Raw genomic sequence first — 101,415 nt, 5'->3', positions numbered from 1 at the left:
CCAACTTGGCAATATAGCAGGTCGGTTATGGCAAAGTCCTTTTCCTTTAGGGGCTGGCAGGGGCGTCTGATCATCTAACTAGCATTGGTTATGACGCCACTGCTGGGAGAGCTGAACCTATCATCACGTTGTGTTTGCCCACATGGGGCTTAGCATAAGTGACTCTGTTTGGGCATCTGATTTCTGACTGTAACCCCCCTTTTGATGAGACGCTCTGCCTTGAGAGCTGGGATCAGGATTTAAGGCTAACACTCTGCCACCATTCTGGCATTCTTGCAGCTCTCGCCCAGTCTGTGTGTGGCATCCACAGAGCACAGTGTTGGGTTCATATTCTTCAAGTTAGCCTTTCACTGTTCCCTTCCTGAGGTTATATTCCTGGGGAGATCATTTGCATGGTGGCCTGTGGTGCAGACGTGGATTTAAAGGTTTGGAGTGCACCAGGAGCTATGGGGATCATAAGCAGGAGAATTCCCAGTATCTGAAGTGTACTCTGGAGCCATGGTCCCCAAGACCCAAATCAGTGAACAAAGACCCTGTTTGAAGGAGTCACTGAAGCCGACGGGCTCATTCACAGATCTTAGCTAGCAGAGTTTCACCTTCCATGCGGGCATCAGTTCAAGTCCAGCAAGTGGCACTAGTCACAGCACACCCATCTCCTTGCTCAGCTGACAACCAAGGGCTTCATATGAACAAGAGTGTCTCTGGTGAGACACCTAAGGGTTTGCTTATTACTGTTGCTGTGGTGCAGCCATTGCTTTAGCAGCAGATTCTTCAGTGTCCTCAGGAGTGAAGAAGTTCCTGGTCATAGCCTTATTTGCACTTATGCTTAGCCAGGGGAATCTCCTGGAGGAAGTGAATTTGGAATCATGAATGCTTCCTGGAGAGGCTGGTCTGAGTCTGTGGCTTGGGACTGGACAGCTGACACCCATGGGGTCCAGTACAGTCTCAGGATCTGTGGACTGCACAGGTGGTTTTTTTTCTGGGGAATGTCTCGTATCTGTTTCTTCATCCAGAGCCTGGGTGCAAGGTTCCCTGGGTTTGGGGTTGGTAACTGGTGATGGGGAGATGGACTCCAGGGGTGAGGGAGCCTGACGGGACTGAGAGAACACTGAGCTTGTTCAAAAGAAACCAAAGTGTTGGAAATCAGAAGTTTGGCATGGGCAAGACTATAGGATCACCAGCATCCTGGCAATCCACCAGCAGTTGTTTAGATGTCGATTACCCACTTCAAGTATGTGAACAAGGTAGTTTCTGGGCCAGAGGCAAGGCAAAAGGTGAACAAAAGAATCCTAAAGACCTTCATGGTGCAAGAATTGGGAAAAGGTCAGAGAGGGAAGGAGTAGAAAGAAACATTCTTGGCCTTAAGTCTTCCGATTAAGCCACCTACCTCGGTGTTGGCTGCTTCTCTAGGATCCCACTTTTATTTTCAGGTCTCCGGCCATTTGCACAGGACTAGGTGTCAGGTGGAGCCGTCTTCAGAGTGAAATATGCACTCTGAAGGGTTTAATACCTTGTAGGTCGGCAGCAGTGTCAGTAGTAAGAGTACTTATTAGTAGGGTCCTTTCCATGAATTTCAATTTTACAAAAGCTTCAGAGGAAAGCGACTATAAATGACAAAACTGAAAATGCCCACAGTTAATGATCTGATGAGTTCATCGGGGAAGGAAATGTTATTTCTGTGGCTTACAATCATTTAGCGTAATAGTCGGACAATGAGAGTTTTGACAAACATCTAGAAACTTCAATTTCTGGAATACTTATGTTAATAACATATCCATACACATATAACCTAAGCATTTGACAATGCTTCCCACGTATTTTAACATGTTAAATTAATGAGAGACATCCTTAGATTTTCTAGGAGCCCTCTGGGAAATCTCAAAAGTCAGCTGGAGGTCTAAAAGACGAGAATTGTAAGAAAATATAAAAAAGTTTCAACATTTGATTAAGTAGGATCACAGATAATTATGAAGTAATAATTGTCTAGTGAAAGTGACAAGAGGAGATACTGAGGTAAATACACAAATTCTATAGTTGTGAAACAAAAGTTAGCTCTGAATATTGTGAAGACTGGGTTTTATGGAATCAAAGAGTCTGACAAAGACCGTGTAAAGCAGAGTAAGTAATTTGGGGGAAAAAATAATCTTTGCTGTCCAAAGGTTAAAAAAAAAACCCCACAAAACAACCTTTGCAATTTCTCATTAGGAGAACAATCATCTAAGAAAACTTTGACCTTTTAACAGAAAACTAAATTCTAATTTTGTAGTTTTGTTATTAAAACTCATTTAAAAATAACTTGAAGAAATCTCTTCCAATCTTAGCCTGCTTTACCACACATAAAATTCCTTTCCCAACATTGCTTTTCTACAAACTTTCTACAACTTTTTTCTATCCATTCAGATTTTGTCCTGGGTTTTCTCTCTTAATTCTGGAAAATTCAGCCATTTTACTTTCCTTACCTACTTTCCATACACAGATGTTTCCTTTCACCCCCCCTTTTTTTTTCCTTTTCTTTGGAGGTGGGGAGAACGGAGGTGGGTGGGACAGGGAGAGGGAGGGAGGATCTTAACCAGGCTTCATGCCCAGGGCTAGCTGTCAGGGGCAGGGTTGAATCCCTGACTGAGCAGAGTCTGGGATGCCTGGGGGCTCAGTGATTGAGTGTCTGCTTTCCGCTAGGGTTGTGACCCCAGGGTCTTGGGATTGAGTCCCACATCAGGCTCTCTGCAGGGAGCCTGCTTCTCCTATGTCTCTGCCTCTGGGTCTCTCATAAATAGATAAATAAAATCTTAAAAAAAAAAAAATCAAGAGTCTGATGCTTAACTAAGTCACTCAGGTGCCCCCCATCTGAGTGACTTATTGCTGAGTAGCTTTCACATTGATTAGATTGTAACCTTTAGGATCCTTCATTCCTAGTGAAAGTGAAGAAGTAAGAAATTGTGGACTGTTAAGCTGGCATTCTGTGGATCGGCAAATTTATAAATACATTTTCATGGTTTCTAAATGCATATTCGTCTCAGTAAATTTTCCATCTAGCACAAAATGTGTTTACTGATAAAGTGGAATGTCTTTACCTCCTCTGTAAAAGGAAGCCAAAGTGGTAAACCTTTGTTCGTTCGTTAATGTTTCAGTATTTTTTTTTAAAGATTTATTTAGAGAGGGGCAGGCAGAGGGAGGAGGGAGAGAATCTCAAGCCAACTCCCCACAGAGCATGGAGCCCTCCACCTGGGGCTTGATCCCATGACCCTGAGAGGATCATGACCTGAGTTGAAACCAAGAGTTGGTTCCTTAAACTGACTGAGCCACCAGGGTGCCGCAATGTTTCTATATTTTCATCTTATTGGAAAGTGATCTAGATACTCCATGAGTATCCATTATTTATCTCAGTGTAACTTTAAGGTTTTAAGTTACCAAAAGGAAAACTATTTTTTTTTAAATTTTTTTATTTATTTACTTATGATAGTCATAGAGAGAGAGAGAGGCAGAGACATAGGCAGAGGGAGAAGCAGGCTCCATGCACCGGGAGCCCGACGTGGGATTCGATCCTGGGTCTCCAGGATCGCGCCCTGGGCCAAAGGCAGGCGCTAAACCGCTGCGCCACCCAGGGATCCCCAGGAAAACTATTTTTAAGTAGACTTCTCAAAAAGCCTAATTATTGTTGAAAAGTTCATTTATAAAGTTTTGTCTTATTTACATCTACTTGATTCACTTGTTAACAATTTAGACCACTTGTGAAAATTTAACAGTATTAAACCCTAACCACCATCTTTTCTTGCTAACAAATACTGTCACAATGTGAGCTTACTTGATTTTTAGTAAACTAATGTAGAGTAAGTTGTATGTTCACATTATATTTAATGTTAAAAACTCCAAAGACATGCCTGTTTTAATTAAGCCAACAAACTAGATTTTATTTACTGAAGATTATCCTAGATCACAGGAACTTGAAAAACATTTGGTTAGTTTCTGTGTTTGAGCATATACTCGATTGATAGAATATTTGTCTTAAGCCAAATCGGGCTCTTCACAGATGAATTTTGGCAACATCTGCAGCTACAAAAGACAGCGCATGTTTACAGGGTGCACACATTGACACACCTATGCCCACAGACACAGAGCTCTGGTAGCTTTTAAGAGTTTAGCTGTAAGACAGTTAAAATAGTGCAAAACTCACTAGTTTATTTATTTATCCATGAGAGACAGAGAGAGAGAGAGAGAGAGAGGCAGAGACACAGGAGGAGGGAGAAGCAGGCTCCATGCAGGGAGCCTGATGTGGGACTTGATCCCAGGACTCCAGGATCAGGCCCCTGGTGGAAGGCAACGCTAAACCGCTGAGCCACTGGGGCTGCCCAAAACTCACTAGTTTATTTTTCGCTTTGGCAGAATGGAATACATTAAGGTTACCTGCTCAGATGGCTTAAACTTTTCACCAATATTTTGTGGAGAAGATTTTAAAGATTTTTTTTTCCCCTGATAAGAATTGCGCAGAGTAGAACTCTTCCATCATAGGAGGCATGCAGAGAGAACACAAGTTCCGCTAAGAGGGACTTGCCCAAAGCCTCCTGAGGTGCACAGGGAGGTTTGGGGGTTTGTAGAGATGACGGGGTGAGCGGTGAGATGACAGGAGTGCCTGAGAACCACATTTCTATTCTTATCAAGACTCAATTTGTTAAGACAAGCATGGTTATTATTTATTTTTAAAAGTTTACTTGTTTTTAGTAATCTCTTACACCCATTGTGAGGCTTGAACCCATAACCCTGAGGTCAAGAGTTGCTCGCTCTGAGCCAGCCGGACACCCCAAGTACAGTTGTTTTAAACTCCTCAAAAAACTGGGCTGCAACCTGAATGGTATCAAGAGGTTGACCCAGCCATCCAACTACATTATCGTCAATTTGCTTTTCTTTCTTTTCAATCAGGGAGACGATCTTCAACTAAGATGGGAAATCAAGAGATTTCCTACATTCTAGACTGAGAGCTGTGTGTCTTTGGAATGTTTTAGTAAATCCTTCCACAAAGACTTCAGAATGTGCTTCTTTCCTTTGGACACGTAGGAACTTCTTTGTATGCCTTCTCCCCAAAGCTACAATGAAACTATCAGGCTCTGAATATCAGCTTCTTGGCCAACTTTTGGCCATTTAGCTAGTTAAAAAAAAATTTCTTTCAAACAGCTTGTTGGGTTTCAGCTGAGACAAACAGTAAATATTCCTGTCAGTGTTGAGCTACCCTGTAGTCCCAAGAGGTGTCCCCAAAGGAGGCGCGGAAGATAGTGCCATGTGACTACCCAGAGCCACCCCTAAAGACAATCCCTGAGAGCCCGCAACAGGTGCTTGGACCCTGGCCACAAAGGGAGAGTGCAAGCCACCATTTCTGTCCCGACCATATTTTGGGGTCCCCAGCCTGACAGTTGACAAGCCAAGTTCTGTGGACACAAAATAAGACAACAAAGCAACAGAACTGTCCATGGGAGAGTAGGACCAACAACCAATGGGTAACTGAAAACAAATTTCAAGTTCTAACTCAAAGATCTAATTCTTAACAAATGCTTTTTGCCTGCCAGTCTCAAGGTGGAAAGGAATGGACAAGGTCACATCTTAGCTTCCTCTCTAGACCAGGCACCAGATATGGAAGACTTCTCTCATGGTTTGCTGCTCCTGCCAGTTTTCCAGGATCCCACCTGCAGATTCCAGGGCAGGTGGGTTGTCCCAGCAGAGCTCTTCCTGGTTCCCAGAAACTGTAGAGGGGAAAAAAATAACTTTGTACTTTAAGTGGGGAGGGCTTTGGCTGAGACCCATTCTTTCTCTAGACATCTCATAAATGGATAAGCTTATGTAGATGAAAAGTTGTCCACTGCTGCCACTAACCCAGGGTTACCCTTGGTAAGGAAAACCTGCTTGCTCAGCCTTAAAATAAAATGTTCCTCGGGCTATCTGGGTGGCTCAGTGGTTGAGCTTCTGCCTTTGGCCCAGGGCATGATCCTGGGGACCCAGGATCGAGTCCCATGTAGGGCTCCCTGCATGGGGCCTGCTTCTCCCTCTGCCTCTCTTTCTGGGTCTCTCCTGAATGAATAAATAAAAACAAATTTAAAAACATGTTACTCATCTGAGGCCTCACACTGGACCCAGCACAGCTAAGTTAGACCTAGTCCTACCCTAGAGCCAGTCTGGTTTCCACCTTGGCCCCAGTCCAGTTTTCTGGTTGGATCCAGATTTAACTGGTTAAACAATTCTGGTTTTTTAATTTTTTAATTTTTTTAACATTCTGGTTTTTAAGTCTGACCCAGTCTTGGAAAATAATGCTCAAATAAAGTCTGAAAGCTCACAATGCAAAAGCTGCGAGGCTGGTTGGATCTGAGGGCTGCCCACCAGCTCCGTGGCAACTGGAAAGCCAGGGGCTCAGCGGGCCTCTGGGCCTGGTGGCCGCGGGTCCTGGGGCTGCAGGTCTCCTTCAGGTCCCGCATCCCGCACTGGGCCGGTTACAGACGGGGCAAGCTACAACACTCAAGTTTATCTGAGCAAAGATCGACTGGAATCAGGCAACAGCCCGCCTAGCCGAGGAGAGGAGTCCCGAGGCCCGAGGCGCGGAGCAAAGTGCGAGGCTCGCGGGCGGAGGGGCGCAGGGGCGAGAAGTCCCGCTCGGCTCAGCAGCAGGTTGGCTACGCGAAGCGGCGCCCGGGGCTGGCCTGGGTCGGCTGCGTCCCAGGGCCACGGACCACGGAGCTGGGGCTGGACTGGAGTCTTGGCTTGGGGACGTGGGAGGGGCATAGGCGACTCCGCTGGCGCGTGTCGTCTCGTTTCTGACGATGGCGCCCGAGGCCCGAGGCGGTGGCCTGGCCCGCGGGGGGCTGTGGCCGAGCCTGTCGCCGCACATCCAGGGGCGCAGAGGGAAGGAAGGGGCGCGGGGCCCGGGGGCTCCAGCGCGGGGCGGAGGAGCGCGTGACCGTCCGAGGGCCGGGCCGGCTCCGCTGCAGGGGGGCGGGGGGGGGGGCGGCGCGGCCCCTGCGGCCCGAAGCTCCTGGCGAAGCCGCATCCGGGGCTCTGGTCTCACTCGGGGCCCAAAGGACACGGCGTTTGGCGCCACCAGGCCGGCCCGACGGGCGCGCAGGGGCCCGAGCCGTGCAGGGCTCTGCCTCCGTGCAGGCCCCCCCTCCCCGGGCCACCCCCAGCCCGACGGGGCGGCGACCCTCGCGGCTGCCCCGGCAGAGCCCCGGCGGAGCCCCAGCACCGCACGGAACGGAAGGGGCGGCGGGCGGCGGCCACGGGCCGAGGAGCAGCGGGCGGAGCCGGAGGGAGCGAGGGGAGCTCGGCCTCCGCGGGCGGTCAAGGGGACGCTCGCTGCGCAGGCGGGGGTGGGGGACGGGCGGCGGCGCTCCGGGCCGGGGGGCTGCGGGGCTCCAGGGCTGCGGGGCTCCAGGGCTCCAGGGCTGCGGGGCTCCAGGGCTCCAGGGCGGCGGGGCTGCGGGGCTCCAGGGCTCCAGGGCGGCGGGGCTGCGGGGCTCCAGGGCTCCAGGGCTCCAGGGCTGCGGGGCTCCAGGGCTGCGGGGCTGCGGGGCTCCAGGGCTCCAGGGCTCCAGGGCTCCAGGGCGGCGGGGCTCCAGGGCGGCGGGGCTGCGGGGCTCCAGGGCTCCAGGGCGGCGGGGCTGCGGGGCTCCAGGGCTCCAGGGCTCCAGGGCTCCAGGGCTGCGGGGCTCCAGGGCTGCGGGGCTCCAGGGCTCCAGGGCTCCAGGGCTGCGGGGCTCCAGGGCTGCGGGGCTGCGGGGCTCCGGGGCTCCGGGGCTCCAGGGCTCCAGGGCGGCGGGGCTGCGGGGCTGCGGGGCTCCAGGGCTCCAGGGCTCCAGGGCGGCGGGGCTCCAGGGCGGCGGGGCTCCAGGGCTCCAGGGCTCCAGGGCGGCGGGGCTCCAGGGCTCCGGGGCTGCGGGGCTCCAGGGCTGCGGGGCTCCAGGGCGGCAGGGCTGCGGGGCTCCAGGGCTCCAGGGCTGCGGGGCTCCAGGGCTCCGGGGCTGCGGGGCTCCAGGGCTGCGGGGCTCCGGGGCTCCAGGGCTCCAGGGCTCCAGGGCTGCGGGGCTCCAGGGCTCCGGGGCTCCAGGGCTCCAGGGCTCCAGGGCGGCGGGGCTCCAGGGCGGCGGGGCTCCAGGGCGGCGGGGCTCCAGGGCGGCAGGGCTGCGGGGCTCCAGGGCTCCAGGGCTCCAGGGCGGCAGGGCTGCGGGGCTCCAGGGCTCCAGGGCTCCAGGGCGGCAGGGCTGCGGGGCTCCAGGGCTCCAGGGCTCCAGGGCTGCGGGGCTCCAGGGCTCCAGGGCGGCAGGGCTGCGGGGCTCCAGGGCTCCAGGGCTGCGGGGCTCCGGGGCTCCAGGGCTCCAGGGCTCCAGGGCGGCGGGGCTCCAGGGCTGCGGGGCTCCAGGGCTCCAGGGCTCCAGGGCTGCGGGGCTCCAGGGCTCCAGGGCTCCAGGGCGGCAGGGCTGCGGGGCTCCAGGGCTCCAGGGCTCCAGGGCTCCAGGGCGGCAGGGCTGCGGGGCTCCAGGGCTCCAGGGCTCCAGGGCTGCGGGGCTCCAGGGCTCCAGGGCGGCAGGGCTGCGGGGCTCCAGGGCTCCAGGGCTGCGGGGCTCCGGGGCTTCAGGGCTCCAGGGCTCCAGGGCGGCGGGGCTCCAGGGCGGCGGGGCTGCGGGGCTCCAGGGCTGCGGGGCTCCAGGGCTCCAGGGCTCCAGGGCTGCGGGGCTCCAGGGCTCCAGGGCTCCAGGGCTCCAGGGCGGCGGGGCTCCAGGGCTCCAGGGCTCCAGGGCGGCGGGGCTCCAGGGCGGCGGGGCTCCAGGGCTCCGGGGCTGCGGGGCTCCAGGGCTGCGGGGCTCCAGGGCGGCAGGGCTGCGGGGCTCCAGGGCTCCAGGGCTCCAGGGCTCCAGGGCTCCGGGGCTGCGGGGCTCCAGGGCTGCGGGGCTCCGGGGCTCCAGGGCTCCAGGGCGGCGGGGCTGCGGGGCTCCAGGGCTCCAGGGCTCCAGGGCGGCAGGGCTGCGGGGCTCCAGGGCTCCAGGGCTCCAGGGCTGCGGGGCTCCAGGGCTCCGGGGCTCCAGGGCTGCGGGGCTCCAGGGCTGCGGGGCTCCGGGGCTCCAGGGCTCCAGGGCTCCAGGGCTGCGGGGCTCCAGGGCTCCAGGGCGGCGGGGCTCCAGGGCGGCGGGGCTCCAGGGCTCCAGGGCTCCAGGGCTCCAGGGCTCCAGGGCGGCAGGGCTGCGGGGCTCCAGGGCTCCAGGGCTCCAGGGCGGCAGGGCTGCGGGGCTGCGGGGCTCCAGGGCTCCAGGGCGGCAGGGCTGCGGGGCTCCAGGGCTCCAGGGCTCCAGGGCTGCGGGGCTCCAGGGCTCCAGGGCGGCAGGGCTGCGGGGCTCCAGGGCTCCAGGGCTCCAGGGCTGCGGGGCTCCAGGGCTGCGGGGCTCCAGGGCGGCGGGGCTCCAGGGCTCCAGGGCTCCAGGGCGGCGGGGCTCCAGGGCTCCAGGGCGGCCGCACAGCGTAAAGCGGCGGTTTGCAACAGACGTTTGCAACAGACAACGAGATTCAGAGATTACATGAACCTGATAACTGTGCCGGTGGAGTTATCCGAATTAGAGGGGATTAATCTGGGAACAGTAATGTCCCACGGCTGCCTCTAGGATCCTGGTATTTAAGAATGTCCCCTTGAGGGCAGCCCGGGGGGGGGGGGGGAAGGCAGCGGTTTGGCGGGATCCTGGAGTACCGGGATCGAGTCCCGCATCGGCCTCCCTGCGTGAAGCCTGCTTCTCCCTCTGCCTATGTCTCTGCCTCTGTGTCTCTCATGAATAAGTAAATAAAATCTTTTTAAAAAAGAAGTCACCTTGATCCTTGGGAGAAGTGCCAGATCCCACACCCGACCCCGGACCTGCTGGATCACAGTGTGTACTTTAACATCCGAGTCCAGGTGACCGACATGTACAAGAACGTTTGAAGGCAGCATCCTGAATTGCCAGCAATATTTAAAAGCCAGAATGAGAACTAAAAAGCCCAGAAGAATCTCATAAAGAACGGCCATCCAAACCGAGTCAGTGGCAGCCCTATGATGCACGCAGATGCAGCTCGCAGCATGTTCTTACTGGGCAGGAGACCGAGACTTCCTCGTGGACTGGGGGGCCACGTCCCTGCTGTGGCATATCAGAGCTTAAATGGCAGTTGGGTGGCCTCTGGGGAGCTGAGTCTGTCCCATCCCATCCGCAGCTGTCCTGCTTGCCCTCCCCTGGGTGACGGCTGAGGGAACGTTCCGTGCAACTTCCTTCTCCTCCAGGGTTTTTGCTCCCAATCTTGTACTTTCTTCGTGCTTGGCTGCCGGCAAGCTCTGGGCCGGGACAGCTCACGGGAACCGGATGGGGACCTGAGCTGAGCACAGCTTCCTCACGGGACATCTACAAACACTACCCAAGTGATGCTTGGAGTCCAATTCCTAACAGCCGTGGGCATTGTGAACCCTAAACACAGTGGGGCACAGTGAAAGATTTATAGGATAAAGTTTCTGACTAAAAACCCAAGTATCAAATCTTGCCACATGTATTTCAGCAAGACTTGACTTAAAATGAGACCTGGTGGAAATAAACCTAAAGCAGCCACATAAAACGCTGCATGGAATAAAAGCTGACCACTGAATGAACACCTGCTGTCACCTTTGCTACTAAAGGGATCGACCCTGCTCTTGAGTTTAGAGAGGCTGAAGATGGGGAATTCACAAATACAACAGAACTGCCAGGTCTTGCTTACATTTCCAGATTCAACTTCTTTCTCTCTGGTTTGACTCAGAAGATTATTAATTGTAGAGAGGCTGTTTGCTTGGTGTGAGTTGCCAGGAGTTTCTTTTCCTCCCATCACCCATTCCTTCGGTCTCCTGGAATCTTGCATGGAAATGTTCCCATTAAAGGAAATCCTCGCGTGTGTCCCGGGGCAGGGATGCAGCGCTCTTTCCTCTAGATGGTCAGTTGAAAACCTGCCACCGCCTCCCACAGCTCCCTCCTCCTTGGAGCAGAATCTGTGAAGAAGTATTGCTTCCTGATGCTCCCCCAAAATATCAGCTTGGCGTTTCAGGCATCCACGGTCCCACGACTGTAGTGCCAGACTTTCGAGTTGCTTCCTTCAGCACGTTCAGCTTCCAGCACGCCAGGAAACAGTCTCGCCCAAGATGAAGTGGGCCCTGGACGGAACAGGTACGAGAAGAATTGGCCACACACCGTGCACCTGACCACCTGCCCCGCAAACTAAGAATCAGAGTGCCATCGCCTGGACAGCTCAGAGGGCATTTGCAGTGTAGTTAGGAACTCAGCATTTGCCAATTCCGCTAGAAGGTTCCAGACAAATCATGGTCTGGCATCACAGAAATACCTCCAAGACTTAAGCACAAGGATCACAGCCCGAAGGCAGCCCCCTGAGCCATTCCACTCCGCCAACAGGAGGTCTGGTGGCCTGGGGCCTGGGTGAAGAGACACTCTGAAAACGCACCAAAGCCTGCAGACAATTTCTCCCGGACAAGGGGGGAGCAGCCAAGATTCCCCCGGGGAGGCGGGGCAGAGGCAGGAGTGCGGCCTCCGAGTTCCCCGCGGGGGGACTAAGCTCCAGCTTTTGAAAAATACCGTTTTCCTCCTCACCTTTGTTGACGTTGCTTAAGACTCACAATCAGAAAGACAGAAAGAGATGGAGTACTTCCAAACTCGTTCTATGAAGCCAGCATCACCTTAATTCCAAAACCAAAGACCCCACCAAAAAGGAGAATTATAGACCAATATCCTTGATGAATACAGATGCAAAAATTCTCAACAAGATACTAGCCAATAGGATCCAACAGTACATTAAGAGGATTATTCACTATGACCAAGTGCGATTTATCCCCGGGATGCAAGGCTGGTTCAACACTCGTAAAACCATCAATGTGATTCATCATATCAGCAAGAGGAAAACCAAGAACCATATGATCCTCTCAATAGATGCAGAGAAAGCATTTGACAAAATACAGCATCCATTCCTGATCAAAACTTTTCAGAGTGTAGGGATAGAGGGAACATTCCTCAGCATCTTAAAAGCCATCTACGAAAGGCCCACAGCAAATATCATTCTCAATGGGGAAACACTGGGAGCCTTTCCCCTAAGATCAGGAACAAGACAGGGATGTCCACTCTCACCACTGATATTCAACATAGTACTGGAAGTCCTCGCCTCAGCAATCAGACAACAAAAAGACATTAAAGAAGTCAGTCTCTTCGCCGATGACATGATACTCTACGTAGAAAACCCAAAAGACTCCACCCTAAGATTGCTAGAACTCATACAGCAATTCGGCAGTGTGGCAGGATACAAAATCAATGCCCAGAAATCAGTGGCCTTTCTATACACTAACAATGAGACTGAAGAAAGAGAAATTAAGGAGTCAATCCCATTTACAACTGCACCCAATGCATAAGATACCTGGGAATAAACCTAACCAAAGAGGTAAAGGATCTATACCCTAAAAACTACAGAACACTTCTGAAAGAAATTGAGGAAGACACAAAGAGATGGAAAAATATTCCATGCTCATGGATTGGAAGAGAATATCTCCTAAGATTAGCCGCCCCGCATTAATGCCTATGAGGACATACTCACCACCTGATTCCTCTTCCGATTATGAAATTAGTTTGAGCTGGTTTGCAGTTTTTACCTCTTGGAGGGTTTCAAAGATCTGCTCGGATGGTCAGTTTTCCTCCTTTGCTGGGTCCTGTGCTGCATCCGGAAGCCCACTTCTCTCCCTTAGAAGCCCTGGCCGCTCCCGCCCCAAGGCAGGAGCAGCCCGGCTCAGGCCCACGTGGCACTGAGTGTGGAGCGGAGCCCCCACCTCCTGTGGCCCGCGGTTCTTCAGGGGCGACCACGGCGGGAGGGCTCCAAGGGCAGCGCCGAGCAGCAGCGAGGTCGCGGAGAGGCCGGGCCAGCGGGGAAGGGGCCTGTGCTGCCTTCGTACGCTTGCCCTAAATTCAAGTCCTTTATCCTGAATATACTATTACTGCTGTCGCTTACGAGAACACGCAGCACCGGGACGCCCAGGGGGCTCAGTGGTGGAGCACCACCTTCGGCCCAGGGCCTGATCCCGGGGTCAGGTCCCACATCAGGCTCCCTGCATGGAGCCTGCTTCTCCCTCTGCCTGTGTCCCTGCCTTTCTCTGTGTGTCTCTCATGAATAAACAAATAAAACCTTAAATAAATAAAAAAAAACCCACCACGCAGCTTCGTGTGTGACGGTCACATAATTTACACAACTGAAATTCCGGGGCTGCGCCCTCCTCCCATCTGTGTGGGCCAGGCCCCACCAACCCCAACCCCCCCATCCCCCTCCGTAGACCGCCGTGCACCCCCGCTTCCTCCATCCCAGGGCAACTGGCTCACACTTCCACTCGCAGGGTTGTAATGCAAGAGGCAGAGACACAGGTCTCACCTATGATAGTCTGTACACAACACAGCCTACGTGTTCCCCAATCCGCACCCCGAGGCTCGAGGGGATCCTGCCGGCAGAGTCATGGAAAGCAAAACTCACAGGTGCACCCCAGGGACTCAGGCCAAGGGTCCTTCAAGCTGGGCTCAGAAGAGCGACCACCACCTCCATGCAGCAGTCTGCAGCGTCCCAGTCCCAGCTTGTGCAAGGCCGCTCGGCCACAGATGGGGCATGGCTTCCCGTTCCCACTGTGCAGAGGCCGTGGGGACTCAGAGCTGCAGGACTACGTGTCCGGGGCCTTGGGCTGAACTTGGGACACCCCGCTGTCTGCTGGGAACAGAACCTGGCCCCAAGTGGCACATGCAGATGGCAAACAAATTACTAAACTAGGTAAAAGACAAATATTTTAATCTAGTTTTCCCACTTCATACTAAATCATTAATACAGGTCACAAATTGCATTTATTTGCAGACATCTAGAAAACAATCAGAAGTGTATATATCTCTCTATATAATCTTATTAATAAATTTTATTCGGACAAGAGAACTTGTGCCACAAGTTTAGACAGCATGATTAGACTGCAGCACTCCCAAGAGTGGTCACAGGTATGTACACGTGGGAAGTAAAGCTGCACCTCAGAGCCGATCATGATCAAGTTAAAAACACCTGACATACAGCACGCGCCAATCCACTCCTTCGGGTCATGACCAGCATGAAGAAAATCGGGACATAGATACTCAGCCAACATTCTGTAAATGTGCACAGCAATATGCTGCATTTAAGAGTTAAAATCAGATTCTATTTTAGTGTTAGCATCAAGCCCTTAGGAGAAACCCACCCCCCAATCTCCTTTCGCATTTACACACGTCGGCAACTATTCACACTTAGGGCCGGGCTGGGTGGCTGGCCTCGGAACCAACAGGTCCTTGCCTGCGTGGGGACAGTGCGGCTAATACTGAAGGTCTCGGTCACATCCTGGCTCGCAGCCACCTTCTGGCTGCCACTCCATCTATCTGGCATTAAATAAAACCAGGAGAAAGCAATGCAGGTCTCTGGGAATCTCCTCCCTTCCATACGGAAAATGCTCTGCCAATTCAAGTTTCATTCAGTCAGGAAGACGGAAGGATTTAAGGCTTCGGTGACAATTATAATCCTCTGAGAAATTATTTTCCCTTAAAGTCAAGATAAGATAATAGTGTTTACTGTACTTTCTCTTGACTCTTAAAATCCCTGGTATCAATGTAGGCAACTTGCACCTGCAATTAATCTGCAAGCGAGGAAGGTCTCTCCTCCTCCCCAAGGCTGGCCCAGATCGCATGTGTGGAGCACTTGTCAGCCCTTGGCTCCCTATGAAGCAGAAGGATGAGGTTCCGGCCTTCTAGTAGGTTGAGGAAGCTGTGCTCATGGCATCATCAGAGATTTTGGTACTGGCAGGGTGGATGCTTGCAAAATACTTGACGTCACTGTCACGATCCATCTGAAGAGCCATGATGGTCTGTTCTACGGCTTCCTGATGACAGCTGGCAGAGGTTAGGAAATATTCTGGAGATGCAAAGTGCAGATTACAAATAAAATGAGTTTAACATTTCAGTTTTATCAAGTATGAGTATACTAAGTTCTTAGTCATAAACATAATTTCTCCAAGCTATGTCGAATTACAAATAGTAATCCAAATTGACTGGTGTGATAAGAAAAATCACAAGCCTAAGAGAATTGTACGATTTATCTTGTTTTTAGAACAGACTAAATGGCAGCAAAGCTAATAAATATATTAACACTTATACTTGTGATAGGTATTAATTCACTCAGTACAAACACCCCGAATACCAATCACACACACAGGTTGAGAACCAGTTTTCTTTAGCTATTTCCTTACTATTAAAACAATTTAAATGAATTCTAAAGGAGGGAAAAGCAGTATTCATTTACCCATATTCTTAGAAGTCTATTAACAAACATTTCTATGCTTCATTCACGAGTTCATGCATTTAAATGCTATTTGTTAGATATGGGGGGGCGTTGACAATAAATAAAACACAGCTGAATCTTGAGCAGCTTATTAGTATGTGGCAGCAAAGCAAATACCAGGAAGCATCTGTCTTCTGCCTAAGGAGTGAAGAGGAGGAAACACAAACATGCCTCCTGGCCCTGAGCAACAGTAACACAGGTCACGTGGGACAGACTGATGGCAGTTTTTCATCCTGTCTTAAGAGAATACCCAATCTTTCAAATGACTGTCTTGATTATAGAAGAAATGCCCCTGGAGCAGGAAGGCGAACAAGTCCCTGTCATCTAACCTGTGCCCTCTCTCAGGGGGAGCCCCCACTTGACAACTCAAGTCTTCTCCCATCAGATAACACGTAGGAACATACAGTGCTTCCGCTCAGCTACGTCTCCATCCGCACAGTCTGCATACCTCCTCCCCGCAGCACACGGTTTTCCTAACAGTCACCTACCCACCTTTCTCCAGGAGAGTTTGTCTTAACGTCTTTGCAAGCAGCACTCGAACGTTCGGAACCCGATCATTTGCCAAGGTTAGCAGATGCGGCATCAGATGCAGAGCAAACTGGTCCATGGGAAGGCAATCATCCTCGATGACAGTCTAGGAGGACAAACAGTTCCTTTAATCTGCCAAGGTAATCGCCAAACCCTGGAATACTGGCTAACATTATCTTTTATTAACAGCCCAAGCACTACAGATTTCAGCTACTTCTTTTTAAACTATCATTCCACGCGCTCGGGAACCCCAAACTAAGAGGACATAATTTTAAGTCCCCACAAATAGGTTTTTAATGGCTCTCCTGAATCCCGGAGTGTGCAGTCATGCTCATTTACACACACACACACACACACACACACACACACACACACACACCCCACACCACCTACCCACACCCCCCCCCCCAAGGGCTATGCCATGGACCCCGAGCGCCCCCTAGTGGATGGCTGTGGGATGAGCCAGGCAGACACCAACTGGGGAACAGGTGATCCCCTGGAGAGCCAGAGGGCAAAAGTGTTCCTTAAGCATCAGAAAGAGAGTGTTGGGAAGCAGAGTGAAAGAAGAAACATAGTTTTAGATAGAAAAATGTGTCATGCACGCATAAGTCTTCACTTACCTGGCAGACAAAAACAAAGGCTTGCCGGCCAGACCACTTGGGACATCTACCAAAGTTTTCTACGAGCTCATTGATGAGGTCAACTCCAAACGTGGGGGGCGTTGCCATGTGCAGCTTCTTCACCATCTCACTAACCTAGGAGGGGGAGCACAGAGACATGAGGAAGACTTTCTGTTCCAGGATCTTATTAAACAGTGTGCTGTTCTAAAATTGAAAAAATTGTAACACATACCAACTTGTAGGAAATCCAACGAACAGAAGAAACTTTATCTGCACATAGATTCAGAGCAATGGGACGTAAATAGTCGTAAACATCTCTGGGACTATATAATTCTAGAAGTAAAATCAGCTGTCTACAAAAATGAATTATAAAAATAAAAATATAATTAAAATTTTTAAATAAATAAATGAAAATAAGTTAATCATCTGAATAATTTGTAATACTGGATACTATTTGTAAGATGAACACATGCAAAGACTAGTGAGCAATGTGGTCTCTCATGTACAGAGTCATCACCAGTCTGTATGTCTCTAGAAATGTTTTTAAACACTATGCAAGTTCAAGTATCTCCTCCCCTCAAAACGTAAGGAAAACAAACGTGGAATTCTATGTCCACAGGGACTGAGACAGAGCAAAGCATTTCCTTGTATGTTCAGTTGGAACATGGACATATGTAACTGTTCAGAATGCTGAGAAACTTCCTTCTACAAATCAGTTTCCTAAATAAGAAGTTCTAGTAAGTAGTATTAGGTAGCCTGAGGTGTGTGTGTCCAAGCTCTGAGCAGCTCCTAAGGGAATGACACCCTTATTAGAGATAAGAGAAGCAGAGAGGTCCTCTAGTGACTGTTCCTATCACATCTGGGTAGACCCGAAGACTGACCGTATCCTCCTGGCTACTTTGAGTAGTTGCAACAATGCCCGGGAAAAAATACCTCCAATACCAGTGAGATTTTGCCTTTCAGATTTCATGTTTAAGACTATTTACATTCGTTATCAGCAGGGAGTAACTATAGGCATGAATATACATAATGTAGCAATAACCAAGGTGCCTGTATGTATGTATGTGTGTGTATATATATCACACACACACACACACACATAAATACTCAGAAATGAGAGGCTCAATGATTGACTCCATTCTCTTTTTCTTTCTTTCTCTCTCTTTTTAAGATTTTATTTATTCATGACAGAGAGAGAGAGGCAGAGACACAGGGAGAGGAAGAAGCAGGCTCCATGCAGGGAGCCCCATGTGGGACTCGATCCCGGGTCTCCAGGATCATGCCCTGGGCCAAAAGCAGATGCTCAACTGCTGAATCACCCAGGTGTCCCTCGACTCCATTTTCTGACTCTGCAAATGTTCTTGCTGGCTTGCCCCGGGTGCATACCTCAGGAGAAAGTCTGGGGTCAGGAAAGCAAACTGGAGAGAGGCCCCTCAGCAGGCAGGAAATGAGTGACACATGTTGAGGGACAGGGGTAAAGTCCCATGCACCTCCCTGGGCTCCTCTCTTTACCAAGCCTGAGCCTTAAGGCGCTGACAGGGGGGCAGCAAAGCCCGTCCACCCACGGGCACAGGCAGACACTGCAGCCGGGGGCAGAGGAGAAGAACGAACTCCACCCCAGAGCGCGGCGCGGCGCGGCTTCTTGGGCTAAGGCCCTACCCCGGTAACAAGCAGAGGTCTCCTCCCGCTGCGGACGGCAGCGGCCTCTGCCCAGCACTGGCCACAGACACAGGCAGAGGCTGCGTGCCGTGGGGAGGGGAATCTGACGGAGCCAGGCACACGCGGCGCCTCAGGGCCTGGGGCTGAGCCCACATGACAGCTTCCCCCGTTTCCAGCACAAGCCTCCCACATCCGCGTGGTGGTCTGCAGCCGAGGGAGCGGGGAGACCCGCCGGCTCTGCAGGGGTGCACGAGAGCCACCGGCTGCCGGTGGACCGCTGACCAGCAGGCCCGGGGAGAGGAAGCCAGGCGCGCCGGGCGCTCCAGGCAATCATGGCGACCACAGAGCCAAACGCGGCCTCTCCCCTCACACCACCAGCGGAAGACGTGTGCCTACTCCGTCAGAAACCCGGCAGGCCAGCACTCAGCGGGGGACCCCCTGAACGTACAGAGAAAACAGCAAGCAAGACGGCCAGTCCCAATTCTGGACCCAGCAAAGACGTCTTTTAAAAATGTCAGAGGGGATCCCTGAGTGGCTCAGCGGTTTAGCGCCTGCCTTTGGCCCAGGGCGCAACCCTGGAGCCCTGGGATCGAGTCCTGCATCAGACTCCCTGCGTGGAGCCTGCTTCTCCCTCTGCCTGTGTCTCTCTCTCTCTCTCTGTGCCTCTCAGGAATAAATAAATAAATAAATAAATAAATAAATAAATAAATAAATAAAAAAAAATGCCAGAGTTCTTTATATATTCCAGATTCCAGACCTCACTTGCAACTTACGACAAACAACCCCATTAATAAAATGGGCAAGGGACTTGCATAGACATTTCTCTGGATTATATACAAATGGTCAACAAGCATATGAAAAGGTGTTCAACACCACTAGTTATTAAATGCAAATCAAGATCACCACAAAATACTGCTTCACACCCACTCTATTGAGGGCTATAATTTTTTTAAAAAGGAAAATACCAAGTGTTGGAGACGATGTGGCAAAACTAGAATCCTTGTACACTGTGCTCATGGGAATGTAAAATGGTATAATTATTGTGGAAAATAGTTTAGTGGTTCCTCAACAAATTAAAAAAAATTGCCAAATAACCCAGCAAATCCACCACAAAATAACTGTTCAAAGAAAAATTTATACATGGATGTTCGCAGCAGCACCACTCACATCAGCCAACAATACAGAAACAATTCAAATGTGTAGACGGGTGAATGAATTTTAAAAAGTGGTATGCAATGGAGTATTCAGTCATAAAAAGTAATAAAGTTCTGACACATGCTATAACACAAATGAATCTTGAAAACATTATGCTAAGTGAAGAAGTCACACACAAAAGGCCACATACTATAACATTCTACTTATATGAAATGTTCAGAATAGGCAAATCCACAGAAAGTAGAAGTCAAGGGTATAGAGAGATGAGGAATGACTGTGAAAGGGCATGGTGTTCCTTCTGGGAGGATAGAGTGTTCTAGAACTAGACAATGGTAATGGTTGCACAACACTATGAATGTACTAAATTTCACCAATAGCAAACTTGGTTATGTGTATTTTTCACAATAAGAATAAAAAAGGTGAAATAGTTAAAAAAAAAAAAAAAAAAGCTGAAAAAATTCACTGCAGGCAAGACCCTTCAAGAAATGTTTTAGAGAACATGACACAGAAACTTAATCTATACAAAGTAATGAACAAATCCAGAAAAGGTAAACATGAAATAAATACCCCTCCAAACATGGTCCAATAAATTGTTAGAACTTACTCAGCCAGTTCAGCTCGAAAGCGCCAATTTCTACTATTATCTGTCACCAAAAACTCCTGAAGCTGATAAAGATATTCTCTTCTTTTGTCAATATGAAGAAGCTGAAGTGACAAAATAAAATTCATTTTTTATTTAAGTGACAAAATGTAGGCATTATAACTTTTACTAGACTGAAAAAACTTGTAATATAGTTATTAATTCTTCTGAGAACAGATGTAGTAGGTATATTTACTTGTTTTAAAATTGACATTAAGTTCATTTTCCTTGATAATCCCATCTACTGTCAAGAGTCTTATTTTCGACTGAAATATTTGTTCCTTGAACCATGTGTGACCTCCTCTGAATCCTACAGTACCCTGGGCACAGATATATGGTAGGACTAACCTGCTATGTTCATAGGACACCCTTGTTACTGTGGACTCTTTGAAGACAGCAATATGTTCTTATTCACAGATGTGAGCCCATTGCATGGCACTGTGATGGCACATGGTAGGTGCTCAATCAATATTTGATGAATGAAAAAAAAAATTATCCCAATAATTGCTCCATAGTCATTTTAAAGTAGGTTTATGGTCGGCAAGGGGGGAAACCTTAAAACTTGATATAAACAGAAGCAAACAAACTTAACTGATATCAAACACATAAAAAAAGTACTGTGACCCTGAACACATTCTAAGGACAAAGTGCCGAAAGAAATCTTGAACATTACACTTAGTGGAGTTGATGTAAGAAACACTGGTGGAGTTTTTTTTTTTTTTTTTTTTTTAAAGATTTTACTTACTCATGAGAGACAGAGACAGAGGAAGAGACACAGAGGGAGAAGCAGGCTCCCTGCAGGGAGCCCAATATGGGACTCGATCCCAGGACCCTGGGATCAGTCCTGAGCCAAAGGCAGCTGCTCAACCACTGAGCCACCCAGGTGTCCCCGGTGGAGTAATTCTGAAACTACTTCATGTATGCTGTGGAACTGAGTGAATGACTGAATAGGCTCATGTTCAGAACAGAGTTTTTTCTTTTGAGAAAAGAAAAAACAAAGTGGAAAAAGGAGAGGAAATGGTCTTGGACTGGAAGCTAAGCTCAGTTATATATATATATATATATATATATATATATAAATACCCCAAACCAAAAGCCCCTCCTAGCTCCTGTCCCTTGAGAAGGTGTAAAGGACAAGACACCCCGGGAGCAGTGTGCACATCCAGTGCCGGGATCGTGGCTTCTAACTACCGCTCTCCACTAGAAAAAACAGGCTCCTTGGAGAAACAGCTGAGGCAAAGAAAGGAGCTGGGGCAGAGAAAGGAGAAAGTGGATCTGAAAGTAAGGATGTGCTTAAATGTGAGGGGGCCATCAAAGGGGCACAGGAGGCAGCTTTCAGTTCCTATTAGCCAAACTGATGTTCAGAACCAAGGACAGAAACGGATTACATGGAATAAAAAAATAATTCCAGGGTTCACACACTAAAAAAAAAAAACAAAAATTTTTTTAAAGTTTTTTTTTTTTTTTTTTTTTAAGATTTTATTTGTTTATTCATGAGAGACACAGAAAGAGAGGCAGAGACACAGGCGGAGGGAGAAGCAGGCTCCCTGTGGGAAGCCCGATGTGGGACTCAATCCTGGGACTCCAGGATCATGCCCTGGGCAGAAGGCAGGTGCTAAACTGCTGAGCCACCCAGGCGTCCCTAAAAAAACTTTCAAGGAGGATGGAGAGAAGGAAAAGATCAACTTTATATGAGAATGCCAACTAATAAATGGAGAAGGAATTAAAAAATAGAAAACTGGTATTTTACAAACAACATAGCAACAAAGTGTGTACCGATGTACAGATGCAAATACTCTCAAGAGACAAAGGTGTTGGGAGTCTGAAAGCATTGCCCCACCAAGTCATTACTAATCGTGAAAGAGGTGGTTTTACAATGGAGAAAGTGAGCTGACACCACCATAATCAAGTAGCTGGAGTTAGCATCACTGGGATTGTGCCCCTCCCGATGTGATGCAGATAGGTAATGTGCCTGCCAAGCAAACCTGTGTAAACTGAATCTCACTGTGTAACACCACCAGACCGAGGGGCATCTGCAAAACTGGCTCAGCCTCTTCTAAAATGCCAGTTACCTTAAAGACCAAAGTCAGGAAACCACTCTTGATTTAAGAGGGCTAACGAGACAAGATATTTAAATTCAATATGCAATTCCTGATTGCATTCTGAATTGGGGTTGTGGGGGCAACCTATAACAGACATTACTGGGACAGGCCGAGAAATCTCAGTATGATGTGTATAAAATATAACAACACAATACCAATGTTTTGTGAAAGTGAGATCACATTACTTCTGTCCCCCAAAACTTCAAACTACAAGAGCCAAATTCAAGGTTACATTCTGAGAAACAATAGTATTCTAGGACTAATAATTTGTAAGATCACAACTGTTCACTTCTAAAACCACTTTTAAATGCACACCGACTTCTAAAATACAGACTCCTAGAATATCACATAAAGGTTCCAAACTATGTTCAGGTAATTTTTGTACACATATTTAACTCAATAACTTTGAAAAGTGTTTGTAATCATGATCTAACAGTGTTTAAAAATGAAATTCAGTGTAATTATTTTAAAATTAAAAACTCGACACCAGCAAAAGTGATCAGAATGGGACTTTTTAAGTCATATCTCATTATCAACTCATGGCTATACTTTCTTTCTGGGAACTTACAGAAACTCCATCTTGGTGGGAACAGAAAACCAAAAATTTTGGCCTATGGTAGAACTTTAGTGTGCTTTTATGCAGAAGAATTTAAAGGTTACCTTCAGAAAATCATGCAAATGTTTAAGAACACCTATCCGGACTTCGTCAAGGTCTTTTAAAAATCCATTGAAGATCGGAACCAGATCTGCAGCTGTCAGCTGATCTCCCAGAATAACTGCAAGCTCATGGATGGAGAAGGCTAACGTTCTTCGAACCTTCCACTGCAGAAATAAAGATGACGGTGTTCATAAGTGAAGTACACGGTAATGAGTGGTATAGCCCTCAGCTGGAGTATGAAGGCTAACAGATCTGAATGTTACTAATCGATTTCAAACAATTAGATAGGAACAGAATAGCAAGAATAGATGCTTATTTTTATTTTTATTCATTTTATGTTCAGATTTCATTTATTTATTCATGAAAGACAGAGAGAGGCAGAAACAGAGGCAGAGAGAGAAGCAGGCTCCATGCAGGAAGCCCAATGTGGGACTCAATCCCAGAAGTCCGGGATCATGTCCTGAGTCAAAGGCAGACGCTCAACCACTGAGCCACTCAGGCATCTCTATTTTTATTTTTTAAAAGGTTTATTTATTCATGAGACACAGACAGAGAGAGGCAGAGACACAGGCAGATGGAGGGAGAAGCAGGCTCCCTGCAGGGACCCAATGCAGGACTCGATCCCAGAACTCCGGGATCGTGCCCTGGGCCAAAGGCAGATGCTCAACTGCTGAGCCCCCCACGCATCCCAATGGTTAGTTTTAAATCCCTGCTCAGTCTTAAAAACTGGCGGAGAAATTTCAGAAAGAAAGCTCTCTGGTATTCCTCCTAAGCTTTTCCGCATAGGATTTCCTCTAATACCAAGTATCTGCTGGAACATGAACAGAAAATGCTACTGGGCTCTGTAGGGACGATCACAAGGCCGTCCACCCACGCATACCCTCTGTCAACGCCTTTGTCGCCCCACTCACCTGCATGTCTGACGCCAGCGTCTCATATGTCTCTCTCAGGCAGTGCCAGTTCTGCCTGCCGAGCGTCAGGGCCACGCCGGGAAGGCTGTATGCACAGTGCTTAGCAATCTCAGTGTCGACCGTCTGTGCACGAGACGGGTCCGTCATAGATAAATACTGATCTAACAGAGCCTGAGGCACAACATCCTAACGAAGAGAGAGACACGACAGTGATGCGTTTTAGCAGTCTAGACATAAATTGAGTAAACTTTCACCTAGTTGAGCATCTCAACTAGCAGAGAAAAACCCAGTCTCAAAGCTTCAGGTATATCCTAAGAGGCAGGAAAAACATGTTAAAGGACATACATAAATAAAACAGCAACTCCAGAAGAAAAACGTTAAGATCTTCAAACAGAATACAGCATAGAGGATGATTAGAACTGATCACTAAATGTAAAAGACCAGCACCTCTTAACGCCGGCAAAGATCATCTGGTCTGACATAATCTCGTGAAAGTGATAAAATAGGCGCACTATCACCAACATGGATTTTATGAAAACAAAACCCACCTTTCGATGGAAACTGAGCAATTATCTATAAAAATTTGAAGTGAATAAACATCTAACCATTCATATAAATGTGAGGAAAAGAAGAATGTATACAAAATCTTGGTTGCTTTAGGGGAAGCCAAGTGGATGGCAGAAAAGAAAATCGAGAAGGAGGTATCATCAATGGCTTAATATCTTTTGAATTGTGAACTATATAAACTTATTTAAAAAATATTTTAAAACTGAGTTAAATTCATTAAGAGAATGAGAATACATATATATTTTAAAGATTTTATTTACTTGACAGAGAGAGAAAAAGCATGAGCAGGGCAGAGGGAGGAGCAAAGGCAGAGGGAGAAGCAGACTCCCCACCGAGCAGGGAGCCCAATGTCGGACTTGATCCCTGAGCCGAAGGCAGATGCTTAACCAACTGAGTCACCCAGGAGCCAGAGACAATGTTTTTATGATCTTGAAAATATGTCTATAATAGAAGTGGTGAAAGCAGGTTTACAACACTATGATGAGTACTACACTATGAGTACTAACTTCATTTTTTTACTAAATCGAATAAAAAAACATATGCCATTTGACCTAGGAAAACCAGTTCCAGAAGCAAATAGCACACACAATCACGATGAATGCAGCACTGTGTGTAAAATCATTGAGCTAAATTTGGAGGTGTGTATGGCACCAAGGAAGGTAGAGCGCCTTTTTCAAGATGGAGGCCACGCTGCGCTGACACTGTGCTGCTGTGGTGGGTGGGGGTCAGGGGTTGGAGGAGTGAGCATATGGAAAGATACACATACACACACACAGAAGAAAGGTACAAACTGTCATAGTCCAAATATTTCTTAAGTGTATTTTCCCACTTTTAAAATTTCTGAAATTGGAGTAGTAAAACTTGCCACTGATGGCACTTTATATGGTTTTGGGACTTTTTTGGTATTTTCATCTCTGAAATTGACTTGTATCTTGTAATTCTTGGCAAATTAGGCATCATGAAATACCTAGGTACGATGGCATGATTCTGTCTTTGACAGACATAAAGGGGTGTGTGTGCATGATTCTGTACCTATAAAATGTTTATGAAGAAATACACAGGGGAGTCTGGGTAGCTCAGTCAGTTAAGCATCTGACTCTTGACTTTGGCGCAGGTCATGATCTTAGGGTCCTGAGTTCAAGTCCCGTGTCATGTCTGTGTTAGGTGTGGAGATTCTCTCTCTCCTGCTCTCTCTGCCCTAGGCCCTCCTCTCGAAAGAAAGAAGATAGAGATATACAAGGAGTTGTGATCCATGGTTACTCTGAAGAATGTGATCAGAGGTGTGAAAAGAGGAAGATTTCTGCTTATATTTTACTCTATTTGAATTTTATCACAAGTATGATATAGTAGTCTTCTTTTTAAAAAGTTCATTGTAAGGAGAACCAAATTCAGTGGGAAATGGGTTTAGAAGACAATTAACAAGAGACCCACACAGTATAAAGACTTGTTACTTACTTGTACTTTAGATCTCTTCTCCTCATCAGGGCTGAAACTACTGTTGGTGCTCAAGTCTGAATCATTATGAATATAGCGAAGGGCGGAGTCCATATTCTGTTAGGAAAAAACATTTACGTGAAGAACCGTCCCTTCTGTAAGTTTCCTTCACTTAAACCATCTTATAAGGTTACTTACCTTTTAGGACTGCCCAAAGATATAAATACATATAAATTTTTCATGCTTGTAAAAGCTTATGAAAATACCTAAGACCTCATAAGAACTCCCCTGACTTGAGTTAAACTTGCTGAATAGGTTGCTAACTGTATGAAAATGAATTACAGAATAAGCTCATTAAAAAATGTAAATTGGGAAGTAATTCTGAAGCGGCTCAAATATCTAAAATTAGCTTACTTATAAATAGTATTTAGGGGGTGCTCTTGGTCAACATTGTAGAGGCCATGGGATGTCCTATGTAATTTTTCTTCTACTGTTTCTATTCCTGGCTGTTTCTAATTTCACAAATATACTTTTTTAATAGCTCCAAGAAACTCCAAACAAACAAAACACCTTCTAAAATGCAGAGATACCACAGTATTCAAATCTCCAATGACGACAGGTAGCCAGGGTTTCATTCTGAAGCACTGGTATTATGTAAGATTTCTAACTTGACTAGCTGTCATCGAACACAAAACAAAACAGAAATCCACTGAGGCTCCAAGAACCCTCTCCATCCCCAGTGTGTTTGCAGGCACTCTTTCCTGAGCTTATCACTCAAGCTGCTCTGATCTGTGACCTTCTGATTCTAGCAACCAGTGGTGCTATTCCTTCCCCTCGTTTATACAAACAAGGGATAAGAAATATCAATACCACCTGATGCTGGCTGGGGGTGAGGGATGTGGTAGGAAATTAGGGAAGGATCACACAGAACAGCTCCAAGTACACAGTGAAGATGATGCTAGTAACAGTACCCACCCTCACACTCCAGAGTCCAGATAATGCCACTGGCCCCTCCGCAACATGGCCTCAAGTCCCGATCTTCTGCTCAGAATACTGTGTTGCTTGCTGCAGTGAAATGGTCCGATCAGAAACAAAGCACCTCTCCAAAAAGAAAAGGGAAGAGTTAATTATTCTTGATAAAGGGCTTTGTTTCCAGTAAGACTATTTCACTGCAGTGAGCTACGTTAACACGTTGAGGCTACTCAAATGGTCATGTAGACGAGATTGGGATTTACATTTCTAAGCACTGAACATGACACACTAATGTCACAAAGACAGGATGTGGTGACAATTACTATTACTTTATGCAAAAAAGAGAGCTGAGAAAAATCAGTAACAAACAGAATGTACTAATTTGAAAGTGATTAGCTACAACTATTCCCCAACAAAAGACTTCTGATTGGAACGATTTTTCACTAGATAAACACTTTACTGACTGCATTACCTCAACAGCATCGCTGATTAAAGGCACGGAGGCGGTGTGATTTATTTTACAGTTTGGTAGCTCATTTACACCCAGCTCATCTTGCATGTCACTTCTCTTCTCTGCGTCGCTGGCCTCCTCACGAGCATCCAGGCTGGAAGCGCGCAGCGCGGCGGACAGCACGTCCACTTGCGCTATGGGCGGAACAGGGAAATGGCATGTGAACGGCAGAATGGGCAACGTGCTCACAAGTTTCTTCTCCGTTTGCATTACAGGTTATCAATGAAATGTACACTTTTTTGACACTGCCATCAAAAAGCTGAAAAAAAACTACTGTGGTAAATCATTAGTCCTTCAAGAGGAAAAGGAGAAAACTAATATGCTTTCGTGAGATTAAAAATGTTTATCTACTACTGTACATTATTCTGCGTTAGTATGAAAGAGAAATGCTATCTAGTTTTGGAGGTACCTCCAGTTTATTAAAAGGAGTCAATTTCAGTGTAAGTTAACTATGTTTTGGTAGTGCATGAATCGAACTGACAAGGCTTACTTACTAAGCTATTTTAGCAGAAGAGCAGTCACACAAACCCTGCCAACATAAAACAACGGTAATTACAAAGATTTTTGTTGCAGTTACATTTCAACATCTCATTTCTTATTCCAGTTTATATTATTTTCCTAATTCCTTTTGAAAATTAAATTAGTGACTTAGATACCCCCAGGTGAGCACATCTTGCTTGCAGCAAACCAAAACAACAAATTACCAAGCAGTTATTCCAAAATCTGACAAATTTCAATGTCTACGTTTTCAGTTATAAGGCATTCTTTCTTCTCCCAAACAAATGAGACATGCAGGAAAAAAAAAAGTTTTGATTCCTTATTCAAGTAACAATCCACCTGGATGTTCAAAATATAAAAATTCATCAATTTTAACTTTGAAATTAATTGGCAGAAAGATCAGAAAGTGTGTCCCCACTCCACTCAAAGGTTATAAAAAAGCAATCACAGGACTTTCATGAAGACAGCCTCTTACGGTGCTGCAGCATTTATGACGCTTAGGCCCAAGCACATCAGGACCCTGGCAACACAGATACAGGATGAGGTTCTATTCTATTAGGTCATCAGCTGCTAAATTAACTAAGTAAACTGAAGGCGTTTAATCATAAAAAGTTACTCATGAAAATATGCTCATTCTTTTGAGAATTCTAGCTGTAATGTGTAATAATCCTTTTAAAATAGTTTAGGCTCCCTTCTATCTTTTAAAAAGTTTCCAAAACAAAAATCAAAATAGTACTACTAAAGGAGATTGCACAATACATAAAGTTTAAAATGTTTTGTCCCACATAAAATGCACAGGGTGAAAAAGAGCCCTAATTCATTTTGTTTCCAGGATAATAACTAATCAAGGCCTTTCAGAGAAAAGGCCTGGAGGAGTCATTTCTCTCTAAATGGACTACATATGTGTCCACTTTAATGTTTGTACATTCACAAGAGTTTCCATGAGTTACACTGTGAAGTTACATTTCTCAAAAAGTTGATATATAAAGATCATCCAGACAGAGCCTACTGCTGATTTCTGAGGAAACCTTATGCTTCCACTTTCCAGCCAGAGAATGGAGACTCTAATGCCTGGCTAAATGCTGAAATTTCAGCAGGAAACACCCACAGCAACAAATAGAAGAACACCGAACACCTGGGTCTTCATCAAAATCTGCATTTTACTTAAAAGATACACAGAAATGCCAGGAACCAGGGCTGGTTTAATGGTGGACTTATGAAGAAACAGTCCCTAGTGACTCATGCTCAGAAGTAGGGACAACCTAGAAACTGTGAATTTTATTCCTTCCCTGAAGAAGCTGGTACAGTTAAGCTAAAAACTTTTTAATAATCCCCAACTCTTCCATACAATATAGACTTGTGGTTAGTCACAATTTCTTAACAATTTATTGATTTCAATCAGGGAACAATACGATTCTTCTGATCTTGGCTACCAAAATGGCCCAATTCTTCCACTGAGGCAAAAGTGGATAGAAATCTGTATTTTGTGAGCTTGGGCATTTTTTCCTTTAGTAGTCTATGAATCTAGCTATAGGAAACCAAGGTGGCATCACCTTGGTTTGGCATCTCCTAGCTTGGAGATCCCAAATACCAGAGATTTTGAAACTGCCCTAGACGAAGAGAGAAAAACGTCACATTCCCTAGGTAAGTATTTTAGAAAAGGGGGGATCGCTTACAACTTCCCTCATTGGCCTGCCATGTAGGGTATGTTTTTGTTCTAGGACTGAGAAACAGCTTTCTTTTTCCTGACAAGAGTATCTTCCTAGTCGATGGAAACACATTTTTTGACCAAAAATCCACAAAGAAAAAAACCCCACCAATGCTTTGACAAGGGTAAGAGTTAAATTAGCAAGACTGAGAAGCAAAGGTCACCTTCTAAGAAGCAGCCCCAGCCTCGTTCTGGCTTGTGACAATACCCCTAAAGGCTAACGAGAAGGGGAAGACACAAGGGACATGGAGGCCTGGGAATACTCAAACTTCACTTTTCAGCATCTGTCCTAAAACGCTTTCTCTGGGCATTGCTGCTTTACCATTTTATAGCTCAGCTGACAAGAAAAAATTACACATGTGACAGAACTACTCCAAAAAGGTGGACATTTCTTGACAATTCGTGGCTGCCCACAATGGCAGAATTAGAAATGAGAATGCATCCAAAGTTAAGGTCCAGTCCCTTCAGAACACCTGCTGATACTATGGAAAATCAAGGCACAGTTACTGATATTTAACACAAATTAAACAGACCCTCAGATTTCAATAAAATAAAACATTCAGGAATTCTGTAGCCTAAACAGAAAATGCTCAACACTGCCCACCTCTTAATTACTGCAGAACATCTGATGCACAGGCAGTCTGTGTGCTGTCACCCTCTGTACCCTTTGAGGCTGGGACTTTTGTCTGGTTTGTTGCTGCTATATAATTAGTGCTTAGGAAAGGATCCAGCACAACAGTAGGTGCTAAGTAATGCTAAATGAATCAATGAATCAATGCGTATGTTATGTCATTATTATGGACAGAAAGAACACTGTAATTTCAATTTTTCAATTCAGCAGGCTTAAGAGCTGAATTAGAAAGAGAACCAACTAAATCGCAATATAGCATTTGTATTGAAATCTTTCACCTGCAGCCTGTACATTTGCAGTACTATTTTAAGTGAAACAGCATTAGCTATCTTCTGAAATAGTCATATTCTCAAACCTGTATGTGTGTACAGGTCTTTTTGAAAAAGCACACTATTGCTTTTTTAGCTTATTTGTTAAAAAATTTTTTTTAACATAGCTTATTCAAATATTTCAATTACCATTCGTTAAGTGCTAAGATGTGTCAGAGATCTAGCAGGTACTGGAATGCAGTGAGAGCTCCCAGAACAGGCCTAAAAAGCCAAGCTAGTGATCTTTTTTCCATAAAAGTGGAATATAAGATTCACTCAATATATGAATTACTAAAGTTTGATCAACTGGATAACCTGATAAACAGTAAAACTGTTAAAGCTAAAATTTTTAAAGCTTAAAGCTGTAAAGCAAATGTTTATCAAACATTGAGTATCCTTGGCTGTAAACATCCTGAGTTTTTAGGAGTAATTCTGTGTGTCTCAATGCTTCTCATCTGAGGGGGGCAGAGAGGAAGGGATGCAGGCAAATTACTCAGTCTCATGAAACTCAACTCAATTTTTGCAACTTCATCAAGTTGTCACATAACGCAGACTACTATGTCAGGGGGTACATCAGTGACAGGAGCAACACTGAGGATGAGCAGAGAGAGCAAAGCTGTTAAGGTTTTCACAAAAAATAACCTACCACAAGAGATAAAAAATAGGATATTCTATTGGAAATATTCCATCCTCTGTTCTTGCCTTTTTTTTTTTTTTTTAAGATCTTATTTATTCTCATGAGACACAGAGGGAGAGAGGGAGAGGCAGAGACACAAGCAGAGGGAGAAGCAGACTCCAGGCAGGGAGCCCGACGTGGGACTCAATCCTGGGTCTCCAGGATAAGGCCCTGGGCTGAAGGTGGCACTAAACCACTGAGCCACCTGGGCTGCCCCTGTTCTTGCCTTTGTTTCAGAATATATGAAACAGGAATGATTAAAAAAGAAAAAGCAAACAAAAGAGAGTGAACTGGTGATACATGGAATAACCAGGATAAATTTCAAATACAGATGCCAAGCAACAGAAACAGACTCAAAAAAGGCTTATTATTACTTGATTCTTATTTATGTGACATCTGAAAGAGGCAAAATCACAGGGACAGAAAATGGGTCAGTGGTTGCTAGTAGCTGGGCAGGAAAGGACAGATGGACTAGAAGGTGCACAGGAGTGTTCTAGGGTGGTAGAATGGTTCTGTATTTGGACAGTGGCAAGTGGCTGCACACAACTGCATGCATGTCTAAGCTCATACAAGTGTCCATTCAGAATGCTAGAGTCTACTGATAGAAATTATATCCCAATAAACCTACAAGAAAAGGTTAAAAAAAATGAAACTGATCATCTGCCAGTTAAATTAAAATAACATTCAACAGTCAAGGATATGAATTTGCCTTCAATCAGTCATTTAATTTTTCTCTAAGTATAAAATTATAATAGGGCAATTTTTTTTAAGATTTTATTTATTTATTTATGAGAGACACAGGCAGAGGGAGAAGCAGGTTCCCTGTAGGGAGCCCAATGTGAGACTCGATACCGGGACTCCAGGATCAGGCCCTGGGCCGAAGGCAGGTGCTAAACCGCTCAGCCACCGAGGTATCCCAAGCATAACAGGTTTTGTATATTTTATACTGAAGCTATCATTTTATCTGCTTTAAAAATAGGCATTTCCCACCAATGAGCAAACTGATAGTTTAGAATTTTTAGCTTCTGGAACTAACAAGGTGAAAAAAAAAAAGGTAAAGGGAAAAGAAAAGAGAAAGAAAGAAAAAGAAAGAGAGAAAAAGAGTGGGATAGAGAAAAAGTAAGTCCATGAAGTGATGGAAAATCTGAAGACTTGTAGTTATAGGAAATCCAAAACTGGTTTTTGTTTTGAATACTCTTTCAGATTTCACTGGTTACAAGAGTCATGAGGAGGGTTTTAGTCTTCTAAGGAAAAGACAACACCAGTATTAGGTCCCAGCCCCATGGACCTTAAGCTGTGCCCTAAGCCCCAGCAGATGAAACAACGGGGACTGGTTCAGGGTGGCTCATTTCTCACTGACTGACTTAGAACATATTTCCCCCCTTTGTAAGAGGCTCCTTTTTAACAAAGAACAGCATTTAAGGCTATCGTTCACAATGAAAGGACCTGAGTGATACATGTGCAACCCAATGGAAAAAAATTCGAAACTGAAGAAACAGAAATCCAAATGACTCTTATGTTTACAGCTCTTAAAACATCATATTCCATGGGAAACAGGTATTTCTGTCTACTGTTATAAGACCACAGTCCTTTCTTAAAGAGCAACACTGTATCTGCTGCTATTTTATTAAAAAAGTTATTGAGACCCAGAGCAAAACAGCTAAGGCAGGGTTCCAGATCTGAAGTTGTGCAGCACTGTTGGATGGACTGTGAAGATGTCAGGGCCAGTGACCCATCGATCTGTATGCCAGTTAGCAATAGTGATGAGCTCATCTAAATGAGATTTCCTAAGCATCAGATTAATCGTATTTCTCAAGACACAATACATGATGACGATGGTGAAATAAGTTTTTAAAAGGCATTTTTTTCCGGGAAAAAAAGTCAGCAAATAACATTTTATAACAGCTGTAAAGAACTTGAGAGACTCTTTCCATACCTTTAACATCTGGATCATCGATGTGTGGCTCTAGATTTTCTATCATTTCTTCAAGTTCCTTCCTGGTGGCCATAGTGATATTTGAGGAACCTGGTATGGTGACTTCAGGGGTTTCCTCTGGTCTCTCTGGGCTGAGAGTGTTCCCACAGCCCTGCTCAAGCTCTACATCTAGGTCTATTTCAGGAAGAGGAGTCCTCCAGAAATGGAAGGAGTTGTACAATTCCTGATCTAAGAGAGCTGAATCTGGTGAGCTGGTGCCACCCTCTGGCCGTAATGCAGATTTGTAGTTAGCAGGCTTTTTATCATTCTCATTACTAGCTGCTTCCTGATGAGATTCTGAGGACAAAGTACAAAGTAAAGAGCTGTCCATTGGGACACTTATTTCACCTGGAGATTTCCCAGATGTTTCAGCACGATCTTCCACCATGTTTTCCAGTTTGACACTGGAATTACTAATACTGGGATCTGAAGAAACATCCTCTGGCCTGATCTGTACATCCTCTGGGACTTCTTGATCTCTGATCCTTTTATTGTTTCATTTGGGGCAGGAAAAAAATGAAAGTATAAAAATAATTACTGAAAAAAACTCAATGAAAAACACTACATACAGTATTTAGACAAGTTCAATATTAAAAATTACAGATTATTCGTACAAAATGAGTAGTGTATGTACTGGTAATGCTTCTTTTTCCATCAGTTGTTCTGTGTTCAGAGATGTAAACATCTGTTAAGCATAAGTCTAGATATTAAAGCATTACATGAGTTGGAAAAGCTAACATTGCAGAGCCCCAGGATTCTTAAATACCAGGCTAATTCCAATAATAAAGAAAAATTGTAGGAAGATAAATTCCTACAATGCACTTCAAAAATGATCTGATTCTTAGGATTATGGTATTGCCACTGCTCCAATGATGTATTGCAAAGCTGAAAATTAAAACCTATTTGCTTTTATTAAAAAAGAAAAGGAAAAAACCTCTATACAGTATTAGGAAAGATCCTTATTTACTATCTCAAAATATTAACATCCAGTTTAGTGTAAATGAAGTTTTTTTTTTCCTTTCTTTCATAGTTTCCAGCTGTACTTCCAAATGTTTTCCCAAGATAGTTATGACTCAATTGATATGGACAGATGGTACAAAGCTCCTAAATTAAAGTCCACTAATAACCACTATCCATTATCTAAACTAAAGCACTGACAGTTAAGTTTTAATGTTTATCCTGTATATTTTGACTCATTAAATTTAACAAACACATATTGAGCACCTACTAGGAGCCAGGGAAGGAAGCCAGTATTGAGGATCCACATGTGAATGAGGTGCAGGTCTGGGCAAGGAGATTACAATTAGAGGCAAACAGGAGAAACAACCATGGAAGCAAGTAACCACCAGAAAGAGTGTTAAGTACAGAAGTACATTCACTGCGCATAGCAGGCAGGATGGAGCGGAAATGAAGAGGCTCAGAGGAAATGACAGAAGCTGCATTTAGAAGAAACCAGTAAATGTTTATGAGGCTAGGGGAAGAACATGTATTCAAGGGATAAAAAGCATACACAAAGGCAGGAATCACACAAGACATATTATAGTACTCCGAAAATAGCCATGAGGTTTTTTTGGTGTCGTTTTGTTGTTGTTGTTTTATGGAGAAGGAAATGTTGGGTGACTAGGGTGAAAAACTTTGCCAGAACCACTGTATTCCATATTTGACACCTCTGGAATGGATCGTATGGGCTACAGGGAATAATGGAAAAACTAGGAGAATCGCATTTGTAGATGTGTAATTTTTGAGAGAGCATCCTGGAAGCGGTGTAGAAAATGGAGTGCAGGTGAGACAGGAGGCAGGAACTCTGGTATGGCAGTGAGAGCCAGAGAGGACTTGGTGAATGAAGGCAGTACGTCTGGGGCTATGAAGAAGTAAACACATTCAAATGATGACAAGACCAACAGGATCTGTTTACTTGTTGCATGCTGGAGATGGAAAAAAACAGAGAAATCTGGAAAGACTGCCAAATTTCTGGCTAGTGTGATGGAACAGATTCTGGTAGCACCAACTAAAAATGGAAAACACAAGAACGCTGTGATGAGAAGGCTAACGAGTTCCAGTCTGGTCAGTTCCAACCTGGTCTCCAGGTTGAGTGAGGTATCTCGGTTGCATTCTGGGTGGGGACATCCATGGGAAACCAGTTAGACACCAGGATCAGAGCTCTATCAACTCAGAAGGACGGGTGCAGGGCACAGATGCCCACAAGGCAAGAAAGATGAATGGAAACATGACAGGCATATGGAGTAACAAAGTGAAGGCATTTTTCTTGTGATGCCTTAGAGAAAGAGGTCAGAAGAGATGTAGGAACTGCAGGCATGGGAGATGGATGAAATCACTGATAAAGCAGTGTTCTTCCAAGAAGCAAGAAAGAACGTGAGCTCAAGAACACAGGCCCACAGACTCAATGGGCCAAGACGCACTTCCTTCTAAGAAACATGAGGGGGAAGTAAGAATGGGTGTAGGTAAACTTGAAAGTGAGTGTGGGAAAAAACTAAAGGTGCTCCTGTAACATTATGTGCCTTTAAATATACCCAATAAAAAGCTATTAAACAGGAGGCTTACCAGGACCATGCAAACGGAAGGTGACATTAACACCTGTGGAACATCCCAGTTAAGTAGCTACCACACATGTTCTCATTCAATTATCAACTTCTCTCTGCTAAGGCTTTATCTCATGGTCATGTTCACACTGTTTTCAAAGACATGTATTTTTAAAAATACATGATTATTATTTTTAAGATTTTATTTATTCATGAGAGACACAGAGAGAGAGAGGCAGAGACACAGGCAGAGGGAGAAGCAGGCTGCATGCAGAGGGTCTGATAACAGACAGGATGCATGTGAGACAGTTGTGTTACACCTGCAGGAGAGCTGGACCCTGGCTTCTTTCATCCTTGTCCCAGAGCAGCCGGACATCACCATAAACCTGTGAGCCTTTCAAGGCCTTGATGATTCCACATTTACTCCTCATTCATAAGATAAGGGACTGGCTTAGACATCCTTTAAGATTCCTTCCCTCTCTGAAACAGTTTAAGATTTTTTTTTTTTTAACTTTATTCACGAGAGATACAGAGAGAGAGGCAGAGACACAGGCAGAGGGAGAAGCAGGCTCCACGCAGGGAGCCCGGTGTGGGACTCGATCCCAGGACTCAGGGATCACGCCTTGGGCCAAAGGCAGACAGATGCTCAATCACTGAGCCACACAGGTGTCCCTCCAAAACAGTTCTTAAGCCTAGTGCTGTTATGCCAAATAAATGTCTTCTACACGAATTACGTATTTTCCAACCACATGGTCCTTATTAAAAGACATTTTTTTCTTTTGTTTAAAAAAATTTAGTGGGGTGATTGGGGAAATTTGAATAAAGTCTCCAGATTAGATGAAAGTACTGTATCTGTGTTAATTTATTAATATTTTGGTAATTGGACCATGGTTATATATTAATGCCTGCATTTTGAGGAAATACACAGTGTAATATTTAAGGTAAAAGGAGTATCATATCTAAAACCTCAAAGAATTCAGAAAAACAAAGCAGTAAAGCAAATATGGTAAAATGTTAACATCTAGAGAATCTGAGGGGCATATGGGATTCTTTGTGCTATTTTTGCAGTTTTTCTGATATGAAAACTAAATTTAAAAAATTATAGAAACAAGATAATTGTTTGGGGGGAGTGGGAACCAAATGGGTTTAAACTTGTAAGACTTCTGATAAAGTTCTAAAATCCCTGCATTTGAAATACACAAAAAGAACCCAATTAAAAGGCCATTCAAGAAGGCACCTAGGTGGCTCAGTGGGTTAAGTCTCTTGATTTTAGCTTAAGTCCTGATCTCAGGGTTGTGAGATGGAGTCCCACATTGGGTGTGGAGCCTGCGTAAGATTCTCTCTCTCCCTTTGCCCACATCCCCGCTCCCCCCCTCTCAAAAAACAACAATAAAGGCCATTCAGGATGCAAAACTATTCCATGGGCCTGAAATTCCTTAATTCCTTGATTGCTATTCTCACTGTGGCATTAAGATTAAATTTTAATATTCTTAGCAAAAAAAAAAAAAAGGAATGGCTAAGTCATTCTATTTGTCTAATGTTACATTACTAGTCTGTCCAAACTTAAAACTCCTAGTGTATGGTTTTAAAGAGACAAAAAAAATTTTCCCTACTATTAAATTCCGGGAAGAAGTACACTACATGAATATAGTTGCTTCAAACTGTCAAAAATATAAATTATCTGAATACTGATTTTTCCCAGAGCTGAGAGTTAGTCAATGCAAGATCGAGCTGCTAAATACCAAAATTCTGATATTAGCTGTCAGATTTCCAAATGCTATTACACAAGCAAACATTGTTTTGAAAGCTGAGGAGACCTCTGATTCTGCAAAATGAGAGAATCCCCAATTTCCTAAGAGGTGTGGGTCAATAAGACCACCAGGGTAAGCCAGAGATTTCTCTAACAGAACCTTAATTTTCCTTTAGTGTCTGCATAGGTTTCCTATTAATACCCTCTGAGTTCTGGACTAGCAACTCAAGGCCTAGAAAAATAAGTACATGTATTTCATGGAGAAAATGACCTGTGGAACATCCGGTTCAAGAAGCACTATATCCTGAGACAAAAGCAAAGAACATACATCTTTCCAGTACTGTGAATTAACTAAAAGAAGTTTTCACATCAGTGAAATACTTCCAAATTTGTACCAAGAGCAATCAATCTTATTTTCAAAAGTTGCCATTGCGCTAAACTGACAAAAACACTGGCGTAAAGAGGTGTTGCTACTTAAGGCATCTGAGAGGAAATGATCTCCTTACAATTCATTCATGGTTTATTACGTGCCAACTATGTGTCAGGCCCATTGAAGGTGCTCTAATTTGCAAAAATACAGAACTAGACTGCTACAGCAGATTGACTTGCAGTTTGCTGGACAATACACACAAATACAGAATTGAAAAGATACAGATCAGAAAGCAGTGCTCTCATTCTGGCACTATTGACAGCCAAGATGCAAAAGCTCTGAATATCCGAAAAATCTCAGGAAAAGAATTTGGGGAGGTAGTGAGTCTAGAGACAGCAAACACACTGGCAATTTACTTTGTCAAATAGGCATGGATGGAACAGAACAGCTTCGCTAACAGAAAGCAAAGAGAACCAAAAGAACACAGTGTATTCGGAGATCGATATAATAGCTAATCAACTAAGAAGAAAAGAGAATGGTTATTTTACATAATTTAAAATTGCAAATTTGAAGATTTAACTCTGCTTCTGGAAGCTGCCTTTATTAACACCTTCCAAGAAGCACTAATAGCCTGATCTAGGGTGAAGAATACAACTGGTATACAAAGTCAGAGGTTTAAAATCAAGTAAAGCTTCAGAAGAGTATTAAGTGATATTAAATGTTTCCAGAATCAGATGAAACTATATAGCAAATAAATAGTAGTGGAAACAGGCTGTCAAAAACTTGTTTACTTTGTAAGATATTTGTTTGAGAGATCTGAATTCTAAGAAAACTGAAGAGGACCTTGAGAACAGGAACCAAGTTCTTGATTTCTAGCTACAGGAGCTGGTTCATAGTAGGTGCTCAATTAATTTCTGCATAATCAACCAACCAATCTTAAATAACAAAACAAGTTTTAAGATAGAACAAAAGCTAGTACAGTATTTAAGAGGGGGTAAACAAACTAATGGTTCTGAGATTAATAGTACATAGGACTATTTTTTTTGAAGTTAGGAAATAAAACTACACAAAAGCTTTCACAGTATTTAACACAACTCCCTCCTTGGCCAGAAATGATCTCTTCTCTCTCCTATACCATTAACAGGAGTCAATAAAGTCTACCAATATGGTGAAAACCCAACGCTACAAAGAGTACTGACTTGACATTAAGACATACTTCATTACAATGGAAGAGGAATTAAGGTTTGCAGGTAAACGAAAACTACCTTTAAATACCTCTTCCAACGACGTCCTACGCTGGCAGTCAGTACAACTATGGCCACGACGGCCACACCAGCTATTTTTGTCAATAAAGTTTTACTGGAACGCAGCCAGGCCATCTGCTTACGTATGATCTGTAGCTGCTTTCATGCTGAGCAGGTAGAGCTGAGCAGTCACGGCAGAGCCTGAAAGTCTTTATTAGCCGGCCTTTTACAGAAAGCCTGCCGACCCCTGACCTATACAATTCTCTGTAAATTCATATTTTCACTTACTAGGCTCTCTCCAGATTTAGGTAGTGAACAAGGTATGCTGACTTTAAAAATGAAAGACAGGTAACATTTCCCCCCATCATCATTTTTGTCAAACTCCTTGCAGCAGCTGTTTTTCAAAAGAACTGACCAAACTTGCTTGCTAGGAAGACAGTTTAGAGTGATTTTCTTCCTTTACAAAAAACAGTACCTCAGGTTTGTTTGGCTATTCAGCAGGACAGTAGGAGAACGGGCAAAAAGGTAAAACAAGGCAGCAGAGAAGAAAGGAAGAACTGCCAAATCAAAACACCAAGAAAGCAAATATCACAGTATCAAGACCTATAGAAGAAAATGTCCATTAGCATCATGACAAGGGAGGGACAAGACACCATGGTAACTCAAGCATTATAGTAGGGCCTGTTTCAAAAACACGTTTCTAAATTATTTCAAGCGTACACCTGTAAAAGTGCATATTTCCCATGCACTAAGATAGGCTCGGTTTTTTTTTCCCCGAGTATAGAGTATAATAAATTTTAAAAACTTAAACTCAAAATTTTTTAATGTTAAAAAAAACCTTAAAAAACAGAGTTGCCTTTTTTATCTTAATAAGTAGTTGCCCTGGTACTAGAGTTGATATTCTAGTTAGTAAGTACATTAATTTGGTGCTAATCATTACAATACTTTCCCCCTCAATTGTCAGATTATAATCATTCTGCAGAGTTCAAGGTCCACAATTAAATTAATTGACTGAAAGGAAAAACAACAGTAAGAAATGGACTAGATACTAAAACATTCCTAAATTAGGTTTTACCCCTTAAAACACTAAACCCTTTACACTGTATAACCATTACTTCATCTAGTCTAAATGTCAATAGATGGTTTACTAGGTAACTGATTTATTAAATAAACTTATTAAAAAATTATCATCATATCCATCATTTTACACTTTTCTCTATGGACAGATCAAGCTCAGTGTACTACATGCATCTTCATCTTCTCACATAACATGAAACATTTAACAAACGTATTTAAAATATAGCTCTTTAAAGATATTTACTGATTTTTAGAATCAAGAGAAATAGCAAAGTCTCTGAAACGACCATTTATTATAAGATAGAAAAAATGAAAAATATGTCCACAAGCAATAAAGCTGGAAAGTAAAGCTTAAAGAAATCATACCTATTTTTGTCTTCTACTGACGTATCTTCTGAGCTTTTGCTTTCTTCTTTAAAATACTGGCCTGAGCTAGACGGATTAGCAAAAGTAGATATGAAAGGTCCCAGGGACTGAAAAGCCGCTTGGCGAACCTGGAAAGAATAAGAGAGTGGTAATAAAATATAAAAATAAGGGATCATCGGGATCCCTGGGTGGCGCAGTGGTTTGGCGCTTGCCTTTGGCCCAGGGCACGATCCTGGAGACCCGGGATCGAATCCCACATCAGGCTCCCAGTGCATGGAGCCTGCTTCTCCCTCTGCCTATGTCTCTGCCTCTCTCTCTCTCTCTCTCTGTGACTATCATAAAAAAAAAAAAAAATTAAAAAAAAAAAAATTAAAAAAAAAAATAAAGGATCATTAACAGTCTACTTTCCATATACCAAAGTATGGTTAAGAGAGTAATAAGGTATTTTCTAAAAAACCTTCCCAGATTCAGAATCGTAAATCATTCTTCTGCTAGGATTTAAACTTCTTTATAAAATTTTTTACTTTTGATTTCTTAAAATCTGAATATTTAAACCACAAAAATATGAATATGAGACCCCATAAAGCATCTGTATAGAATTAAAGGAAATCCCATAGTGTTCTCAAGGAAAACAGAATGAAGAAAACCAAGATTGCCAAACAGAAAATGTAAAGCAATAAAGTCGACAAAATGTGATAAATCCATTTCATGTTTTCTGGTAGGAAAGACTATAATTTGCTTACTACAAGGAAACAAGGTAGGTGTGCCAGAACTATAGATGCACTTATCAGAAATAGAATATTGACTTAAAATATGTTTCACAAAAATCTGGATGTACATACTACTGTTACCCATGAATGTCTCAAGTAGAAGAGCTGAAAAAGATGTTATAGAACTTTATTTCATACTGCATTCCTATTTATTTTTGTAATCTTGATTACAAAAAAATTGGGGGAGGGTGGTTTTACAAAAGGAAGCAGAATGACAGACACAATCTGCAAGAGGCAACTATGATGGGAGAAACTGCAAACCAATGTCTCTAAGAACCTGCCCTTTAGGGGCACCCTGGGTGGCTCAGTGGGTGAGCGTCTGCCTTCAGCTCAGGCCATGATCACGGGGTCCTGGGATCGAATCTTGTATCAGGCTCCCCACAGGGAGCCTGCTTCTCCCTCTGCCTATGTCTTTGCCTCCCTCTGCATCTCTCATGGATTAAAAAAAAAAAAAAAAATCCTACCCTTCTCCGTGATTTAAAATGAAGATTATATGATGTGTAAATTTTGTGAAGACAAATACAGGTGAAGCATGCCTATTATTAATATTTACCTTCTAAGGAAGCAGATACAAAATGATTCAAGTGGTTTTTAAAAAGGCTAGAATTATACACATGATAGCAAAAAGAAGTGTATGTTTGAACTTACAGACTTTCTCCTTTATAGTCAATAAAAGCTATTGCCATAGAAACATAAAAGGTTAACTTTTAAATTTATATGCATGAGTTTACTCTACTCTGGATACTGTTAAAATTCTGAGCTTATCTCAAACAGGCATAGGATTTACATATACCTCAAATAACAGATTTAAGGAGTCCTTTATTTTAATATAAACATAATCCCAAATTAACAGGAAATACTGTATATCACTAAACCAAGACAATGATAAAGTTTCAAAATGAAAACATTGAATAAGCTTCATAATCTTAACAATCTTGTATATTTTAAACAACATTAAAATCATGCTAAAGCTTAACAGTCTTTCCCTCTATGTAGAAGAGTCTGTTTGGAAAATGAACACGATTAGGTCCTGAGATCTATTTCAGGCATGACAGCATAAGGAGTGCCACTGACCCATTGTCCAGTGAAACGGCTGAAAATGGAAAAGAAAAACTCCCAAACCCCACCAATGAAAACACCTGGAAATAGTCCTAAGGGCAAATAACAAAAGAGGGAATAAACATTCAATTAAAAAACATTCAATTAAAAAACCTGAGCATCTGTGGTATTTGAATCAGGGAGGCAGAACCTCTACTCCAAAACACTGTAGCCAACAACACTGGGCTTCCTCTCTTCTAGCTTCCAGCCAGAAGGCTTTCCATGTGTTTCTCATCCTGCCCCCAGCAACCTGTTGCTTAGTGCAGTGGGGAAGTGGGGGAGTACTCCCTTCTTCTGCATAACGACCACTGGTAGAATGGAGGCTCTACTTTGGATGTGGCTCAGAACACTGGGCCCTAAGAATACTCAGAATACAGTCTTGCCCCAGCTTGTAAGGCCAGGATAGATGGGCCAGAAGAACCTGGGGCTGCCGTCCCTCCACACCCACCAAAATGTGGTCATTCCATGAGGGGATACAGGCATCTAAGCATGCCCAAAACTGTGCCTCCTGGGATGGGAGGGAGTGAGAGTTCATTGACAAATAAGGAAGTAACAGTAACAAGCGTCAGAGAGGGATACCAGTACCCAAATTTGCTGTATTATCTAAAATGACCAGTTTAAAAACAAAACAAAAACAAAACAAAAACTGTAAGGCATGCAAATGAAAAAAGTATGATCCATACACTGGGGAAAAAATTAGGGAACAGAAATTATGTTTGAGAACACTAAGATGTTGGACTTAGAAACTTTAAAGTGACCATTATAAATTGTTCGTGGAACAAAAGGAAAGCAGAGTAAAGAAGTAAAAGAAGGTGTGAGGACAGTGTCATATAAAAAAAGGTTAATGAAGAGACCTGTTGGAAATTCTGGAGTTGCAAAGTACAATAATTGAAATAAAAACCTCACCACATAAACTTATGTAGATCTGAACTGGCAGAAAAAAAGAATTAGTGAACTCAAAGTATATTAATACAGATCAGGCAAAGAACAGAGAAAAAAAGAAAATGAGGAAAAATAAATAGAATCTCAGAAAATGTGGGACTCCACATTTTGGTGCACCAACATATGTGTAACAGGAATACTAGAAAGAAAGAGAGAAAAGACATAGTATTTGAATAAACAATGGCTACAAATGTCCCAAAATAAAAATAATCTACACATAATAAAAGCTCAACAAGTAGGATAAACTAAAAAGGATCTACAAACACAACAATGCCAAAAGTCAAAAGCAAGAAGAAAATCTTGAAAGCAACAAAAGGAAAGTGATATATCACTTACAAGGGAACGCCAATAAAATAAACACCTGACTTCCCAGCAAAAACAAGAGAGACCAGACGGCAATAGGGAAAACATATTCCAGTGCTTGATGAAAAAAAAAAAAAAAAGTTAACCAAGAATCCTATACCCAATAAAGTTATCTTTCAAAAATGAAAGCAAAATAAAGACATATCCAGATAAAGTGAAACAGAATCTGTTGCTACCAGATTTATGTTAAAATAAATGCAAAAGGAAGCTCTTCAGGTTGAAAGCCAGTTACCCTGGATGGTAACTCAAAGAAAGAAGGATGATCTCAAACTGGTAACTTAATCTTCCACCTCAAGACACTGGAAAAAGAAGAGCAAGCTAAACCAAAAGCGAGCAGTGAAAAAACAGAAATACAGAGAAAATAAATGAAACTAAAGCTTTAAACAGATGAACAAAACAGACAAACCTTTAGCAGACTGGCCAAGAAACAGAGATCAGAGTCAAACTACTAGAACCAAAAAGAAGGGACATTACTACTGACATTACAGAAATACCAAGATTATTAAGAAAATACTGCGGATCATACACACCAGCAAACTAGATAACTTATGTGAAACGAATTCCTAGACAAACTACCAAAACTGACTCAAAAAGAAAAAATCTGAATAACCCTCTAATAAGAGAAGAAATTAGTAAGAAAAACGAAAAAAAACTATACACAAAGTAAAGCACAAGCTGAGATGGCCATCACTGCTGAATTCTACTAAACATTTAAAAGAGAACACCCAATTCTTCACAAATTCTCCCAAAACAGAGAAGAGGAGGGAGCACTTCCCAACTTGTTTTATGAGGCCATTATTACCCTGTTAACAAAACAAACAAAAAGCCATCACAAGGAAGCTATAGACCATTATCTCTTATAAAACGGATATAAAAACCCCTAATAAAATAGTAGCAAACTGAGCCCAGGAACATATCAAGATTTATTAAACTATGGCCAAGTGAGACTTACTGAAGGTTAGTTTAACACCTGAAAACCAATATACCACATCATAACATTAGAATGAAAATGATTTATATTTGTACAGTTTTATCTAGTTAAAAAAATTAGTATGTAGTTTGCCTGTTGCCTATTCCTAAAAGGATTAACAATAACATACTTCAATAAATTATTTCTTAAATTATGAAATAAAAATGTTTTGTATAAAATGCATTATTTTGCAAAAACAATAATTAGACAAAGCCCTACCCAACGTGAAGGATCACTGATCAAATTAATAAACAGTGCTGACAATTTTGTCCGTCGGATTTCTTGACAAGTCGCACAGGAAACGGCCATGAAGCATTCGGCACATGCCTTCCGGACTCCCCATACGTTATCAGAACAAAGCTGGAAAAACCTGGGCAGCTACACAAGGACAGTGGTTTGTTAGGCAGACAACGCGGGTTTCAGTGGTTCATTTTATTTCATTTTCTGCTTTTGCAGTGTTTCAAAATATTAGATTTTCCTATAGTAAGTTAGGAGACCTGTTTCATATTAAAACTGAGTAATCTGAAATAAATCACACCTAATTCACAGCACTGTTGACTGTGGAAAAGCTGAAACAACAAACACAGCTTAAAGGTTATACAAAAGCTTGTACCTAAACTGTTTTGTGTAATGAATGGTTTCAGAAACTCCAAGTATGTTAACTTGTACAGGAAGCATGTATACCCTATGTACTAACCATTTAAAAACAAACTACAGACTTAATTTGTCACTAGAATACTTGAGAGTTGTGACAAAATGACAGATTTCTTTGAATAAGAATTGAGTTAACAGAAATGGAACAGGTAAAAATACATCAATGCTTATATATCACATATCTGCATTTTTAACAAACTGTCATCAAAACACAATTCAAGTGCTCAGATTATAGAAATTTAAACTCTCAAACTCAAAGTAATATTATCTTTCTAGTTCACATTCATGGGATTGTGTTAATAAAATCTGGGGGTAAATGTATGCATTTTCAGGTTCATGTGTTACTTTGTAACGTACTGCTTACTCCTTTATTGCTGCAATACTTACCAACATTTCCTCAGTAGCTTGCTGGCCAACTACACTGCAAATATCTCCAAAATTGGCAGCACAGACCTGAAACAAAAGCATCACTGACATTTCAAAATGGCACATACACAGTGCTTTTCAAATAAATCTTTTGTTTCACATATCAATAACCACTAAAATTATGTATTTTGAAACAAAATACCCAAAGAATACCTTTCTAACATGAAACATTCTGCAATCACAGCACATCTCACAAAACCTCGGGAGGATAAGACGCTCTGTAATGTCCTTCCCAACCATGGGAGCCATTTTACACATGATCTAAAATGGGTAAGAACAAAAAACACACTGAAAACATCTTCAAACTAAGACTTTTCCAGTTAAGTTTGCTAACTTATTAAAAGTATATACTTTTAAAATAAAATATATTTTATTTTATAAAATAAACGAAATATAAAAGAGGATATGGTATCATTTTACTGCATACATCACAAAAACATTCATCTTATTTATCCAAGTTGAAGACAAAAATAGGTATTACTACCAATAAAATCAATTACTAAATTTACAATAAAACCCAGAGAAAATCTGAAAAATTTCATTCCTGACTATAGCTTTAATCTTATTAATCATTTTGCCTGATAACTTTAAAAGCAAAACACTCTATATTTTCCCAGTAAGAAAATAAATGGTCACTGTTCAAAGAGAAAGATTATCCACAAGAAGAATTTGGATTTAGAACATTTGTACTGCTAAGGAAAGACTCTCTAGAGGCAGTCCTTACCTTGCAAAGTACCATATTTTTTTTTTTTTTTTTTGCAAAGTACCATATTAACAGAAAGTCGTGCATAAGAGAACTGTGTCCCTTGGTTCCAAGGAATGCAAGGACACAGTTCCAACACACACAGTTTCGGGTAACACAGCCCCAGGCAAACGAGGATGAACTATGTTTGAAAACTGGACCAATGCTATTTAAATAACTTCCCCCCCCCCCCAGTTAGTATAGAAAGAAATCTGATAGTCTGTTATTATTACACCTACTTCTAGCCCATACGAACATGATTAGAAGTAAAAGGAATAGAGATTGCAAAGAAAGAAAGCTCTTCATATAGGACATGATTGTTTACATAGAAAATCCCAAGGAATCTACAAAGAAGCCACGAGAAAATATGTGAGCTTAGGAAGTTTGCAGGACCTAAGTCAGAATACAAAAATCAAATGTTTTTCTATACATTAGCAATGAAATAAAAACATTTAAACAGTATCATTCACAATAATGTTAAGAAATATAGTTCAACAAAATATCTATGTGTTCTGTCTACTGAAAACTATAAAACACTGATGAGATACATAGAAGATCTAAGTAAATGGTGAGATCTACCATACTCATGGATTGCTAAGGTGGGAGACTATCCCCACACTGATCTATAGATTCCATACAATCTCTCAAAATCCCAGCATCCTCAGAACTGGAGATAACATCTGTATCTCCCAAATCCCAAAGCCAGTTTTGTTTTTTCACTCCATACAGTTTCTAAGCATTTTCAAATCATAAAGATCCAATGTTACATACTGTATCACTGATCTAACATAATTAAACTTATCAGAATGAATTATTTCCAAGACAGAAAACTACTAGGAGGCCAGGGAGTGCATAACATGATCAAATAAAACAACTGTAAAAGAATCATGGGTTTCATACTAGTGAGATATACATATATATATGTGTATATATATATATATACGCCATATATATGCCATATATAAATATATGCCATTACTTTAGGGTTTTTTTGTTTTGTTTTTAGGGTTTTTATTTAAAGTAATCTCTACACAAAACATGGGGCTTGAACCCACAACCCTAAGAGTTGCATGCACCATCAACCGAGCCAGCCAGGCACCCCTATTTTAGGTTTAACTAGTAAACTCTCACTATCCAAAGAGATTTTTTTTTTTTTAAAGATTTTTTATTTATTTACTCATGAGAGACACAGAGAGAGAGAGGCAGAGACATAGCCAGAGGGAGAAGCAGGCTCCACGCAGGAAGCCCAATGTGGGATTCAATCCCAGGAACAGGATCACGCCCTGGGCCAAAGGCAGATGCTCAGCCACTGAGCCACCCAGGCATCCCTCCAAAGAGAATTGAATAGATTTTTAGATGGATTATACCTTTGTTATGTACATAATGATTAAATATGCATGTTTTTCTTATAATCACAATTTATATCACATATATAGCACTATAAAATTATGTGCCTGACTATCCTTCCCTCAAAGACCGTATTGCAAAGGGCAGGAGCTATATTTTTTTTTCCTGTGCTTACACAGTGCCTAGAAAAGTGTTCACCAGTAACTAGATTCTCACAAATGTTTCTTCACCCAATACAGGGTTTTTTGTTTTAACTGCACTGATTTCTCCTATCTTCTTTTTCCATAGTAATGAATTTACAGTTCCTTGTTATTCTCTTGATGCCTATCTTGCTTTCTCAGCGTCTGGTGAAAGAGCCATCAGATTCACAGGTGTGAAGCATAATATGGGGCCCAGAGAACGACTTTTTTTTGTATGCCCACATCCCTTTCTAGCCCTTTCCAATGATTTGTGGTTACTTTCATAGCTGATATATGTAAAACTCCATAGCACATAATACAATAAATATTTGAGCATCTCCTATTTGTCAATATAGTGACTAATTTTCACCTAAATAGAAAAAGCGCTTTCTACTTACAGCCACTGCTTCTGTTTTCACATCATCGTTGCTATCTGGGGCAGTTAGCTCTATGAGGATGGGGCATACTTTGGTCTCCACATCAAATCGCTCAATTAACTCCTGTTCCAGGAGAGCCAGCAAAGCTGCCTGACTTGTTTTCCTTACCTAGGGGAAAAAAATCAGCAGTATAAACACAGTACATACACGATGTAACAAAAATCTATTACTTGATTTTCACAAAATTGAAGACTTTCATCTCAACTTAAAGGGATTCATAACTGGCAAAACCTCGCAAATAAAAACTTGTTGCTATTTTCTCCAGCTATTGCAAAGACATAATGGTAAACTAGGATACGACAAATGAAGTGAAACAGAAAAGCCATCCTTGTGGGACTAGGCAGCTCAGTCAGCTGAGCATCCAACTCTTGATTCCAGCTCAGGTGGCAATCTAAGGGTCTGGAATCAAACCCTGCGTTGAGCTCCCACTCAGTGAGGAGTCTGCTTCCCTCCCTCTGCCCATGCCTCCCAACCCACCCCTGCTCATATGCTCTCACACATGCAGAAGAAGAGCCATCCTTGTGAAAGATGACTCACAAATTAGCAAGCTTTCTGAGGGACACCCATAAGGGTACCACATAAGAATGCAGCTATTGGACATTGTCTTATAACACCATTAAGGAGACTTCCCAGATTTGCCAGACTCTCAACATATCTTGTCTAAGACACATGGCCATTTTGAAAAACAGAATAATGAAGTTGAAGAGGAAAAAACACTCAAATGAGACCACCTAGGGTAGGCCATTCTGCATACACAGTATCATCTAAATTTCCATTAAGAACATGCAAATGGCACTCTTACCTGATTATTCTGATCTGCGAGATATCTAACCACAATAGGCAGTAAGTATTTGGAAAAAGCATATGGGATTGAAGGCCGGTTTTCTTGACAAAACAATGCAATATGAGGCACCTGTTCCATCAGCTCTGCTCTCACAGTTGGTTCTATTGAAATAATAAAAATGTGAGCAAATGCATTCTACCATACTAACAAAATCTTTGCCTGGGGTTAAGACTATCTAGGAAAGCTTTGGACTTCCATCTTTGACATAAAAAGGACTTACAAAATGTTCTCTAACTCTAGGATCCTTTTCACAATCATATGCAGGTCAATCCCATGAGTAAAAGACCCTACTCCCATCCTAGACTTCTACTTCCTACTATGTACCAACTATGCAATCATTTCCTATTAGGACCAAATTTATCCATCACCTACACTGTGCCATAATTGGTTAATTGGGGTTAAATATCCAATATTCACATCAACAAAACATCTATTATCTATGAACTATCTAAAAGCCTCCTAGGTCAAGCCATTAAAAAAAAAAAAACATTGGCTCCTAATCTAATCAACAAATGGAGAATTTACAGTTAAATTTCACTAAGACTAAAATGGAAGTGACCATTTAAGTAGCCCAAGAGTCTTTAACAAAAAAAAAACCTGAAAAGACTCAATATGTACAGCAAGTTTAAGTGTGACAAATATAGCATCTCCAATCTCTGAGTTTCAAAAGGATGAACTGTCTAAGAGTAATGGCAGGAGAATTACCTAGTCATGTGACCAAAAAAGAGAATTCCTATATTGCACATCATACGTGAATTCTAAGTGCATTAAAGTTCCACATTTTTTTTTTAAAGATCAAAAGCACTAAAAGACAACATTAAAAAAGAATATTCTATCTTGAGGTGAGAAGCCCTTCCAAGGCAAACAAAACCCCAAAACCAACTATCAGACCAACTAATTCCACTTTATAAAGCCTCCATTATAGACCATAGGTACCAGTTAAAGGCAAACCAGCCTAGGAGAAAATACATGTATATTGAAGTATTACTGACTAATTATACAAAGAACCCACTATTCAAATGAACACAAGAAAATAAGAATATGAATAGGCAATTCACAGAAGAGATGCAAGTGACTAAAACACATACAGACATGATGGATTATCAATACAACTGATTTCATAAGACCTAATTAGAAGTTAATACCTATGCATGATTATATTATTAAAGTTACTTTAAGGTAAATATGTATGCATGGGTCCAGAGGAACTTTAGATTTCAACAAACAGAAATTAATGAAACTATCAGCAGAAAATGTACTAGCATTTTACAAATCTAAGAATCTTATCAACAAACCAATCAATATTTGAGATTTCTATTACATGGCTCTATCATCTGAAATTAGACAGTAACTGAACAAAACAGTGCTTCTGTTTTGGAAAATAAAAATGTAATTCATTAAAAAAAAAAAATAAGACCTAGGCTTCTCCTTTTCCTCACTGACCCTGAATTTGCTAACACTGACTTAATAATATGTATTTTTGAAGCAAAAGAAGGATACAAGTTACAGTTCTGGTTAAGAATGAAATTGGTAACTTTTCTTTCTTCAAAGCCCCAGTCAGGCAAATAGACCAATGAACAAAACAGTGTCAAGAAGTGAACCCACTCTGAGTCATTTGGGAGGGATTTCAGAGCTACCACGATGACTGAGGGGAATGGAGGAAGAAAAGGCAATCGAACCTAATGTCTCTAATGTGGTGGGCTGGGCTGATCATGACTACTGAAAAATAAACAGTTGTAAAGTTAATGCATATATTCCATTTTCCTAAGCAAACAAGGGGCTTAGAATCTTTACATCTTTCTTCTGCCTTAACCTTACCGACTTTAACACTGATTTTTTTTATTCCTCTAAAATTGTTATATATATATATTTAGAGAGAGAGAGAGAGATAGTCATATATATATATTTTAGGATTTTATATAGCAAGTGCTTATTTAGAGATTCACCACTAATCTGCTTAAGTTTTTCCCTCCTTCATCAGTACATCTTTCATCCAACTCTTTCCTGGTTCAATTTTTAAAATTCTATACAGTTACACATCAACAATATGATAAGCTTCCGAAGTATAAAGAAGCTAGACACAAAAGGATATCTTCAGTATGATTCCATATAAAGTTCAGAGGGGCAAACTAATGTATATACTTAGTGGTCCAAACATGGATTACCTTGGGGAAGAAGAACAGGACAGAAATGAGCAGGTGCCCTGAGATGGTTTCTAGGACACAGGTTGTATTTTTTGATCTAAGTTCTAATTTCATGGGCCTTTATTTTTGCTTTACTTCATGGAGCTGAAAATTTATAGTCTGTATACTTTTTGCAGTTAGTTTTATGCAATATTAAAGTAGCAAAGTTCCCCAGCAAGAGTTCCTGTTGCCCATCTATATCATGTCTATCACTACAAGTCAGCCTGTACTGGTACATGTAACTGTTCTAAATCACAAAACACACTCTAGCTGGCACAGTATAAACCTTTACAATCTGGACCTCAACCACCTTATTGAACAGCGTCATTATTTTAAACTGCAGACACACTAAACCACACGTTGATCAAATGGGCCGCTACCTTGAACTCCTTAAGCCTCCAAACTGGTCTTTTCTTTTCCTGAGTATGCTCCTTCCCTTCTCTGTACCTCATCATTCTATTAAAGTCAACTCAATTCACTAACTTTCTAAAGCCAGCACCAATCCTCTCCGTTATAATTTATTGTTTACAAGTTAGTTGCATTCATTAAACTGTTATTTTGATGACAAGAATTCTTATTCACCTTAGTAACTGCTCTAGCATTTATTCTAGACTCTGGCACAGGACTGTGCACTGTATTATGTTCACTGAATGAACAAAAAATATAAATGTCAATAGAGATATTTATCATGAACTCAAAGACTTGAGAATATATTTAAAAAAAAAATACAGTTGACCCTTTAACAACTAGGGGGCTGGGGCACTGAATCTCCCCTGTGCAGTAAAAAATCCACATATAACTTCTGACTCTCCAAGAACCTGACTACTTATAGCCTACTGTTGACTGGAAGCCTTATCAATAACAAGCAGTTGATTAACATGTATTTTTTATACATTTATACTAATGTACTCATCAAAAAAAAAAATCTGTATGAATGGACCTGCACAGTTCAAACCCATGTTGTTCAAGGGTCAACTATACATACACATATGTATTTATAAAAACAAGCACTATCAGTGACAAACAGGTAAAGGAAAATAAATTCCTCCCTAAAGAATATCTATTCTACTAAAAAAGCAATAGCCACAATGCAAAAAATAAGTAAAAATTATAATTGATGAGATTCTCCTAAAACCATTCTGAAACAAGGATACACATAAGTACATACACAGAATGTTGTAAATAGATTTGTAAGTTTACAAATTTTTTTCTACCCTATAGGAAAATAAAAAATACTTAAGGCTTATGTAAATAGTAAAATATATTCCCATAAAACAAATTGCTCACCCAAAGATGAGCCCATCTAAAAACTTAAAAATGAAACTGCTGACATGAAAAAAGTTTGTTAGAAAGTGAAAAATAACACATTTTAATAAAGAGATAATGGGCTTAAGAAAAAATATATTTATTTTTAATTGTTTCTAAAATAAAAAATAAAGATATGCATATGACTTAAGATTAAAATGGGATGACTGGGTAGCTCAGTGGTTGAGTGTCTGCCTTCAGCTCAGGGAGTACTCCCAAGGTCCTGGGATTGAGTCCCACATTATGCTCCCTGCGGGGAGCCTGCTTCTCCCTCTGCCTCTGTCTCTCATGAATAAATAAATAAAATCTTAAAAAAAAAAGATTTTATTTATTAATTCATGAGAGACAAAGAGAGAGAGAAAGAGAAGAGAGAGAGGCAGAGACACAGGCAGAGGGAGAAACAGGCTCCATGCAGGGAGCCTGACGTGGGACTCGATCCCAGGTCTCCAGGATCACACCCTGAGCTGAAGGCGGCGCTAAACCACTGGGCCACCAGGGCTGCCCTAAATAAAATCTTTTTCTAAAAAATCAGGTTAAAATGTTAAGTTTTATGTTATGCATATTTTGCCCCAAGAAAAATATTTTTAAAGAACTTAACCATATTCCAAGCCTAAGTCAAGTTTATCTCTTTCTTGAGCAAACCCTCCTGTCTTAGCTTTGGAGATAAAACGTTTTAGTTTTACCATGACTGAGTCACATTTTTCAGAAGTGAGAGAGCAGAGGAAAAGAAAGCATTTTATATTTGTCTAAAAAAACTTACAGCCCACTCTACCCCTTTTAAATTTATTCAAAATCATTTGTAAGTTTTTAGTAATCCTATAATATTAACATATATGCTGCAAAAACAATTTTTAGATTTTTCTGATGAGAAATTTCTAAAATTAAACAGACCAACTACAAAATATAGCTCATAGAAAGTTATTTTCTTCTTCCTGATGTGTTTGGTCATTTACTTAGGAAATCTTTTTAAAAAGTCTCATATCACACTAAGTTTTTCATTCATTTTTAAAACCTCAAATTTGGTAAAAGAAACCTTTCTCTGCATAAACATACCTGAATCATCAGCTAATCTGCTAATTCTTTCCAGAACAGCAATGCAATCTCTTTCATCATCGCAGACTTCCCTCAACGTGTCCAGCAAAGTCCGGGCCACCATTTGTCTAACAGAAGAAGAAAAGGATCTGGTGTTTAGTGGCATTAATAAGTGATATTTAGAATTCCAAAGGGGAGAATCTACATAATTTTAAGGAATTTTAAAATATATTTTATAATATATACTAAGTCACTAATTTCCTAAGTGACAAATGCCAGTATGAATTTTATTGTAATAAGAATATTTACCAAATTATTTTTCATCTTTAGCTGATGTGACAAATTTCTAAGGTCACTGAAAATTCTATAAAATTTCCAACAGTTATCTTCAATTATCAAATAGGAAAATACACACATTCTCCGTTATATAAAATATTACCTTCATGCATTTTTACTAAATGATATATACATGTATATTCAAAAAATGTAAGACTTTCAGATTTCCCAGAAAACTCTGCTACAGGTATTCTGGGGATCACAGCTGGAGAAACAATGCATTCAGAAGAGTGTCTCTCCATCCCCTTGAACATCACCTGGCACACAGTAGGTATATAACATTATCTGTTGAAAGAATAATATACTCCTCTCAGTAATCACCTTACACAAATAACAAAATTCTACCTATCAGCAAAAGTAATGGTATTTTTTTTTTTTTTTTTTTTTTTTGCCAAGAAGCAAAGAGTGAGCTCCACATGCTTATTAAGATCATGAGTAAACAATTATAAAAAAGGTTTCGGCTGCGATTATTAACAAAACATGTTGATTGAGACTGCATGTTACTACCACTTTTAAACTAGAAAACTGTATTTTTCCTACTGAAATTAATGTAATAATCCTTCCACTTCCACAATGAAACGAATATGCACATACCTGTTAAATACGTTCTCACTTGCAGCATACTTGTCCAATCTCCCCAGTGGCGTCAACATTTCATCTTGTGAGACAAAGTCCAGGGCTGAAGGTATAATAATCACATCAGACTCTGAGCTGTAGTCATCCACACCAACTATCAGAGACATCAGAAATACTCCTTATAATACTTTGAAACTAAAGAGTACCCCTTGCCTGTCTGAAGCGGCATAAGTAAAATTGCCTTTAATGTTTCTGGAGGGGCAAAGCAGATCACAAGAGACTCTTACATCAATTCTGAAGCCATGAATAACTGAAAGATTCTCCTCTCCTTTTTCTATAGGCATGTCTAGTTCTCTCTAGAAACACAGGGGTCAGAGGCTACAGAAAATCAGCATGGGGTGATCACTGACAACTTACACGTTCAATGAGAACACTAACAACTTGTAAATAAAATGTCAAACACTGATAGAATAAATTCTACAATGCAGTCAGAAAAACTCACACTATAAGCAAAAGAACAAACATAAGAATTACAGCAGGCTTCTCATCAGAGACAATACAAGCCAGGAAACAGAACAATCTTTAAAGTACTAAAAGAAAAAAAACAAAACAAAACAATGTCAACTTACAACTCTATACCCAGTAAACATCTTTATAAAATATTTCTGAAATTCATATCTTTCAAATACAAAGGTAAAATAGACCTTTCAGACATGCAAAAGCTGTCAGACATCATCACCAGCAAAACTGCACTATAAGAAATATTAAAGTCCTTCAAGCAAAAAGAAAATTATACCAATTGGAAATCTAGATCTATACAAAGGAATGAAGAACACCAGAAATGGTAAATATGTGGGTTAAATACAAAAGACTTTTCTTATTTAAAAATCTCTTAGATAACTGATTAAGGTAAAAATACGTACTTCAAAAAAGAAAAAGATAAAAAATGTACTGTGGGGACTGTTAACTAGAGTAAACACACTGCTGGTTACCAGAGGGGAGCTGGGTGGGGGGAATGGGTGAAATAGGTAATGGAGATTAAGGAGTACACTAGTTGTGATGAGCACCAGATATTGTATGGAAGTGCTGAATCACTATGTTGTACACCTGAAACTAATTACACTGTATGCTAACTAGAATTTAAATAAACACTTTAACAAATGTACTTTGGGTTTATGTAGAATATATAACTATAATAACACAAAGGCAGGAAAAGGGTAAAGTACAAAGTTCTTACACCATATGTGAAGAGAGACATACTATTTGAAGGCAGACTGTATCAAGATGTATAATAATTGTAATCTCTACAGTAGCTATTAAACATCAAAAAAACAAAACAAAACTCCACCAAGGAGACATAGTTAGTAAGCCAATAAAGGCCATAAAATGGAATCATAAAAAAATACTCCAAAAGACGGCAGAGAAAAAGGATAAAAAGAAAAGATAGGACAAACAGAATAAAAATAGTAAGATGAGAGATTTAAATCCAACCTTGTCAGTAACCATGCTGAATGTAAATAGTCTCAATAGCCCAACTAAAAGGCAGAGGTTTTTGCACTGGATTAAAAATAACACCTAACATTAAAATAATTACTTACATAGTGCAGACAAGGTTAATACAGTTTATGCTGATCTACAATTCATAGCAAAGTACCTTATTTATTTTGAATCAGGAAGTTGTAAAAATCACTCAGATGCTCTCATTTGGCCTCTGTTTTCTCCTTCTAGCACAGGACTATTGAGCTAGCATGACCTCGAAGGCACCTTTATGCAGGCTTTAGAATTCTATGACTATGACCAAACTGTTTCATCAGTCTCATACTTGTAAATCTTAAAGATAAACATTAAAAACATTGATTCTGGTCCTTAGAAAGCCAGGACTCCTGGAGTATTGACCATCCAATATTGCCATTTACAAGACAAGCTCGGAGCACTTACCTTTAAGTGCAGACCTCTGGGTCTTATAATCAAATACTGATTACGGGGGGGCTTGGAGTGAGGCCCAGGAGCACTCATTTTTAATAAATACCCCTACTAATTCAAATGCAGATTGTTTACAACCATATTTAAGAAACATACTGGTAGAAGGCAACAAAATGGTATTTTGCATCAACTTCTGTTACCATTCTATCCATCACGGTTGCCAAAGAGAAGGAGGTATTCCACTCTGGCATAGGTGCTGGTGATAGAGCTTCATTTTTATTTCCCAGAACTGCTGCCTCCTGCCAGCATCTGTGGAATCATTCTGGCCTAAACCCTCCTTTCTGAACTCAAGACTTCATCAATTCTTTTTTTTTTTTTTTTAACATTTTATTTATTTATTTATTTGAGAGAAAGACAGAGAATGCAAGACAGAGTACAAGCTGGGAGGAGAGACAGACTCCTGGCTGAGCAGGGAGCCCAATATAGGGCTCGATCTCAGAACCCTTGGATCATGACTTGAGTCAAAGGTACCCAGGTACCCCTTTTCATCAATTGTTGATTGGACTAGTAAGACTATGGATCTCATCTTTATGGAGGCCACAAGGATTTGGTTACCATAGTTACAGACTGCATACTTTAGGTCTTGTACAGTCATCCTACAAATGCCTGCCACAGGTTACAATAAAGAAAAACATGAAAATAATCAATAAAAAAAGACTTACCACTAATGGAAAATCCTACAGCATATACCAAGTGATGGTACAGTAAAAAACACCCTCCAATGTAAAACAGACAACATGGAGCAAATGTAGCTGTACTGCTAACAAGGTTCCTATAGTTTATACAAAGCAGAACACTAAGTAGATTGTAATAAATTAAAGATATAAATTATAATCCTTACTAGTACTGTCTAAAACATGCAAGAAAGAATAGCTAGAAAGCCAAGAGGGGAATTAAAATGGAATACTAAAAAATATCATTAGCCCAAAAAAAGCCAGGAAAAAAGCAACAGAGAAAAAAAAAAGAGAGAGAGAGACAAGTAGGAAAAAGCTGACCTAAATCCAACCAGACCAATAATTACATTATATATAAGTGGATAAACATTTAAAAGCAGAGATCCCCAACTAATAAAAAAGTAATACCCAACTATAGCCTACCGACCAGAGACATAGTTTTAAGCCAAAATTTCAACCAAAGGTTGAAAATAATTTTTTTAAAAAAAAGATTGAACATGAAACTGTAAGCCTAAGAAAGCTGGAGTGGTGCTATTATCACTAGACAAAACAGACAAGGACAGGGACTATTACAGCAGACGAAGGGAGACATTTTATGCCTCCATACCCAAGCTGAGTGCTTTCTTTCTGGAGAACTAACTTAGGTTTATGGATTCTTGGACACTATGGCAGTAATAGTTCTTTAGGGTTTCACAGCCTTAAAAGCCTAGACTCTTCCACTGACGAAGTAAAAAAAAAAAAAAAAAAAAAGTCATGTCATCCCTTCATGTCTGAAATTTCAAATTAATCAAAAAGCATATAAAAACAGTGATCACTCTAGGGGCACCTGGGTGGCTCAGTCAGTTAAGCATCTGCCTTCGGCTGAAGTCATAATCCCAGGGTTCTGGGATCCCCACATCAGTTTCCTGCTCAGTGGGAAGTCTGCTTCTCCCCACCCTCTGCCCTTCCCCCTGCTTGCACTCTCTCCCTTTCTCTCAAATAAAATCTTAAAACAAAACAAAACAAAACAAAAAAACAATGATCACTCTGAAATGTTTTTTCAAATTATCTGACCTCCCCAAATTCCCATACTTCCTCTTCCCCAGTAAATTTACTGTCTTAGCTGAAGGGTAACCAGGATGGAGTGAAAATAATGAAGAGGACTTGCAAGCTCTATGTAAGAGACAGAATTCCAATAAATATTTAAGTAGGCAATCTTCATTTTTAAAAACCTCATATTTAATTATAAAATAAAAGCTTCCACAAAAAAGCTGTATGACATCTTTAAAAAACTTAAGTTTTTTACTTTTAATTGCTGTATAGTTAACATACCATATTAGTGTTATATTAGTTTCAGGTGTACAATTTAGTGATTCAACAATTCTATACGTTACTCGGTACTCATCATCATTAAGTGTACTCTTTAATCTTTTAATCAAAACTTGTGGGTTTTAGTGAATTCTAATAGACTAGAATCCTAATAGAATTCCTAATAGGAACAGAAACCTAAAGTACAAATTGAAGCCTTATATTTAAGCCTTAGTCCATCATATCTCAAAGGTCCAAAACATGTATTAGACTCAACAGATCCTTCTAATTCCAAGTCATAAGCAAATGCACAATACAAAGAGATCAAGAAAAAAAATGAGAAAGTGACAAGAGAAAATGACATTTCTCTCTAACTTATAAAACAGAATACTTCCCTTTGTATAAAGCTAAGAGATCATATAAGAAGAGAAAAAATATCCTAACAGTTCAGGAATGTATCCTCTACCTACTTTTAGCTCCTTGCACCAGCACCAAGAGAAATCCAAAGTAACAGAAAACAATGACCTAATTTTCAGCTGTTTTAAACTTAAGGAAAATGTAAAAGTTTACAAGCTGGACCCATGTGGAATCTTGGTGATGATTAGTTTAACGCCTACGCAGTCACAGCAAAAGTGGTATGAAAAGGGCAGAGGCTCTTCAAAGTAAGACAGATCTGGGTTCAAACCTCATGTTTTGCTATTCATGAACTATTTATGTTAACTTATACAAACACCGGGCAGCCCTGGTGGCGCAGCGGTTTAGCGCCGCCTGCAGCCCAGGGCGTGATCTGGAGACCCTGGATCGAGTCCCACGTCAGGCTTTCTGCATGGAGCCTGCTTCTCCCTCTGCCTGTGTCTCTGCCTCCCTCTCTCTCTCTCTCTCTCTCTCTGCATCTCTATGAATAAATAAATAAAATCTTAAAAAAAAAAAACTTATACAAACACCTAATTAATTTGTCTGCTTCCTCATCTATAAAATACCGCAAGGGGATCCCTGGGTGGCGCAGCGGTTTGGCGCCTGCCTTTGGCCCAGGGCGCGATCCTGGAGACCTGGGATCGAATCCCACGTCGGGCTCCCGGTGCATGGAGCCTGCTTCTCCCTCTGGCTATGTCTCTGCCTGTGTCTCTGGCTCTGTCTCTCCTTCTATCTCTCAAGAATAAATAAATAAAATCTTTAAAAAAAAATAAAAAATAAAAAATAAAATAAAATAAAATACCGCAAGACTTCATTAAAGCTATCAAGACTTCTAAGATACATTCTAAGATAATGTCTATAAAGTTTCGAATATGATATCAAGCTAATAAGTAAGTGTTGCCTCCCCTCTGCATTTAGGTCTGTTTCTAGATACAGAGAAACCTCAATGTGGTTTCCATGTGTTTTTTCCATTTCAACCAGTAAGTAGGACAGCACATCTGTGAGTTCCAAGTTCTCAACAAAGAACACAGATATAAACACTAGACAAAAAGTGCATGCATGTAAGTATATATGTGCAGATATGTATACACATAGACATATGCTAAAAAAAAGATACACAGTATAAGAATACAAAATACACTGTAAACTATTACATGCTGTTAGTTACTATATGTCCTCCCCTGGTGAGTACAAAAAGGCTTCAAAAAGTCAAGCAATTCTTGGAAGATACACTGGAGTTGCCAAGCAGGACAGAGTGCAGAAAGAGGGCATTCCAAGCATAGAGATGAGGACAGTGAGGAAGTAAAGGCAAACCATGGCATGTCTGGAAAACTGCCCAAGGACTATGTAGTACAGGTAGGGCACGGGGTTCCTACAGAAGCAAAGTAGGAAGAATAGGGGAATATGGCCAACCAAAAATCAACCTAGCCTTCTAATTTTTAAAAGTAACATTATTACATTTTGTAATATCCTCTTACTTGGCTAGAGAAATCACAATGCCACCCTGTAATTAGGATTGGCATACGAATACTAAGCAACGACTTAAATTTAATAGCAGTTACCTCTTTAGGGCAACACACAATTCTGGGCAGCATATACATTTATTCAACTGTGCTACATTAAGGCTTTATTAAAATTCTTGATTATTAATTAAAGCCATCATTTTTTTTAAAGTTATGCAAGAAACAAAGATCATGATGTCTTTTCCAAGTCAAAAGACCTTTTACTTTTACACAGCATTCTAAGAGAACCCCACGTGTCACATTACTCCTTTTCCGATTATATGACACTCTTAGTTGCTAGAGCAGAGGAGGAGGGGAGTAGGGAAGCCTTAGTCCCCTTCGAGAGTACAACAACCTAATTCAGTGGAGACAATCCTGGTTGTACCTGCATCACTACCGCAAGTAAGCCTCTTTTCTATTCCTTGTTAACAATGTTCAGACACACTACAAATTCATGCTAATTTCATGCTCATTCAGTACGAATTTGGAATCTAGGATTCTTAAATCTTAAATTCTCTCAGATGTTCCAAATCTCTAAGTTCCCAGAACTAGCTTCAAAAAATCAACTCCCTTTCCTGCCTTACCATCATAACTGTATCTGATGAACCCGATATCACCAAGTCAGAGGGAAACAGTGCCAGCAACCAGAAGAACAAAAGCAGAGGAGGCCAGTCTGGGTAGTGCTCCTGACTGCCATTCTACTCTTGACCGCAGAAATGATTAGAAGCATGAGAAGATACAGCAGTGCTTCAGCTGTCCTGGTATGCGTCTCACAATGTAGAGGTAGTTCCCTCTGCAGCCTTCACCTCCTCCTCAAGATAAGCAATCTGTCCTATTTCTCCTTCACTCTTGTGATTCTCCTCTTAAGGATTTGCCCAAATCAGGCAGCCCTTCTTAGATCTGTTATGTCTTCGCCACAGCACTCGAAAAGGCTGACTTCCCTGATCTCAACATCCTTCCCTTAAATTCTCTTTTCTTGGGTTCTTTGGAAGCACACAATCCTGAGTATTTTCTTACTTCTCTGGACTATTATTTTTTTCTGATTGTTTTTTTTTTTTCTGATTGTTTTACGTAGTTTCCTTCTACTTTTGTCCTCACATTAAAAAAAAAAAAGATTTTATTTATTTATTCTTGAGAGACGGAGACATAGGCAAAGGGAGAAGTAGGTTCCTCCAGGGAGCCTGATGCAGGACTCGAGATCACGGCCTGAGCCAAAGGCAGACATTCAAACACTGAGCACCCAGGTGCCTCTTGTCCTCACATTTTACACACACACACACACACACACTCTCTCTCTCTCTCTCACACACCCCGCCCCCGCCTTCAAAATGCATGGTTTCAACTATCACTTTTAATGCAAATAATCTCCAAAATTCTCCCATCCTGATCCCCAGATCCATACTTGCAGGTATTTCATAGAATCTCTACCTCAATGTCACATTTGTTCTAAAAAGTAAACTGTCCAAACTGATCTTATAAGACCCAGCTCTTCCTCAGGACTTTCTCCATGTCCTTGAGTTCTCAAACATGAAGTTTTCAGTTACCTTCCTAATGTACCTTTCTGGCTCCCATTATCTAATCAGTTGCTAAGAACCATAAATTCTACTTTTATAAAGTATTTTGTATTCCCACCTTTCAGTTCCTGACACTCTAATTCAGCGGCTCTGACATCTTTTGTTGCCAGAAAACCAGGGCACTTGAATCCTACAAGGTACACAAAGATTATTCCTGGGAATAAATATGATGGATGACTTTAAGGAATATTCCATACCCCCAAATTCCTGGAATATTCTTATCACAAAAATGTGTGGAGGGGCTTGGATCCTAAGGCTTTCTCTTTGAAAATCTCTAGTCTCTCACAGGACAAGACCTATCTCTCAGGTCCAAGGCCACCATGTTACATTGCCCTAAAGCTGGAAAAACCTCCACTGTCAGACAAATGGACTCGTTGAGATACTAAAGTGTTAAGATATCAGATCACCTCTCTACTGTAACAAATACTTACACAAGTCAGATATTGATATTTTTCAATTCTTTGCTTTTAAAAAATTTGAAAGGCTGATGGCATATTATAAATGTTTTTTAAAAATTGAGCATATAAGTTGGAAGAAGTTCAAGGAAATTAATGGTGCTGTTGACAAAACCCTTTCCATCAACTTAGGTCAAAATTTCTCAGTGTACACAAGTCTTAAAATAAAAGGTAAAAATTGATGATAAATATTGTCTCCTGGCAATAAACTATACTCATCCATGAATACACTTTTTAAAAAGCCCCATCCCTGGGGCGCCTGGATGGCTCCCTCGGTTAAGTGGCTGATTTTGGCTCAGATCATGATTTCAGGGTCCTGGGAGGAGTCTTGCTTCAGGCTCCCCACTAAGCAGGGGAATCTGCTTTTTTCCTCTCCCTCTCCCTCTGTCCTTCTGTCCCTCCCCCCCTGCTTGAGTGGGTATCAAAGTGCTATACTATATAGTTTTAACTTGCAAAACTTTTGTAACAGTTACATTTATAAGGTTTAAAAAAGAACTGTAAATTTAAAAATGCATGAGAGTTTTTTTGAAACTCTTTTAGGAAGCATACAGTAATTGTGTTTGAAGTCCACTGCCCTCAATTTCGTTTCCCTGCATTCTAACGCAGTTTACACATCACAACTATCTTCATCTCCTAAAGTCCTACTCTGTTCAATACACTCCCTGCCCTTCCTTCCTGCTCTCCCCCATCCCAAAACTCCCAAGCAGCCTGGATTTAGGGACAACTTTCTCATGCTGTAATTCAAGGGACTACATGATCTGGGGCAGCCTCTTTTCTTCTCTTGCATACAGCCCATACAGGGGCCCATTTCCCGTCACAGTTCCCACAACTCTCATGTCATATGTGATTACAGTTGCCCCATTTCTGCCCTTTTACCCTCATCTCAGTTTAAATTTACCTATTTAACATACCATCCAGGAAGCATTTCCTATTCTTTCCCATTAAGATCTCTTCCTCTTAGACAAAGACAAGGCCAACAAGCACATGAGAAAATGCTCCACATTGGGAACTCTGGGTGGCGCAGCGGTTTGGCGCCTGCCTTTGGCCCAGGTTGCGATCCTGGAGACCCGGGATCGAATCCCATGTCAGGCTCCCGGTGCATGGAGCCTGCTTCTCCCTCTGCCTCTCTCTCTCTGTGTGACTATCATAAATAAAAAAAAAAAAAGAAAAAAAAAAAAAAGAAAATGCTCCACATCACTTGCCATCAGGGAAATACAAATCAAAACCACAATGAGATACCACCTCACACCAGTGAGAATGGGGAAAATTAACAAGGCAGGAAACAACAAATGTTGGAGAGGATGTGGAGAAAGGGGAAACCTCCTGCACTGTTGGTGGGAATGTGAACTGGTGCAGCCACTCTGGAAAACTGTGTGGAGGTTCCTCAAAGAGTTAAAAATAGATCTGCTGTATGACCCAGCAATTGCACTGCTGGGGATTTACCCCAAAGATACAGATGCAATGAAACGCCGGGACACCTGCACCCCGATGTTTATAGCAGCAATGTCCACAATAGCCAAACTGTGGAAGGAGCCTCAGTGTCCATCGAAAGATGAATGGATAAAGAAGCTGTGGTCTATGTATACAATGGAATATTACACAGCCATTAGAAACGACAAATACCCACCATTTGCTTCGACATGGATGGAACTGGAGGGTATTATTCTGAGTGAAGTAAGTCAATCGGAGGACGAACATTATATGGTCTCATTCATTTGGGGAATATAAAAAATAGTGAAAGGGAATAAAGGGGAAAGGAGAAAAAAATGAGTGGGAAATATCAGAAAGGGAGACAGAACATGAGAGACTCCTAACTCTGGGAAACGATCTAGAGGCGGTGGAAGGGGAGATGGGTGGGGGCTGGGAGTGACTGGGTGACAGGCACTGGGGGGGGGGGGGCACTTGATGGGATGAGCACTGGGTGTTATTCTATATGTTGGCAAATTGAACACCAATAAAAAATAAATTAAAAAAAAAAAAAAAAAAGATCTCTTCCTGCTTTGAATTCCCCAGGCTACGTGCCCTAGCTTTTGTTCTGCCTGTAATAGCAGTGTTGGAGTTGTTTTTTCTTCTTTCATTTTCTTCAGCCCTCCCCAAACATAGATAAATTCTCTGAAGGCAATATGGTCTTGTTAATCTTTATATTACCTAAAAAAGAGTCTAATGCTTCTCTGGAATAACACACATTCATTAACATTTGTTAGTGAAAGCCCACAGGGATCCTGGAGGGGAGTAGGATACTTCATCCTCAGCTCAGATAGAGTCAAGCTCATTAGCATTTTAATGAATCTGAGGAGTACCAAACCAAAGAGGAGTGGTTAATTTGTAGGACCTAACTTTCACCAAGCTTGATCACAATCCTTCTATTAGCTATATAGTCTCTAATAATAGCCTCTAAAACTGAAAAAAGCAGACAATGTATCCTCACTCTTCTCTTTCAATTTTTCCCTTGATACAAGTTAGACCACAATAAAACTTGCCAAATTTTGTTTCCCAATTCTTTACATTCTTTTTAAAAATGAAAACGAGATGTACTTTGGAGATTTAATCACTTTTATAAGACTTACCTATCTTAAGGTAAGTCTTTAAGATAATGTTTTAACAAATAAACCTACAAATGAATAAGGAAGAAGGGGAAGCTCTTCTGTAAAGCAGACTGGCAGCCAGTAAATGTAAATTGATTCAAGTAAGAACCTTGGACATATTCTAACACTAATGTGTAAGCTTGTTTGGGAATGGGATATTTCCCCAGTGCCAAACTATTCCCCTTTCTAATTACAAAAGAACAGAATCTTTAAGTGGAGAAACCTTGCACATATCACCTTAACCAAGTGGTTAAAATTACCATCACCAATAATGGACAACTGACATCAGGTGCCTCCTGAGATGAAGCACTGAGAAAAATCACAGTACTGCTTATCTACAGTATTCTTGGGGGGCAGGGGGAAGCACACAACCTGAATCAAATCATAAGGAAACATAAAACCAAATTGATTCTTCAAAAATATCAATATCATGAAAGACAAAGCCTCTTCAAGAGGCATTATAACTACATGCAATGCTGAAGCCTAGACTGGCAAGATGGTCACCATAAAAAACATTATCAACTGATGAAATCTGAAAATGGACTACTTATTATATATTTGAATTGTATCAGTGTTACATTTCCTGAATCTGATTGCTGATTATGAGGGAATAGCCTTGCTCTTAGGAGACCCAGGCTAAAGGGCCTGACTCCTACAGCTTATTCTCAAAAGACAAGATTAAGAACAATGTATATGTTACATTATGTATGTGTATATATAAGTGTATAGAGGAAAATAGAGCAAAGTGGCAAAATGTTAACAGTAACAATGTAGGTGAAGAGATTTTGAATTAACTATAACACCTGTGTAACTTCTGCATGGGTCTGGAATTTTTAAAATTCATTTAATTCAACTTTTTAAATTCAACTTTTTGTATTTGAAAATAAAGTATAATCATTATTTGACTGCAAGTAAGGTTTTATGGTCATATTTAGCTTGGCCAGAAAAACCAAGATTCACTTTTGCATGTGCTGAAGGTCCACTATGTGATGGGCACTGTGCTTTAGATAAAGAATAAAAATGTAACAGACTTGGACTTAACAGTACAGTGCAGGAGCAACAAATTATGGCCAGCAGGTTAAACCGGCCCCTAGTCTGTTTTTGCAGAGTTTATTGGCAGAGAGCTATGCTCATTCATTTCTGTACTGTCTATGGCTGCTCCTACAATGGCAGACAAGAATAGCTGCAACAGAGACCATGTGCCCCCCAAAACCTAAAATATTTAGTCTGGTCCTTTACTGAAACTTTCCAATTCCTGGTCTAGTAACACAGCAGAAATGCAATTAAGCCACTGCTTGGGGAAAAAAATAAAGACAAAACAAATTTGAAGGACTGTATAACTTAGTCCTTATGAATACAGCCTCAAGCAACGGGTATGCTGTTTCAATTTGTACTTTGTGACACTATGTTCATCAGATATCTTTCAACTATAAACATGAAAAGCTTACTAAATCCTTACTGATACGTATAAAGTCATCCTATAGCATGTTTAATCTCCTCATTGAAGCCAGAGTAATTTCCTAAAGTTCGCTCTATGTGAATATTCTAAAAGCATTTCCCTAAAGTATACTTAAGATTAAAAGAGGCAACAGTGTGTTTATCCACTGTCAAATTAGTTACCAAGACCACGCTTCCTAAACAGTATTTGCCTGAGAAGCATGCAGCATACCAAAGCCCTTGTTAAGTGTGGATGGCCTATACATTATAGATGTGATGTTCGTTCACTTCAGTAAGTAGACATTTTCCTTACAGTCTTATTAACCCAATTACTTTGGTAAGTAATCCTTCCTTCCATAGGTAATCCAGGTATAAAATTAGAGCTAATCCAGGTCCAAATTACCACCAATCTCTAATATTCTAATAAATGAAGTCCTGGATTTATTTCAAGTTATTTCTACCAAAAACTAAGTTGATAGATTTAAATGTAAAAATGGCTTATATATCAAAACCTGACTTTGACTATAAATTAAAAGTAGTATAATAAGTTTAAATATAAATTCAGATTTTGGAATGACCACTTGAGGTGATTAGCTAGTGACAGGAGTAGATCTCATCAACGTTCTTACCCACTAAACTGGCTCTCTCTTGTACATGAGTGTTTTAAAACACAAAAGGTATGTATTTTGCTTCTAACATTTCCATGACAAACAGGAGCAACTTAGGACAAAAATTATTTTATCCATCAAATACTTAAAAGCATGTTACTACCTTTATATCTTCCAGAACCTTTAGGAGGTTAATGACCTAAATGATAAATTAAGGAAGTCAAGTTGGAAGACAGTAAGAATACAGTAGTAAAAGGTAATAAAGTAGAAAGATTGCGTCACAGAGGTTCATTAACCTAACACTTTCAAGTTAGGTGACTGAGCAAATTATTTAACCATCAGATAAACCTCATTGGATACCACTTTTGTAACTTTATGGTTACCACAGACCTCACGGGAATACTGTAAGGTTATAGCACAATGCCCAACAGACAGACAATAAATGGTAATTAGAAAAAATAAAATCCAGAAAAAAGTTCCCACCTCCCTTTTGCAGCTAAAGAGCTAGGTTACATGATATCTAGGAAAATAATATCAAAACCTACAAGATCTGAATCATATTCTAGCCTCTGTCACCTTGCCACCTTATCTAGGAGACCTGGGGCCTAAACTTTCTTCTGCTTAAAGAACAAATATATAATCTGCCCTCTAAGTCTTGGTTTCTTTCCTTCCCTTTCCCTTCCTTTTTCCTTTCCTCCTTCCTTCTTTTTTAAAGATTTTATTTGTTTATTCATGAGAGACACAGGCAGAGGGAGAAGCACGCTCCATGCAGGGAGCCCAACGTGGAACTCAATCCTGGGTCTCCAGGATCACACCCTAGGCCAAAGGCAGCGTTAAACTGCTGAGCCACCCAGGCTGCCCTAACTCTTGGTTTCTATAATTCTGGGATCACTGGCTCATTAGAGGTACAGCACAACTCAAATTTTTAAAGTTTATGTCATCTTCCAGATAAGGCAAACCAATTTAAAATATAAAATTCAACTTTTGTTAACCAGTATTCTTTCGCTACCATAAAGGCTGGCCAAAAGGGTGAAATGTGCTTTGCTTGCTAAAACAAGATGTTGCTTCTCTCAATCTGGTGATCAATATAAAAGTGAATTTAGTAACTATCAAATGTGCTTTATTGCAGCAGAACCAGCAAGGCAAAAGTCTAAAGAATTTGGGATGCCTGGGTGGCTCAGCCGTTGAGCGACTGCCTTCAGCTCAGGGCGTGATTCTGGGGTCCTGGTATCTAGTCCCGCATCAGGCTCCCTACATGGAGCCTGTTTCTCCCTCTGCCTATGTCTCTGCCTCTCTTTCTGTGTCTCTCATGAATAAATAAATAAAATCTTTTTTAAAAATGTCTGAAGAATTTAATCATTTAGGGGTGTATGAGTGGCTTAGTCGCCTGAGGGTCCAACTCTTGATTTCAGCTCAGGTCATGATCTCAGGGTCCTGAGATGTAGCCCCATGTCCAGCTCTGTTATGGAGGTGCAGACTGCTTGGGACTCTTTCTTTCCCTCTCCCTCTGCCCCTCACCCCCACAAGCTCTCTCTCAAAATCTTTAAAAAACAAACAAAAAAAGAATTTAATCATTCAAGCTTTCATTATTTACTATACCTTATTTACATAATTTACCACACCCTTTTGCTCATAGATTAGAGCATCACATCACACTTCAAGTACATGCCCTGTGAAATATAGTTAAAATGACACCTAGGATGTCTTTAAAGTAGCTACCTCCTCTCTTCTCCCCCAAAAAGCCCAGACGTTAGAGGGGGATAAATGAAAGTTGAAGCTAAGTAGTCAGTATATGATGACTCATCTGCTGTGTAGGTTTGAAATTTTCCATTAAAAAAATTAACAATATTGGGTCACTTGGGTGGCTCAGTGGCTGAGCATGTGTTTCCGGCTCAGGTCTTAATCCCAGGGTCCTAGGACTGAGTCCTGTATTGGGCTCCCTGCAGGAAGCCTGCTTCTCCCTCTGCCTGTGTCTCTACCTTCTCTCTCATGAACAATAAAAATCTTAAAAAAAAAAAAAATTAACAGTATTCACTTTTAAAAATCTATGTAATTCATCATATTAAAAAAAAAACTAAAAAAAAAACCATTGATGCAGAAAAAGAGGGCACTTGGGTGGCTCAGTCAATTAAGCATCTGTCTTTGACTCAGGTCATGATCCCAGGGTCCTGGGATAGAGCTCTGCATCGGGTCTGTGGGGAGTCAGCTTCTCCAATTCTACTCCTCCCCCTTGCTCATGCTTTCTCTTAAATAAAGTCTTTAAAAAAAAAAAAAAGTGATAAAATCCAACATCCCCTCCTAATTGCAAAAAAGCTCTCAGTAAACTCAGGGAAGTTTCTCAACATGATAAAAGGGCATTTGTGAAAAAATAACAAACTGAACCTCAAAATTCAAAACTTCTGCTCCTCAAAATACACTTTTAAGACAACAATAAGACAAGTCACAGACTAGAAAATAATATTTGCAAATCACATACCTGAAAAAGGACTTGTGCCTGGAATATATAAAGAACTCTCAAAACTTAAGAAAGCAATCCAATGAAGGAATGGGCAAAGATTTGAACAGACACTTTGTCAAAGATTGTAGATGGCAAATGAGCACAAGAAAACATGAGCATTATTAGTCATTAGGGAAATGCACATTCAAACTACAAAAAACAAAAATCAACCCACCATACATACTTAATAGGATGGCTAAAATGAAGGCCACCCACACCAAACACTGACAAAGGTGTAGAGCACCTGGAACTCTCTCACACACTGCTGGTGGGAGAGTAAAATGGTACAACCACTTTGGAAAACAGTTTGGCAATTCCTTAAAAAGGCAGACAGCCATTCTGCCATCCTAGGTACATACCCAAGAGAAAGAACATATGTGCCCACACAAAGACTTGTACAGGAATGCTCACCACGGCTTTATTTGTAATAGCCAAAACCTGGAATCATTCCAAAAGTCTGTCAACATTTTAAAGATAGAGAACAGCTGAGAAAAGTGCAGTACCTTGCTCAAGATAATAAGTGAATAAACAGCACGGGCCAGAATCAGAATGTAGGCCTAATGTTTACAAAACCAAGTGCTATTTCCTCTGCACAGAACTCTACTGGAATTGGTGCCTGGGTGGCTCAGTTGGTTGAGCCTGCCTTCAGCTCAGGGTCCTGAGATCCACTGGCATCAAGCTCCCTGCTCAGAGGGGAGTCTACTTCTGCTTCTCCCTCTCCTTGTTTGTGTGTGCACTCCCTCAATAAATTTTTTAAAAGGAAACTATACTGAGATATATTCCAGAATTACAGTATAATAAATGCTCAAACACCAACCTGACATCAAGCAGGCCAGAGAACAAGTCTGCTCCCAAGTCTGGGGGGGGGGGGGGGGGGGGAGGGGAGGGTGGTGGTGGTGGTGGTGGTGTAAAGAACTAAGAACACTTGACCTAACAGGAGGATCAAAGGATGGATCTGGAGAAAAGGCGGGCCTTAGGTGACCTGCTGGCTGAAAGTCCAGTCCAGTGCAAGCCCTTTAACCTCCTTAGCCCAAATCCCATAGGTGTGCCACATCCTCCCCCTCCTCCCAAAACATTATTTTCAGATCCAAGTTAAATGCGGAGTAACACTTTATTTTTATTTTTAAAGATTTTATTTATGTATTAATGAGACACAGAGGGTGGGGGAGAGGGAGAGGCAGAGACACAGGCAGAGGGAGAAGCAGGCTCCATGCAGGGAGCCTGATGTGGGACTCGATCCAGGGTCTCCAACATTACGCCCTGGGTCAAAGGCAGGCGCTAAACCATTGAGCCACCCAGGGATCCCCGCAGAATAACACTTTAATTCTAGTCTAGGGACAGCCCACCCTATCGTGTAGCTGATGACAAAAAGTTCTTTGCTATAAGAGAGAAGAGAGAAAAATTCCAAATTCCCAAATAGAAGGCGAACAGAAGAGTGAATAGTTTAAAATATAAATTCTCTGTTTTGATGAGAGGAAGAACTGAGGCAAAAGGACCAGAAATCTTAAGCTACTGACCAAATGTGGTAGACTAATGAACTTTACCTAGCAAAGGCTATTTGTCTTTCATAGGCGTAAAGAGCAAACAAAAACCTATGCTTTTTTTTAAAGTCATGCAACTACAAGCCCAGGCAGCTGACATGCATATTTACAAAGGGTTTTCTCTTTTCTTTAAAAAAAAAAAAAAAAGTCTGATTCTATACACATGGGGTACCACTAAAACCATTTTTAAGCATGCTTTGCTAGGATATTACATTATCTCTAAATAAAGATTTCCCCTGTCCAGTCTTGTTGGTAACAATCAAAATATGCTATCAAGTCTCCTGACTCACTCTTCCAAATCCCCATTGAATAACACTTCTAAATATCATGACTTTCAAGGGCACCTTCCTATAGTTTTTTAGTTGATTCCCTGGCCACTACTACACACAGCCCCGGTTTTTTTTACTCCTTACTTCCCTTAGGTGGCAAGAACTTTAAGAATCTTATCAAAACTAATTTTCAAAAGTAGTCAGAGGGCCCAGAGACTCTTTGAAAGTAGTACAGTCCAGGCAGTTATTATACCAAATTAGTTCTGGATCCACCCTTAATTCACTCATCCAACAGTGCCCTCAAACCTGAAAAACATTATAGTGTGAAAGATTTCCAAAACTTCTTCACATATAAACAATTCTGTGTATGGCATATGCCATGATACAGTTCCAAAAGCTCTTCAATATCATGCTAGTTACAGCTCAAAGAAAAATTAACATAAAGACTAAATAAGCTATATTACACCCAAGCTTCATTCAAATGACCTCTTGGTTAAATTAAACCATATGCAGCGTGCTAGGTTAATCCTCGAGGTTATCCTAAGCGTGGGCTCAAGCAAATTGCCTATACAACAGGCTTGGGCTGTTCAATGTTGTAAACTGAGCGATTTAAGACAAGACAGTATTTCAAATACAATATTTAGAATCAGGAGGCCTAGCTTAAAATTCTGGCTGGTAGTTAAGGAGTTTCATTTCGTAAGAAAATAATTTAGTCCCTTGCACATCAGCTGACTTATTAATATCAGAATACCACAGCCTACATCTCACAGGCATGCTGTGAAGAATAATCTGTGTAAAAGTCCTAGCTTACCTATTTTAGAAATGTAGCAATTGACATATAAATCAAAACTGTATCTCTGGAAAACTGACAATGGAAATTTAAAATCTCTCTCTCTCTGAAAGTCTCTGATTTTTGCATTGCCTCCCATGATTCAGGAAACAGAAAGTGTTTTCCCAACTCTGAAGTCACTCTGCTGAAATACTCGATTGAGTGTCACTGACTTGCTTTCACTTTGAAATTCAAAGTATGCTTCATGATACTATATGTAGAGTATCACTTTTAACCTAGAACAACCTTAATAGCACCTAATCATTTCCTTTACTTACCTTCATGATGTTCTGCTAGTACATACAATGCACCACTTTTCACATACTAGGATTTTGCTTCTTTTTCTCAAGGGTATCAGCCAAGTCAGTCTTTGCCCAACCCTTCTCCCATTCTACCCACTTTTCTATGGGCTCTGTACAGAGACTTTGGGACGTAAGACAAACCAAAACAAAAGACCTCGGACTTATCAAGGCTTGGCAATGCCTCCCCCTACCACTGTTCAAGATCCAAACCCCACCCAGATCCCCTTCTAGCCTCCAGAGCTGCAGATCACCTGTACATTTTCTCTCTTCTTAGTCTAGGTTCTGCTTTTAGGAAAGACAACCAAGATTCTAGAGTTCGGCAAGAACGTAATTCCTTCCCATCACGAGCACCGACTTAGACCTAGTTGGGCTGAAGCAGCAGGACCTGGTATACAGTACCCTGGAGGCGGGCTTCCATCCCAGGGTTTGCCTGAGACAGAAAATCAAGCTCATACGATACTTTCTAGTTGTAAGGGCAGCCCAAGCCTCCTTCTCTCTAACATCTCTGGTCCTCTCTACCTTCTCCAGCTTCTCCAGGAGATGACAAGCTTTCTCATTTTCTCTCCATTTCTCTTACCCTTGGCCTAGGCATCAAAGCCAGATTTCCTCCTCATTCTTTCTCCCTTCACAACAGACAGCAAGTGGTCCTTCAACTGGCCACATGTTCAAAGATCCTTTGTTCCCAAACATTCCAGGTAAAGGTAGCACCTGTAAAGACCTTAGCAACTGAAAAAAATATGCAATTATTCTAACAAAGTCTTAAATCAATTCATAAATACGCAAATAGACTATGCCTTCAGATGTGTAATGTTTTATCCTGAATTAAAACACACTGGGAACTAACAGAACCTTTAATAAGTTAATTGCAAGCATTAGCAACATTTATAATTATATTAATTCTGTAATGTTCAACATCAGTATTTCCTCTTCTAAGCTTCCCTTCTTCACTCATAACCACCACCACTTAACAGTATTCACCAAGTACTCAGTGCTTTACGTATCTTAATTTATGTAAGGCTCTAAACAACTCTAAATAGGCAATACTTAGTATGCTTACTTACAAATGACAAAACGTGGGCATACAGAGGTTTAGGGAGTTGCAGGGGTCTGTCCAAAATGATAATAACAAAACTGGAACACAAAAGAGTCTGGCTCTAGAGTGTTGTCTATTAACTACTGTTATGCTGCCTCTAATATCTTCTTCATCACACTTATATTCAAACTGCTTATAAACCACTAGAGGGCATAGATTGTGGCCGTCCTTTGCAGAGCTATATCCTCGGTACACAGAAGTCTCGCAGCTCATGAATAAATCATTGTTGAGTTCTTCACAGGTGTGCTTTCCCTTCTAGACTAGGCTTCTATAGACTCAATGAGGAAGCGGGACACTATAGCTCATCCTTTAAGAGTGCATGGCACAAGAAATGAAAATAAATGAAGGGGCAAAAGGTCTTGCTGTGTGCATTCCTGACCCCCTGCTGACTGGTGTGTCTTCTATTTATAAAGTCTTGAACCTAATCACAGGAATGAGAAGCCCCTGTTTGAGGTAACGATCAGAGCCACCTTACCAACCTTAACTTTGCAAGCAATCAACAGCTGCCTTGAATGGCCTTTTCAACTCCCTAGCAGGCGGACAGGTGGCCTAACATAAAGCATTAGGTGAAGTGTAAAAGCTGTCCCTCACTATGTTAGTACTGCTCCCTGTGTGTGTAGGAGAGCTTTGTACTTAACAAAAAACACCAACCCAGAGTTAGCGAAAGTTAATTCTGCATACGGTTCATTTGCTTTAAAAATACTCTTTTTAGAGATAGTAAATTCCCCTCACCTCACTCAAAACCTAGGAATTCGAAAATGAAGCTTAATTTGGCCAAGGGAAACCACATTACACCACGCTAAGGCTGAACCACACAGAGTCTAGAAGGACGATTTCAGAACGCAACCATCCCTGAATCACTTACCAGGTATGAGCCACAGTAAACCTCAGCAACGGGCGGCTCTCCCCCTGAATACGCCACAGATCCTGCCGTGGTTATCGTTTCCACGCAGAACAATTTCCAAATTATCTTCGGATGCTTAGGCACACACGAAATAAACACATTCCTTCCTAAATAGCAGTTCCTTCCTGACAGTCTTCTGCAGACAACGTCAAAGTTCTTTTTTTCCTCCCCTTTCCTTTTTGTTTTTTGTTTTTTTTTAAACAAAAGATCGCCTGTTTTAAAACTTCCCTTTCTCGCGGAAAAGCTGAAATCGTCCTATTTTGGGAGGCCTGGGTGACCCGCGAACCCCTGCAGTAAAGAAGCAGGCTCCGCAGCCCTAGGAACTCCCGCGGCGGCCACCCCCTCCAGCCTTCCCGGAACCCACAAATCACGGGGGTGTCCGGCAGCCCCACGCTGCCCGAGCTCCGGGGCGCTCCCAGCGACGCAGCCCGGGCCGGCGACCCGGGGCCGGCTCCCTGCGGCCGCCCGCCCGCTGCCACTCGCCAGCGACTCCCGGGAGGCCGAGCCGGGGGCGGCGGCCGGGGTCGGCCGGGGTCGGCCGGGGTCCGCCGGGCGCAAGCGCACACGTCGGCCGCGCCGCTGCCGGCAGCCCCGAGCTCCCCGGGCCGAGGCGCGGGGGCGACGCCGCGGAGCCCGAGCCCGAGCCCGAGCCCGCGCCAGACGCCGCGAGTGCCGCCGCCCGCCGTCCCCCGTGCGGCTCGCGGCCCCGCCGGCCCAGGGCCACGCCTCGCCTCGCCTCGCCTCGCCCGAGCGCAGGCCGCCGCCGCCGCCCGCCCTCCCCCCGCTCCCCGCGGGCCGCCGGCGCACTCACATCCGTCCGCGTCCTCCTGCAGGTCCTCCTGGAGCAGCGAGAGGTCTGCGCCGAGGGGAGAGAAGAAAGGCCGGTCAGCGCCCCGGGCCCCGGCGCGCCGCCCCCGCCGCCCGCCCTCCCGGCCCCGCGGCGCCTCCTCCCCGCGCCGGGACCCCGCGCCGGCCGCCAGGCGGGGGGAGGCGCCGCCGCCGCCGCCGCCGCCGCCGCCGCGCCCGGAGGCCAGGGGGCCACGTACCCGCCATCTTGTGGTCGCCCCCTCCTCCTCCGTCTCCCGGGGAGCCGGGGCTACATGGAGCGGCGCGAGCCGGGGAGCCGGGGCGCGCGCGCGGGCGGGGCGGCGAGCAGGAGGGCCGGGCCGGCGGGGGCGCGCGCGGGCGGGGCGGCTCCGGGGCGCGGGGGGCGGGCGCCGCGGGCCGGCCTGGCCCCGCCCCTCCCCGCCCGGCCCCGCCCTCCCGCTAGGCCCCGCCCCCGCCGGCCCCGCCCCCCGCCGGCCCCGCCCTCCCCGCCTCGCCCGGCCGCTCTGCGCCGCTCCCGCGCGGCTCCCGGGCGGCCGCTCCTCCGCCTCCCTCGCTCCCGGCTCCGCGGCGCGCGCTCACACCCTGGGCCGGAGGCGCCCTGACGCCGAGAGCGGCCCGGGACCCTGCGGCGTGTGCCCGGAGCGCGGCCCGGGCGGGGCCCCCCGCGGCGCGGCGCGCTTTGTTGGGTCACCGGCCTCGCCCGCCGGCCCCGGCCCCCGCCCCCGCCCCCGGGGCCGCACGTACGTCGACGGCGATCCGAGGCCCGGCGGAGGCCGCGGGGCCCACCCTCCGGGGCAGGAGGCGCCGCCTCCCCGCGCGCCGGGCCCTGGCGCGGCGGCGGCGGACAAAGCGCGGGGTCCTGCCGCCCGGCGGCCGACGGACTCGCTCCCCGGCGCCCCCCGCCCGCCCCCGGGCCTGCCGGTCGGGCGCTGACCCAGCGGGAAGAGCTCCGGCGAGGGCGCGCGCGGGCCTGGGTTCGGATCCCCGTCCTGCCGTTTCCCTGGGGGGTCGCCCGCGTGCCGGTGGAGGGGGAGCCTGCGCCAGGGTTACGGCGGTCAGTGAAGGGTGAGGAGCCCAGCAGGGCGCTGGCTACCTGGGAGGTGCTCCGGGAACAGCCCTACGATTAGCTCCCCCCGCCCTTTTTTAAAAAAGATTTTATTTATTTATTCATGAGAAAGAGACAGAGGCAGAGGGAGAGCAGGCTCCATGCAGGGACTCCACGTGGGACTCGACCCCGGCCCTGGGCACTAAACCGCTGAGCCACCCGGGCTGCCCGCTCTTTTTTTTTTTTTTTTCACTTTAAATAGTTTCGCTAGCACTTCATGTGCACGACTGAAATCACTATTACAGATTTTATTATCGCCGCTTTAAAAACAAACAAACAAACAAACAAACAAACGTGTTAAGGGATTAGCTCAAGTGCAAAGTGGAGGCTGAACCCAAGGTTTCTGACTCCCATTCCGCACGGTCCTACCTCCGAGACTCTATTCCAGCTCCACCTACGGGCCTCAAAAATGGTAATCGCCCAAAGTGGAGAACAAAACACCCAATCGTTTGAAGGATACCACATTGGCTGGCCTGGTTTCTTGGAGAGAGGAAATTCTGAATTATCAGCTTGTCCCTTTCTGCATTGCGGTCCTGACGGAGGACACTATGCAGTTGACCCTTGAGCGACATGGGTTTGAACTGTGTGTAGGTTCTAAAAAATAAATATATTGGAAAAATTGGGGAAGATTTGCAACGATTTAAAAATGCTCAACAGGACAGCCCGGGTGGCTCGGCGGTTTGGCGCCGCCTTCAGCCCAGAACCTGATCCTGGAGACCCGGGATTGAGTCCCACGTCAGGCTCCCTGCATGGAGCCTGCTTCTCCCTCTGCCCGTGTCTATGCTTCTCTCCCTCTCTGTATCTCAGATAGATAAATAAATAAGTAAACAAGTAAATAATAAATAATAATAAATAAATATCTTTTTTAAAACTCAAACAGCGTAGCCTAGAAATTTTGGAAAAACTTAAGTATTATTGTAAGGATGCAGTATATAATACATACTATATACAAATCAGCTAAGTTATTGGTAAGGCTTCCAGTCAACAATAAGCTATAAATAGTTAAGTTTGGGAGAGTCAAAAGTTTTACATAGACTTTTGACTGCAAGGGGTTGGGCACCTTATCCCACTGTATGGGCATTTAATGCTGTTGAAAATCAGACTAAGGATCGGATCAATCCTCTGAAATTCATAATGCTGTGTAATAAAGTGGGTTCCACATAGGTATTCCAAAAACTTCCCTCTCAGATATTAGAAGGTAGAACAGATTGTATACATTATGTATTACATTTCCAAAAGCAATAAAAATAAGAATAGAATCTATTACTCCAGAGGTGTGTCTAATTTTCTCAAAAGTAGAATAAAGGCCAAACTCATCCTATTTTTTTCTTTCCCTTGCAGAATGCCCTTATGTGAATTCAGCTGATGCTAAAATCGTCAAAATGACAGAAATCCTTGATGGCAATTAGAAATTCACAAACTATTAACAGAATCCAGTCCCAGTTGACTCAGTCCATGAGAGTTCGGCCCTGGTTGTGGGTATTTGTCTTGACCACCTACCATTTTAGCAAAAAAAGAGGGGGAGAAGATTTGGCTCTTTGCACTAACTGCTGCTCTACCAATAACACAAAATCTACAGGCTTCCAACTCTACTTCAGCCACTGGAGATACAAAGATGACAAAAACTATCTGGACAATCTACCCAGAAGTCAGATTTATAAATCTCAGTGATGGTAGTAAAATGGAGATGATGTACCAAATTGCTAGCCTGGGATACAGAAAGATGAAGGAACTCTGCCTTTGGTAGCTGGGCCTCAGTAAACTTTCTCTCACCCCTCTCTGGGAAGGCAGCAAAAGAGGGGGGTCTATGTAATTTTTGTACATGTTCTTCAAGAACTATGCACTTGTTATCCTACCTGCTTTACATGTTACTACAGGTCCTTTTAGGCAGTATGATTTTTAGCCATTTTGATGAGGGTTTCCCTACTCACAGTTCAGCATAACCACATGTTTTTTACATTTGATTTCTTTACTCCTTTTGTAAAGATACATGGTTTTTAAACCAGCACTTATAAAACTCACTCTGTTCCCTCCTTATGAAAAATGGTATTTAAACAAAGAATAGCCATCATTTTTCTATATGCCCTTACCCCAATTTCATTTATCATGTAGCCTGTGGATTCTAGAAGTTAAGTGGTGAGAGCACCACACAAAGTGTAAAGTCTGAACCTGCTTTGCCACTGAAATCTGTAAAATAGAGGGAATGTCACAAGTCAATTTTTCTCAAAGATTTTGCTTACTTATTTTTTTAGATTTATGTATTTATTTATTCATGAGACACACAGAGAGAGAGGCAGAGACATAGGGAGAGGGAGAAGCAGGCTCCATGCAGGGAGCCCAATGTAGAACTCCATCCCGGGTCTCCAGGATCACATCCTGGGCCAAAGGCAGGCTTACCCGCTGAGCCACCCAGGCGTCCCACTTACTTACTTACTTACTTATTATTTATTCATGAGGGACACAGAGAGAGAGGCAGAGACATAGGCAGAGGGAGAAGCAGGCTCCATGCAGGGAGCCCGATGTGGGACTTGATCCCCGGTCTCCAGGATCACATCCTGGGCCAAAGGCAGGCGCCCAACCGCTGAGCCACCCAGGTGTCCCCACTTACTTATTTTTTAAGTAATCTTTACACCTGACGTGGGGCTCAAACTCACAATCTCGAGATCAAAAGCCACATCTTCCACCAACTGAGCTGGCCAGCACCCCACAAGTCAATTTTTTAAAATTATTGAGTATGTGGCTATGAAAGCCTGAATTTTTCAGAATAAGTCCTCTTTCAAGTGAAAACTTCCATTAGTTGCCAAGGAGCCTTGGAAATCAATGTGTTTGGCTCTTCAAACACAATAAATATCATGAGGAAAATATTACCAGAAAAAGAAACCTACCTGGCACTGCTTGATGCTATTATTTCCTGTATTGGTAATTGAACTGTTTACTTTTTTCTTCAGAATGTTCATTCCTGAAGGTGAAAAGATATAAAAGGCAGATCTTTTAGTTATTGTTTTGAATAATAAAAGATGAACCAGTCTGAAAATGGAGAAATACTTATATGAGAAAGTACTTTTTAAACACATTTTTATTTTTATTTATTTATTTATTTTAATTTATGATAGTCACAGAGAAATAGAGAGAGAGAGAGAGAGAGGCAGAGACACAGGCAGAGGGAGAAGCAGGCTCCATGCACTGGGAGCCCGACGTGGGAGTCGATCCCGGGTCTCCAGGATCCCGCCCTGGGCCAAAGGCAGGCGCCAAACCGCTGCGCCACCCAGGGATCCCTTAAACACATTTTTAAATTCATTTTTATTTATCTCTCTGTTTTCTAAGAGCCAGGTTGATGAAATGTCCCTCACAGATTGCCGTTGTCAAGTAAAAACAACATTTTCTCTTTTTTTCTTTTTTAATTAATGGCCCCAATTAATCTCTTACTGAAAGCCTCCATTACCTATTTTGGTAAATTGTAAAAAGGTAAATATTTGTGTAAAATATTTCTTATCTTTTTGTTCCCTAGCCTCTTCCAGGTCCCTTTAAGTTCTATGTCAAGGCGACATTCCAAAATGTGAAATCTTAGCCTTTCCCAGGTCTTTCATAGTTTGGTTGTTTTTCACTGACATTGGATCTCTTTTTACTCACATCAGCTAAACATCCATTTTGTCAGACCATCTGAGAAAAGAAAGACAGAATGGCAGAGAAAGTAGCTGCAGAACTGAGCCCCATCTGAGTCAGCCCTATTCAGGCCATTCTTTCTCTACTTCTAAGAGTTGAAGATTGCCCGTGGAATGCAGCAGAACATAAGCTCTGTCCTGTGGTCAGCCACCACTGCAAGTTTTAGCACAGGCTTGTTCTGAACAGAATAGAGCATCCTGTTAGAACCACCATTGTAGGGATCCCTGGGTGGCGCAGCGGTTTGGCGCCTGCCTTTGGCCCAGGGCGCGATCCTGGAGACCCGGGATCGAATCCCACATCAGGCTCCCGGTGCATGGAGCCTGCTTCTCCCTCCGCCTGTGTCTCTGCCTCTCTCTCTCTCTCTGTGACTATCATAAATAAATAAAAAATTAAAAAAAAATTAAAAAAAAAAAAAAGAACCACCATTGTAAACCCAGTATAAAAGAAAATAAACCCTCTTTCTTATCCACTATGTGAAGTGCTCTCCTGTTCTCCACGTTAGTAGAGCCAAAAGGATTCTCCACGGAGATACGGTTATTCCAGCCGAGGTACAGCATCCTGTACAATTTGTTTCACAAGGTTTAACTTTATTGTAAATACTAAGATGTGAGAATGGCAAGCAATAAGTGTATTAAAATAGCAGTATTAATGTGTGCCTTTCTCTTAAAATGCAGAAAATGTTAGCTGCAGTTCAAAGCAATGTTCAAGAGCCTACCCCACAAGAGTATGTGCTGAGGAAATGTTTATTATTCTAAATCTGGATGGATGAGTCAGGTTGAACCAGGAAAATACCATAGGTGAACCGCATATTGAAACCCAGATAAACTCAGCGAATAAACCATACCTTGAGTCTTTTTTTTTTTTTTTAAGATTTTATTTTTATTCATGAGAGGCAGAGACATAGGCAGAGGGGGAAACAGGCTCTCTGCAGGGAGGGGAGCGGGACTGATGTGGGACTCAGTCCCAGGATCCCAGGATCACAACCTGAGCCAAAGGCAGATGCTCAACCACTGAGGCACCCAGGTGCCCCTCATACATTGATTCCAAGGTCACTTCACAGGAATGTTGCCTTGTGGTTCTATGGTGGCTCTATGGTTCAGAAGAAATTGCTTCCATTCTCATTTCACTTCTGGGTAACTCTTTGTAACCAATTGCTTGTGTTCCTGGTCTTTACTTCACTTGATGAAAAAATAAAAAATTTTAAAAAGAATTAACACAACGACACAAAACAATTCGTACACATGATAGCTAATACATTTTATAACTTTAATTTGAAATAATTACGGACTTACAGGAAATTGCAAAAAAAAAAAAAAAATACATGCAAGGAGGTCCTGTGTACCCGCCACCTCATTCCCCCCAATGGTAATATAGTGTATTTGGCAACTATATTTTTGAGTTATATGTGTCAGGTATCCTGCTGAATGCTTTTATGTACTTCCTGCTTTAACCCGTAAAACAACTGTGAAGTAGATACTGGTATTACCATTTCTTTAAAAATATTTTATTTATTTATTTGAAGGGGGGAGAGGAGCTTAGTAGGGGCAGAGGTTAGCAGGGGGGAGGGGAAGGGCAGAGGGAGAAACTGGCTCCCTGCTCAGCAGGGCAGGGACAAGGGGCTCTATCCCAGGACCCCCCGGAGCCCCCAGCCCCCTGAGCTGAAGGTGGACACCACTTAAATGATGGACCCCCCAGGCGCCCCTTATATTACCATTTTTAAAATAAGGGAAACCAAAGCTCAAAGAGGTTAAATAATTTGTCAAAAGTCAGATCACAAGTAGGGGAATTGAAATTCAAACATTGGAATCCCCATTCTAATAGCATTCGTATATCATCATGTTCACGACTTTTCCATCAAAACTGTTCCTCAGCCAATTTCTCTGGCATCGGGAGAGCCTCTGTCCTTTTACGTGTAAGCTCTTGCCAACTAGGCCTTTGCTATTCCCTGCTGATTTAACCACTGAAACATTTAGGATCACCTTTTCAACTCTTTTCTCACAAAGCATCCTGACCAGAGTATTTACCACTTCAAACCACACTAGCAACTTTCTAATCAGTCTTTTTCAGTTCACTCTGGCCAAGAATGCAAAAACTATCTTTCTAATATTTTGCTTGTACTAATTCCGTGAAAATCCCAAACATGTGCCTTAATAGCATCTTCTCAGTAACTAGACTTAGTGTGGCAAACAGTTTGCAGTGTGTACAAGTGTCTCATCACTGTGTTGCACACCTGAAACTGATACAATATTGTATGCCAGTTACCTCAATTATATATATATATATATATATATATATATATATATATATATATATATAAAGACTATAAGTATATATAAATAGTCTTTCCACCAAATGCCCTTTGCTTCATTAACTGCCATTTACCACCACCTAACACTTTTGTTTCAAGCCAAGTTATCCTGGGTTAAGACAATCTTGAACTCAGGTGCCAACTCTTTGCTCCTTCAAACTATGTTCCTAGTGTTTTTGTTTGTTTGTTTTTATTGTTGCTACTGGGGGGAGTTGAAGAGGGAGAAATTCTACCTCTTTGTGACATATATTCTTTTTTTATTTTTCCAGTTATAAAAATAATGTATAGGGGTGCCTGGGTGGCTCAGTTGGTTGTGCATCCAACTCTTGGTTTCGGTTCCAGTTGTGTTCTTGGGGTCACAGGATCAAGCTCTGTGTTGGGCTCTGCACTGGGCATGGAGCCTGCTTGGGATTCTCTCTCTCCCCCGCCCACACACACTCTCTCTCTAAAATACACACAAATGTTTTTTAAAAATACATGTATAAAAATCCAAAACAGTAAAAAGAAAAAATAAGAATTGCCAAAAATCTCCCAATTCACCTATTATACTACAAAACATTAGTTTATGTTTAGCTCCTTTTTTAAGCTTTCAAGGTCCCACATAAAAAAATTTTAATACTTTTATTGAGATATAAATCATATTCTATAGAAGTGATCCATTTAAAGTGTACAGTTCAATGGTTTTGAAACTATTTCATAGAGTTGTACCACCATCATCACATCTAGTTTGAGAATACTTCATCATCCTCAAAAGAAACGTACTCATTAATAGTCACTCCCCATTACCACCCCCATAAACCTTGGGCCTAGAGAATCACTAATCTCTGCCTGGATGGATTTGCCTGTTCTGGATGTACTATATAAATGGGTTCATAAAATATGTGGCCTTTTGTGGCTGGCTTCTTTCACTCAACATAATATTTTCAAGATTTGCATCTATCAGTATTTCATTCCTTTTTATGGATGAATAATATCTTATTATGTAGGTAAACATTTTATTTATCCACTCATTAGCTGTAGACATTTGGGTGCTTTCTACTTTTTGGCTATTGTGAATAATGCCACTATACACATTTACATGCGAGTTTTTGTATAGATTCATGCTTTCTGTTCACTTGGTTATATACCTAGTATTGAGATTGCTGGATCCCATGGTAACTATATCTTTAGCATTTTGAGGAATTGCCAACTGTTGTCCAAGGCAGCCACACCATTTTATATTCCTATCAGTAATGTATAGGGGTTCCAATTTCTCCACATTCTCCTACATAAAATGTGCCTCTTCCAAAGTAAAGCTGTCATTATTCATAAATGGTCTGATTGTATCTGCAGAAAATACAAGAATCCACAAATAAATTATTAAGAAGTAAATTTAGTAAAGTCACTAGACACAATGTCAATTCTATGTATGTCAGTATTCAATAATTCATAGATCTAAAAATATAATACCATTTATAATATCATTTAAAAAGTCAAATCCTAGTGGCACCTAGGTGGCTCAGTCAGTTAAGTGTCTGCTTTTGGCTTAGGTCATGATCTTGGGGTCCTGGGATCAAGTCCCATGTTGGGCTCCCTACTCTGAGGAGTGCCTGGTTCTCCTTCTGCTTGTTCTCTCTCTCTCTCTCTCTCTCTCTTATGCATGCTCTTTCTCTTTCAAATAAATAAATAAAATCTTAAAAAAAGTCAAATCCTAGAAATAAATCCAATTAAAGATATGCAGGACCATTACATAGAGAACTAGAAAGACATTATTGAGCAAAATTTATTAAATTCTTAAGTAAAATGTAAGGCTACATCAAGGCCATGGATTAGAAAACTCAATTTTGTAAAGATGTCAACTGCATCAGATTCGATTCATTCTCAAAAAAAATCTGAGCAATTTGTGTGTGTGTGTGTGTGTGTGTGTGTGTGTGTGTGTGTGTGTGTATTCACAGTCTGATTTGAAATGTCTATGTGGAGGGCAGCCCGGGTGGCTCAGCAGTTTAGTGCTACCTTCAGCCCAGGGCATGATCCTGGAGTTCTGGGATCGAGTCCCACATTAGGTTCCCTGCATGGAGCCTGCTTCTCCCTCTGCCTGTGTCTCTGCCTCTCTCTGTGTGTGTCTCTCATGAATAAATAAATAAATAAAGTCTTAAGAAAAGATTAAAAAAAAAAAGAAATGTCTATGTGGAAATGCAAAAGGCCAAGACAAGAATAGCCATAATTTTGAAGGACAATGAACAAATGAGATGAATATCCTTTACTGAATGTCCAGATATATATTAAAGCTACAAAAATTAAGAGTGTGTGGTAATGGATTAGACATAACAAATACACCAATAAAGAGTCCAGAAGACAGACTCACACATGTACAAATTGCCTGATAACAGCAGCAACAATGTAAAGTAGTAAAAGAAAGACACTGTAGAGTTGTAATAGAAAGCTAGGTCAACTGGAGTGTCATGTGAGGGGGAAAAAAGAAAAAAGAAACTTGATCCCTACCTCACTCCATACATAAAAATCAATTCCAGAGGGGTTGTGATACAAATATGAAATGTAAAACAATAAACCTTCAAAATATCTTCTTGAAGAATATCTTGGCCTTGGGGTAAGGGTTGACTTCTTAAACAGACATAATAACACCGGCCATGCATAAATTGGCCGTAGATAATAGTCCATAAATTGGACTATCTTAGAAGTTCTGTCATCCCAAGACACTATTAGGAGAGGGAAAACACATGCTATAAAGTGGAAGATAATATAAATACAAAGATATACAAAGAACTACACAAATCAATAAGAAAAGGACAGTCAATAGGAAAACGGGCAATAGACAGGGACATCATAAAGAGCATATCCACATGGCTAAGAAACATATGCAAAGGTGCTTACTATAATTTTTCGTCAAGGAAATATAAATTAAAACTATGATGAGATACTATAATACACCTTCCAGAATAGCAGAGAGCTTGAAATACCAAATATTGTTGAGGATGTGGAGTCTCTTATTTTACTGTTGATGATATAACAAACTATCACAAATTTAGGGACTTAAAGCAACTCAAATGTATTCTCTTACAGTTCTGTGGGTCTGAAGTCTGAAGTCTGACACAAGTCTCACTGGGATATATCAATGCTTTAGCAGGGCCTTTTTCTTTTCCAGAGGATTTATAGGAAAATTCGTTTCCTTGCTTCTTCTAGTTTCTAGAGACCTCCATATTTCTTGGCTCGTGTGTTCTTCCTTCATCTTCATAGCCAGTAGCATTACCTGTCTATGACCATCCCCTTCATGGTCACATCTCCTCTGACTTTCTTTCCCTCTCTTCCACATTTTAGGACTCATGCGATAACATTGGGCCCACCTGTATAATCCAGAGTAATCCCTCTCTGTCAAGATCCTTAGTTTAATCATAACTGTAAAGTCCCTTCTGCTATGTAAAGTAATATATTCACAGGTTCTGGGAAGTAGGACAATGGATATCCTTACAGGGGGACCATTATTCCACCACATAGAGTGACACAACTTTCATACAATATTCTTGGAGATTTGGTTCAACCACTTTAGAAAATAGTTGGCAATATTTACTAATGCCAAACACACACAGAACCTATGATCCAGCAATTTCACTCCAAAAGATATGTACACATTATGTACACCATTATTTGTAAAAACTCCCAATTTAGAAAATACCCAAGTGTCCATCAGCATTCAAGATGGATAGGCAAAGTTGTGGTATATTCATATCATGAAAATACTATTCAGCAACAAAAATGAATGAGCAAGTGTCACCTATTGTAAAATGAGTGACTCACACAGATGTAACATTGATAGAAGCCAGAGAGTGAAGCACACATTCCATATGATTCCATCTGCTTAAAATTTAAAAACAGGCGAAACTAGTCTTTGGTGTTTGAAAGTCAGTTTATTTATTTTTTTTTACTTTATAAATAAATCATATTTTAATCACCTGGCTTTGTTCAATCCACAAAAATCACATTCACAGCTTTTTCTAGTCTGTCTTTCCTAACCATGTGACCTGATGTATTTTTTGGAACCCTTCATGTTTTAAGAAGAACATTCTGCCTTTCATTTTGCAATCCCAGAGCCAACTTCCCTTATATTCTTAATAAATAGCTAATGTCACCTCAAAGAAACAATGATGGGATGGTGATCAACTACCATCTCAAAGACCTTCACAATAGTTAAAAGAGGGGAAAAAAGAAAAGGAAGAGGGAAAAAAAGAGTCACCAAGCAAGGTAACTGCTAAAGTTGCCTGTGATGATGGCTCTTCCTGAGGGCTCCAATCACTGAAACCTTCCCTCCTGGTGGCTGCCCTGGTCCAGAACCTGAGACATTCCAGTCTTCCCGCCATTCTTTCTGAAGTGCTTAGAAGGCGGTGCACAGAGCAGCATCTGAAACTTGTTTCTGCTGGTAACCGAAGGAGTTCACAGTCCATGGTAGGCCAGGATTAGTTCGTAGCCAGCACCATCCAGTCAGTCTAGAGCCATGGGGCACCAGTCTAGAACCGGGGCAGTGACCACCATGGTGAAGGTTAATGGCATGCATTACCAAGTATCTACAAACACAGAAATAGGGATTTTTATTTGCTCTCTTTCCTCCCTTCCTTTGGAAACGTTCCCTCTGGCAATCAGTTCCCCTCAGGCTGCCCCTGCCTCATCCCGCCAGCCCTGGAAGTAGCATAGGTCCTCAGAGCTTCACTGCCTAACCATTCACATCCTTTCCTGGCTCACCCACACTGCAGTATGACAGTTTTGGCAGTGATCTGTTTGGCTCTCAGAGACAAAGAGGGGGAAAACTGCCCTGTTTTGAGGCTATAAAGTGTGATGGCAAAGCTCTGACATCTCAAGAGTTCTAAGGAAGAACAGTTTCTTCTTGGTGCGACTAATGCAAAAGCCTCCGGTTACGATCACATACTGCTTCAATGGCCCAGAACAGGGAATTCCTGAAGTTCCCTTCTCTCTCTTAAACAAAAATCCCTACCTGTGCCCCCACAACAGCAATCCAGCAAGGTAGATGGGTTTGTTTTATCTCTATAGCAGAGGAGGACACCTTTGCCTCCTCTATCATCGTCAAAAAATTCATACTTGTTTCTCAACAGCTTCTAGTGTGAGCTGAGACCCTCTATTTCAGATGAAATGTCCAGAGGCATTTTTCAGCTAGAGACTAACCTGAGGTCCACTGACTCTGGCCCCACCTCGACTACAGCACAAATCATATCAGCAGCTGCTCCCTTTCCTGCCATTGAAAGCACCGAAGCTCAGAGCAGCAAGCTCCCTGAAAGCAGAAAATCCAGAAGCCCGAGGAAAGGTAGCACGAGCTCCTGATCTGCAGTAATCGAGTGTAACTGCAGAGGACATTACATAAAAGGCGGACCCGGAATGGTGTGGTGGCCTTCTCTTTCAACTTGGGCAAATCGCACAGGCCGCTGAGCCTCATTTCACTCCTGTTCCTGGAAAAGATGTATTTGAAAAACTCTCACTCCTTGTTGTCGTTGTACTCCTCACTCTCTTAAAATATACCAAGGGAGAAAAGCCCTACTATCCCCTACTAAAAACTAAAAGTAAGGGGGCCCCAGAACTAAGTCAGGTGGCCGACATGATGATGGGAAGTTCAGCAAAATAGAACTGGGTGGAGCAGGGAAGTATCTCAGGCAGTCAGACCCTAGCATGAATCACTTAGTGTTCATCAGATGAAAGACCTTCAATTTCATCTCTGTCTCCCCCAACTGCCACCCAGAAGGCTTCGGCCACCTTGCCTGCATGCAACTTTCTTTGCTCATGAGGGAGCATCGCACCCTTGTCTTTCATTTCTCTTAACTTTGTGAAGAGTCTTTCAAAATTCTCCAAATCTCCTCCACCAGTAGTAAGACTGGCTAATTCTTGAATATCCATATCTAACATGGGATCCACGAAGCTATCAGCCTGAGCGTCTGTTGTGTTAGATGCACCACCCCGATGCTCCAAGAGGGGTTCAGTCCTAGCAGGTGCTGGCAAATGGGGCTGCTCTGAATGACACGTCTCTGCTGACCCAATGCTATGGTTTGCTCCAGCCAATGAGCTAAGAGGGCTAAAGCCTTGGTTCCTGTCATTCTTCATCGCTACGCTGGACCACACGTATGCATTCAAGGCTTGAACGATTCGCTTTATGCCTGTAGATTCTGGGAGGTCATCCTCCTCCTCAGGCAACTCGTCTGGACTGAGTGCTACCAATTCAAAGCCATGTTTGATACACCATTCTTGAGCTTTTTGCCGGTTTACACCATTTCCGCGCACTCTGTCACAGACCAAGATCATGACTACAGGTAACCATGCTTCTGCCAGCAGAAGCCATGAAGAAACACTATCAAGACCAGATTTTTGAGTGCTGTCAAAGTAAACCACAAATGCTTGGACAGACTCCATGATTTCTGCGGTGATTAGAAATTTGTTTGGCACCACACATGGATTGGTACCTGCTGAATAGTATTTACTATCAATGGTCCAGGGATAAAACCTCATGGCATCATCGGCAGTCACTTCCACAACAAGATCCTCTGCTCTGAGGTTATGCTGGACCAGCTGGTGTCCAGAGAAGGTGGAGGAGCAGCTGGTGACAAGCACACAGGGGGCAGCCATCGCTCTAGAAGTCAGTTTAGAGATAATGGGGAGGGGTCTGGGGGGGCGGGGATGAGTGGATAAAATTAAAAGGATTTGAGCAGGGCTTCTGGGTGTGGAAAACATTCCATTTCTTAACCTAAGTGAAGGTTGCAGATGTGTGAACTCCCTAATAATTTTTCATGCTTTATGTTACGATTTGGGTATTTTTTTTTCTGTTTGGATGTTTTATAAAGAAAATGTATCCTTAACTCAATTTGATTATTTAGTAACTATTTTGTCTTTTCAACCTGTTCTTCCATGAGCAAGGTAAACTTTTCTTTTCTCCATGCTAATTAAAGAAACCATCACACCTCCTTGTTTTTATTCCTCCATCTGTTCTCTTTTACCTCTCATTTCTTCCCTTCCCTGCTGTCTTTAGCCCTGTGTCCCTCAGCTGCCCTGTTGGATGCTCAGCCTCTCCCTGCACCTGCTTGCCCCTTGGGCGTTAAGCGTGGGTCAAAGTCCCCAGGCCTGGGCCTGGAGAGAACAGGGCATCTTACACTCCTCGTGGGATCCCTTCATGTTTGCTGGACTCGCACACACACCCCCCTCGGGGCGTGGGGGTGTCAGCAGGGCTCCAGCTTAGATCCTGCTCTGCAGCTCCATGTCTGTGGATCTTGAGCAATTGCGTCACCTCTTTCTATTTGGTTCCCAAGTTTGTGAAAAGGCAAACTTTTTTATAAGATAGAAGTGCCTTTTCCATGGATCACTGTGAGGCCTGGATGGGTGAGTACCTGTGAGGTGCTGAGAGCGGCTGCCACATGGTGAGAACTCAGTAAGTAAACTCAACAGAGAGTCTATTAAATAGCCACCCATTATGAGCATCTGAAATTACTGAGGTAAGGAGTAACGTTAGTAGATCTAGCTGAGTTCCAATAAACTTTGCCTCTGATTGCTTTCTTTTTTAACTATCATTGCTCTTCAGAAAATGGAAATGACAGCCCCCCAAATTTAATGGCACTCAGGCCTGGGATCCCCATGCTCACAGAGCTCTCATTTCTATCTTTCAGCTGTTTTAGAGATAAATAATGCATAACTCAGGGATGCAATGGCATTCGACTACAGCGTTGGGGCTCAGCCCAACTCTGCTATTTAACTTCGACTTTGCTTTCAGCCTCTGGAAGGCTAAACGGCCCAGTGCTTCCGGAGCAACTTTTCGAGAATCCCTGAGATACTGCTTCTCAGTGATCAAGTATATGCACAGGTTCCCAAGCATCTGATCAGTGTGACAGTGATACTAATGGCAATAACCGTGGCCTGGACTTGTTATTATCTGAAGATACCCTCTCAAATATAATTAAGCATTCTAAATATAACTTGGAGGAAAATCTCCTTACGTACTTCCTGTGTTGAAATTCCGCCAATGAAAAGTGCTCCATAAATTTATAATTGCCAGAGTAAATGCTGCAATATTCATGAATATTGTGAAATCTTTAAATGAGAGTGTTTTCGATAGTTAATTTTAGAAAGAACATTATATATTTTTGGAGCCAAGAAATCTCATAAAAATTTAATTACTGAGGCGCCTGGAGGCTCAGTCGGTTAAGTGTCTGCCTTAGGCTCAGGTCATGATACATGATTGAACCCCACATCAGGCTCTCTGCTCAGCGGGAAGCCTGCTTCTCTCACTCTGCCTGCTGCTCCCCCTGTTTGTGCTCTCTCTCTATCAAATAAATAAGCCAAATCTTTAAAAAAAAAGTTTAATTACTAACATAAGGTAATAGGATAGATAGTGATTACATCATGATTCCAATCTTTTCAGAATTGTTTGTTGTCCTTGCAATTCTATCACTAATCAAAATAATCTGTAACAACTGCATTTGATTTAGGTTACAAATATTCTCTTTAGGCCAAGAGGCTTGTTTAAAAAAGTTCTATTTGAGGGATCCCTGGGTGGCGCAGCGGTTTGGCGCCTGCCTTTGGCCCAGGGCGTGATCCTGGAGACCCGGGATCGAAACCCACGTCGGGCTCCCGGTGCATGGAGCCTGCTTCTCCCTCTGCCTGTGTCTCTGCCTCTCTCTCTCTCTGTGACTATCATGAATAAAAAAAAAAAAAAAAAAAAAATAATTAAAAAAAAAGTTCTATTTGAAAACTCTTTATATCTCATGAGAGTGGTATTAAAATCATAATGTCAACTTGGCCATCTTGAATTCCACAAAGAAAAATAATTCCAAAACAGCATACAATAAATCCACGACAAGCTATCTTTAATCCAAATAGGTACAGTGAAGTGTGTCAATAGTAGGAAGAAAAGAAATATTAGAGGGGCACCTGGGTGGCTCAGTCATTTTGAGTGACTGACTTGGTTTCAGCTCATGTCATGATTTCAGGGTCCTGAGATTGAGCCCTGTAATGGGCTCCAAGGTCATCCAGGAGTCTGCTTGACACATTCTCTCTCCCTTTCTGCCTGTCCCCCAGCTCACACATGTGTGTGTCTTTCTCTCTCTAAAATAAATAAAATCTTAAAAAAAAAAAAGAAAATTAGAGAAAAGCTAGGTATCTCAAATACATTTTGTTCCTTCGAATAAACTTAAAAATAGATGCTGTAAGACCACTTAGAAGAAAACCATTCTTTATAGATTTGAGCCAATAGAAACTAAACATTAAAATATAAAGCTTGCTGGGGCATCTGGGGGGCACAGTTGGTTAAGCACCCGACTCTTGGATTTGGCTCAGGTCCTGATCCCAGTGTTGTGAGATCGAGCCTCCCCCGGGGCTCTGCGCACTCAGTGGGGGTGGAGTCTGCTTATACTTCTCTCTCCCTCTGCCCCTCCCACATGTGCTTTCTCTCTCTCTCTCTCAGATAAATAAATAAATCTTAAAAAAAATATGAAGCTTGCCAGATGTTTACTGTGGTCTGTCAACTATTTTTTGGTAGCTGAAGATAAAGGATATTTTTGAGATTTTCCTAGGTGCACAGTTCCTTTGATAAAAGTCAGTCCTGAAAACCCAATTATATTCTGTCGTTCATAAAAGATGAATGCCATTTGTTCAATGTGCTGGTGACAGTTTAGTCACGTGAATGTGTGGCAAAGCACCTGCAAATGTGATCTCACAGATGACAGCATTGATAAATTTTGTTCCTTCACCGTAACGTCAAACTTTAAAATATTGGTTACTAAAATATTTAAGGGTCAAATTATAATCCTAATTAAATTTTTGATAACATATCACTTATTTTAATACTTCAGAGGTTTATTTTTTTTTTTAATTTTTTTTATTTATTTATGATAGTCACAGAGAGAGAGAGAGAGGCAGAGACACAGGCGGAGGGAGAAGCAGGCTCCATGCACCGGGAGCCTGATGTGGGATTCGATCCCGGGTCTCCAGGATCGCGCCCTGGGCCAAAGGCAGGCGCCAAACCGCTGCGCCACCCAGGGATCCCTACTTCAGAGGTTTAATCTGTGATGATGACATTTAGCTTCTGCTTCAGCTTAGAGTGAATTTGGAGCTCTCCCAGCTTTGGCCGGATATGGTTTTTAAGATTTGGTTGTTTGGTGTTTTGCCATGAAAACTATTCAGTGCACTGCTCAAATGTAGGTAATGAATAAGTTTGACTTGCCTATGGTTTCTTTATATTTTTTATATTTTTCCTCAATATGTCCCAAATCGATATGGGTTGACAAGGGACACTGGCCTGTAATAAGATGAAAGTATTTTTATATAAAAGAATTATAAGAAATGAGTTCCCCTGAATTCCAGTAAAAATTATTTATATATTTTGTGGGCAAAGGACTTGGATATTTTCCCCCAAAAAGATACAAATGGCCAATAAGTACGCAAAAGGGTGCTCATTATCACAATTATTAGGAAAATACAAGTCAAAACTACATGATGTACCACTCCATACCCATTAGAATGGCTATTATTTAGAAAAAGAAAAAGAAAAAATAACAAGCATTGGCAAGGATGTGGAGAAACTAGAACCTTCATGCATTTCTGGCAAGAACATACAATGGTGCAGCTGCTATGGAAAACAGTATGGTGGTTCCTTGAGAAATTCAACATCGAATTAGCATATGATCCAGCAATTCTGGGTATGAAGAAAGGAAAGCTGGGACTCAAACAGATATTTGCACAACTCTATTCATGGTAGCATTATTCACATTAGCCAAAAAGTAAAAGCAACCCAAGTGTCTGCTGATGGATAAATGGACAAACAAAATGTGGTAAACACACACACATGTACGCATGCACACATATCCTCCATACACAATGAAATATTATTCAGCCTTAAAAAGGACATTCTGACACATGCTACATGATGAAACTTGAGGACATTATTTTAAGTGAAATAAACCAGTCACAAAGGACAGCTGCTGTATGATTCCACTTATGTGAGGCAGAAAATAGAATGCAGGTTGCCAGGGCTTGAGGGGGAGCAGGGAATAGGGAGCAAGCATTTCATGGGTAGAGAGTTTTAGTTTGATGGTTGCACAACAATGTGAATCTACTTAATCCCAGTGAATTGTATACTTATAATGGTATATTTTAGGTTACATATATTGTATCACAATAAAAAAATCATTTTATATTTTAGACATTTCTGTGTTATACATGCTTATTTGACTACAACGGGCAGGGTGAGGATGAGGTTTTCCTGAGAAGTAAATGGGGAAAAGAACATTGATCAAGATGCTTTGACTTTGCAGATAAAGCATTTTCCTAGTGCACCAGGAGGATATAATAGAAAAAGGCATTTCTTTGAAAGATCTGATGTCCCCACTAGTCAGTGGACCAGGGTCCACAATTGGGAGCCATGCTGGGACAAATACACTACTTTACATGGTCCAGGATTAGGAGTCTTGGGGTGGGAGGTGGGGGATACACACCAGAGGTTTGAAGGAAGTCCCAAGGTGAAAAACTGGGCACGTGTCAAGTCCAAGTGGACCTTGATTGTATCAAGGGGAGAGGGAGGTAAGTCCAGAACTGAATGAGATATGAAAAAGCGAGAGTTAATACGCCTGACCTTGTCTGTGGTGTATGTCACGGTACTGCTTGACTTTTTTCATAATTCTAGAAATGAGGAAGATATTGAGATCAATTTTTGGAATGCACTGGGGTGCTGTGAGTAAAAGGGACCTCATCAACTATTCACATGGTTAGACATGTCAGACAGGTCGTTTCTTATTACCCATAGTCCTGTATTCAAATGCAGGCCATATTAGTGATGGTTAGAGACACTGATAGTTGATCCAACTGAAAAAGCATGCGGGGCACCTAACAGCTGCTAGTGTGTAATGGTTATATGGCATCAGCACAGTTAAGGAGCAGTCCTCGCCTCAAGGCTGTATGGATCCCATCACATGGAAAGAGCCAGTCTCCCAAGCTCTGCTGGAAGCTTCTCTGCTACTCGGCTTCCCTGGTTTTCATTCCTTCAGCTTGTAGCTGGAGTCTTCTTCCCCTACTTACCTCTCTGGATGGATGACCCTCCAGATGGCTAGTCTCCATGGCTTTGCAAGTCAGCTCCTAAGGATGCTGTATCTCAGGTCTGTGCAGCCTCTGGACTCAGACTCTGAAACATCCTACGCCAATCCAGACCAGCACGGTTAGGACACCGCTTATCCTTCTAGGGCAAGACTTAGCATCATTTTTCTTGTCAAATAGCACCAGTGCTCACTGGAGATGCTGATGGACAAATTAAGCTTCCCTTTCATCTCAATTTATTCTCAGGAAATCCTGCTTCTGATGGAGGCAGATGTCCAAGAACTCAGCCTACTACATAAGTATTATTCATTCACTCAGAAAAATATTTACTCAGTGCCTTCCATATGCTTCAGTGTTCTGTAAGAACAGGACAGGGTTCTGTAAGAAAAGCATGTTCAAGGAGCCCACAGTCCAGGGACAATAAAGAGTAAAACAGTCGGAATGAAATGTGTTGAGTGCTTTGATGGAAGATGGCAGAGGGTGCTCTGGGAACAGTCAGGGTGAATCTGAAGAGGCTGGACACAGTACTGGGTCAGAGGTCCTAAGTGAAGCATGCTCTATGGGCAGCACCTGCAGCAATGTTCCAACAGAGTGCTCCTTTGTGAATGCTGGTCGCCCACAGGAATCAGTTTGCTCTGGTCTCCCCTCCATGGCTTGCCTGAGCCATTTGTAGGCGGTGACATTTATGACCTTCATGCACCAAAGATGAAGTGACCTGGTCCATTCCCACCTATTTATTGGCACCCAGAATCTTGCCTGTAGCTCTTCACCTTCTGTGAGCATGTCCTAGGTCAGCTCAAACATAGTCTCTGGAGACCAGTGAGCCTAGTATTGGACACTGTGGCCTGTAGCCTTCTCATGGGACTCTCCTGAAAATCCAAGCAATTATACCTCAAACAGCCATTGATGAGGCAAGGACTGTGATTGCCCCCATGTTACAGAGGAGGAAAGTTAATCTGAGAGACCGAGTGTGGCCTGCCTCTGGTCTTGTCGCTGTGCTATCCACATCCTAGAGCACAGCTGGTATTGGTCACCCTCCCAGGAGAGCATTGCCTAGTTGCATAAGCCAGTACCACATCTTGCTGCCTCTCCCAACTAACAAAACACTGAAAATACCAACTTCTCAGGATCCCCCTGAGAAGATTACAAGCTTGGAGAGCAACAGAGAGCTGTAGTTATACCAAAGTGATGCAGTTTCTCAGAGTCACATTTCTGAACAGAGAGAAAGGTCAGTGAGGACTCCACGACCAGAATCTGATGAGCAAGTAGGATGAGAACAAGAAAGGCCCCTAAGGCCACTGAGAAAGACACCAAGAGCCACATTTTGATTTCAATCAGACCTACGAATAAATATTTGGTTTTCATATTCATTTGTTTTCATTCCTGCCACCTTCTCAATAATGGTGTCACTGGTGTCACCATGCTGCCCAGGTCACAGGGGGTTACAGGGGCTGGTGTTTGCTGCTCTTTGCTTCCTCATTAGCTACTACTGGGCACAGCCTACAAAGGACATTTTGTAAATACACTGGCCTGAGTGCAGAACTGCCAAGGGCCCAATTAAGTAGGCCATTTTTCTTTCATTTTGTAGCTTATAACACCTTTATAAATTATTTCAGTTGTTAATCAAAACAGTCTTGCGAGATCAAAGAACAGGTGTTAATTCCAAATTATAGGTGATGAGACTGAACTTTGATGAGTAGAGACCTAGGTGAGGCCGTGTGGATAGTTTGTGGCCCAGTGAGGGCTGAAACCCAGGCCTTCTGACTCAGGAGGCTTAAAGTAGGTACTTATTTATTATTTAAAGTGGGTACTTTATTTTAAGTAGGTTTAAACATTATAAAGTAGGTACATAGGCAACATGGAAGAAAAAAGGGACCACATAATTTTGAATTTTAGATAATTGTCCTTTCTGATTTTCAGTCTGTATTTAGTATACACGGACCCATTTATGCATACACTATTTTTGTGTGATTTCTTCACTTTTACAATAACATTTCCATGGAAGCTAACTTTTTAAATTTCTTTAATTTAAATTCAATTAGCCAACATACGGTATGTCATTAATTTCAGAGGCAGAGTTCAGTGATTCATCAGTTGCATCATCACATCATGTGCCCTCCTTAATACCCATCACCCAGTTACCCCACCACTTCACCCACCTCCCCTCCAGTGACCCTCAGTTTGTTTCCTATAGTTAATAGTCTCATATGGTTTGTGTCTCTCTCTCTGATTTCATCTTGTTTTATTTTTTCCTCTCTTCCCCTATGATCGTGTTTTGTTTCTTAAATTCCACATATAAGAGAGATCATATAATTGTTTTTCTCTGATTGACTTATTTTGCTCAGCCTAATACCTTCCAGTTCCATTCACGTCGATGTATATACCACATCTTTTTAAACCATTCATCTGTCCGTGGACATCTTGGCTCTTTCCATGGAAGCTAATTTAAAGACACCTAATGAGGTGCCGAGGGCCTGAGTTCTTTGCCTGTTCACAGATGTGCCCCCTATGGAACCTAGGTTAGCAAGAAGCACGGATTCTGTGTAAGCACATTCTACAACCACTGACCCACAGTCCCAGCCTATAGTTAAGAGTCTATAGGGGGTACCTGGGTGGCTCAGTGGTTGAGTGTCTGCCTTTGGCTCAGGTCTTGGTCCCAGGGGTCCTGGTATCCAGTCCCACATTGGGCTCCCCACATGGAGTCTGCTTCTCCCTCTGCCTATGTCTCTGCCTCTCTCTCTCTGTGTCTCTCATGAATAAATAAAATCTTAAACGAAAAAAAAAAAGGGCGCATACCTGGACTTTGTAGGTCTGATCACACAACCAACAGGTACAAGCTGCTGCTCGTGGCCTTGTGTTTCTGTGTCCAGCCCAGCCTGCTGGTCACTGTGCCACAAACTATGCTATTACGTCTGCTTCAGTCCACAGGATTTGCACAAGGATGTGAACAATTTTTATAGCATATGTATTTAAATTGTATTTGTTGACTAAAGAGATCATGTTTCTTTAAGGATGTAATGGATTCCAGCAAATATCAGATTGAGAAAATTATGTAATCGACATGCTTTAGTTGACCATGAATTCAATCGACCCTCTTGGGTTAGGAAGTTTAGCTGTCTGCTGAGTGTTGTGCCCAAGATTGCGAATCTGAGAAACCACCGAGGAGCCGACACCGATGCAAACACACGAGGATTTATTAGCAGGCTCGAACTTGGGTCCAAGTGTGCCCGACACAGCAGAGCAGGGACTTGGACCTCGAAGTGGGTTACAGCTGGGTTTTTAATAGGCTGGTCTAGGGATTTTCAGAAGGGGTGGAAGAATTTCTCCAAGTTCTGTTTACATTCTGATGTGGGGCTTTCAAGGGCATTGAGCTCTGTTCTCATTCTAAGATGAGACTTTCTACCATGGGTGTGGGCTCTGTTGTCTTTCTGATATGGGATTACCTGCCGATTGGTAAAGCTTCAAGTACAAGACACACATTGAGGACATTCTGCAGTTTTTCCCATAAAGTTCAGCTCTTATTCACAGGGGCCTAAGATGGCTGTACTTGTGCTAATGCTAAACTTTAGGTGGGATGGCCTTAATTTTTCTCTGCCTCCACACTGAGCGCATTGCATAAGCTTTGTAACAGTGGTTCTCAAACTGTAGTTTGTTTAGGAATACCTCTGGAGGTTTTCCAAAGCACAGATTGCTGGCCTCCATCCTGATTTAGTAGGTCTGGGATGGGCCTGAGAATTCATATTTCTGCCTCATGTCCTGATGCTGCTGGTCTACAGGCCATGCTTTGAGGGCCACTGACATACACAAAGCTTGTGGTGAAAGCATGAACTAATCTCACAAATGTGCATTAAATAATGGTTGCTTCTTTCAAATGTTCAAATTTCCTCTTCTTAAACAGAACATCTATTACACAGCCATGAAAAAGTTTAAAAAATCAAAGGGATGCACCTTGAGATTTTCAAAATTTCACGGGTGAGAATGTACGATTATTTCCATAGAAGACTCCTTTATATTGAAAGAAAAGGGGGCAATAAAGCCAAGGCCTGTGTTTTCAATCCCTAAAGACCCAGTTGAGAAGACCCCAGGGCAGGACAGGCTGAAGACAGGCTATAGGGGTGGATCAGGGTCACATGACCAGCTTCTTTTCTTTCCCTACCTGGCAGCTGTGTTTACAGCAAAACACTAAGAATGCAAAGTAGATTAAAAAGATAGCAATGAGGGCAGCCCGGGTGGCTCAGTGGTTTAGCGCCACTTTTGGCCCTTCCGCCCAGGGCCTGATCCTGGAGACCCAGGATCGAGTCCCACATCGGGCTCCCTGCATGGAGCCTGCTTCTCCCTCTGCCTGTGTCTCTGCCTCTCTCTCTCTCTCTCTCTCTCTCTCTGTCTCTCATGAATAAATAAATAAAAATATTAAAATTTTAAAAAAGATAGCAATGAAAAAACATGAATTACAATTCTAAAAAAGCATCTATATCCTTGGAAGTGCATGGTGACCTCGAGGATATGGTTTTGTCAAACTCTCCATTTTTATGACATACACGAGCAACGATATTGGTAAAGCTTCAAGTACAAGACACACAGTGCCTGACTTAAATCAATCCTCTATGGGCTATGTTCTTAAGTCAAGAGAGGAGAAAAAAAATCCCTGGAAGGCCCCCAGTGTTGCTTGTCTTGCTTTTAATTAAAGGCCTTCCCTTGGAGTCCTATAAATAATGGAATGGGGCTGGGCTATTTGCTGTTTAAATAAAAAAGCTGCCTACCGATCTGCCCAGATTAATAAACACAGAACATTTGAAATGTGAGGTTGAAAGAATAGCTGGGACCTCACTTTATCTCTGCCACCTTTTAGCTGTGTGACCTTACCTTTACTCACTTAGTTTGAATATCATTATTGAAAGCTCCTCATCTGCCAGTACAGAGCTCATAAAAAGGGCTTTGTTTCTTCCGTAAAATAGGGATCATACTAACCCACCTTCCTGTTTTCGGGGACATGTGCCTGGAACTCCTGGGGACTCTGGATCTGTGGGACCTCTTTGTCTCCTGATGACAAGCCATCCCACGAGAACCACTCCTGGGGGCTTAGGTTATTCTATGTCTGGCTGTCTGGTGAGTGTGGCCTTCCTCAAAGTGACCTTCCAAATTTCAGCTGTTTTGAGAGCCAGATGAAACACAAAGTAATGGAAGTGGCTGGAAACAGCTTGCTCAGCTACAAGACCCCATGCACATGATGCCACTTCAAAGAACCTCATGCACTAGGACACGCCATGCCACAGGTGGTGCCAGGGATGACACACACATTGGCTTATTCTGTCTTCATTCTTGCTTTGTGCAATGGATCAGCTTGACATTCTTACAAAATTGAAGTCCTTTTTGCAGTCCCCATTAAGGCCCTAACAAGGAGCCTTACACATGGTAGCACGAGCTCAACTATTTACTGAATTCAGCCAAGCTCCCTCAAATCTGATGCTTTTGAGCAATCATTGTCAAAAGGGATTCGCAACTGTTTTTAAGAAGAACCTAAACATTTTCTCTCCTGTGACATATTCTATCTGCTTAGGCGCCCACCCCCACCCCATATTTGAAATAACAACAAAAAGTCTCTTGAATTAAGCATGGAATGGATATCTTCCAACTCATACTGACCCCATCTTTAAAAGTAAAATGACAACTTACCTCCACAGGAAAAAAAATATTTGTAGAGGAACAAAGAAGAAACATATGAAAGGCTTATCCTTAAGTTGCAGAAATTATATCTTTTCAGTAAGTTCTTTTGTAAACATGGTCAACTCAGCTGATTGGAAAATAGTTATAATAAGCCAGGTGACAAGTTGAATCCCTCTTTAGGGTCCACACCACACACTTGCCACAGATGCTTCTTTACCCCAAGCAGCTGTTGGCCACTGAAGGGACCAGGCCAAAACTCGAGGCTGCAACTGTGTAGACCACCAGGAATGTTTGGAAAAAGGACTCCAGTTTCCTTTTCTGGCAAATTAGTAGTACTCTCAATTCTCTTTTATTAAATAAACTGACTAGGACAGGAGTAGTCTTCAACTTAGTCAATAGGTTGTCCAGCCTTGGCGATAATGCACCAAGAGGTGGTAAACACCCTTGATATGAATCTATAGAGGCACGAAGCCTACTCTAGCACCCCCAAAGTCCTCATTGGCAACATATGTCCTGGTTTCTTAACTTCCCGAAATGAAAAAGTCACTGACAAAGCTGGATGGATAATTATCATGGGTAAAATTTCTGTACAGAGTAATCAGGGTGATATAGTAGAAAGAGAACGTATTTAACCTGAACATAATCAAGTTTTAACCATCTAACTTCCAAGTTACTGGAAATACAAGAGACAGAAGAGCAAGTGAAACGGCATCTGGAGAAAAGGAAAATTCTAGAAAGTGAGAGATGAAACTGGACGCTTCAACAAGTTAATGTCGAGATTAAAAGCAGCAGAGAAGTACTGATGAAAAGAAAATTTTAATTTTTTTAAAGAATTCTTTTTATTTATTTGATAGAGAGAGAGAGAGAGAGAGTGAGACCAGGGGGAGCAGTAGGGGGTGGGGTGGGAAGCAGACCCCCCAATGAGCAAGGAGCCCAATGTATGGGGCTTGATTCCAGGACCCTGAGATCATGACCTGAGCCAAAGCCCAGGTGCCCAAAATTTTAATTTTTTTTAAACAGCCAAATGGAGGATGTAATCTCAGTTGGAATTGGTTTGAATAAATCACCTGTCAAAGACAATTTTAGTGCAATTGGGGATATTTGAATATTGGCTGGCTATTTGCTGATGAGAGAGGAATCACTGCTAATTTGGTTTGTTGCTAATACTACTATAGTTATGCAGGAAAATGTCCTTATTGTTCAGAGGAACATTCTAAGTATTTAAAGATGAAATGACATGTTTCTAATAGAAAACCTTTCAGCAAAAATGAAGCAAAGGTGTTGAATATTTATTGCTAAATCTTGTTAATGGGTAGATCATACTACATTCTTC

The 101,415-nt window shown here is 42.1% G+C and overlaps 2 protein-coding genes and 1 pseudogene across 6 annotated transcripts; 1 reads left to right on the top strand and 2 right to left on the bottom strand.

The window, feature by feature from the left end:
• Window positions 1-13,816: 13,816 nt before the first annotated feature.
• PPP4R1 (protein phosphatase 4 regulatory subunit 1) lies at window positions 13,817-75,637 on the bottom strand. Of its 5 annotated transcripts, none has more exons than XM_072734876.1 (20): window positions 75,498-75,637; window positions 75,263-75,307; window positions 54,516-54,600; window positions 53,607-53,713; window positions 49,024-49,166; window positions 48,183-48,329; window positions 45,670-45,777; window positions 45,478-45,543; window positions 44,656-44,814; window positions 40,294-40,421; window positions 32,908-33,431; window positions 27,112-27,284; window positions 25,689-25,784; window positions 23,667-23,852; window positions 22,758-22,919; window positions 19,960-20,060; window positions 16,774-16,894; window positions 16,542-16,676; window positions 15,886-16,027; window positions 13,817-14,967 (listed from the first exon to the last, which is right to left on the bottom strand). In XM_072734876.1, the coding sequence occupies exons 1-20, from the start codon at window positions 75,502-75,504 to the stop codon at window positions 14,804-14,806; spliced, it is 2,799 nt and encodes a 932-aa protein (XP_072590977.1). In that variant the 5' UTR covers window positions 75,505-75,637; the 3' UTR covers window positions 13,817-14,803. The 5 variants fall into 5 exon arrangements, with proteins under 5 accessions (XP_072590977.1, XP_072590976.1, XP_072590978.1 ...); XM_072734875.1 differs by having other exon boundaries at window positions 54,516-54,651; window positions 75,498-75,616; XM_072734877.1 differs by lacking the exons at window positions 75,263-75,307; window positions 75,498-75,637 and adding exons at window positions 73,032-73,180; window positions 74,413-74,684 and having other exon boundaries at window positions 54,516-54,651.
• On the top strand, window positions 75,552-77,891 carry LOC140595107 (uncharacterized). The gene is made up of 3 exons (XM_072733706.1): window positions 75,552-75,611; window positions 75,722-76,344; window positions 77,726-77,891. Exons 1-3 carry the CDS (start codon window positions 75,552-75,554, stop codon window positions 77,748-77,750), a joined length of 708 nt encoding a protein of 235 aa, XP_072589807.1. The 3' UTR covers window positions 77,751-77,891.
• Window positions 77,892-86,888: 8,997 nt separating this feature from the next.
• On the bottom strand, window positions 86,889-91,054 carry LOC140595070 (alpha- and gamma-adaptin-binding protein p34 pseudogene; annotated as a pseudogene).
• Window positions 91,055-101,415: the final 10,361 nt, after the last annotated feature.

The sequence above is a fragment of the Vulpes vulpes genome, chromosome 13 (assembly GCF_048418805.1).
Source record: "Vulpes vulpes isolate BD-2025 chromosome 13, VulVul3, whole genome shotgun sequence".
Taxonomy (NCBI): domain Eukaryota; kingdom Metazoa; phylum Chordata; class Mammalia; order Carnivora; family Canidae; genus Vulpes; species Vulpes vulpes.
Note: the sequence above shows the minus strand (reverse complement) of the source record. Positions and strands in the feature narration are given on the sequence as shown.

Coding starts and splice junctions, on each gene's coding strand:
- PPP4R1 (XM_072734875.1), bottom strand. Junction 45,778..48,182: donor TGAAAACAGAAGCAGTGGCT/GTAAGTAGAAAG, acceptor TACCCATTTTAG/ATCATGTGTAAAATGGCTCC. Junction 14,968..15,885: donor ACAAACTCTCCTGGAGAAAG/GTGGGTAGGTGA, acceptor TTGCATCTCCAG/AATATTTCCTAACCTCTGCC.
- LOC140595107 (XM_072733706.1), top strand. CDS start 75,552: ATGGAGCGGCGCGAGCCGGGGAGCCGGGGCGCGCGCGCGGGCGGGGCG. Junction 75,612..75,721: donor GCGGGGCGGCGAGCAGGAGG/GCCGGGCCGGCG, acceptor CCCTCCCGCTAG/GCCCCGCCCCCGCCGGCCCC. Junction 76,345..77,725: donor GTTACGGCGGTCAGTGAAGG/GTGAGGAGCCCA, acceptor TTTCCCTTGCAG/AATGCCCTTATGTGAATTCA.